The 139334-nt window shown below is 53.1% G+C and overlaps 6 protein-coding genes and 2 non-coding genes across 17 annotated transcripts in view; 5 read left to right on the top strand and 3 right to left on the bottom strand.

The window, feature by feature from the left end:
* Window positions 1-6655: 6655 nt before the first annotated feature.
* On the bottom strand, window positions 6656-38524 carry CDK12 (cyclin dependent kinase 12). 3 transcript variants are annotated; one of them, XM_063179077.1, is made up of 14 exons: window positions 37354-38524; window positions 29090-29968; window positions 25829-26005; window positions 24013-24152; window positions 22406-22576; window positions 21507-21696; window positions 21092-21148; window positions 20499-20600; window positions 18296-18373; window positions 15950-16066; window positions 15201-15332; window positions 13478-13692; window positions 10592-11035; window positions 6656-8434 (listed from the first exon to the last, which is right to left on the bottom strand). In XM_063179077.1, exons 1-14 carry the CDS (start codon window positions 38388-38390, stop codon window positions 7758-7760), a joined length of 4416 nt encoding a protein of 1471 aa, XP_063035147.1. In that variant the 5' UTR covers window positions 38391-38524; the 3' UTR covers window positions 6656-7757. The 3 variants fall into 3 exon arrangements, with proteins under 3 accessions (XP_063035147.1, XP_063035148.1, XP_063035149.1); XM_063179078.1 differs by having other exon boundaries at window positions 6656-8407; window positions 37354-38523; XM_063179079.1 differs by lacking the exon at window positions 6656-8434 and adding an exon at window positions 9319-9869 and having other exon boundaries at window positions 37354-38519.
* Window positions 38525-39395: 871 nt separating this feature from the next.
* MED1 (mediator complex subunit 1) lies at window positions 39396-57148 on the top strand. Its single transcript, XM_063179076.1, has 17 exons — window positions 39396-39501; window positions 40181-40287; window positions 40975-41053; window positions 41580-41634; window positions 42528-42660; window positions 43324-43352; window positions 43699-43770; window positions 43945-44019; window positions 44380-44453; window positions 44673-44762; window positions 45489-45600; window positions 46800-46924; window positions 47554-47672; window positions 48539-48740; window positions 50195-50290; window positions 50394-50499; window positions 51505-57148. The coding sequence occupies exons 1-17, from the start codon at window positions 39474-39476 to the stop codon at window positions 54749-54751; spliced, it is 4749 nt and encodes a 1582-aa protein (XP_063035146.1). The 5' UTR covers window positions 39396-39473; the 3' UTR covers window positions 54752-57148.
* A 1292-nt stretch (window positions 57149-58440) lies between these two features.
* Window positions 58441-96172, top strand: FBXL20 (F-box and leucine rich repeat protein 20). The gene is made up of 15 exons (XM_063179080.1): window positions 58441-58517; window positions 73321-73382; window positions 80726-80780; window positions 82332-82406; window positions 83341-83435; window positions 84401-84469; window positions 84823-84918; window positions 85134-85260; window positions 85717-85791; window positions 86654-86784; window positions 88436-88496; window positions 89234-89278; window positions 90805-90861; window positions 92088-92300; window positions 93671-96172. Exons 1-15 carry the CDS (start codon window positions 58476-58478, stop codon window positions 93776-93778), a joined length of 1311 nt encoding a protein of 436 aa, XP_063035150.1. The 5' UTR covers window positions 58441-58475; the 3' UTR covers window positions 93779-96172.
* Window positions 96173-97274: 1102 nt separating this feature from the next.
* Window positions 97275-102147, bottom strand: RPL19 (ribosomal protein L19). Its single transcript, XM_063178904.1, is given in 7 exon segments — window positions 97275-97459; window positions 97982-98092; window positions 98866-98986; window positions 100038-100089; window positions 100091-100161; window positions 101334-101440; window positions 102090-102147. Coding segments are annotated over 7 exon segments (591 nt in total). The 5' UTR covers window positions 102095-102147; the 3' UTR covers window positions 97275-97335.
* A 6238-nt stretch (window positions 102148-108385) lies between these two features.
* Window positions 108386-126074, top strand: CACNB1 (calcium voltage-gated channel auxiliary subunit beta 1). 6 transcript variants are annotated; one of them, XM_063178630.1, is made up of 14 exons: window positions 108386-108599; window positions 110315-110401; window positions 113316-113435; window positions 114139-114261; window positions 114370-114506; window positions 114623-114699; window positions 114899-115050; window positions 116664-116744; window positions 116848-116906; window positions 118217-118326; window positions 120934-121085; window positions 121186-121281; window positions 122449-122634; window positions 124484-126074. In XM_063178630.1, exons 1-14 carry the CDS (start codon window positions 108513-108515, stop codon window positions 124811-124813), a joined length of 1797 nt encoding a protein of 598 aa, XP_063034700.1. In that variant the 5' UTR covers window positions 108386-108512; the 3' UTR covers window positions 124814-126074. The 6 variants fall into 6 exon arrangements, 4 of the variants coding, with proteins under 4 accessions (XP_063034700.1, XP_063034698.1, XP_063034701.1 ...); XM_063178628.1 differs by lacking the exon at window positions 114899-115050 and adding an exon at window positions 116511-116530 and having other exon boundaries at window positions 108440-108599; XR_010030910.1 differs by having other exon boundaries at window positions 108441-108599; window positions 122449-123333; window positions 123465-124542.
* Window positions 126075-127265: 1191 nt separating this feature from the next.
* Window positions 127266-127355, bottom strand: TRNAI-UAU (transfer RNA isoleucine (anticodon UAU)). Its single transcript is given in 2 exon segments — window positions 127266-127301; window positions 127318-127355. It is a non-coding gene; the product is annotated as a tRNA-Ile (tRNA).
* Window positions 127356-135343: 7988 nt separating this feature from the next.
* TRNAC-GCA (transfer RNA cysteine (anticodon GCA)) lies at window positions 135344-135415 on the top strand. The gene has a single exon. It is a non-coding gene; the product is annotated as a tRNA-Cys (tRNA).
* A 228-nt stretch (window positions 135416-135643) lies between these two features.
* Window positions 135644-139334, top strand: part of PLXDC1 (plexin domain containing 1) — a 24022-nt gene continuing 20331 nt past the window's right edge. For all 3 annotated transcript variants that reach the window (XR_010030915.1, XR_010030914.1, XM_063178733.1), the window contains exons 1-3: window positions 135644-135777; window positions 136815-136939; window positions 139117-139260. Coding sequence is in view for 1 of the 3 variants with exons in the window: in XM_063178733.1 (XP_063034803.1) it covers window positions 135723-135777; window positions 136815-136939; window positions 139117-139260 (324 nt within the window). In the remaining 2 variants the exon portion in view is untranslated. The remainder of the gene's footprint in view (window positions 135778-136814; window positions 136940-139116; window positions 139261-139334) is intronic.

Raw genomic sequence — 139334 nt, 5'->3', positions numbered from 1 at the left:
AGGGGCTGGGTAGGATGAGGGTCTGATCTGGTCAGGGTGAGGGGCTGGGCAGGGTGAGGGTCTGGCCACAGTGAGGGTCCAGCCATGGTGAGGGTCTGGCTGTGGGGATGGTCCAGCCATGCTGAGGGCTCTGGCCTGGCAAAGGTCTGGCCATGGTGAGGGTCTGGCCACAGTGAGGGTCTGGCCATGGTGAGGGTCTGGCCACAGTGAGGGTCTGGCCATGGTGAGGGCTCTGGTGTGGCAAAGGTCTGGCCATGGTGAGGGTCTGGCCACGGTGAGGGTCCGGCCATGCTGAGGGCTCTGGTGTGGCAAAGGTCTGGCCATGGTCAGGGTCTGGCCACAGCGAGGGTCTGGCCATGGCGAGGGCCACCCCAGGGCTCACATGCCACCACCATCCGTCACCAGGGAGAAGGGCCGGTGGCACAGACCCCTCCTGCTCCTGGCAGAGCATCCAGACAAGATGGGTCTGACCCCTCCAGCCATGGCCGCTGTCACCGGTGGCACAGGGCCAGGCTCTGGTGACACCTATGTGCCACCATCACCCTGGCACCACGGTAGCACTGTGGCTGGTTGTGCCAGCACTGGGGAGCCAGCCAGGACCCCCAACACCTTCCTCTCCCCAGCATCTTCCTCTCCCCCTGATGTCCACGCTCGGGTTTGGCCACAACCTCTCCACCTCCCATGTGCCAAGAGTTGGGATCTGTGGGGGCTGTGCCCACCCTGTGATGTGCCCCCCGTTTCTCTGGGCAGGCTGGGGGATGCATGGGGCTGTGGGGACCATGGTGGCAGCAGCGGTGGCTGAGGAGTGTGGTGGCAGCAGTGGCCAAGGAGGTGTGGTGGCAGTGGTGGCAGTGGTGGCAGAGGTGGCAGTGGTGGCAGAGGGGGTGTGGTGGCAGTGGTGGCAGAGGGGGTGTGGTGGCAGTGGTGGCTGGGGGGGTTTGGTGGCCCTGGTGGCTCAGGGGGTTTGGTGGCAGTGGTGGCAGAGGTGGCAGTGGTGGCAGAGGTGGCAGTGGTGGCAGAGGGGGTGTGGTGGCAGTGGTGGCAGTGGTGGCAGTGGTGGCACAGGGGGTGTGGTGGCAGTGGTGGCAGTGGTGGCTCAGGGGGTGTGGTGGCAGTGGTGGCAGTGGTGGCAGAGGTGGCAGTGGTGGCAGAGGTGGCAGTGGTGGCACAGGGGGTGTGGTGGCAGTGGTGGCCGCCGTCCCCGCTGGCTGCCGTCTGCATTCCAGCGCAGGAGGCAGCTGTGCCACCCCCCAGTGTCGCTAAATATTAATGCTGCCCTACATTGCGCCTCGGCACCTGGCACGGGCGAGCCCCGCCGGCCCTGGGGGCTGGGCAGCTGCCCCGGCCCCACCGCCCGGCCGGGCCCCCCCGGGCTGTGCCAGAGGCTGCGGGGCACACGCCAGACCCGGCTGTGTCCCCTCCCCAGAGCCAGGAGGGACAAAACACCCATGGTGGCACTCGCGGCGGGGAGGGCAGAGAGGGGCTGTGAGCCCCCCGTGACCCCTCAGGGATGGTCCCGAGAGCAGATTTGGAGCGGGATTTGCTGGCAAAAGGGAAAACCATCCTCGGCTGAGGACGTGCCGCTCGTCACACGAGTGCCAGGCTGCAGCGGGGGTGGCCCCGGCGCCCGCCTTGAGCCCCAGCCAAAAGTGCAGAGCCGAAAGTAGGGGGTGATTGATGGCAGCGTTTGGCTCGTAAGGGCACCCGGCGGCCCAATCCTCCCGCGGCCCCAATTCCTCCCCTGCCCCTATTCAGAGATCATGTTGTCTCATGTTGGTCCCAGAGGCGCCATTAATTAAAAATACATCCAATTAAATGGCAGGTGAAAGCGTGCAGCCGCGGCCCCCCCGCGCCTTGGCTCAGCTGCGCCCGTGGCAGCGGGGAGGGCGATGTGCCCACCCGGAGCGCGGTGCCAGCTCCTGCCAGGGCCCTGTCCCCATGCCGGTGCCCGCTGTCACCCCGCCTGTCCCCCCTCCCACAGGCCGGGCGTGGCAGGTGGCATTTGGTGGCAGGAATGTCCCCCAAATCGAGGCGCGCTCAGCGGCACAGGAGCGTTGGCACTGCGGGGACCGGGACAGGGCGTGGGTGATGCCCTCGGAGGTGGCACCGGGGGGCACCCGGGGCTGGGGACCCCCCCGGGCCGCGGTGGCTCCGCGTTGTCGCTAATTGGAGCCGCTAATGGCGGGCGCTTCCCGCTCCGGGTGCTGCTGGCAGGAGGCACCAGCTGTGCCACCGCCCGCGCCGCCGCTTTAATCAAGCTGCCGGTGCGAGGGGACAGGGCCAGGTGGCCCCGTGGCACGGGGACTGTGTCACCTCCCCCCCGTGCCCAAGGAATCCGCACCCCATCCATGCCCACCAAACCCCATCTGTGCCACCAAACCCCATCCATGCCACCAAACCCCATCCGTGCCCATCAAACCCCATCCGTGCCCGTCAAACCCCATCCATGCCACCAAACCCCATCCGTGCCCATCAAACCCCATCTGCGTCCACCAAACTCCATCCATGCCCATCAAACCCCATCCGTGCCCACCAAACTCCATCCATGCCCACCAAACTCCATCCATGCCCATCAAAACCCATCCATGCCCATCAAACCCCATCCATGCCACCAAACTCCATCCATGCCCATCAAACCCCATCCATGCCCACCAAACCCCATCCATGCCCACCAAACCCCATCCATACCCACCAAACTCCATCCATGCCCATCAAAACCCATCCATGCCCATCAAACTCCATCCATGCCCACCAAACCCCATCCGTGCCCACCAAACTCCATCCATGCTCACCAAACCCCATCCGTGCCCACCAAACTCCATCCATGCTCACCAAACCCCATCCGTGCCCGTGCTGCCACCCAAAATCCACCCGTGCACTCAAAATGTGGCATCTTGATGCCAAGGGATGGGAAATGCCAAGGGATGAGGGTGCCCCCATCCTTCCCCCCAAAACTGAACCCCAACACCTCATCCATCCCCCACCCGCGGCCTCCAACACCTCCAAGGGATTTTTGGTTTGTGGTAGGTTTTTTTTTTTTTTTTTTTTTTTTGGTGGTTTTATCCTCCTCAGTCCTTTTCTTCTCTCCCCTCTCCAAATGCCAGCGAAAGGTGTGAACGGGTTTTTGGAAGGAAACGTCTAAATTGGATGAAAAACCTTTAATGCCGACAGCCGGAGCAGCTGGAAGGACAAATATAGCCGGAGAGGAGGAGGAGGAGGAGGAGGAGGAGGACGGGGACGCGGTGGGAGGTGGTGGCCGTGCCGAGAGCGACACCTGGTGACAGTCACCCCCCCCCAACCCCGGACACACGTGTGAACACGCGTGTGCCAGCGCAGGTGTGCGCGCACCTTGTCACACGCGTGTGCCCACCTTGCCACACGCGTGTGCCCGCCCGGGAGGTGCGAGGCCTTCTCCAGGTGGGAATCGCGACAGGATCCCGTGGGATGCGGGGATCTGCTCCATGGGAAGGCCCCGTCTTCCTCCTCTTCCTCCTCATCCTCCTCACATTCCATCTCCGTCCCCGCTCCAAGGATGCTCCGGAATGCGACGGACGCTGCCACCACCGCAACCCCAGCGCCGTGAGGGCACGGCGAGGATGAGGAGGAAGAAGAGCGGCGCCAGATGCCACATTTCGATCCGATGGAGCCGGGAAGGGTGGGATGGAGCGGGCAGGAACGTCGGGATGGAGCAGGCAAAGGGAATAATCCAAGCGGGGAAGAGCCGAACGCCGGAGAGATTTACAGCGGGCAGCCCCCCGGCCATTTGGCACGGCAGCTGCTGCCGAGGAAGTTCAATGCCAAAATAAATTAAACGGGATAAAACTGCCCTGGTCACCTTCGCACCGGGATGCCGCAGGAGCCGGGGCCACGTGGGGGCTTTGTCTGGCGGCAGCGGGAAGGGAAAGTGGGATTGGGATGGGATTGGGATGGGATTGGGATGGGATGGAGCTCAGGGTGGCATCGCGTCCTTTCTGAGGGCCCGGAGCCCCGAGCAGGGGGCAGGAGGGCTGGGTTAGGGATGCAGCCGAGTGCAGGGGCCCGGGTTAGGGATGCAGCCGAGTGCAGGGGCCCAGCTGCCCCTCCATAAATCAGGGGAGCCTCTGGGTGGGCGCCGGGGGCTCGCTCCTGCCTTGCCAGGCACCGGGGAGCGCCCGGCGCCGCCGCCGCCCCCCCGCCATCTGCACAGGGATTTTATTTTAAGACGTGTCAGCGCAGGGATCGGAAGCAGGCGAAAGGAGAGCGAGAAAGCCGGGGCTGGAACGGGAAAGGGGCGGCAAAGCCGGGGCTGGAACGGGAGAGGGCGGGGATGGAGGCACGGACGCGGAGCCACGGCCCCTCCAGCTGCCCCTCGCCTCGGAGGGGCTGTGCCACCCTCAAGCGAGCGGGAAGGAGATCCTAGGACGGCTCCCACCATCCCAAATTCCTGCTTGGCTCAGGAGGGGTGGGAAAAACAGTCCTGAGTCCTCCAGGAGCCACGGTGGGGTTGGGAGCAGCACTGGGAAAGGGCATGGAGGAAGGCACAGCTCCCTTCTCCTGCCCTCAGAACAATCCATCCCCTCCAGGCATCCTCTCCAGCACCCAGGGGCTGCCAGGAGCTGGGAGAGGGTTTGGGGCCAAATCTCACCCTCAATCCTTCCCTCTCCAGCACCCAGGGGCTGCCAGGAGCTGGGAGAGGGTTTGGGGCCAAATCTCACCCTCAATCCTTCCCTCTCCAGCACCCAGGGGCTGCCAGGAGCTGGGAGAGGGTTTGGGGCCAAATCTCAACCTCAATCCTTCCCCTTCCCACCTCCCCACCAGCTCTGGGTTTCCTGTTCTCACCTTGACCAAACCATCCCCTGCTCCAGCTCGGGCATCTCCCTTTGAGCAGGAGGAAACCCAGGGCTAATGATGGCTCAGAGCTTAATTAGAGAGTGGAATTTGGGGGCTTGCAGAGGCTGGCAATGCCAAATCCCACCCCTCTCTCCAGGAGGGAATAAAAGGCTTTCCAAGGAAAACACAAGTTACCGTGGGATTCCAAAGGCTACGGGGGAAGCAACGGAGCAAAAGGCAACCAAGATATACAGTAACAGGAAATATTTAATTTTCCAATCTCCACTTCTCCATTTTTATAAACTGAAAGGAAAAAAATTTTTTTTTTAATATATTACAAAATATCTGTACAGAGACAAAGGTACAACCGAAAAAAGGCGCGCTCGGTCTCCGAAGGAAACTCGGGAGAGGTACAGCAAGAGTCTGACCAGAGGCTTCTCTGCTGGGAACTGCTACAGGGGGGAGAATTTGGGATTGAACCCAGAGCCAGGATGGGGGGGAAGGAGGGGGGAGCTGCCCTCACTCCCTTGTCTGTAACTGCACCAGTTTAAATCCTCCCAAACGCACAAATCCCACCCGACACCGCAAATCCTTTTGTCTTCCTCGTGCAGAGCATCGGGGGAAAAAGGTAAAATTAAACAAAAATAAAATAAAAAAGGGTGGGGGGAAATAGATGAAAAAAAAAAGGTGATGGAAGCCAGGAGAGGCCCCACAGCCCCACAGGACCTGGCCAGGCTGGTTCCCCCCAGACCCCCTGGAAAGGCTCGTGCTGGGACCAGTTAGGAAAAGCCACTGGGAGGGGAATAAGGAGAGAAAGGAATGATGGAATCACCTTCCACAGGAGCCCCGAGGGGCCCTGGGGACAGCTGGCAGCTGCCACCGAGCAGGGAACAGATGCCTGGAATGTCCATCCCTGGCTGGGGCTGGGACAGGAGGCACCGCCAGCCCCTTCCCCAGCCCTGCTGCAGGAGATGGAGCTGGGCCAGGGAGGGCTTGGGGACACCCAAACTGGGAAAGGCCACCCTAAACTGGGACTGATGACCCCCAAACTGGGGCTCCAAAGCCACTGTGACACCAGCATGGGGAGCAGGAGGTCGAGAAGGGCTCGGCTCATTCCCGGCAGCTTTGCTGGGAATGTGCCAGTTTGGAGAGACAATAAATAGGCAGCAGCTTCCTAAGAGGATTCAGCACAGGAACGAGACTTTTCCTTCCAAAGAGGATGGTATTGGGAAGAAAAAAAAAAAAAAAAGCAGCAGCAGCTCCATGGCAGCCTGGAGCTGGTGCCAGGAAAATGGGAAATAGAGAAATTAAACCCCCCCTCCTAAAGCCCCTCGGTGGGTTCAGTGCACTCTGTGTCTCACAGAACTTCTCTTTTTTTCTCTCTGCACATCAGGCATGAGCTAAGTTAAAAAAAAAAAAAATCATCAAGCCAACAACAACAAAAAAACAAAAAAGCAAAAAAAAAAAATCCCAAACCCTACAAATTTCCAGTGGGAATTCTGCAAACAGCATCGCTCCTCAGTGCTGGGAGCCACCGGTCCCTGCATATCACCAGCAAATAAAAATCAAAAATATATATCTATATATTGAATTTCTCTCCCTTCCTTCCTCCCATGGCAAAGCTGGGTAAGGCAGGATCTCCCCAGGTGGAGAAGCATCACCTATTCAGGTGCATTTATTTAAATTTATCTCTCTGTATAAAAAAAGAAATTAAATCCTGTTAGTAGCAAGAAGGTCTCTTGGCCCACCCCAAAATTCCCCTCCCCTTTAACACTCCAGAACTGTCGGCTCTAAAATTAAATGTTTTCCATAGGAAAGGCCTATTTGGAAAAAAAAAAAAAGCTGATAAATAGGTACCTTTGTTTTATTCATCTCTTTTTAAGTCTCATTGAAATGAACAGCGCAAGGGTCTGTGGGAGGAGAAAATCTATCGTAAATACTTCCTTGACAACAACAAAAATAGAAATATGCTCATGGAAATGACACAGGAACACCTGGAAAACCTCAAAGGGCTGAGATGTGACCGACCTCGGCAGGATGGGCAGCACTGGCCCAGGATTCCGGGGACAAATCACTCCCATCTGCTGGCAAATCCCACCAGATGTTGGGATTTTTGCTTCCTCTTTTTTAATTCTTGAAGGGTTCTGAAAGTTACAAATGGCAGAAATCCCTGGTTTTCAGGGAGGTGTTCTCCTCGGCTCTTAAAAATAAAAATTAAAACAAAAGACACAAAAAAAAAAAAAAAAAGGAAAAAGACAATTCCCAATTCCCACTGCCAAGTTACAGCAGGAGGGATCCAACACCCAGAGACCCTTCCCAAAAATCAATGTACTAAGGCTGCTGTCACAGAGGACAGGACTGGCCCTGGAGCAGAGGGAAAACTGGATGCTTTATGGAAAAAAAAGCAACATCAGATAAACCAAACACAACCAGTGTCACATCCCAGGTCCCCATGCTGGGATAACCCATCCAGGTGCCTCTGCATCGATAAATTCCCCTTTTCATTTGTTCTTTCAATTTTTTTTCTTAAGAAAACGGGGAAAACAAACAAAACAAAGCAACAACAAAAATAAAACCGCTTTGGGGAGCAGCCTCTCCCCAGCCCTCCCTGACCCACTGGCAAACTCCAGTGCCCAGCCTGGGGTAACAGCATTTTTAAAATTCCTTCTTCCTTCCATTCCTACTTTTCCATCAATCCCCCCCTTCTCCTGGCTCAGTTTGCTGCAGGGTTGGGATTATTTGTGTCACTAACCAAGCAGGGGAGGCCAGTGGGGACTCTCTGGCATCTCCTGAGCGAGGGAGGGGATGCAGCAGCTGAAACGCGGACGAGACCTTGCTCTGGCCAAAAAAAAAAAAAAAAAATTAAAAAATTAAAAATAAAAAAAACCCAAAAAAATCAAGTCCTGTGGCTAAAGGAGAGGAGAGGCAAGGGGGGGATCCCAGGAATGTCAGTAGGGAACCCCCCGGCCCCGGCCTCCCCGTGGAGGCACTCGGCCAGGCCCTCGGAATGCCTTCCCGTAGGAAGACGGCGGCGCCTGGGTTGGGGCACCCCAGCCGTGCCCCGTTCCTGCCCCGCTGGCAGCGCCCGTGCCCGGCCCCAGCTCGCTGTAACTCTGCATTTTGGCCTCTGGATGTAGCAGCGCGTTGCTGTTGCTCCCCTCGGCTTTGCCGAAGGCGTGGATGGCGCCGACGGGCGCTCTGGCGAAGCGCAGGTCCTGGTCCCCGGGGAACTGCAGCGAGCCCGTGCCCTGGTAGCCGCTGCTCTCCCCGAGGTGGCTCACGGAGCCCAAGAAGGTCCTGCTCTTCCCCAGGGCTTGGGCAGGAGAAGGTTCTGGCAGAGTCTGGCCCGCGTTCCCGAGCTCCTCGGCACCGAATCCCCCCTCGGAGCTGTCGGTGCTGTAAGTCCTGCCGGGCTGCGAGCGGCCGTAGCGCGGCGGCTCCTGCGGGGCGAGGCCGAGCGGCTCCGGGTCGGGCTGCGACAGGAGCTGGAGCAGCGCAGCCGTCACGGCCGGGTTCAACTCCTGGGCTGCTCCGGACAGATCCCCTTCGGCCACGGGAGGAGGCGGCGGCGGTCCGGGGGGCTCGGGGGGTCTCTTCTCTGCTGGGACAATGGCAGGAGGACACGCTGTGGAAGGGTGACTTCTTTTAAACACCGTTTCAAACAGACACAAAGACATTTTTCTAAGCAAATCAAAACCGAGCCCTGCCGTAGGCCGCCCGCTCGGGGATGCTCTGGGAAGAGGCGGAGGGAAGAGTTTGAACTGGCTGCCTGGGAGATCAACGTTCATTAACAATGTTCATTAACGCTTTCGCCCCGGCCCCCGCGCACCCAACAGCTGTCCTAACACCTGGGCAGCCGTGCAGGGAATTCCCTGCCGGATCAAAGGCTGATTCCGAGCAGGAGGCACATGTGGAGCCACACGCCAGCCCCGCGCTCCCCCCCGGGCAGCGGCTCCGGCTCCAGGGGCAGCGAGGCCGGGATGTGCAGCCTTGCACAAACACAAACCCGAGCCCAGCGCACGGCTGGCAGCTCCTGAGTGCCCCCTCGGCACCCCCAGGGCAGCGGGGCACCCGATCCTGACCCTCCCAGCCACCCACGCCAGCCCTGCTGCCAACAGAGTCCAAAACAAGTTCATCCCCCGAATATTTCATGAGCACGAGAAAAGCCTTCTGCTTCCTCCCCCCCTGATTTCCTCCCAAATCAGGGTTCGTTTCCCTCCTGCAAGAAGAAAGCTCCGTCACCCCCAGCCCACCCTGCTCTGTGAGGCCGAGGAAGCACAAAGGAGGTGGGAGATGGAGCAGAGCCCTCCCCTGAGGCAGTGCCACCACGGCTGCAGGTGACACCAGGGCAGGGAGGGGACATGACCTGCTCCACTCCCTGCCTCCTTCTGGAGCAACACACCTGAGCTGCCTCCTCTCCCTCGCCCACGGGGGAAGGAATTACTGGCGATGGCAGAGCCCATGGACACCTTTGTTGGAATCACATCCTCAAATCATTGGCAAAACTGGTTATTAAAAAGGTCAAACTTTATTGTGAAAACCAGTAGTCTTCCAGGACCACCCCTCCACCCGTATCCGTCAGTCCACTTTGAAAACTAGATTGTATTGAAATCCAGAAAAATAAAACAACAACGGGGGAAAAAAAAAATAAAACAAAACAAAACAAAAAAAAAATAAACAAACCCCAAAAACAATCTTCAGGTAAAATTTGTAAAGCCAAGCTGATCTGGGGGACAGCAAATCATTCCAAAGAATTATCAACAGAGAACAACGGCATCGAATTCCATCTGCTCTACAGTAACCTAGTTATCTTCCAGGACTAGGGCAACAACAACAACAAAAAAAAAAAAAAAAAAAAAAAGAGGAGGAAAAAAAAAAAAAGAAAAATAAAAAAGCACGATCACAACTGGCTCGTGGTGGGCGGGTGTTGAAGGCACGAGAACACAGCACGTTCAGCTACATTGCAGGAGGTGGGATCGGGCCAAAACAGGCTCCCCGGAGAGTCTGAGACAAACTCAGGAGGCGCTTCTACAATTTGGTGAGGTCGTCACAGGCTGTTGCTAATAAATTCAAAAAATCAACAGAAACAAAAAAAAAAAAAAAAAGACATGGAGACATTTACACTCACCTTTGGAAAGGAAATCCGAGAGCTCACTGACACAAGCAGGGGGTTTTAAACTCGTTTGGTTCAGTTTCAGGGCTCAAAAATCAGCTCCAGGTAGAACCAGGCACTTGTGGATGCTCAGGTTTTACCCACACAGCTGTCACTATCCCTCCCTTCAGCACTCACCACTATTTCAGCTCTTTAAAATCATCTCTGCAGGTTTATTTATTTAAGAGGGCAAGGAGGGGATGGTGACAAAGAGCTGGGAAAAATGCAGAGGTGCAGCAGCATCCTGTGCAAAAAACCTCCCTGGACGTGCAAACTGATTGCTAGGGGGGTTTGAGGAACAACTGACCCTCCAAACTTCCCTTGCACTTTTGGGCAAACCCCAAAACCTCCAATTCACCTGCACTGGCCCACTCCCAGTGGAGCACTCATGGATTTTGGGGTAATATTTGCCTGTTTGGGCTGTTTAGAGCTGTTCAACCTCCTGAGCTGTCCAGCACTTACCGCAGGGAAGGGAGTCAGGGTCTTTCCTCCTGATGTCCAACCACATCCTACCCCCTTCCCTCCTCCCATCCACACCCCTGCTGCCTCTCTCCCATCGCTCCAAGCCCTCATTCCTGGCTGCAGCACTCTCTGGGATGCTCCCACCAGGTGTGTTGCTTCTCATATTACCTGTGCTCTCCTCGGCGTGCCTCGTCGGGCTTTTCCTGGAGCCCCGCTGCTGCTGCTCGCCGCTCTTCTCCCCGTTGCTCTCCTCCAGGGTTATCCCAGGCTCCTGGCTCTTCATCAGCTGACTCAGCAGAACTGCCAGCACGTTCTGCATGTCTCCCTGAGCGCTGGCTGCCTCCGGAGTCTGCTGCTGCTCCTCCTGCACCTCTGCGGGCGGCTCCTCCGCCGCCTCCTCCGCCGCCGGGGGCTCGTGGTGCTGCGCCGTGGCCTCGGTCAGGGCCGTGATGGACTGGTTGAGAGCCTCCAGCTGCTGCTGCATCTCGGGGTTGGAGTGCACGTTGAGCAGCTGGGCCATCTGGGGCACGCTCAGGTCGGTCTGGCTCTGCAGCAGGTTCAGCAGCACGGCCAGCTCGCTCTGGTTCAGCTGCTGGGTGATGTCGCCCAGGCCTGCGGGACACGCGGGGAGGGGGAGGTGGGGAGGTGAGGGGTGGGATTTTGGTATTGCACAGAGGTGATGGACAGAGCCAGAAACAGCCCTTCCCATATCCCATAGCCAGGAATAACCCTCATCCATATCCCATAGCCAGGAATAACCCTTATCCATATCCCATAGCCAGGAACAGCCCTTACCCACGTCCCATTGTCAGGAACAGCCCTTCCCAATATCCCAGAGCCAGGAACAGCCCTTACTCATATCCCATTGTCAGGAACAGCTCTTACTCATATCCCATTGTCAGGAACAGCTCTTACCCGTATCCCGTAGCCAGGAACAACCCTTCCCCACACTCCACAGGCAGGAACAGCCCTTCCCCACACCCCACAGCCAGGAGGAGCCCTTCCTCACATCCCAGGGTCATAATCCACATCCCACAGCCATGAAAAGCTTCTCCCCACGTCCCAGAACCATGAACAGCCCTTCCCCATACCCCAGAGCCATGATCCACATCCCACAGCCAGGAACAGCCCTTCCCCACACCCCACAGCCATGATCCACATCCCAGAGCCATGATCCACATCCCACAGCAATGAACAGCCCTTACCCACACCCCACAGCCAGGAAGAGCCCTTCCTTACATCCCAGGGCCATAATCCACATCCCACAGCCATGAACAGCCTTTCCCCACGTCCCAGAGCCATGATATACATCCCCAAGCAATGAACAGCCCTTCTGCATGTCCCACAGCAAGGAACATCCTTTTTCCATGTCCTACAGCACTGACCACCCCTTCTCCATGTCCCACAGCAAGGGACATCCCCTCTCCACATCCCGCAGCACCCAATGCCTCTTTTCTACATCCCATAGCCAGGAACTTTCCTTCTCTCCACATCCCCCAGCACTGCAGACCCCTTCTCCACACCCCACAGCCCCTGGCCAGCCCCTGTTTGTGTCCCCAGGCTGGGGGGGAAGGCAGGGATGCTCCATGAGGAGGATTTTGGGATGCGGTGCCAGCCCCAGCTCCGGTGGCACGGCTGGCACGGCAGCAGCACCCCGTGGCACTGCACACACACTGCACCCACAGAGCTGCTGCTGCACGGCCCCCAGCCCTGCCCAGAGCCTCAGCACACCTGGCTGCTGCTCAGAGCAGCTCAGCCAGGCCTAACTGCCCCATTCCTGGCTTTGGGAAGTGAGGGATCCCGAGGATACCAGGCTATGGCAGTGGATGAGGATGGCAATGGAAGTCCAGACCCCACAGCAGGGCAATCACAGCCTGGCCCCTCTCCTGAGACCCCCACAGACCCAAATCACTCCCTCCTGCGCTGGGAAGGCTTCCCAGGATGCAGCTGAGCTGCTCTTTGGGATGCAGGAAGGGCGTGTGCCCTGACACAGCACAAGGAATTAGGTCAAGCAGAAGGCAATGCCTTGCTGGGAGCTGGCCTGGGATCACAGGACTCTGTCCTGACCTGCAAGGATCCAGGTTATCCTAAAATACATCCTGGGAGTGGCATCACCTCCCTTCACAGCCCAATGACAAGTGACAAGGGTGTCCCTTCACGCTGACAGTGATGCTGGAACTTTCTGGGAATAAGGGTGGCAAGGCTTTGGTTTCAGCAGCTTAAAATGGAGCTTCTCTTGCTGGTAGGCAATGGAGAAGGGGACATTCTTCTCCCAGCTGTTTGTTAATCCAAGCACCACCTTTTGTCCATCTGCCATGTTTCACTGAACACATGGATTGTGCATTCCCTGGAGCAAGAACTGTCTTCCTCGTTACTTGTCAGCACAGCATTGGGCACAAAGGAAGCCTTAGCCCATATCTGGGTTTTTTTCTAAGGCTTCTACAGAACAATCAGGGCAGCTCTGTGTAAATCCACATTCCTCCCCTCCAACTACTTGCTGGGCACAGGGGGTTTGGTCACTGTTTGGAACAGTGCACAAGTGCAGGTCCTGCCAGTCTAGGTGACCTTTTCTGCAGCAAAGTGCAATAATTTTCATTTTTGCCCATCAGCCTGACACTTCCCACCCCTAATCTTCATATAATTTATCAACAAGATCAAACTTCAGCTCATTGCACACCCTGGACATGGCTCCACCTTCCAGCCTATGATTCCTATGATTTGTTTCTCCACTGGCTGAAGTGACTCAACGACTCCTTTCATCATGCAGCCCCTTTTAGAACTAATAACACAGCTCAGAACAAATTCACAGTCAGCTCATCAGTGACTTCTGAGGACCAGACAGAACCTTCTGCCTCTTCACAGCAGAGAGAGGAGAAAAAAAAAAAAACCAAAAAAAAACAACTAAAAGAAATGAGGACAGGAAGAGCCTGGAATGCCCTTTCTGCAGAGAGTTAGAGGTGGAAGAACCAGACTGGCTAAAAAACAAACCCAAACCTCCCACACCCACGGAAGGAACACACCAAGAGCCTTTCCCACACCCAGGTGGGCACTGACCTACTGCATCTGCAGCACCAGGCTCTGCTTTGAGCTGGGCAGGCTGGGGGGGCACAGGACTGCTGTTGTTTTTCACAGTGTCTGTGCTTGGAACAGAGGTAGTTTCTTTCCGAGAAACTTTTGATACCGGAGGCTCCTCCACGGCCATCCCGCTCTGCCGCTGCCGCCGCCGCTTCTTGCTCCACAGCTCGTGGCAATCCTGCCAGTGGGGGAGGCTGCAAGAGAGGGGGGAAACATGGCAGGGAAAACAAGGCAATCCTCAGAACCTACAGAAGCCCCCAGCACAGGTGGTGTTGCCCCTGGATCGCTGGAAGTGGCCAAGGGCAGCTTGGATAGGGTTTGGAGCCACCCTGGCATGGTGGGAGGTGTCCCTTCCCACCCAAACCATTGCAGGATGGAATTTTGTAGATGCATGTCATGTTGTTCCACTTTTACAAATGGAGAAATGGACTCAGGAAGGGATTTTAGGAAGAAATTCTTCCCTGTGAAGGTGCTGAAGGACTGGAATGGATTTCCCAGAGAAGCCAGCAGGGAAACCAAGGGAATCCTCAAAACCCACAGAAAGCCTTAGCACAGATGGTGTTGCCCCTGGATCCCTGGAAGTGGCCAAGGGCAGCTTGGATGGGGTTTGGAGCTACCCTGGCATGGTGGGAGCTGTCCCTTGCCCAAGGCCCCTTCCCACCTAAACCATTGCAGGATGGAATTTTGTAGATGCATGTAATGCTGTTCCGTTTTTAGAGATGGAAAAATGTCCAGAAGCCAGCAGGGAAACCAAGGGAATCCTCAAAACCCACAGGAAGCCCTTAGTGCAGATGGTGTTGCTCCTGGATCCCTGAAAGTGGCCAAGGGCAGCTTGGATGGGGTTTGGAGCCACCCTGGCATGGTGGGAGCTGTCCCTGCCCATGGCAAGGGTGGCACTGGGTGGGATTTAAGGTCCCTTCCAACCAAACCATTGCGGGATGGAATTCTGTAGATGCATGTAATGTTGTTCCGCTTTCACAGATGGAGAAATGGATTGATGAAGGGATTTTGGGAAGGAATTCCTCCCTGGGATAGTGAAAGATGTCCCTGCCCATGGCAGGGGTGGCACTGGATGAGTTTTAAGGTTCCTTCCAACCAAACCATCCTGGGATTCCAGGATCCCTGACTGCAGCCAGACCTCCACAGGAAGGGGCAGGTCCTGGAGCCAGCAAAGGCAGTGTAAAAATAATTTAATTTGCACATCTCTGAATGTGCTGGGATCTCACAAACCCAGTGGGTGCACCAAGCTCTGGGAGTGTCAGGAAAGGCCCTTCCTTGAGAAGCACAGAAGGAAACAGGGATCTCCAGAGCTGTGGCTGCATTTTCACACAAACCACTCACAGTTTTATCATCTGCTTCAGTGGAATGGGAGAAAATTGAGTGATGCTGCTCAACCCTGGCAGTCAATTAACACACAGCCTTAATTAGGCCTGAGCAGCTCTCCATGGCAGAGACAGGGCTGTGCTACATCTCCTCCTGCACAGCTTTAGAGCATCTTACAAACATTAAACTGGGCTTTCTAAACCCAGCCTGTCATCAGGCAGAAAAATCAACAGCACAGGAAAAGCCATTTGCTCAACCACACGACCAAATACAAGGGCAGAGTTGAGAGAATAACCCAGAAATCATAAAATTTTGACTGAAAAGAACACCATGTCTCCATGCCAAAGCTCGTGGTGGGAGGATAGGAACTGGGACTTACTCTGGAGGTGCCATTTTGCTGAGGTCAACGTCCTTCAGGAAGTCACTGTGCAGGGCCTGCTCTGCTGTGCAGCGTTTGCCAGGGTCCAGCGTCAGCATGTGGTCCAGCAGGTCCAGGGCAGAGGAGGGAATGCTGTGGGGAAGATGGGAAACATGGATGGGGACATGGAAAATGTGTGGGAAAGCTCAGTGGAAGGAGGACACCTCAGGCCTGAGGGGAATCCACAGAGCCAGAGCAGCTCAAAGGCAGCAGCAGGGCAGGCATCAGGCGTGGGGAGGGGCTGGAGCTGTGCCTGAAGGTTCAGGCTGGGTTTGGGGAAAGGTTTTTGCCCCCAGAGGGTGCTCAGGGAATGGGGGTGGCCCTGAGGCTGCCAGAGCTCCAGGAGGGCTTGGACAAGGTGAGATTTTTGGGGTGTCTGTGCAGGGCCAGGAGCTGCACTGGATGATCCCTGTGGCTCCCCTCATAAATGGCAAAATACTGAGTGGAAATATAATGGAATATATGATATAAAATTTCATATTTCATACGATATGAAACATCATATATTCCTTGATATTTCCACTCTATATTTTGCCATTTATGAGAAGCACCTCTGCCACAACTCCCACAGGATAATCCCACAGCCAGACCCTAGAGAACATCCCCCTGAAGCTGCCACGGTGCCAGCAGAGCTGTGCCCAGCCCCAGGGAAGCTCTCTGGAGGAGGATGAGGTGCTGGGACAGGGCACAGGGAGCCCAGGCTGACTCACAAGGAGAACTCCTCACGCAGGCGCCGCCGGTATTGCTTCTTGGGCTTCATAGTGTTGAAGTAGGGCAGCTTGATCACATCTGGCCACACAGCTGGGCAGGGGCTCCCACAGAGCCGGCTGGGGAGCAGGGAAGCACAGTCAGCCAGGTGGGACTCACAGAGTAACACAATTCACTGAGCCACAGGGTTGGAAGAGACTGCCAAGCATTGGGTCCAACCCAGCTCCAATACCTTCAACTCAACCTTGGCACTCAGTGCCACATTCAGGCTTTGTTAAACACATCCAGAGATGGTGATTCCACCATCCTCCCAGTCCCAAAATTCCCAGAATTCACAGAATGACCAGGTTGGAAAAGACCTTCAAGATCATTGAGTCCAACCCAGCTCCAACAACTCAACCCTGGCACTCAGTGCCACATCCAGCCTTGTTTAAACACATCTAGGGATGGTTACTCCAATCCCAAAATTCACAGAATGACCAGGTTGGAAAAGACCTTCAAGATCATGGAGTCCAACCCAGCTCCAATACCTCAACTCAACCTTGGCACTCAGTGCCACATCCAGCCTTGTTTAAACACATCTAGGGATGGTTACTCCAATCCCAAAATTCACAGAATTCACAGAATGACCAGGTTGGAAAAGACCTTCAAGATCATCAAATCCAACCCAGCTCCAAGACCTCAACCAAACCCTGGCCCTCAGTGCCAATCCAGCCTTGTTTAAATACACCCAGGGATGGTGACTCCACCACTTCCCCAGTCCCTGGTCCCAAAATTCCCAGAATTCAGAGTCACAGGGTTGGAAAAGACCCTCAAGATCAAGTCCAACCCAGCTCCAAGACCTCAACCAAACCCTGGCACCCAGTGCCAATCCAGCCTTGTTTAAACACACCCAGGGCAGTGCCCACCTCCCTGGCAGCACATTCCAGCGCCCACTCCCTCTTTCTGTGAAGGATTTTTTCCTTATGTTCAGCCTAAACTCCCCCTGGCACAGCTGGAGGCTGTGTCCTCCTGTCCTGGTGACCACTCCAGACCTTGTGGGAATGGTGTGAGCACAAAGGACAGAACAGAATGACCAGGTTGGAAAAGACCTTCAAGATCATCAAGTCCAACCCAGTTCCAAACCCTCAGCTCAGCCCTGGCACCCAGGGCCAATCCAGGCTTTGTTTAACACACCCAGGGATGGTCACTCCACCACCTCCCCAGTCCCAAAATTCCCAGAATTCCCAAAATTCCCAGAATGACCAGGTTGGAAAAGACCTTCAAGATCATCAAATCCAACCCAGCTCCAAGCCCTCAACTCAACCCTGGCACCCAGTGCCAATCCAGGCTTTGTTAAACACATCCAGGGATGGTGACTCCACCACCTCCATTCCAGAACTTTATCACCTTTCTGTCAAACACTTTTCCCTGATATCCAACCCAAATTTCCCTTGGTGCAGCTCAAGGCTGTGTGCTCTGGGTGTGTCAGTGCCTGCAGACAGAGCCCAGCCCCTTCAGGAGCTGTGCAGGGTGATGGGGGCACCCCTGAGTCTCCTTCCTCCAGGCTGAGCACCCCCAGCTCCCTCACAGGGGTTCCTCACAGGGTTTGTGCTCCAGACCCCTCACCAGCCTCGCTGCTTCATCTGGACACTCTCCAGCTCCCCCTAAATGGGGGGGTCAGAACTGGACACAGCACTTGAGGTTCAGAGCCACCAACCCCAGGGAAAACACCTTTCTAAGCACCCTGCTGCAGGAAGAACCCAGAGCTGGGCACAGCTCAGATGAGGTGTTGAAAAAGGAGGTGTCATGAAGAGGAAAATGTTGAGCTTGAGTTTATAAATCATTCCAAACACTGACAATTTATTTTTCTTACTAAAAATTTTAAAAGCTTAATGTTTCTTACTTTAAACCTCCCAAACTCACTAGATTTTAGTATTTTTACCATGGTGAGGCTGTGGAAGAGGTTGTCTAGAGAAGCTGTGGACTTGATACCCCTGGAGGTGCCCAAGGCCAGGCTGGACAGGGCTTGGAGCACCCTGGGACAGGGGAAGGTGTCCCTGCCATGGCAGGGGTGGCACTGGGTGGGACTGAAGGTCCCTTCCACCCCAAACCATTTCAAGATTAAAACTTCCACTGTGAGAATTAATTCAGGTTGGTCATTTTTGCACTCAGCAAACAGCAAGGTTTACTAAGGTTACATAAATCAGCAAGCACACACCTGATGTAGGTGTGGACACCTGATTATTCCCATTTTTTATTCCTGGCCTTGTTTTCCAGGCAGGTTAGAGAACAAGAGCTCCTCTAACTCACTGCCTGTGTGCACCAGCAGCACCTCCCCTCCCAGACATGAGTGTGCAAAGCTTTACCTGATTAATTCAAGCTGAGCCAGTTCCAGATTGGCTTGAAATATAGGCTTCTTTGTAAACAGTTCCCCGAGGATACAGCTGGAAGGAGGAAAAGCAAGAGGTCACGACAGCAAACCCTGGGGACGAGCGGCTGAACACGGCAGCGCTTGTGCCTTGCCTGAGGAGAGGGATTTGCATCAGGGCTTGTAGTGACAAAGTGACCTGTGTGTACAGAGTCCCCAGCTCTGGGCTCCTGGGAATCACCTCCTGCAAGTGGCTGCTCCTGCAGGAAGCCCCTGACACGTTAACTCTTTGCAGGAAGGGAGTGACAAGAGAAAAGAGCTCGGAGCTCTCATCTCCTCCAGGTTCAGCTTTTGTTTTGGTTTTCAACTTCCCTCTGCTGGTCCAAGCTGTCAGGGCAAGCAGAGGAGATGGATTTGTGCACACAGAGCTCCTGTATAGCTGGAAGGGAACACAGAGGACGCACCTCTGACTCCTGCAGCCCTCAGCATCTCTCCTTCAGTCAGGATTCAGTGCCAGAAGAAGCTGGGGAATGCTGAAATGGGACCTGAGCAGCAACTGGGCCTCACAGTCAGCAATTATAATTAATTATTAGTTTTCTCTTGCAGTGACAAAGTGACCTGTGTGTACAGAGTCCCCAGCCCTGGGAATCACCTCCTGCAAGTGGCTGCTCCTGCAGGAAGCCCCTGACACGTTAACTCTTTGCAGGAAAGGAGTGACAAGAGAAAAGAGCCCAGAGCTCTCATCTCCTCCAGGTTCAGCTTTTGTTTGGATTTTCAATTTCTCTCTGCTGGTCCAAGCTACCAGGGCAAGCAGAGGAGATGGATTTGTGCACACAGAGGACAGAGGCAGCACCTCTGACTCCTGCAGCCCTCAGCATCTCTCCTTCAGTCAGGATTCAGTGCCAGAAGAAGCTGGGGGGATGCTGAAATGGGACCTGAGCAGCAACTGGGCCTCACAGTCAGCAATTATAATTAATTATTAGTTTTCCCAAGATGTCTTTGTGTTATAAACCCTGCTGAAGTTTAGCTGGAACATCCCAGTGGGAAGTGCACACTGTGGGGAATCCAGCCTTGGTTCTGCTGGTGAATCCTCCAGTCTTTGCTACTGAATCATTTGGAAAAATGTTCCACCTTTGTGGCTGAACTGCCCAGAGTCCTGTTCCCCAGGCTTTCTGAAACTTCCTGAAACCTGAAATATCTACTTAAAATATTTTAGCTGAAAAAAAAATAGTGGCAAACTGAAACTTGAAGAGTTTAGAGAAAAATTCTCTAAAAAAACACAATGAAGGAGTGAGCAGCACAAATGTGTCACCCATCTTGATCTCAAGGGTATATCAATATCATTTTAAATAGGGTTAAGAACAGAATTTTCACTTTCTCATTTCAAACCTAAGGAAAACCTCATTCCAGGACTTTTTCTTAAGTGGTTTTAATGAGGAGGTACAACCCTGTCCCTCACTGTGAAATATTCCTGTCTCCTCCTAACACCCTGCAAGGATGGGACAGATCCAGCTGTGGGAACTGGCACAAATCAAGGAGGAGCTGCCATGGATTTTAAACAGTGAAAATTCAGTTTTTTAGCCTTCTCATTTCAAACCCAATGAGGAAAACCTCATTCTAGGAGTTTTTCCTAAGTGGTTTTAATGAGGGGACACAACCCTGTCCCTCACAGCACTGTGAAATATTCCTGTCTCATCTCATGGATGGGGCAGATCCAGCTGTGGGAACTGGCACAAATCAAGGAGGAGCTGCCATGGATTTTAAACAGTGAAAATTCAGTTTAGCCTTTTCATTTCAAACTCAAGGAAAACCTCATTCTAGGAGTTTTTCTTAAGTGGTTTTAATGAAGGGACACAACCCTGTCCCACAGCACAGCGCTGTGAAATATTCCTGTCTCAGCTCATGGATGGGGCAGACCCAGCTGTGGCAACTGGCACAAATCAAGGAGGAGCTGCCATGGATTTTAAACAGTGAAAATTCAGTTTTTTAGCCTTCTCATTTCAAACCCAATGAGGAAAACCTCATTCCAGGAGTTTTCCCTAAGTGGCTTTAACAACGACAGCCCAGTACTGTGAAATATTCCTGTCTCCTCCTAACACCCTGCATGGATGGGGCAGATCCAGCTGTGGGAACTGGCCCAAATGAAGGAGCAGCTGCCCTGGGAGTGCTCAGGAGCTGGCAGCAGAGGCAGCAGGACTCACCCACAGCTCCACACATCAATGGCAGGGGTGTAACGCTCCTCCCCGAGCAGCAGTTCTGGGGGTCGGTACCACAACGTGATGACTTTGTTGGTGTAGGGACGGCTGAAAAGCAAACAAAAAACACAAATAAAAACTCATCCCAAGAGCCACAAAAGCCTGAAAACTGCTTGATTTTACTTCCCAGCTGCACTGACACCTGTTGGTGGCAGCAAGGGGGCTTCAAGTGTCTGCACTTCTGAGTTAGAAACAGCTGAGGGATACCATGGATTTTACAGCAATCAGGACTTGTTGTAGGTACCCAAGACTGAAAATCCCTGACCCTCAGCAGGCTGCCATCACTGAATGGTGACTGAGCTTGTAGCAAAACTCACTCCAGGGTAGGTCAAAGCAAGCAGAGAAGTAGTTTTGGCTCCTTCTGAGCTGTTCTTCTAATGACAAGTTATTAACACCAGCCAGGAGTGTATGTGTCCAACAGCTGGAGCTGGATGCTTCCACCAAAAATGATTTCTCAGGACTTCCAAGTGAGGGATTGTGTGGATAACTGAGAAGGAAGAAGCTCATCCCACCCAGATAAACCCTTTCCCTCTCCTCACCTCTCCTCTGAGCTGTAGAGTCGGGCGAGCCCAAAATCTGCAAGTTTGATCTGCCCACTGAAAGACAAAAAAACCAGTCCCTGGTTTAAATCACAGTTAAAACACAGAATTATGGAATGCATTGAGCTGTCAGGGACCCATCAGAACACAACTCCTACTTAAATCCCAGTTAAAGGGTGAGGAAACTCCCCAGTGCAGCAGAAAAGCCTCACAAAGCCACATGTGCAGGAATTACTGCTGGACATGCCAGGCTTAATTCTCCACTTCAAAGAAATACAAAGTTAAAAAAAAAAAACAAACCAAAAATCCACCAATAATTCAGTGTCATCTTATCACAAACAGGACAATGCCCCAGAGAATTTTTTTAGGTGGATATTGAGACATTTGGATGCAATTATGGACAAGATCCTTGTACCTGTTGTTCAGCAAGATGTTGGAGCACTTGATGTCTCGATGAAGGAAATTCTTTTTGTGACAGTAATCCAGACCCTCCATTAACTGTTTCATGAAAGACTTGATATGGTCCTCTGAGAAATGTACCAAGCCAGATTCTAGCAGCCCCATTAGGTCATGGTCCATGTACTCAAACACAAGGTAAAAGGCACCTGGGAAAATAAACAGAGAAATGGGTGAAAACAAAGGGAGAGACACAAAAAAGAGGAGGAATGAAAGGAGATTAAATTATTGAATGAGTCTTTATTGTGTACAATTCTGATGAAGTTGGGTTTTTTTTAACAGTCCTTTGTTGTTTTGGACTTCCTGGGTGTCCTTTTCCCTCAAGGGGTAAAAAAGCCCCAAAACAACAAAGCAGCCCCATCAAGCTGAGATCTGAAATTAAACAACACTCAAAACAAATTCCTCTGAAGTTCTGGCCCCATTTACCTTCATCCTTTGGTTATTTTCTTACAAGAGTTTGCTGAAGGATTACCATGCATGGTTTGAACTTGTGTTTGGGTTGTTCCCTTCTCTCTCCTGGAAGAGAAGGTCCCAAACAAGAGCAAGGGGGATCCTAAAACTCTTTTTCCACAGTGACTGAGGACAAAGAACTTTTCATACTACTAGTAAGTTTGTTGCCACCAATCATTGTTAAAAGGCTTTTTTTTAAGGCTGCTCTCCTGTGACTCTGCAGGAATTCAATCAACTCCCTCCAACTGGAACCTGTCCTTTGAGGCGAGGCCGGAGCCAGATCCAACCTCGCTGGACCCGCAGGAGAAACACAAAGAAACAAACCCACCCCAGAGCAGAGCTAACACCAAACCACGGAGCTGCATCACATCTGTGGTGAACAGAAACCACCCCAGCAGCCAGCTGTACCTTTGTCCTTCTTGAAATCCAGTGCATCTTGTTTGTCTGTGACGATCTCCTTCATGTTGACCACGCTGCGGTGGATGAGCTGCCGCAGGATTTTGATCTCGCGGATGGCCGTGATGGGGAACCCTTCCTTCTCGTTGTCCAGGCGCACCTTCTTCAGAGCCACCAGCTCACCTGCAGGCCAAGAGGGGCACAGCCTGCTCACCTGCAGCCCCAAGGGAGCTGGGAGCAGCTCCAAGCAGGGAAAATGCCCACCAAGAGACCTCCCTGCTCATTTTAGTTCAATCGCTCCTATAGGAGCTCTCACCTATAACAGAGCTGGGCTTCTCCTAGAGAAATGGATTTGTAGAGCCTTATAAATAACCCTAGATACTTTGGAGAAACAGAACTATGAAAGATGCACTGTAGTAGGAGCCACAAAGAGTAATTTTAGATGATTGGCTTTAAGATATTTGCAGTATGGTGTGGCAAAAGCTGATAAACCAAGTAACACTTATAATATATTGTAATACACTTCTACTACTAGGTTGTAATACACTTCTACTATTGGATTGTAATCCACCTCTACTCCTGGACTGCAATCCACCTCTACTCCTGGACTGCAATCCACCTCTACTCCTGGACTGCAATCCACCTCTACTCCTGGACTGCAATCCACCTCTACTCCTGGACTGCAATCCACCTCTACTCCTGGACTGCAATCCACCTCTACTCCTGGACTGCAATCCACCTCTACTCCTGGACTGCAATCCACCTCTACTCCTGGACTGCAATCCACCTCTACTCCTGGACTGCAATCCACCTCTACTCCTGGACTGCAATCCACCTCTACTCCTGGACTGCAATCCACCTCTACTCCTGGACTGCAATCCACCTCTACTCCTGGACTGCAATCCACCTCTACTCCTGGACTGCAATCCACCTCTACTCCTGGACTGCAATCCACCTCTACTCCTGGACTGCAATCCACCTCTACTCCTGGACTGCAATCCACCTCTACTCCTGGACTGCAATCCACCTCTACTCCTGGACTGCAATCCACCTCTACTCCTGGACTGCAATCCACCTCTACTCCTGGACTGCAATCCACCTCTACTCCTGGACTGCAATCCACCTCTACTCCTAGACTGCAATCCACCACTACTATACTGTAATACACTTCTACTATACTGTAATTAAGAAATATCTGGCTTCTGATTGTGATGGTGTGAATCATAACATGTGACTGAAAACAGAATAAAAGTTTTTAAAACACCTCTCAGTTGCTCCATCTCTGGGTCAGAAAATCCAACATTGCTCCGCCACAAAGGGGGAACAGAAATTTACACTAGAATTTCCCAATAAAATCTGACAATTTAAAAAGCACTGGTTCAGCTGGCACCTGTGGGCACCACAATCATCTGCCCAGACATCAAACCACACCCCAGAGCAGAGCAGGAACCTGGGCACTAAACTCAACGTTCCAGAGCTGCTGCTCTCCTGCCCCTTTCGAAAAACACTCAATGGAAAAGTCACTCCTGGCCCAGCAGGAATTTCTCCCTGTGGAGCAGCCCTGCAGGGAGCTGAGCACAAACCCAGAGTGGGTTTGGTTTAGCTGGAGCCATGCTCACCTGTGTCCTTGTCCTTGGCTTTGTAGACCTGCCCGTAGGTGCCCTCTCCGATGATGCCGATGATGTCGAACTTGTCCACGCAGCGCTTGCCCCAGTCGCTCTCCGTCTGCCTCCTCTCCCCATAGCGAGGACAACAGATTCTGCAGGGGGGGAAGAGCTCTGTGAGACACCTGAGGGCTCCAGCTCAGTGCCATCCCACCAAAAAACACCTGCTTGATTGGGTTAATCCATAAAATATAACAGCAAAGCTCAGGCATGTTGGTGTCGCATTCCTAAAATTGTAATTTTTATTTTAATGGATTTTCGGTGTATAACCCCAACTACACCCAATACAGAAATATTATCCTGAAAGGCTTCAGCTCAGTGCCATCCCACCAAAAAACACCTGCTTGATCCAATACAGAAATATTATCCTGAAGGGCTTCAGCTCAGTGCCATCCCACCAAAAAACACCTGCTTGATTGGGTTATTCCCTAAAACACAACAGCAAAGCTCAGGCATGTTGGCGTCGCACTCCCAGAATTGGGATTTTCATTTCAATGGATTTTTGGTGTATAACCCCAACTACACCCAATATAGAAATATTATCCTGGAGGGCTCCAGGTCAGTGCCATCCCACCAAAAAACACCTGCTTGATTGTGGTAATTTCTAAAATACAACAGCAAAGCTCAGGCATGTTGGCGTCGCATTCCTAAAATTGGAATTTTTATTTTAATGGATTTTCAGTGTATAATCCCAACTATACCCAATCCAAAAATATTATCCTGGAGGGCTCCAGCTCAGTGTCACCCCACCAAAAAACACCTGCTTGATTGGGTTATTCCCTAAAACACAACAACAAAGCTCAGGCATGTTGGCGTCGCATTCCTAAAATTGGAATTTTTATTTTAATGGATTTTTGGTGTATAACCCCAACTACACCCAATACAGAAATATTATCCTGGAGGGCTCCAGCTCAGTGCCACTCCACCAAAAAAAACCTGCTTGATTGGGTTAATCCATAAAATATAACAGCAAAGCTCAGGCATGTTGGTGTCACGCTCCCAGAACTGTAATTTTTATTTTAATGGATTTTTGGTGTATAATCCCAACTACACCCAATCCAGAATTATCCTGGAGGCCATTATCACACTACAGCAGGGCAAAAATGAATATCTGGGATATTTTGCAGGATGCTGGATGTTTGGTTGTTATTTAAAACACTCTGTATAAAACATCAGGGCATTTTGCTCCCTCAATAACTGATTACATTTGTGATCAGGGCAAGTTCTCTATGCCTTGAATGTGGAATTGTGGAATGGTTTGGGTTGGAAGGGACATGAAATATGATCCAGTCATGGGCAGGGACATTTTTCACCATCCCAGGGTGCTCCAAGCCCTGGCCTTGGACAATTCCAGGGATCCAGGAGCAGCCACAGCTCCTCTGGACACCAGTGAAAAATCCAAATTTCCCATTTGGAACAACCAACTTTTGAAAGCAACAAGAGTTTTTATACAGAAATGCTCACCCAGAGGTTTCTTCTGGCTAAATCAAAGAGAAAAGAGCTTTTGGGGTAGATGTGGCTGAAGATTTGGATGCGAACTTCTACCATTAATTCTCAAATAAATGGGACAAGCTGCATTTATCTGAGGGCTCAAACGTGAAACAACCCACAGGAAACAGAATAATTCAGAAACAGGAACTTGTTTTCTCACTTCCCTCAATCAAAACCTCCCAAATCCGTCAAGGAGACTCGAAACTCAAAAAGGATTAAAACTCAAAAAAAGATGAAATAAAAACAAAAATAATAAAAAAAATCAGAAGTCAAGCCTTACTTTGGTCTCTTTTTGAAGGGTTGCTGAGGTGGTGTGGCTGCCTTTGGTTCTGGGGAGTCAGGAGGAGAGGGGTCCCCCCCAGGGAGCTCTGGGGGGAGCGGGAGGTCCGTGAGTAAGTGTCGTGGTCTCTGCTCTCTGTCCTTCTTCACAGGTTTTGGAGGAAGAATCTCTTTTGGACTAAACTCCGAAAAGTTAATACGACACAAAAGTCAGACTCAACAAACAAACAAAGAAACAAAAAGAAGCTACTGCAGGATAACAGCTCTGGTTGGTAATGTGAGGTTAAAGTGTCAAAATCAGCACGTCAAAATGTAAAATAAACCAGCTTCAATTTACAATGTTAACACACCAGGAGAGAAAAGTGTCAGGGTGGAACACATCATGAACTGAACACACAGGTCTGCACTAGAACTTGCTCAATTTGCACAAATCAGTACCAGGAATTCAGAATTTCCTGTGTTAGCTCAGGGGATCAGCCAGCACCCATTTCTGACCTTCACTTCCTCTATTTTCTCCATTTATCACCATGAATTAACTGCTTGACTTGGTGAGGACCACTATAAACACAGAGCCAGGGCTAAACCTTCCTTCATGAGAAACTTTTAACCTTTTAGCAAGGACTGAAATGTGGCTTTAACTCCCAAATGCTGCAAGCTGATTTTTAAAATCCAATTATCAGGAGTTTGGTTTAGACTGGCAGGAGCAGAACCTGCTTTGTCTTTCATGTGAGGAGAATTCCTGGGTTTGAGCAGTCACAAATTCTCCATGCAAATCTCTGCTTCACCAGAAAAAGGAGAAAATTCAGAGATCCAAAGAGCTTTCCCAGGTCTGTTTTTAGGGCAGGGAGCAGATCTGGTGTTTGAACCACCAGGTTTAACACTTGAGAATAAATGAACTGATGGAAGTAGGTCGTTTTCCCAATTATTTTATTAGACACTGCCTAATAACCTGCACAAGAATCTCTTGTGAAATCTGCTTAAGGAAGGAGGAAGATAAAAAACCACCAGAAATGGGAGAGGTAGATAGGCTGAAACTCCCTTCATTGATAGCAAAATCCTTAAAAGCAGAATAATCATGTTCAAATATCCACAGAGAATTGTTAAGGCTGGAGAAGATCAACCATGAACAGTCACATTTCACCACTAAACCACAAAAAAACTCTGCTTTTGTCCAGAATTAAAAACAACTTTTTTGTAAGACCATGATGGGAAGGGTGAAGGTGTGTCTGGAGAGTGAACCTGCAGTGCCCAGGTTCCAAATTACCAAATTACCACTTCTCAATTACCAAAAAAATTCCCATTTTCTTGCTTTTTTATCTGTTCACTTCTCTTATTTGCATACCAGCACTTGGTTCCTCTAAGCTCAGTTCCCCCAGGACACCTGGGTTGGTCACCAGGGGGAGAAAACCAAACAGAGCCTTCAGAGCTGCCCAAGTAGAGAAAAAAAAACAAGGATAAACACCAAGAACACAACAAAAGCTCCTTGGAGCTCCTTGCCTCTGAACCAGCAGGGATGGAACCCCAAAACCAGCAGGGATTTCAGCAGCCAGGTGAGTTCTGTGTTCCCAAGAAGCTGCACAAGCTCTGCATCAAATCAGGACTAAATCTGTACCAATTCCTCCTTTCCTGGTGAACCAAACCTAAAAGGTAATTCTGGAGAGGTTAAAGAGTCTCCACCTCAAAAAATTCTGTCCCTTGGGCACTGCAAAACTCAAATTTTCAACCCTGGATTTGCCACTGAGCTTGGAGCTGGAACATTCCCCAGGCTCAGCAAGGACAAAAGTCCAGCTCAAAGAGTTTTGCTCATAGAAATGAAGGTCATTGGTGAAGGGTGAGATTCTGCACAGTCAGGGCCACATGGAACTGCAAAACAAGTGGGATTTCCCATCCTTTTATTGGGAAAAAAGTCACACAGAGGCATTTACTTAGCCCCAGCCCTGAGGTCAGGGGTAAAACACTTTTACAGAGCTAAGTCACACCTGGGTGGTAAAAAACCCCAGAGTTTTAAGTGTGAGGGGTTGAAAAAAATAAAATAGAAATTTGCAGACAACTTGTGGGATTGGAAATGAGGGGAATCAGCAGGAAGCTCAAAGCTCCTGCTCAGCACAGAATTTTAAAAATCATTAATATTTACTGAACATCATCACACAGGGAGGGCAAGAAACACAGCCCAGCCTCACTTTTGGGTTGGAGGCAATGGGAACATTGCCCTGCTTATCAATACCAGAATCATCCATGAGAATAAATCAAATTATTCAGAGTATGTAACACTTCACCACAGGGTGATTGTATTGGGTCAGGACTGTGGGATAGCACACTGGTCACTGAAAATGTGCTTTACTCCCCAGTCCCAGCACATCTTTAGTGATGGGAGGATAGAGGAGGTTTTAGGAATTACAGGCTAAGCAGATCAAATAAAAAATTATATCATTGATGATATTAATGGCACTGCAACACACTAACAGCTAGAAAAGGAGAGAAAAAACAACTATTTGGGTGGGTTTTTTTTGCCTTTTCCACTCCATTCTGGATATTCTGCTCCTTTCTTCCCAGCAAAAGAAACCCCCTGAGTGGGGTTTTCAGATAAATTCATCACAGAAGCCACAGCCACCCCCAGCCCAGCCAGAGGTGCAATCACAGGACAGAGCCAAGGCTGCATGTTTGGATCAGAAATAATCAGGAAATAAAGTTAAAGGAGGTGCAGTTTCACTCATTTTTAAACTTTTCAAACAAACCATACCTACTTCTCAAGCAATAAACTGCTTGCATCAATTACTCAAGAATTAAGACAACACTCAAGTTAAACCAATGCTGGTTTTACACATGGGCATGGCCTGTGAATCTGGGACAGAAAAAGCTCTGCTTTGTGTATGTGTTAAGGATTTTTTAGCTTTTTCCTGTTCCTTGAGTACAAGTTTCTAAAGAATTAAACAAATTAAAAAAAAGGAATTGTCAAGTAAGTGTGCAAGAGAGAGGCAAATCCCCAGCTCCCTGTAATAACCATGAGCAAGGAGTGATGTGAAACCTTTACCAAACAGCAGCCAAACTTCTTGTTTCCCACAGAGATAAAGAGACAACAACCTGCAGGAGACCACAAAACCTGGGATAACTCCTTTAAACCAACACCACAGTTACACTCTGCAGGATACGCTCAAAACTGTAAAACCAACCCCAAAAAAAAAACCCCAAAAACCTTTTTTATGTAAGGCTTTGCTGTTAAATTCTGTTAAACTCTAAAGGGGATGCTCTGATGTGACCTTACCTATCCAAGTCATCTTCCCCAACTAAAATAGGGGGGAGCGGAAGCGGAGGCAGGGTGGAAGTTTTCAGGTGTGGGATAGCAGCCGTCACAGACACTTGGGTTTTTGGAGCCACCTGCACAGAGGACTGGGAGTTCACCTGAGAGGATAAAGTAGACGTCCTTGGGTGGGAAGAAGATGGCAAAGACGTTGGGGCTGGAGGAGGAGGGGCCTGCACAGGAGTCACCGGAGGAAGAGGAGGGACAGCGGGCGACGGAGGCAGCGGCGGCAGCGGCGGCGTGGGAGGCGGAGGGGTGGTGGTGGGCAGAGGGGGAGGAGGGGATTTGATGGCGGGGAGGGGAGGTGGAATCTCCTTCTCTGCTGTTTCTGTCTCCTTTGGAGATACCAGCTCCTCTGCCACTGCTGCAGGCTTCGCGTCCTTTGTTCCCGTGGGTTTGGAATCCCTCAGTGGAACCGGGTGTTTCCTCTCCGAGTTCTCCTCTGCCTTGGATTTCGTCGTTGTCTCCGCAGGGGCTTTGGGCTCTGCGTTGGTGTACAGCGAATGAACCGAGTCTGTGTCGGGAGCTTTCTCACATTTAACAGTTTTGGTGACCTTTTTAGCCTCTGTCCCAGCCTCCTTCAGCTCAGCCAAGCTGTTCTCCTTCCTAGCCAGGAAAACAGGGGAGCCTTTTGCATCCTTGCCATCCACCTTGGCTGCAGCTGCTGCAGCGGCCGCTCTCTCCTTCTTCTTCCTGCTGAGCTCTGCTCCCAGGCTGGAGTTGAGTGGCAGCCTGCTGGGGGAGATGCTGGAATGGCGACTGCGGGAGCCAGACCTCTGCTTCTTGCTGTGAGATGAGTGCCTGGAGTAGCCGGGGCTGCGGCTCCGGGATTTCACCGACTTCCTGCGGAGAGAAAGGAAAACGGAGCTTCTCTCACCCTCTGAGCTGCTCACCGACAGCTGGGTGTGCTGCTGGTCAGCTCAGAGAGGCCACAACAACTGTCAGGAGAAGCTGGAGCTACTGGAAGGAGTTTTTGAGTCAATCAGGAGCAGCTGCAGCTCCTGGAAGAGTTTTTGAGTCAATCAGGAGCAGTTTTATACCATCAGCACCCACCCTCCCTGTGCAGGACCCACTGTCCAAAGCTAGACAATCCCAAGGGAGAGATCACAGCTCACACACCCAACAGACACTCTTGAAACATTCCAAGAATATTTAGGAATATTTCATAGGAATTATGTGTAACTTTAAAGGAAATAATGGATAAAACACCACTGCCCTCATGGGAATGCTGCCTCAGGAAATCGGGCACCTCAAATGCTCCTTTCACCCTCTTAGTGTGGTGTTGGTCAGCTCAGTGAGGACACAACATCTGTGAGGAGAAGCTGGAAGGAGTTTTTGAGTCAATCAGGAGCAGCTGCAGCTCCTGGAAGGAGTTTTTGAGTCAATCAGGAGCAGTTTTATACCATCAGCACCCACCCTCCCTGTGCAGGACCCACTGTCCAAAGCTGGACAATCCCAAGGGAGAGATCACAGCTCACACACCCAACAGAGACTCTGGGGAGAATATTTAGGAATATTTAGGAATATTTCACAGCAATTATGTGCAACTTTAAAGGAAATCACGGATAAAACACCACTGCCATCATGGGAATGCTGCCTCAGGAATTTGGGCACTTCAAGCTCCTTTCACCCTCTGAGCTGCTCACCAACAGCTGAGTGTGCTGCTGGTCAGCTCAGAGAGGCCACAACAACTGTCAGGAGAAGCTGGAGCTCCTGGAAGGAGTTTTTGAGTCAATCAGGAGCAGTTTTGTACCATCAGCACCCACCCATCCTGTGCCAGACCCACTGTCAAGCCCCAAGAGAAAGAGCTCACACACCCAACAGAGACTCTGGGAATATCCGAAGAATATTTAGGAATATTTCACAGGAATTATGTGCAACTTTAAAGGAAATCACGGATAAAACACCACTGCCATCATGGGAATGCTGCCTCAGGAGTTTGGGCAGGAGGAAGGAGTTTTTGAGTCAATCAGGAGCAGTTTTGTACCATCAGCACCCACCCTCCCTGTGCCAGACCCACCATGAGGGAAGGATCAAAGCTGGACAACCCCAAGGGAGAGAGGAGATCACAGCTCACACACCCAACAGAGACTCTGGGAATATCCGAAGAATATTTAGGAATATTGTACAGGAATTATGTGTAACTTTAAAGGAAATAATGGATAAAACACCACTGCCCTCATGGGAATGCTGCCTCAGGAAATCAGGCACCTCAAATGCTCCTTTCAGCCTCTGAGCTGCTCACCGACAGCTGGGTGTGCTGCTGGTCAGCTCAGAGAGGTCACAACAACTGTCAGGAGAAGCTGGAGCTCCTGGAAGGAGTTTTTGAGTCAATCAGGAGCAGTTTTGTACCATCAGCACCCACCCTTCCTGTGCCAGACCCACTGTCAAACCCCAAGAGAAAGAGCTCACACACCCAACAGAGACTCTGGGAATATCCGAAGAATATTTAGGAATATTTCACAGCAATTATGTGCAACTTTAAAGGAAATCACGGATAAAACACCACTGCCATCATGGGAATGCTGCCTCAGGAGTCTGGGCAGGAGGAAGGAGTTTTTGAGTCAATCAGGAGCAGTTTTATACCATCAGCACCCACCCTCCCTGTGCCAGACCCACCATGAGGGAAGGATCAAAGCTGGACAATCCCAAGGGAGAGATCACAGCTCACACACCCAACAGAGACTCTCGGAACACTCCAAGAATATTTAGGAATATTGCACAGGAACTATATGTAACTTTAAAGGAAATAATGGATAAAACACCACTGTCATCATTGGAATGCTGCCTCAGGAAATCGGGCACCTCAAATGCTCCTTTCACCCCTCTGGTTCTTTTGCTGCTATCAGAACTCAAATTTGCAGAATGTGATTTGGAAGAAGGAAAAATAAACCCCAGGAATTTAAACTCTATTGGTCAAGGTCTTCCCGTACAAAGAATGGGCTCTATATGAGGTGTGTGTGCAGAAATAATCAGAGAAAATCTGTGCTGGGAGAGAAGCAAGGCAGGGAACAGCTCACACCATCAGGGCTCTCCCCACTGAGGGGAAACTGATGGGAAACCAGATAAACACTAAAATGGAAGTGGAAACTGGAATTTCCAGTGCTTATATCAAATTCCTGATAAGCCAGAACCGTTTCCTCCACCCCAGGAGGAACGAGGATTGGGCAGGGTGAGGCAGGAGGCTTTAATGCTGTGGTGGGCTCTGATGCCAACAGGACAACCAAAAATTCTGAGTTCAAATACTGAATAACAGACACAGCACTCCACTTAGGACACATCTAACTCGGAAAACACAAAATTCTCCCAAAACAGTCCCACAGCAGTTATAAAACACATTTAACAGCAGCAGTTCAAACACAGGTGACACTGGCTCCATACCCAGAACATAATTAACAACACCAATTAGTTTCATCCCCAGACAATAAACATTTGGAAAATAAACTTGCAGCAGTGAGACAACAGGAAATTCCTGTCCCAACAGCAGCAGCACCTTGCAGGAGGGGCAGCTGTGAGTGTGGGAGGTGAAGGGGATCAGAATTCCTCTCTCCCACCTGCAAGCACAAGCCCAAGGCTGGTGCTGAACAGCAGGGCTGTAGGGGAGTCCTGACCTTTAAATTTGCAATAAATATAAATATACAACCAGAAGGAGAGAAAAGCAGGGTCTGCAGTCCCACAGGTGTTTCCCTCCTCTTTTCCCAAGGTTTCTGCTCAGGGACTGACAGTCTGGGCTGCTTTTGTCTGGCACCATGAGCAGTCACCTTTCCAGCAGCTCCAAAACATTTGCAGGTTATGGAAAACATTCCTAAGGAATCCTGTAGGATGTCACTGACTGCAAGCACAAAGTTTTGGGGTTACCATTCCCTGCTGCAATTCATGCAGGATGGATTCAAGATGCTGCAGTGCCCCTTTTTCTGCTCCTTGTATTCCATCCTGCCCCATGAGAACCCCCAAGAGCTCCAATCCATGGAATCATGGAAAGGTTTGGGTTGGAAGAACCTCAAAGCTCATCCAGTGGGGCAGGGGCAGCTTCCACTGTCCCAGGGTGCTCCCACAGCCTGGCATTGGGCACTGCCAGGGATGCAGGAGCTTCTCTGGGAACCTGTGCCACAGAACCTCCTCACCCTCACCAGAATTAACCCAGCTGGGTGCACAGCAATCGAACCAGATCAACTCACCAGATCCAAAATAAACATCTCCAAAAGTCCAATTTTACCTTTTTTTGTGGTGCCAATTTACAAACAGCCACCAGGGGCATCAGCCTGGAGCAGGAGAGGTGAGGGTGGGGAAGTCTGGAATGCTCAGAACCTCTCACAGAAGCAGCTGGAATGACTCCCTGACCTTCCAGCAGCAAACATCCACACTCCAGGAACAAATCCATCCATTCCCTCCCCTTCCTCTTCACCCCTCACCTTTTTCTCTTCACTAACAGGAATTCCCTCCAGTTACCACACAAATAATTGCTGTTCCAAGATGCTTTGTGAGACCTGAAAAAGGCTCCACATGCAGCAAACCTCACCTCCCATCCTCAGAGCATCAGCAGCCCCCAAAATTCCAGCCCAGCACCTGCTGAGGGGCCTTTTATCACTGCAGATCTCAAAAAATAAACAGGCAATAAAGTGCAGAAGATGCACAGGCAGGTTTTGCTTCTGGAAGAAAATAATTTCCATCCTCTGGAATTGTTTTTTTTGTAACTTTTACCCCTTTCTCCTTTAATTTGTGTAGCCTTGGTGTCACATTCCACACCTAGCTTGCTTTGTCAAGGTTATCCAGGATGGATGAGGGGCAATTCAGCCTCACATTCCTTCCTCCTTGTTTTGGGATTAAAACCCACCCTGCTGGAAAACAGAAATAAAAGACACCAACCATAACAGCTGCGAATTAAAGAAAGGATGGCTTCATCTAAAAATCCAAATTAAAAAGGACTATGAAATTTATTTAATCACACAATCAGAAGATTGGGATGAGGGGAATGCCAGAACCTTCCATGCTGAGATGGCCAAGGTTAACATCCACATAATTCCCTATCATCCACTCAAAACCACCTACAAATATTTCAATATTTAACTGCTCTAAACAACACAGAGTTAAGGATAAAGCAGAAAACACTACCTGGGAAGCCTGACTGCTCCAATTTCTCAGCTTTAATTCTTATTTTTGACCAGCATGTGCACACAGCAAGCTGAGGGGCTCTGGAATTCCATCCCCTTGTTTAAGCTGCAGTTGCCACACAGAATGGCAAAGCACATCTGTTATTTTCCCCACTGAGCAAACCATCCTGGTGGGGAAGTGAGTTGTTTGAGTTGTTTTCCACAGCCCCTGGAAATGCAAACAGCTCTGGATTTTCTCCAATCAGCACAGCACATGGGTGCAAGCTCCCTAATGATGTGTTTTGGACACGGAGATGAAAGAAAACACTAAAAATAAAAACCAACCCAATATTGTCAGGCAGTGGAAATAATGGAGTGTCCCAGAAAAGCCTGAGGAACACAAGCTGTGCTCAGGTGTTTCTCTGCCTGAGTGTGCCAGTTAAAGAGGTATTTTCTCCCAAAAAAAGAAAAAAAAAAGAGGTTTTCTCTCTTCCTGCCCCTCCACAGGAAGCACAGAAGGGATCAAAGTCAGCTGCCTCCTTTCACACTCATCTGCAGCACATCAAGGTGAGGAAGGCTCTGCTCATCCTCTTCCTCAGGTGAGCCCTGAGCCCCCCCTGAACACACCTGACCAAGAATTTCCCCCTTTCAGTCTCACCTCACAGCCTGGCAGCTCCACAAAGCAAAATTCACACAAGAATCACAACCTAAACTTCACCTGCCACATGGGAAACGGGTGAAATTCCCTCTACAGCCACTGCAGGTGTTTTCCAAAGGGAATGGAACACCTCACACAGTCACAGAGTTATCTGCCCAGGAAAGAGAGAGGAGTAAGTAAACAGTGAGTAACCTTTGGAACTCATCTGGTTTGGGGTCCTGCATTTAGTCAAGAATCAAAAATATCCTTAGAAAACAGCTCTGGAAGTTGAAGGAAGCAGCACAAAGTGCTCTCGAGTTGCTGCCTCAAGTTCCTTTCCCTAAATCAGGCAAATGGAACTTTCAGCTGATGGATTTCTCACCTTAGAAGCTGCCAGCCACTCACACAGAGAGGTTCTGCTGGGAAGAAAACTCCAAAACTCTCAGGAAAGCTCTGATGTTGCTTCTCCCTGCTCAGGGCTGGCCACTGCCCCAGTGCCACAGCTCAGAGCTGCACCACTCACTCCTCAAAGGGCAGTGAGTGATGTGTCAGAGCAGCACCACCAGGCAAAAAGGATTGAAGGGAAGGAGGAGAAACCCACCCAGGCCTAGCCCTGAGAAGCTCCCAGGTGTACACAGAGAAAACAGGCCAGAGGAGGAGCAGCCTGCAGATTTGCACTGTAAAATCACAGTGGAACACAGAGATTTTATGTCAGAAAGCAACACAGAAATGCCAGCAAGGACAAAGGCGAGTTCTCCATGGCAGACAGAACTCCTCAAGTTCAAGGTTGTGGTAACAAAAAACCAAATTCCAACAGGCCTGGGTGCTTTGGGAAGTGCTGAGCTGGAGGATGCAGCACAGCATTCCTATGGCCATTGCATTCCAGGTCACATCTGAATTGCCATGGAGCTCCAAGCAAAGCTCCACAGCAGCCATGGAGACAGCTGGAAACTCACTGAATGCAAGCCAGGGCTAGGGAAAGAAAAGATCAACGTTAGGCTGTGCCACAGGGTGATTAATGAACACCTGAAATAAAACACACACACAGCTACCTTGAAAGAATTGTTTCCTTCTGGAGAAAAGTTGGGGAAAAGAGAGAAAATTAGAGGTAAGCCAAAATCCAGCTGGTTGCTCCTCATCTTTCCAGACTGCCCAGATTTCAGAAGGGAAGGGAAGAAAGGAAAGTTTAGGCTGAGAGATGGAGTTTGCACGTGGTTGTTGCTAATCCAAGGGGAAAGAAAAGACAAAACAGTTCAGAAAGAGCAAAATCCACCCCAAAGGAGCCCTCCTGAAAAGCAAGATCACGTTCCCACATGCAGCAAACAGATAAAAACATGAGAACCAGGTGAAAACTTTCCCCATTGCTGAACTTCCCAACCCTGGACAACTCCAGGGATGGAGCATCCACAGCTGTGCCAGGCTCTCAGCACCCTCACAGGGAAGGATTTTTTCATAATTTAGTGAGAACCAGGTGAAAACTTTCCCCATGGCTGAGCTTCCCAACCTTGAACAACTCCAGGGATGGAGCATCCACAACTGTGCCAGGCCCTCATCACCTCACAGGGAAGGATTTTTTCCTAATTTTAGTGAGAACCAGGTGAAAACATCCCCCATGGCTGAGCTTCCCACCAGGTAAGCACCTTAAATCCTGCTCAGGGAGCCTCCCCATGCAGGGGTCACTCCAGAGGTGGCTGGAATTAATCCCAGAGCTGCCCCAGCCTCCCTCCCAACATGGACGCTGCCTCCTGCCACACACTGAGGCGTTTCCCAAAGTGTCAGCTCCACTTCCAAGGGAACTGTCAGGGCCCCGAGCACAGCAACTGCACACAGATCAGTCCAGAGCCAAACTGGGCACCAGTGGGGAGGAAAGGAACCACAGAATTGTGGAATGGTTTGGGTTGGAAAGGTCCTCAACACCATTCACTATCCCAGCTTGCTCCAAGTTCTGTCCAACCTTGGATAACTGTGCCAGGCTCTCAGCACCCTCACAGGGAAGAATTTTTTCCTAATTTTAGTGAGAACCAGGTGAAAGCATCCCCCATGGCTGAACTTCCCAACCTTGGACAACTCCAGGGCTCGAGCATCCACAACTGTGCCAGGCTCTCAGCACCCTCACAGGGAAGGATTTTTCCCTAATTTAGTGAGAACCAGGTGAAAACTTTCCCCATGGAACTTCCCAACCCTGAACAACTCCAGGGACGAGGCATCACAACTTCCCTGGGCAACTACAGCAGGCTCTCAGCACCCTCACAGGGAAGGATTTTTTCTTAATTTAGTGAGAACCAGGTGAAGACATCCCCCATGGCTGAGCTTCCCACCAGGTAAGCACCTTAAATCCTGCTCAGGGAGCCTCCCCATGCAGGAGCCACTTCAGAGGTGGCTGGAATTAATCCCAGAGCTAGCACAGATCTATCCCACCTAAACCCACTCCCCCTTTATCCAACCACTCCAAACCCCCCTAACCATCCTCCCGGCTCCACCGCAGCTCCCAGCACACGCACCTGGCGATGGGGCTCCGGCTCACGGAGCGCTTGGAGGCGAAGGGGCTGCTGGAGCGGCGGCGGCCGTAGGGGCTCGGGGATCTCCCGCTGTACGAGCCGCTGCCCCGCTCGTAGCTGGACGAGCGCCTCCGGCCGTAGGGGCTCACGGATCGCTGCCGCCGGCTGTAGGGGCTGGGCGAGCGGGCGTTCTGGTAAGCCACGGGCTCCTTGTAGGGTGGGCTGAGGGATTGGCGGCGTGAGGAGCCGCCGGGGCTCTTCCTGTAGGGGTCGTAGGTGCTGGAGGTGTGCGAGCGGGGCGGGCTGAGGTCGTACTCCTGCACGTAGGAGGCTCCCGAGGGACTGTCGTCCAGTTTGGGGCTGTCCGACCATTTCCTGTGAGGGCTCCTGGATTTCCTCTTGGGGCTGTCGATGGTTTTGTAACTTTTGGGAGCGTCCCTTTTGCGATGGCTTTTGCTGCGCTCTTTGTGGCTGGATTTGAGCTCCCGCTCCTTCCTGGATTTCTCCTTGTGCGCCTTGGCCGAGCGCGATTCCTTGGTGCTGCTCTTGGACGAGGAGAGAGCCTTGGGGTGCTCGTCGCTCTCCAGGAGCCTCTTGGAGGATCCCGAGATCCTCTCCTTGGCGGACCTGCTGGAAGCATCCAGGCTCTTTTCCAGCTTCCTGTCCTTCTCCGCCTGTTTGCTCTTCATCAGCTCGCGGAGCCGCTTGTGCTGGTGGTGCCGGTGCTTCTGGGCCCTCTCGCTCCTCTCCGCCCTCCTCTCCTCGTTGTCCCTCCTGTCCAGCTTGAGGGCCACATCGTCCGAGAAGGTGTCCGAGTCCGAGCTGATGTCATCGTACTCCACCAGCGGCTTGATCACCGCTCCCAGGGGCGCCGCCGCTTCCTGGGCCGCCAGCGGGGACTCCTTGGAGTGCCTGGACTTGTGCCTCTTGTGCCTGGAGCCCGCCCGGTGCCTCTCCTTGCTGTTGGAGCTCCCGCTGCCCGGCTGCGAGGCCCCCCCGCTGCCGTCCTTCTTGCCCCCATGTCTCTCCGGATTTGGCATTCCTCCCCCGCTGCGCTCGGGAACGGCGAGGGGGGGACTCCGCGCAAGCCCCGAACTTCAAACTCCCTCCGCGCCCGCCCCTCGCACCATCCACGCCGGCCTCGGGGCTCCCTCCTACATGGGGAGCGGGGCGCGAGGCCCCGGAGGAGGCGGCAGGGACGGGGAGGGGAGGGGGGAAGGTGCCGGGAGGGGAGGGGGAAGCGCCGCGGCCTCACCGCCTCATCCGAGGGGCCCAGGCCCGGCGGGCAGCGCGGCCGCGGGGGCGCCCCGGGAAGGCGGGGCCCGGGCCCGGAGCGCTGCCCGCGGCCTCAGCGGCGGTGGCGGGGCCTGGGCGCGGAGGATCCCCGGCCGAAGGGGCCCCGGAGCCGCCGCCGCCCCCGGCCCGGCCCCCGCGCTCTGCCCGAACCGGAGCGGCGCCGTCCGGGGGCACCGCCAACTCTCGCGAGACCCGCCCGCAACTCTCGCGATAACAACGCCGCCGCCGCCACCCCTCCCTGGGCTCCGGCGCGAGTCCTCCTCGTCCGCGAGACCTCTCGGAGATGGGCGGGGCCGCGCGCTCGTCCTCTCGCGAGAGCCGCGAAATCGCGCAGCTGGCGGCGCCTTCCCGGCCAACTTTATTGGGGCGCGGGGCGGGGACAGCGCCCCCTAGCGCCCGGCCCGCAACAAAGCTCCATGGCGGCGTCGCCGCCGCCGCCTCGGCCTCCCGCCGCTCTCCCGCTCCGCCGCGCTGCGCTCTAAAGCCGCCGGCGGGTCGCTGTGGAGCCTGCCCCGGCGCACCGCCGGCTAACGGGCGGTTAATGCTCCGTTAGGGCTGCACAGCGGCCGCCGCCGCGCTTCCAGCAGGCTGAGGGGGCGGGGCGTGCTGGCCCCCGAGCCACGCCCTCCCCTGCGGGCGCGGCGAAGTCTCGCGAGAGCGCGGGAGCGCGGCCGCGGGCGCAGCGATGGCGGCGGCCGCTGCCGTGTGAGGGCGAGGGCGGCCCGGCCCGGCCCGGCCGCCGCCCCCGCTCCCCGCCCGCTCCCGATCCCTCTCCTTTCCCTCTCCGTTCCCTCTCCCTCTCTTCATCCCGGCCCCGGACCTGCAATATGAAGGCAGCGCCGGGCAGCGCCGAGGGTGAGTGCGGCGCGGGACGCGGGGGTTCCCGGTGGCCCCGTGAGGGAGCGAGGGGCTCCTGTGGAGGCTCCGGGGCTGGGGATGAGGTGACGCCCAGGAAAGTGAAACGGGCGAGGGTTTCAAAGGTGATTTGAGGTCTGGGGCATCTCTGTAATGAGGAGGGAGCGAGGAGTCGGGCCTGGTTACTGTGGGGAAGAGAAGGTTGGGAGGGGATCCCATAAATCCCTACAGAAATCTCCAGGAGTGTCAGAGCTTGGTGCCAGACTCTGTTCAGTCAGCGACAGGACGAGGAGCAATGGCCAGAAACTGAAACGCAACAAATTCCACCTCGATATGAGGTTTCATTCCAGGAGGGTGAGGCTGCTTTCCAGGACGGTGTCAGAGCCCCGGAGCAGCTGCCCAGGGAGGGTGTGGGGTCTCCCTGTCTGCAGACATTCCACACCCAGCTGGCACATTCCAGGTGATCCTGCCTGGCCAGGGAGGTTGGGCTGGGATATTCCATAACATTTCCCTCACCCTGGGATATTCCATAACATTTCCCTCACCTCGAGGTCAGGTGTTAAACCAGCAGGAAGAAAATTCCTTGAAATCATCTCCAGCTTAAAGGTGGGATGTTTTCCTGAACTGTAAAGCTTCCAAAAGTGGCTCATGGTGTTTCCTGAACATTCCTGTGTGCCAGAGGCAGAGAAGCTGAACAAGATGAGCTCCCTCCTGGAGAGGCTGCATGCCAAGTACAGCCAGAACCGGCCCTGGACAGAAACCATGAAGTTGGTGCGGCAGGTCATGGTGAGCACTGCTGGGCTCTGAGCAGGACCTGCCTGCAGCTTCTCTGCTCAGGGCTCTGGGTTGGGTTTTACATCTCTTCCAGCTGTCTTTGCTTTGCTTTGCTTTGCTTTGCTTTCACTCTCTCCTGAGGGATGTCCAAACCCTCCCTGCCTGATGCGCCATTCCCTCCCCTGATTCCAGCTCGGTGCCAGGAAAAGGCTCAAACTTGTATTTTCACCCTTCCAGGATATTGTTTTTTTGGAGCAATGACTTGTTTTTTGAATATTGTTTTTGTTCAGTGACACTCAGCCCTGGCTTAGTCAAAAATGAGTTTAAAATACTGGCGTGGGTAAGGGCAGGAGGAGCAGGAGGCAGAGGGGATCTCAGCAAAGCCTCCTGCCCATACTCAGGGGTTAAAAGTTTGCCCAACTCTTTATTTTTCTGTCTCTTTTTCTAAAACTCTCAGCTCAGACCTCTTTAGACCAAGTTGCTAAAAAGAAAAGAGCTCAATTCCAGGCCTGCCTTTGTAACCTGCTTGCAAAGAGCTACTGTTCACCTAGAGGAATCAGGATGTTGTAATTTGGGGATGAAGTCTAACCTGCTTTTAATTATCTAAATAAATCTCATTTGGCTGCCCAAAAGCTGCCGTAATTCCCTTCTATTGAGGAACAAGGCAAAATGATTTTTTTTTTCTTCTGTCTGCCCAAGGAAAAGCGTGTGGTGCTGAACTCAGGGGGACACCAGCACCTGGTGAGCTGCTTGGAGACCCTGCAGAAGGCCCTGAAAGGTTGGTGTGTTCTCCAAAGGGTGGAAAACCCCATGGAAATGCTCCATAAAAACCACACTGGGTGTTGCTGCTGTGTTCCTGGTGCTCAGGGGTTCATCACACACTCAGGCTGTGCTGCTTTTTTTGGGAAAATAAAAACCATCTCTTTGTCCAGAGAAGCTGTGGCTGCTCCATCCCTGGAAATACCCAGAGTTGGACAGGATGTGGAGAACCTGGGATGGTGAGAAGTGTCCTGCTCATAGCAGGGGTGGCTTTAAGGTCCCTCCCAAACCATTCCAGGATTCTGTGAGTGCCCACACCTGGATTCCACTTGCAGAAATTCCATTCTCTCCGTGCAGTTTGGGAATATTTGGGTTTCTCTGTGCACACCCCCTGTATTTAGGGACAGATCCTGTGCAGTGCACACGGGACAGTGTGAGCAGACATGGGAGGGAGTACCCAGCTGAGATTTGGTTTCTTTTTGGTGGGAATTCCTTAGGGGATGTTGGATCTTTTCCCTAAAGTTTGGTTTTTGTTCCTCCCTCAGTGTCGTCTCTGCCTGCCATGACCGATCGCCTGGAGTCCATCGCCCGGCAGAGCGGGTGGGTCTGCTCCTCTGCATGGCACAGACTGCTCACCCCAGAGCCTTGTGGGGCTGGCATTTGTGGGATTTTGTGTGCTTGGGTTGGGAATTTTGTGTGCTTGGATTTGTGGGGTTTTGTGTGCTTGGGTTGGGGATTTTGTGTGGGTTTTGTGTGCTTGGGTTGTGGGGTTTGTGTGCTTGGATTGGGGTGATTCTGTGTGCTTGGATTGGGGTGATTCTGTGTGCTTGGATTGTGGGGTTTTGTGTGCTTGGATTGTGGGGTTTTGTGTGCTTGGATTGTGGGGTTTTGTGTGCTTGGATTTGTGGGTTTTGTGTGCTTGGATTTGTGGGGTTTTGTGTGCTTGGATTTGGGGGGGTTTGTGTGCTTGGAGTGGGGTGATTCTGTGTGCTTGGATTGGGGAGTTTTGTGCTTGGATTTGTGGGGTTTTGTGTGCTTGGATTTGTGGGGTTTGTGTGCTTGGATTGGGGTGATTCTGTGTGCTTGGATTGGGGAGTTTTGTGTGGGTTTTGTGTTCTTGGATTTGTGGGGTTTGTGTGCTTGGATTGGGGATTGTGTGTGGGTTTTGTGTGCTTGGATTGTGGGGTTTTGTGTGCTTGGATTGGGGGGTTTTGTGTGGGGTTTGTGTGATGGACTGTGGGGTTTTGTGAGCTTGGATTGGGGGGTTTGTGTTGTGGGGTTTGTGTTGGATTGTGGGATTTTGCGTGCTTGAATTGGAGTGATTTTGCGTACTTGGATTGGGGGCTTTTGGATGAGTTTTGGGTCAGTTTTGTGTGCTTGTATTGGGGAGGTTTTGGGTGGGTTTTTTGTGCTTGGATTGTGGGGTTCTGTGGGGTTTTTTCTGGGTTTTTCTGTGCATCTCACAGCCATCCCTGTCCCGTTCCCTCCGGCAGCCTCGGCTCCCACCTGAGCGCGAACGGCACCGAGTGTTACATCACCTCTGACATGTTCTACGTGGAGGTGCAGCTGGACCCCACAGGGCTGCTCTGTGATGTCAAGGTGGCTCACCATGGAGAAAACCCCGTGGTGTGTATTCCTGGCAAAGGGGAACCCCTGTGCTTTTAGGATTCCCTTTATTTTCAGCAGAGAAAATGGGTTTATTTAACATTTATTTAACATTCCCATAGACCCAGAGTTACGCCCTTGCTGCTCATTCTAGTGGGAAGTAAAATCCTCCATGGAGTAGTTTGCTCCAGTGGGATTTTCTGATCAATGGATTCACAACTTGCAAAATCATTTGGGGAAATTACCTTAATTTTTCTGAGAATTTTATGGAAGTTTTTGCTGTGTTTCCAAGGGAAGTTATTCCCAAAGTTCAGATCTGGGAATGGAAAGTTAAATTGGGAGAAAATGGGAATGGAAAGTTAAATTGGGAGAAAATGCCTTTCTGCATGTGGAGGAGAGTTTGAGCTTAGTGTGTGTTTGGCCTCTCCTCTTTAATATCCCTGTGTAAGCTCATAGATTTTCAACCTAAATCTTGCCAGCTTGAGAAGTTTATTTCAAATTAAGAATTTAATAAGAAATATTATTACCTGGACTTGAGGAGCAGAAGTAGAACCACAGCAAGTGGTTGTGAGCATTGTGAAGCTGATGTTTGGGAATTTCCCTGCTCTGATATTTCCCAGCTGCACAAAGCCTGGAGTTGGCTGCATCCCACACTGACATCCTTGTGTGTTCCTTCCTTTTCAGAGCTGTCCAGAGCTGGTGCAACATCTCAGGTGAGTTACAGGGGTGGGTTGTTGTGTTTTCTCTTTGCTGTAATGATCTGATGCTATTTGAAGTCTGAAAACACAAAATTCTTCTCAATTGCTCTTTCCCCACCAAGTGTCTTCACTTCTCCAGGGGATTTTCCTGGCTTTGGCTCAGATCTTGTGATTCTGGCTGCTGTGCAAGGTGTCTTCAAAGCCCACAGCACATTAAAGCTGGATCATGTAAAGAACACATTTCCATGTAGCAAAATTATTTTTTTTTAAGTGACTCAGCATCTTTATTAATAATCACTTAAAATGAAAGCTATCTGTTACTCATTTGAATGCTTGGTAATTTCCACCTTTTTCCTTTCAGAGAGAAAAATTTTGATGAGTTTTCAAAACATCTGAGGGGACTTGTGAACCTCTATAAGCTGCCAGGGGACAAGTAAGTCCAGGATATATTTATATCCACATATTTAAAATCAAATAACAAGTCTAGAATACATTTATTTGTACACACATATAAAATTAAAAACCCCCTCCAAGCTTGTAGGTTTGCACTGCACAGTTCTTTCAAGTTTTCTTATATTTTTTATTGTTTTTTTTTTTTTTCCCTAAGCAAACTTAAAACTAAAATGTACTTGGCTCTGCAGTCCTTGGAGTTGGATCTCCAAAAGATGGCTGGGATGTATTGGTAAGTCTTGTGATGTCTGTGTGGTTTTCTAAATATCTATAAATGCTTAGAGCTCTGAGAAATTCCTTTTTAACTGCAGGATTTGATTGGAGGAGAGTCTAAAAGGCAAAATAAAAGTTTGTAACAGGTGGATTCAGTGATAATGTGGTTTAAACTGAGAAAGCTTTGGCCTTGTTTCACTGCTGTAGGTTCAGTGATACACCAGCCATGCTGCAGCTTTTGTTTTGCCTGTGCAGTTTGGATAAACTCCTCTTTGGGTCCCAGAAATGGGAATTTTGAGTTGAAATCAGTCTCAGCACATGAATTTTTGCCTCAGGTGTGGCTGTGGCTTGTTTCACACTGTGACTGCCTCTCTTGCAGGCAAGCCACCAATGCAAACCCCCTGGACAAGATCCTCCATGGCAGTGTTGGCTATCTCACCCCCAGGAGTGGAGGTACCTGTGATTCACCCTTAAAAAAATGAATTAATTTAAAGAAATTTTAAAAAAAATTATTTGTTCCTGGCCTCAAGTATGCCTCACAGTTCCACATTAAGTGATGAAAAAGAACAAAATAAAAGAGGGACAAAGTCTTTGGGTGTTTGTGTGGCTTTGTGGGGTGGGGATGATCAGGATGACTTCTCAGGATGCCTCATGAGGAATTTCTCTCCCCAGGTCTCCTGATGAACCTCAAATATTACGTCTCCCCCTATGATTTATTTGAGGATGGCACTGGAGCCCCTGTGGTTTTACATGAGAACAATGGTAGGTGAGCTGGGGAGCTGCTGGGGCACAGAGCCTTTTTCCTTGCAGTGAATCTCATTTTAACATAGGATTTGTTTTGTTGCCTGAATAAAAAACATAAAATCCCAGAATGGTTTGAATTTAAACCAAGCTCATCCTCTTCCAACTCCCTGCCATGGGCAGGGACACCTTCCTCTATCCCCCATCCAACCTTGTGCCTCTCCCATCATCAAAGTTTGTTTTTATTCATGGACATCTGGCTCTTGTTAAAATCCCAAAACCAAGCTCCAGTTGTTAAGGAAAAAAAGAGAGGGAAATGATCCAAAATCATAATTTGTTTTGCTTTGCAAAGAGCAAAGTATGAACTCGCAAATGCATTTGGAAAATATTTTGAGGATGATGCAATTGGTCCATCTGGCAAGAGGGAAATGGGGATTTGGGTAGAACTGTCAGTTTGGCTGTTATCCCTTTGGTCCTGAAGGTGAGCAGTGAGCTCTGTGCCTTGTGGGGAAAGCCAGAGTAATATTTTATGGAATCACAGAATATTTTGTGGTGGAAGAGACCCCAAGGCTCATCCAGTTCCATGGGCAGGGACAACTTCCATTATCCCAGCTTGCTCCAAGCCCCAACTTGGCTTTGAACATTTCCAGGGACGAAGAGAATATATTTAATTAATTCATATTTAATCCACAAAACTTGCCACTGGTGGATTTTTTTTTTCCCATCTTCTCCTGCTTCCCCCTGCAGTTCCTCGCTCGCTGGGCATGAACGTGTCGGTGACAGTGGAGGGAACCATGGCAATGCACAAACTTCCAATTGCTCCTCTGATCATGGGCTCCCATCCTGTGGACAGCAAAGGGTAAGGGCAGGACAGCAGGCCAGCACTCAGCTGGGGGAGTGGCACAGCACTGCAGGAATTGCACAAGAAATGTCTGGTTCAGTGTGGTGATTGCTGAGACCCCAGTGTTGGAAGGAATGATGAGTCTGACTCCATGTTCTTAGAAGGCTAATTTAATATCATAATACATGATGTGATATAATATAATATGATAGTATATGGTATCATGATATATGATATGATATGATATCATGATATATATGATATAATATTATATGATATAATATTATATAATATATAATATATAATATATAATATATAATATATAATATATAATATATAATATATAATATATAATATATAATATATAATATATAATATATAATATGATATAATATGATATAATATAATATAATATGACATGATATATAATATCATTATATATGGTATAATATAATATGGTATAATATAATAATATAACATAATATATTATATCATATCATATTGCATCATATTATATTATATCATAATGATATAACATAACATATTGCATTGCATTATATTGCATTGCATTATATTGCATTGCATTATATTGCATTGCATTATATTGCATTATATTGCATTGCATTATATTGCATTGCATTATATTGCATTGCATTATATTGCATTATATTGCATTGCATTATATTATATTATATTATATTATATTATATTATATTATATTATATTATATTATATTATATTATATTATATTATATTATATTATATTATATTATATTATATTATATTATATTATATTATATTATATTATCTAGACTAAAATTATACTAAAAAATACAGAAAGGTTACTTACAGAAGGCTCAATAAAATACTAATAAAAAACCAGTGACTCTCTCTTCCAGAGTCCTGACACAGCTGGCTGTGATTGGTTATTAAGTTAAAACAATTCACATTCTGGATTAACAATCTCCAACCCCATTGCAAAGCAGCAAAACACAGGAGATGCAGATGAGATAATATTGCTTTCCTTTTTCTCTGGGGCTTCTCAACTTCCCAGGAGAAAATTTTTCAGAAAATATGACAGTGACATTTCAGGGCTGTCAGGTGCTTCTGAGCAGTGCCTTCCTTTTTGAGGTGTATTTGAGCAAAGATAAATGTTGTGTCAGGTGAGAGCAGAAGCCCTGCAGCTCACAGGAACTTTTGTCCCCCCATTCTTCCAGAACTCCATCTTTCTCCTCCATCACCAGTGCCAACAGTGTGGACTTACCTGCTTGTTTCTTCCTGAAGTTCCCACGTCCCATTCCAGTGTCTCGAGCTTTCATCCAGAAACTGCAGAGCTGCACAGGTGGGTTGCAGACCTGTCAGACACATCTCTGGCTTTTATTCGTGTTCCCTTGTGTCTATCAGTAAATGCTGCTGATTTTTAACACGTGCTCAGGGTTTTGTGCTGTTCTCAGTAACACCTGGACAGGTTTTTATTGTATTTGCTGGGTCCCCAGATGAAGGAAGGAATGATGAATCCGACTCCGTGTTCTCAGAAGGCTAATTTATTATTTTATGACAAAATATTTATTATTATATTTTTGATATTTTATGATACTATATTATATTAAAGAATTCTAAACTAAACTCAACTAAAGAATACAGAAAGGATAATTAAAGAAGGTTAAAAAAATATTAATGAAAACTCATTACTCTTTCCAGAGTCACAGCTTGACCCTTGATTAGCCAGTAAGTCCAAACAATTCACAGAAACCCAATGAAACAACCACCTGTTGGTAAACAATCCCCAAACACATTCCAAAGCAGCAAACCACAGGAGAAGCAAATCAGATAATTCTTATTTTCATTTTTCTCTGAAGCTTCTCAGCTTCCCAGCAGCAAAATCTTAGGCGAAGTGATTTTTCCAGAAAATATGACCAAGTTTTCCATTGGATTCAGCTGCCATCATTCCCTGCTGTCTTTTCCTCTCAGGTATCCCCCTGTTTGACACAGCACCCACATTTGTGCCCCTGTATGAGCTGATCACCCAGTTTGAGCTGTCCAAGGAGGCCGACCCGCTGCCCCTGAACCACAACATGCGATTCTACGCCGTAAGTGTGTGCTGCCAGCTGCCAGCCAGCCTGGGCCACCCCCAGCACCAGCTCAGGGCCTTCAGCTGCTCCAAGTGGGATAACAGAATGGGTTCCTTGTGCTCCCAGTCACACAGATGATTTTTGTGTTTATCCAGCAGTTCTGGAGCTGTTCTGTGGTTGTTTGGAGGAAAGAACTCAGAGCCATGCTGAAAATTCAATGCCAGATATTGAACTGTAGCTACTTATTTTTGAGTTTATTGGTTACACGGGGCTTTTATCACCTCAGTCACGTTCAGAACAGAGCAGGACATTTATTCATGGCCAAAACTTGTTCTTCAAGCATTAGGATTCATGTACAGGGTCCTGGCACAGGTTTCCCAGAGAAGCTGTGGCTGCCCCATCCTTGGCAGTGTCCAGTGCCAGGCTGGGCAGGGCTTGGGGTAATCTGGGATAGTAGGAAGTGTCACTGGATGGGATTTAAGGTCCTCCCAACCCAAACCATTCCACGATTCTGTGATGGGCATTTTAGGAAAATGAGGTATTGAAAGATGCTTTGCTGTTGGAGTGCAGCTGCAGGCAGGAGAACAGAGGGGCTGAGCGTGTCCCTTTTGTCCAGTGATGTGTGGCTGAATGAATTGCAGCATTTTGGGAGAGAAATCCTTAAATTTGTGGATGAGTGTTAACCCCAGAGGGGATGCCATTCAGCGTGAAACTGTTTTAGTGAGAACATTGAATGCTGTTGGCATGATTACTTCTGAGGAATTCAGGTGTTCGGAGTGGAAGGAAAACATCCTCAGTGTTTGTCCAAAGGTGACACGGTGTCAGTGGCCTCTGAGCACTGCTGGGTGTCCATGGTCCCCTCCTGAGGCAGGGATTGTTGTCAGGCTCTTCCAGGACAGCAGCACTGTTACTTCCTGAACAAGGACGCTCCTCTCCCGGACGGACGGAGCCTCCAGGGGACTCTGCTCAGCAAAATCGCGTTCCAGCACCCTGGCAGGGTGCCCCTCATCCTCAGCCTCATCCGACACCAGGTGGCCTACAACACCCTCATTGGCAGCTGTGTCAAGAGGACAGTCCTGAAGGAAGGTGGGTGCCACCTCCAGAGGGATATGAAATGAGAATAATGAACTCTGGAGAGTTTTCCTCATCAGAAATGAAGCCTCTGCTGCTTCCCTTGGTTTTTTTTCCCCATCTGTGTGGGGGTTTTGAGGCTATGGTTTATTGTATTTGTGGCAGGAAGGAATGATGAATCCGACTCCATGTTTTCAGAAGGCTAATTTATTATTTTATGATACTACATTATATTAAAGAATACAGAAAGGATACTTAGAGAAGGTTAGATCAGGCACCTGGTGGCCTACAACACCCTCATTGGCAGCTGTGTCAAGAGGACAGTCCTGAAGGAAGGTGGGTGCCACCTCCAGAGGGATATGAAATGAGAATGATGAACTCTGGAGAGTTTTCCTCATCAAAAATGAAGCCTCTGCTGCTTCCTTTGTTTTTTTTCCCCATCTGTGTGGGGGTTTTGAGGCTATGGTTTATTGTATTTGTGGCAGGAAGGAATGATGAATCCGACTCCATGTTTTCAGAAGGCTAATTTATTATTTTATGATACTACATTATATTAAAGAATACAGAAAGGATACTTAGAGAAGGTTAGATCAGGCACCTGGTGGCCTACAACACCCTCATTGGCAGCTGTGTCAAGAGGACAGTCCTGAAGGAAGGTGGGTGCCACCTCCAGAGGGATATGAAATGAGAATGATGAACTCTGGAGAGTTTTCCTCATCAAAAATGAAGCCTCTGCTGCTTCCTTTGTTTTTTTTCCCCATCTGTGTGGGGGTTTTGAGGCTATGGTTTATTGTATTTGTGGCAGGAAGGAATGATGAATCTAACTCCATGTTTTCAGAAGGCTCATTTATTATTATATTATATTATATTATATTATATTATATTATATTATACTATACTATACTATACTATACTATACTATACTATACTATACTATACTATACTATATTATATTATACTATACTATATTATACTGTATTATACTATACTATAACTATACTATATTATTAATATATTACACTATACTAATAATATAATACATTAATAATATATTAATGATGTATTATAATATATTAATAATATAGTAATGATATATTAATATATAATATATACAATATATATTAATATATCAAGAATGCTGTACTAAACTATATTAAAGAGTACAGAAAGGACACTTACAGAAGGTTAAAAAGATAATAATGAAAACTTGTGCCCAACACAGCCTGGCCCCAATTGGCCAATGAGTGAAAAAAACTCACAGCAGAAACCAATGAAACAATCTCCAAACACATTCTAAAGGAGCAAAACACAGGGGAAACAAATCAGATAATTCTTGTTTTCCTTTTTCTCTGAGGCTTCTCAGCTTCCCAGGAGAAAAATCCTGAGGGAAGTGATTTTTCTAGAAAATGTGAATGCCACACTGGTTCATCTCCACCGTTCCCTCATTTAAAAGTTCTTGTGTCTTTCAGATTCTCCTGGGATCCTGCAGTTTGAAGTTTGTCCTCTCTCTGACTCCTGTTTCAGTGTGTCCTTCCAGCACCCTGTGAACGACTCCCTGGTGTGTGGTAAGTGGCCTCAGGGGCAGCAGGAGCAGCATTTCTGGGAGGGCTGGCAGGATTTCCTCCCCCTGTGTGTGCAGGATTTTGATCTCTCCCTGCTCTCCTGCAGTGGTGATGGATGTGCAGGACTCCAGCCACGTGAACTGTAAGCTGTACAAAGGATTGTCTGATGCCCTCATCTGTACAGATGATTTCATTGCCAAGGTTGTTCAAAGGTAAGCTGGGATTTTGTCCCACCTTGTGCTCCCAATCACACAGATGAGCTCTGCTCCATCTTGTGTTTATCCAGCAGCTCTGGAGCTGTTCTGTGATTGTTTGCAGGAGAGAGCAACTCAGAGCCATGCTGAAAATTCAGTGCCAGATATTGAACTAGCTACTTATTTTTGAGTTTGTTGTGTACACAGAGCTTTTATCACCTCAGTCACATTCAGAACAGAGCAGGACATTCCCAGGGTACAACACTCCTGTCACCTTTTGGGTGGGAACCACTGGTTTTGCTTCTAGCATGTTATAGACTCATTATCCCTGAGGAGAATGTGCTATTATCACTGATTTTTGAGCTCAAAAAGCTGCCCCTGCCCATGGCAGAGGGGGATGCACTGGATGAGCTTTAAGCTCCTGGGATTTTTATAAGGTTTAGGAAATCAGGTTTACCAAGGTGTTCTCTGCCAGAATTGGAGGAACAACCCAGATTCCTTCATGAAGACAGGACAAGGGGAATGGCTTTAACCTGAAGCAATAGTTCTAGGTGGGATATTGGGAAGAAATCCCTCCCTGTGAGGGTGGGCAGGCCCTGGCACAGGGTGCCCAGAGCAGCTGGGGCTGCACCTGGATCACTGGCAGTGCCCAAGGCCAGGCTGGATGGGGTTTGGAGCAGCCTGGGACAGTGGGAGGTGTCCCTGCATGGCAGAGAGTGGGACTGGATGGGCTTTAAGGCCCCTTCCAAACCAAAGCCTTCCATGATTCTGTGCTCTTTAACTAGCAGATAATGATCTGTCAGCTATCAGTTATTAGAGATAATTGATTATTCCTCCCTCTGGGATTGCAAGTGCAGGTGTCTCTCTGAATTCAAGCAGAACAGCAGGACATGATCCTGGACCTGCTGCTCTCCTGTGCAAGCCCCTGAGTGCTCATTTTATACCTGCTGGAGGTGTGAAACCTCCCCAGTGAGCTTTGCTGAGGGCAGCCAGCCCCAGCTGAGCCTGTGCTGTGTCTTGCAGGTGCATGTCCATCCCTGTCACCATGAGAGCCATCCGTAGGAAAGCAGAAACCATCCAAGCTGACACGCCAGCCCTGTCCCTCATTGCAGAGACAGTTGAAGACATGGTGAAGAAAAACCTGCCCCCAGCCAGCAGCCCAGGGTATGGCATGACCACAGGCAGCAACCCAATGAGCGGGACCACCACCCCAACCAACACTTTTCCTGGGGGGCCCATCACTACTTTGTTTAACATGAGCATAAGCATGAAAGAGAGGCATGACTCGGTGGGCCATGGGGAGGACTTCAGCAAAGTGTCTCAGAACCCTATTCTCACTAGTTTGTTACAGATCACAGGCAATGTGGGCTCTACCATTGGCTCAAGTCCAACCCCTCCCCACCACACACCACCACCAGTATCCTCACCAGCCAGCAACACCAAGAACCACCCCATGCTCATGAACCTTCTTAAGGAGAATCCTCCTCAGGATTTCTCCACTCTTTATGGGAGCAGCCCTCTGGAAAGGCAGAACTCTTCCTCTGGCTCCCCCAGAATGGAAATGGGCCCTGGGGGGAATAAACAAAAGAAAAAAAAATCCCGCGTGCCGGCCGACAAGCCCAAGCACCAGACTGAGGACGATTTCCAGAGGGAGCTCTTTTCCATGGATGTTGACTCCCAGAACCCCATTTTTGATGTCAACATGACCGCAGACACCCTGGACACCCCTCATATTACTCCAGCACCCAGCCAGTGCAGCACTCCTCCTACCACGTACCCCCAGGCCCTGCCCCACGCCCAGCCCAGCATCCAGAGGATGGTTCGCCTGTCCAGCTCGGACAGCATCGGGGCCGATGTCACCGACATCCTCTCGGACATAGCCGAGGAGGCTTCCAAGCTGCCCACCAGTACTGAGGACTGCCCACCCATTGGGACTCCAGTCAGAGATTCTTCTAGTTCAGGACATTCACAAAGTGCCCTCTTTGACCCCGATGTTTTTCAGACCAACAGTAGTGAGAACCCCTACACAGACCCCGCGGACCTGATCGCGGACGCCGCTGTCAGCCCCAACAGCGACTCCTCCAACCATTTTTTTCCAGACGGGGTAGATTTCAACCCTGACTTGCTGAACAGTCAGAGCCAGAGTGGTTTTGGGGAGGAATACTTTGATGAGAGCAGTCAGAGCGGAGACACTGATGATTTCAAGGGCTATGCCCCCCAGGCTCTAACTAATTTGGGGGTGCAAGTCTTGGGGGGTGATGGGGGAGAAAATAAATTTAAGGGGAGCGCTCCGTCCGACACGGTGGATTTTAGTATTATTGCAGCTGCCAGCAAAGCACTGGGGTCCTCTGACATCATGGAGCACCACAGTGGAGGTCAGAGCCCTTTGCTGAACACGGGGGATTTAGGAAAAGAGAAGTCTCAGAAACGGGTAAAGGAAGGCAATGGGTCTGGAGGTGCCATGGCAGCTGCTGGCATGGATGGGAAGCCGGGGAAGCGCAGCCGGACGCCGTCCAGTGATGGCAAAAGCAAAGAGAAACTCCCAAAGAGGAAGAAGCAGGAGACAGATGGGAAATCTCCATCGCACAGTTCATCCAACAGGCCCTTCACGCCACCAGCAAGCACGGGTGGGTCCAAATCTCCAGGGAGTTCGGGCAGATCCCAGACTCCTCCCGGGGTAGCTACTCCTCCTATTCCAAAAATAACCATTCAGATCCCAAAAGGAACAGTGACTGTTGGCAAACCGTCTTCGCACGGCCAGTACACGAGTAGTGGTTCTGTCACCTCCTCCAGCAGCAAAAGCCATCATAGCCATTCTTCCTCCTCCTCCTCTTCTTCCTCCTCTTCAACCTCAGGCAAAATTAAGAGCAAATCAGAAGGCTCTTCTGGCTCCAAGATGAGCAGCAGCCTCTACTCCAGCCAAGGCGGCTCCGGCTCGGGTCAGTCCAAGGGCTCGGCGCAGTCGGTGGGAAAGCCGGGATCCTCCCCCATCACCAAGCACGGCCTCAGCGCCGGCTCTGGCAGCACCAAGATGAAACCTCAAGGAAAGCCATCGTCCCTCATGAACCCTTCCATGAGCAAACCAAACATCTCCCCGTCCCACTCGAGGCCCTCAGGGGGCTCTGACAAACTCGCCTCTCCCATGAAGCCTGTCCCGGGTACTCCCCCGTCGTCTAAAGCGAAGTCGCCCATCAGCTCAGGTTCTGGTGGGTCCCACATGTCTGGGACTGGGTCAAGCTCGAGCATGAAATCCTCTTCAGGAATGGGATCCTCCGGGTCTATGTCACAGAAACCGCCTCCCTCGTCCAATTCCTCCACGGCATCTTCATCTTCCTTTTCATCCAGCGGGTCTTCCATGTCTTCGTCGCAGAACCAGCATGGAAGCTCCAAAGGGAAGTCCCCCAGCAGAAACAAGAAGCCATCTCTGACTGCAGTCATAGACAAGCTGAAGCACGGGGTGGTGACGAGCGGGCCTGGCGGAGAGGACCCCATGGATGGGCAGATGGGGCCGAGTTCCAATTCCTCAAGCCATACGATGTCCTCCAAACACAACATGTCTGGAGGGGAGTTCCAGGGAAAGCGGGAGAAGAGCGACAAGGAGAAATCGAAGGTCTCTGTTTCTGGAGGATCCGTCGACTCTTCCAAGAAGAACTCGGATTCCAAAAACGTCGGAAGCACCGGAGTGGCCAAAATTATCATCAGCAAACACGACGGCGGCTCCCCCAGCATCAAAGCCAAAGTGACTCTGCAGAAACCCGGGGAAGGAGGCGGGGACGGGCTGAGACCTCAGATGGCTTCTTCCAAAAGCTACGGATCGCCCCTGATCAGCGGCTCCACCCCCAAACACGAGCGCTGCTCCCCCAGCCACAGCAAATCCCCGGCCTACACCCCCCAGAACATCGACAGCGAGAGCGAGTCGGGCTCGTCCATCGCTGAGAAATCCTACCAGAACAGCCCCAGCTCCGACGATGGCATCCGGCCCCTGCCCGAGTACAGCGCCGAGAAACACAAGAAGCACAAAAAGGAGAAGAAGAAAGTCAAGGACAAGGACAGGGACAGAGAGAGGGAGCGGGATAAGGACAGGGATAAGAAGAAATCCCATGGGATGAAGCCTGAGAGCTGGTCCAAGTCTCCCATCTCAGCAGATCAGTCTCTGGCCATGGCCAGCAACGCGATCCTCTCAGCTGAGCGGCCGAGCCGGGCCAGCCCCGAGTTCCTCATCGGGGAGGAAGATGATGATCTCATGGATGTTGCTCTAATTGGCAATTAATTCTCTCAGATGAGCCGTGTGCAAGTCCTGGAGGGGAAGGAAGGAAGGATTCATCTCAAACCTGCCACACGGATCTGTTTGGAGAGGGGGGGAAAATAAGTATTTCTAAAGTATTTCCAAGATTTTCAGACCAGCAAGGTCTGTGCAGAAGGATGTGAGTGCCAGCAGCCAGGTCCCTGCCTGTGGCCTTCATCCTGTGGGCACTTCCATTCTTCCTGAATTGATGAGTATTATCATCCCTGTGGGAATCCCAGGGATGGAGCAGAGTGTGGGAATGTGGCAGCAGCTCCCAGATGGGGCAAACAGACATAGGCTGGGCTGGGAGATCCCAGGCCCTCTGCCCTCTTCCCATTCAGGATAAGCTCCTTTTGGATGTAGGAAGTTTTCAAGTAATTATTTTAGGAAATGTTTTCAGGCTGGGTTTTAATTCTTTGGAAGAAGGAAAACCACGAGGTTTTTTTAATTTATTTTATTCCCATGGCATTCCTTCATTCAATGTCCAGCTCAACTGGGCACTGTTTCCTCATGGAAATCAGGATTTTATCCCAGGTCACAGCTCTGAGGGATTGCTGCTGCAATCCCATTTATTTTAGCTATTTATTCCCCTCCATGTGGCAACACCTCGTGCTCCTTGTTTCCCCCAGTGGGAATTTGGGTGGCTCTGCAGCTTTGGTGCCATTGCAGCACAGTGAAATTCCAGCAAATCTCAATGGAAAAGGGATTCCTGCCTGCACCAACAAACTTCCCTGGAACCTCCTCATGCAGCTGTGCTGGGAATTGTGGTCACAATCCTGGGGAGGATTCTCCAGCTTGGAAAACAATCCCAGAGTGGCTCAGCTGGGATCAGAGCTGCAGCAGAAGTGTTGATTTCCTTCAGAGATGGATTTTCCCCTTTTTGGCTGGAATTAGGAGCATGAGTCAGGCATCCTCTCCGGGCTGATCTTGTGGTCCCTGAAAAGGAAAAGAGACTCAGGAGAGGGTTTTATTTTTAAAAGCAAGTTTCATCTGATTCACTCAAGTGGAATGTGGGAAATCAGGAGTTCTGCAGACACATCTCCTGTGGAATTGTGGACTGAGCAGGATCCTGCTCCCACTGGGTTTTGCTGGTGGTGTTGGAGGCCAGGATTTCCCCGTGGGGATTGAGGTTGTGCTTCACCTTTGGGGATGCAGCGTGAAAAGTTGGCAAAGATTTGAGTTTTTCTTTTAAACCACTGAAATTTCCCCATCCTGGGGCGAGCCCCAGGAAAGCTGTTTGGTTTCCAGCTTTTTTGGAAAGTGTTTTTAGCAGGTTCATTGTAGGGATTTTTCACCCCTTCCTCCTGCCTCCACAGGAGCCTGAATGTCTCCCAGACTTCCCCCAATTCTGGAGAACTTTTCCCTCCTTACATTTTCCAGTATTTATCCTTTGCTCCTGGGTGTCCTGCACGCCACAACCAGAGCTTGAAATGATAGGAAAATGGGAATTAAATGGGAATTAAATGCAAACCTGGAGCAAATGCTGATACCTGGCACAGTGTTGGAATTTTGGGGTGCTGCAAAGAGGATGTCAGGAGCACAATCCCAGAGGAATTCAGCTGGACACCCTGCTCCATTCAGCTCAGCCTCTGGAGCCCCATCTCCTGCTTTTATTTAATCCATTTTTTTTGGACAAAATCCCTTGGATCCAAGTTGTGTGAGGGGGCACAAGCAGCCTTCCAAAAGAAGCACTTTCGAGTGGAATCCAGGCTGGGAATGCCCCAGGATGGATCCCTGGACTCATCCTCAGCCAGAGCTGTGTTTTTCCTGCTGTGCTGCACACTAAAACTTGGAAGGGAAAGCAGCAAAATCGCCACAAAAACCTGTTTGAAAAGGAACAAGCTGCCCTCGTTTCCTCTCCCCTCACCCAGACCAAAGCTCAGTATCCAAAATTCCCCCTGTGGAAGGTGGGAACAGAGGGAACAACGTCTCCTCCAGCCCAAATTTTGAGCTTTTCACCCCATTTTGGTGCCCTGTCCCCTTCCAATGACATCAGTCCTGGGAGAGAGAGCTGAGGTGCATGACCACGCTGAGGTTTTGGGGTGTCAGTGCTCGGGCTCTGAGAAATGGTTTATTTTTGGAATATATTTGCTTATATTCTCAAGAATTTTACATCTTTCAGTATTCAGAAAGATAAAAATAAAGTGAAAATTAAATATAAGCCAAACCTTTTAATCTCAGGTGGTGAAGTGAACACGGAGATTAAAAGAAACTGGTTCTTTTCCTCGATTATCATGATGTACATAAATCCCTGGCTGGAAAATCGCTGGAATTTGTAAATATCCCGGCTGTTTTTTGGGGCGGAAAGTGGAATTTCAACTTTTTTGGAGATATCGCAGAGAACGTCTTTATTTACATGCAAATAAACCCCTTTGGTACAAACCGCTGTCGCTGTTGGCTGTGGGGGAGGATCGCGAACCCATCCCCGCCATGCTTGATTTTCCCGCCAGAATGACATCACCCATGACGTCACCCCCACGCCGCGCGCTGATTGGTTGAACTCGCTGCTCCCGGAAGAGACCGGAGGGGCGGGGGATGCCCCCCCCCCTCCCGGGACCCCCGATCCCCGCAGCCCCCCGGACACCGGGGGAGCGTCCTGCGGGCCGGGGGGGGCCCGCGGTACCGGGGGCAGGGGGCGGGCGGGCCCCGCGGCGGCGCGATGGGGGCGGCGGCCTGCGGGGTAGGTGGGGGGAGCCTCGGTGGTGTGTGTGTGTGTCCCCGGTCATGTATGTCCCCCCGGTCATGTGTGTGTGTGTGTCCCCCTCCTCATCCTTTCACCGTCCCCGGGGCAAGCCCGGACCCGCATCCTCAGGGCAGCCCCGGTCCCGTCCCCCCGGCTCCGGGATCCCCTCCGCTGCCTCTCTTTTCCGCACCCCGCTTTTCTCCCCGGGGTTCTCCCGTCCTCTCCCAAAGCTCTCATTCCCCACCTCGCTGTTCGCCCCCCTCTCCCCGTCCCCTTCTTTTCCGCACCCCCCTTTTCTCCCCGGGGCCGCTCCCGGTTTTCCCCCCTTCTCTCCCAAAGCCCTCATTCCTCACCTCGTTGTGCTCCTCTCTCCTGCTTCCGTCCCCCTCTTTTCCGCATCCCCCTTTTTCTCCCGCTTCCCCTCTCCTCTCCCAAACCCCCCATTCCCCACCCCGCTGTTCGCTTCCCTCCCGTTCCCCTCTTTTCCGGACCCCCTTTTTCTCCCGCTTCCCCTCTCCTCTCCCAAAGCCCTCATTCCCCACCCTGCTGTTCGCCCCTCTCCTTTCCCTCCCTTTCCCTCCCCCTGTCCCGTCCCCCCCACTCCCTTTGCCCTCTCCCTTTGCCAGCCCCGCTCCCGTCCCCCTCTTTTCCGCAGCCCCCTTTTCTCCTGCTTCAACCCCTCCTCTCCCAAAGCCCTCATTGCCCGCTGTGCGCCCCTTTCCCTTCCCTTCCCTTCCCTTCCCTTCCCTTCCCTTCCCTTCCCTTCCCTTCCCTTCCCTTCCCTTCCCTTCCCTTCCCTTCCCTTCCCTTCCCTTCCCTTCCCCTCCCGTTCCTCTCCCGTTCCCGTCCTCCCCCCTCACGGCCGCGCTGTCCAATCAGCGCTGCCGTTGCTGGCAGGTGCGCAGTGTTTTTGTTTTGGGTCGAAGTTGAGCGGACGCGGCGGCGGCGCCGGGCGGAGGCCGCGGCTCCGGCACCCGCGATCGCCCCGGGCCCCGCGCCCCCCGCCGCCCCCGCGCCGGCCCCGCCATGCGCAGGGAGATGAACGGGGTCACTAAGAGCCGCTTTGAGGTGAGGCCCCGGCCGGTCCCGCGGGGAGAGGCCCGGCCTGGCCCGGCCGAGGAGGAGCGGGGGGAACCGGGCCGCGCTGTCAGCGACCCCCCGTGAGGGCTCTGGGGACCCTCCCGGACAGCGCGGGCCTGGGGGGCACGGGGGGAATGGGGCTGGGATGGCGGGTGGAGATTGAGGGGGCTCAGAGCTGTGCCCCCCGGGTTTGGGGTGCCTTTGGTGTGACATTTCTCCCTTCCAGCCCCCCCATTTTTGGGGGGATTTTCTGCTGGCGGATGCGAACTCCCTGTGAATGGGTCAGGGATGAGGGGCTCAGGGCTGTACCCCCTCGGTTTGGGGGTTGGTTGGTGACATTTCTCCCCTGCACCCCCCATTTTTGGTTGGGGGGTGTTCTATTGACGGATATAAACTCCCTGTAAATGGGGCTGGGGTGGGAGGCTCAGGATGAGGGGCTCAGAGCTGTGCCCCCCGGATTTGGGGGTTGGTTGGTGACATTTCTCCCCTGCACCCCCCATTTTTTGGGGGATGTTCTGTTGATGGATATAAACTCCCTGTAAATGGGGCTGGGATGGGGAGGTGGTCGAGAGCTGTGTCCCCCGAGTTTGGGGGGGTCACTGATGTGACATTTCTCCCCTGCACCCCCCATTTTCGGGGGGATTTTCTGCTGACGGATGTGAACTCCCGCGGGAGAGTCTTTGAAAGGGGCTGGGGGTCGGTGGGGTGGAGATGAGGGGCTCAGGATTGTGTCCCCCGGGTTTGGGGGGGTCATTGATGTGACATTTTTCCCCTGCACCCTCCACTTTTGGGGGGATATTCTGTTGATGGATGTGAACCCCCCCTGGGGTTCTGTAAATGGGGCTGGGGGTGAATTTGGGGACACAGAGATGCTCAAGGCTGTGAACCCCAGGTTTGGGGGTGCTGGTGTTGAACTCCTCCCTGCCCAGTTTTTGGGGGGCTCAGTGTGAATGGGGCTGGGGAGGGTCTGTGGGTACAAAGGAGGTTGGGGGGCTCAGACCCGGCCTCCCCGATTTGGGGGGGCTCAGTGTGAAACCTCCTCCCCTTCCATCCATTTTGGGGAGGGGGTTCCCCCATCTGATTCCCTGCTCTGAATGGGGGAGAACAGGGGAGGGTGCGAGTTTGGAGGGGTGAAACTTCTCCTCCACCCCATTTTGGGGGTCCCCCCCCGTCTGTTACAAAATCCCTGTGGGATTTTTGGGGGGTCACAGCTGCTGCCAACGTGTTGCTGCGGCTTCGAGCGCTGCCAGCCAAGTTGAGCAGGAGCTGTGGGGGAAAACGCGCCTGGAAAACACCACAGAACCTTTGGGGGAGGGAAAAAAAGGAGCCCCCAGCGCCGCTTTTTTTTTTTTTTATTTTATTTTTTTTTATTTTAGCTGGGGAGGGAAAAATAAAAAATTTGCTTACGGGGAGGTGGGGGATGGAGAGGACGGAAGGAGAGGAGGGTAAACAATGAGATCTATTCAAAAGCCGTGGCACAAAGCGGAGTGTGGAGCCAGGGCCATTCCAGCCGCATTGTTGTCCCAGCTGTCTTCCCGTGGGAGGAGGAGGAGGAGGAGGAGGAGGAGGGCGTAGGGAGGAAGGGCAGCGGCGGGGATTGACTTCCCATCGCTGCCAGAGCAGGATGGAAATCCCTGCTCGCTGCTTCTCCACGCTGCCCGGCCCCTCTAGGGGACAAAAAAAAGAGCCTGGAATGGTAAAAACGTGGCAGTAGGATGGCAGGGCAGGGAAAATTCTGGTTAGTGATGAACTGGAGAGGCTCTGGGGAGGATTTTCAGTCCTGGAGGTGAGAAAGGAGCAGGGAAAATTCTGGTTAGGGTGAACAAGAGAGGCTCTGGGGAGGATTTTCAGCCCTGGAGGTGAGAAAGGAGCAGGGAAAATTCTGGTTAGGCTGAGCTGGAGAGGCTCTGAGGGGGATTCTCAGCCCTGGAGGTGAGAAAGGAGCAGGGAAAATTCTGGTTAGTGATGAACTGGAGAGGCTCTGAGGGGATTCTCAGCCCTGGAGGTGAGAAAGGAGCAGGGAAAATTCTGGTTAGGGTGAACTGGAGAGGCTCTGAGGGGGATTCTCAGCCCTGGAGGTGAGAAGGGAGCAGGGAAAATTCTGGTTAGGGTGAGCTGGAGAGGTTCTGGGGAGGATTTTCAGCCCTGGAGGTGAGAAAGGGGCAGGGAAAATTCTGGTTAGGGATTCCTCAGGCCTGGAGGTGAGAAAGGAGCAGGGAAAATTCTGGTTAGGGTGAACAAGAGAGGTTCTGAGGGGGATTCTCAGCCCTGGAGGTGAGAAAGGGGCAGGGAAAATTTTGGTTAATGTGAACTGGAGACACTCTAGGGGGATTTTCAGCCCTGGAGGTGAGAGAGGAGCAGGGAAAATTCTGGTTAGTGATGAACTAGAGAGGCTCTGAGGGGGATTCTCAGCCCTGGAGGTGAGAAAGGAGCAGGGAAAATTCTGGTTAGGGATTCCTCAGGCCTGGAGGTGAGAAAGGAGCAGGGAAAATTCTGGTTAGGGATTCCTCAGCCTTGGAGGTGAGGAAAGGAGCAGGGAAAATTCTGGTTAGGGTGAGCTGGAGAGGCTCTGGGGGGATTCCTCAGGCCTGGAGGTGAGAAAGGAGCAGGGAAAATTCTGGTTAGTGATGAACTGGAGAGGCTCTGAGGGGGATTCCTCAGCCCTGGAGGTGAGAAAGGAGCAGGGAAAATTCTGGTTAGGGTGAGCTGGAGAGGTTCTGGGGAGGATTTTCAGCCCTGGAGGTGAGAAAGGGGCAGGGAAAATTCTGGTTAGGGATTCCTCAGGCCTGGAGGTGAGAAAGGAGCAGGGAAAATTCTGGTTAGGGTGAACAAGAGAGGTTCTGGGGGGATTCCTCAGCCCTGGAGGTGAGAAAGGGGCAGGGAAAATTCTGGTTAGTGATGAACAAGAGAGGCTCTGGGGAGGATTTTCAGCCCTGGAGGTGAGAAAGGGGCTGGGAAAATTCTGGTTAGGGATTCCTCAGGCCTGGAGGTGAGAAAGGAGCAGGGAAAATTCTGGTTAGGCTGAGCTGGAGAGGTTCTGGGGGGATTCCTCAGCCCTGGAGGTGAGAAAGGGGCAGGGAATGCTGGTGGTCCCACACTGCACGTGGGGTTGTTTTCTTCCTCCTCCATCAGATCCGAGTTTGGGGTGGGCTCAGGTGATTTAAGTGTAATATTGTAATAATATGTATAATATAATGTGTAATAAAATGTAATATTGGTGTTTCTGTGGCACTGAAAGCACCGGGCTCACCCTGGGAGCTCCACAGAGGAGCCTGCACGTGAGCCCTGCATTATCCACACTTATTGTATTTACTCTTCTGGGCTCTTCTTGCCTGCACTGATTTTTTTTTAATTTATTTTTTTTAACCCCCTGAGAGCTTTATTTTATTATTTTGCACTGCTGCAGAGTGGCTGAATACAGAGTAAAATCAGGTTGGTGACACGTTTTGGGGGGAAATGTCTCCTAGGGAATCAACAATCAACATCCTTTGCTTCCTCAGCCTTGCAGGGCTGGAGTTCATTCCAATTTTGGGAGGGTTTTTCATCAGGGTTGCACCAGGACACCATGAACCCAATCCATTGGGGAAAAAGAGTGGGGAAAGGCTTTGTTTGGCCTCTTTTGGGTGGGGTTTATTTCTTTGCTGTGGAATGTTATTTTCATAGTAAAAAAAAAAAAAAAACCAGACAAGTTGGAAAAGCAGCAAAAGGCTGGAGGAGCCTTTGAGGCCTAAAATTAATTTTTTAAAACCTATATTTATACAGGAAGAGTTGGTGTGGTATAGAAAGGATTATTTTGGGCTGCAAGAAGTGCCTTTTAAACATCATCCTGTCTCTTGGCTGTTTTGGTTGCTGTGTTCTGTGGCTGCCCCATCCCTGGAAGGGTTTGGAGAGGGACAGTGTGGCACAGTGGGAAATGTCCCTGCCATGGCAGAGTGGCACTGGATGAATTTGAAGGTTCCTTCCATCCCAAACCACTCCATGATTATAAATCCTTCATTTCCCCAGCATGGATTACCTCTGACCCACTCACCTGCATAACCTGGAAAGTTTTAGAGCTGTTTTCCCTTAAAATCTGTCATTTTCCACTGAGGTTAGGTTGGTCAGAAGAGTTTCCAAAACGCGTGTTCACACTTAGATTTATTTTCCAGAGGGGCAGAATGGCTGGAAATTCCTGTGTGCTTCCTAGAAACCAGTTTGTGATGGTTGTGGAGAGTTCACATTCCATGGGACAGGGGGAAAACGGGCAGAAATTTGGAATATTGTAAGGTCATGAAGGCACTGGGTGTTTCATTCTCCTCTTCCTCCTCACCTTTGGGTCCTGCCAGTTCCCCTGGCTGAGCAGGGGGAATCAAGAGTCTGCAATGTAATTTTGGGGTAAAAAGAACCAAATTTGGGGCTGTGACTAAAATATTGTGGCTGTTTCAGGCTTGAAATAGCGGGTGAGTTGCAGAGGGGGAGGCTGGGCTGGGTTTGCTCTTCATTTATTGTCTTTTGTGGAGCCACGGCAACAAATTCCTGAGGCATTGTTGTTGGGGAATTCACAAATCCACTGGGGAGGGGGGATAGTAGTAGTAGTAGTAGTAGTAGTAGTAATAATAATAATAATAATAATAATAATAATAATTATTATTATTATTATTATTATTATTATTATTATTATTATTATTATTATTATATTATACAATGATTATTATAATATTAATAATAACTATAATATAATGATAGTAATAATAAATTAACAATAACATTTTATTATATTGTAATAACATTATCAAAATGATTATAATAATATTATTAATAATTATAATATAATGATAATGATAATAGTAATAATGGTAATAATAATAGATATTTATTATATTATAATAATATCATAATGATTATAATAATTATAATATAATAATAGTAATGATAGTAATAACAATAGAATTTAATAATTTATTATATAATAATATTATCATGATTATAACAATATCAATAATAATTATAATATAATAATAGTAATGATAGTAATAACAATAGAAATTAATAATTTATTATATTATAATAATATCATAATGATTATAATAATATCAATAATAATTATAATATAATAATAGTAATGATAGTAATAACAATAAAATTATTAATAATATTTTATTATATTGTAATAATAATATCATAATAATTATAATAATGTTAATAACAATTATAATAATGATAATAGTAATAGTAGTAGTAACAGTAATAATAATAATAAAATAATAAACTAATATAATAATAATATAATAATGAAATAATGATATATATATAATATATAATAATATAATAATGAAATATATAATAATATAATAATGAACTACTACTACTACTACTAATAATAATAATAATAATAATAATAATAATAATTCCTTACTGTAGGAATAAAATATGGGCAAAGCTCCTTAAATGGGATTTGCGTGTGGGTTTGTGATCCCAGGCAGAGTGGAATTCTCCTTTTCCTGGGAATGCCATGGAGCAGATTTGGATTAGTCCCTTTTGCAGGAGGTGTGGCCAGCACAGAGAACATCAGCAGTTCCAAAGCAAACAAAAAGGGAAACCATGACCCAGGTTGACTCCTCATCCTCTGTGCTGTTGGTTTCATGTGGAACCTGCCCCAGCAAATCCCAATCCTTGTTTGATTTGGGATTTCTCAGCCTCCTGCCTGATGAAGAGCAGCCAAATAACAGCAGAGAGGAGAGGAAACATCTCCTGGTGCTCTGGAGGACTCATCCACCAAACCCAAATTCTCTTCTCCATCTTCCCATGCCCTGGGATGTCACCTGGAGCTCTCCTGGGTTTCCTTGTCGGGATTAAATAATTCCAGATTTATTTTTTTTCTTCCTCTGGCTGTGAACCATCCGCGCAGTCTCCTCCACATCCTCAAAACACAAAAAGCTCCGTCCTCTCCAGCTTCCTCTGGAGTGAGCAGGAGCTGCTCCTGGGGTGTCCATGGAGCAGTTTGTCCTGGTAAAAATGAAATTTTGGCGACTCCAGGGATGTCTCTGAGGAGTGAGAGTCTGTGGTGAGCTTTGGGAGCACCTTCAGCCTGAGAAATGGCATTTCTGTGCTGGATTCAGTCCTCAGGGTGAGGGAATCCTGACCTTTCTGAACCTCTGGACTTCCCAGGTCTTGTTTGACTCTAAAAATGTGAAATGAGCTGAGCTGGATGCTAAATAAGAAGCTCCAAATGCTCCAAAATCGAGTTGCCTTCTAATAATGAATCCTGTCTGTGTTCAGCAATTGAATAATCTCACTGCCCCTAATCCCATTTTGGAATCTGCTGCATTCCTGCCTCTCTTGTTGTATTTTCATGGGGGGTTTGGCTCTTTTAGGGCTGATCCTTTTGGGCTTTTCCTGGGCTGCTCCTTGTGCTCCTGGCTTGGCTGTTCCAAGGAATGGAGGTTGTGCAAACAGAGGGACACAAACAGGGCAGAACTTTGCTCTGACTCTCCTTGCAAAAACTGATGCAACACCGTGGAATCTGATTTTTATGGGAAGAGAAACTCCTGCTGCCATAACCCAGGGAGCACCTGAGCTTGCACAGCTGAAACAGGTTTATTTTTTCATGCTATCTAACAATGTGGCTCATAGATAATGAGAAAAACTGTGAAAAATAAAAATTTGGGAAAGGGAGATGTCCAAGCTGATGGATTTTCCTTATTCCTGTTCACGTGCCACATCACACATAACACTGTTAAACCAGGGCTTCATTTGGCCAGGTGAATAATAAATAACAAACTGTTCATTTATTTGCTTCAAAGTGGTGCTTGGAACAATGAGATGGGGAGAGATGTAAACCACAAGTTGTGTTTTACACCCCCATGTGCTGCTGCTGTGGAGGGAAGAGGGATTTGGGGAGATTTGGAGCAAAAATTGGTTGTGCAAAAGGGCCAGGGAGACTGGGGAGGGTCCAGCAGGAAAATGGCTTTTAACCTCAGCCTGTGTGACCCCAGAGACAGCGCTGCTCTCCCAAATTTTTATTCCTATTTTTGCCCCAAATAGGATTCACTTCTTCCTTCTCCCTCTGCCAGGAGTTGTGTGAATGGGTTGGGTCACCCAGCTCTGGTGTCCCAATATTATTTTTATTTTTTATTGCTATTTTGTGCCCCAAATAGGATTCACTTCCTCCTCCCTCTGGCAGGGTTGGGTGACAATGGGAATGTTGGCCAAAGTGATTTTACAGAATCCCAGCACATTTTGGGTTGGAAGGGCCTTCAAACTCATCCAGCTCCACCCCCACCAGGGGTACAGGACTTTTTCCATGGTAAGGAAAAATGAGAGGGTTTTAAACTAAAAAAGGAGAGATTTGGATATTGGGAGGAAATTCCTCCCTGGCACAGGTTCCCAGAGCAGCTGTGGCTGCCCCTGGCAGGGGACAGGGGACAGTGGGAGGTGTCCCTGCCATGGCAGGGGTGGCACTGGGTGACCTTCAAGGTTCTCTCAACCCAAACCATGCCAGGATTTCGTGTCTGACCCAGTGAGGATTTCCTGGGGATGAGCAGCCCAGGGTGAGTTCACTGCTTGGAGCAGCTCCTCCAAGGGACATTTTGGGTGTCCCAGGTGGCCCTGGGGACAGGGGCTGTGCAGGAAAAGGGACTCAGGGCTGGCCCATCCCATTTCTTTGGGACACCAGCACTAATTGGGGCCCGGCACACTGCACTAATTACTGTTTTCGCTGCCTGGGAGCTTCCTTTGAGTCACAGCATTGGGAAAGTCAGGCCTGGCAGGGTTTGATCCTCCCTGATTGGGGTGAAACCTGGATGTGCTCAGCCCTGAGGAGGAGCCAGCACCCCTTTATTGGGGTTTGGGCATCCACAGTTCTCCTTTGGGACAAACTGCCCTTCACACCTCAGCTCTGGTGGATTTTTTTATTTAATTCACCATCATTTCCCTTTATTTCCCAATATTTATGCCAATGATCCCAGCATCTTCTGACATAATAGCTGGATACAAAGGCAGCAGTGAAAAAAAACACCTTATTACCAATAATAATCATAGTAATAATGACAATATTACCAGCAATAATAACAGAATTGCAGGTGTTGGGGAGGGGCAGGACTATAATTTATCAAAGCAGCTTATTTGAATTGTGCTGAGCCTCAGAGAGCTGGGTGAGTCTTGGGTTTAAGCTGAAAATTCTGAATCATGTCTCAGTTTTTGGATTTGATTTTTATTTTTTTAATCCATTCTAAGTGTATTTGCAGTAAATTGTTGCCCCTGCTAAAATGAGCTCCTAAAAAAATTAAAATAAATGCTGGTGGTGGGTGTTTAATGGCCAGGGACCGTCCTGAGAAAGTCAGGAAGTTTTTGTCTTATTTATACTCTTCCTTTTTGGGTCTGGACGTTGTTCTTGTGGGCAGAGCTGTGAATTTAAAACCTTGGCAGGTGTGTGTGAGAAACCAGCACCATGAAAAATCTTTTTTCTATCAGAAATCATTTCTGGGCCACCTCAGGTGTCACCTGTGGGCTTGGAGCAGCCTGGGCAGCAGGGACGGGGTTGGTGCTGCCCAGCCTCTCCCTGGCTGTGTCTGGTGTTGGGGAGGGGTTTCCTCATTCAGCTGGTGAGGAATTAAAGCTGAATTAAAGATGAATTAAAGATGAATTAAAGCTGATGAAGTGAGAGCTGCTGCTGCTCCTGAGCTGCTCCAGGTCCTGTCAGGGCCACCCGGGAGGAGCCGCTCGGATGCTGCCGGTGACCCTCGGGTAACTCAGGCTGGAATTGGGATTGGGGCTGGAATTGGGATTGAAATTGGGATTGGGATTTTAAAACCTTGGGGATTTAAAACTTTGGCAGGTGTGTGTGAGAAACCAGCATCGTTTTCTATCAGAAATCAGTTCTGGGCCACCTCAGGTGTCACCTGTGGCAGCCGGGATGAGGTTGGTGCTGCCCAGCCTCTCCCTGGCTGTGTCTGGTGTTGGGGAGGGGTTTCCTCATTCAGCTGGTGAGGAATTAAAGCTGAATTAAAGCTGAATTAAAGATGAATTAAAGCTGAATTAAAGCTGATGAAGTGAGAGCTGCTGCTGCTCCTGAGCTGCTCCAGGTCCTGTCAGGGCCACCCAGGAGGAGCCACTTGGATGCTGCCGGTGACCCTCGGGTAACTCAGGCTGGAATTGGGATTGGGGCTGGAATTGGGATTGAAATTGGGATTGGGATTTTAAAACCTTCAGAATTTAAACCTTTGGCAGGTGTGTGTGAGAAACCAGCATTGTTTTCTATCAGAAATCAGTTCTGGGCCACCTCAGGTGTCACCTGTGGGCTTGGAGCAGCCTGGGCAGCAGGGACGGGGTTGGTGCTGCCCAACCTCTCCCTGGCTGTGTCTGATGCTGGGAGGGGTTTCCTCATTCAGATGGTGAGGAATTAAAGCTGAATTAAAGATGAATTAAAGCTGATTAAGTGAGAGCTGCTGCTGCTCCCTGAGCTGCTCCAGGTCCTGCCAGGGCCACCCGGGAGGAGCCGCTCGGATGCCGCCGGTGACCCTCGGGTAACTCGGGCTGGAATTGGGATTGGGGCTGGAATTGGGATTGGGATTGGGGCTGGAATTGGGATTGAAATTGGGATTGGGATTTTAAAACCTTGGGAATTTAAACCTTTGGCAGGTGTGTGTGAGAAACCAGCATTGTTTTCTATCAGAAATCAGTTCTGGGCCACCTCAGGTATCACCTGTGGGCTTGGAGCAGCCTGGGCAGCAGGGACGGGGTTGGTGCTGCCCAGCCTCTCCCTGGCTGTGTCTGGTGTTGGGGAGGGATTTCCTCATTCAGCTGGTGAGGAATTAAAGCTGAATTAAAGCTGAATTAAAGCTGAATTAAGGCTGATTAAGTGAGAGCTGCTGCTGCTCCTGAGCTGCTCCAGGTCCTGTCAGGGCCACCCAGGAGGAGCCGCTCGGATGCCGCCGGTGACCCTCGGGTAACTCAGGCTGGGATTGGGATTGGGGCTGGAATTGGGATTGAAATTGGGATTGGGATTTTAAAACCTTGGGGATTTAAAACTTTGGCAGGTGTGTGTGAGAAACCAGCATTGTTTTCTATCAGAAATCAGTTCTGGGCCACCTCAGGTGTCACCTGTGGCAGCAGGGACGGGGTTGGTGCTGCCCAGCCTCTCCCTGGCTGTGTCTGGTGTTGGGGAGGGGTTTCCTCATTCAGCTGGTGAGGAATTAAAGCTGAATTAAAGCTGAATTAAAGATGAATTAAAGATGAATTAAAGCTGATGAAGTGAGAGCTGCTGCTGCTCCTGAGCTGCTCCAGGTCCTGCCAGGGCCACCTGGGAGGAGCCGCTCGGATGCCGCCGGTGACCCTCGGGTAACTCAGGCTGGAATTGGGATTGGGGCTGGAATTGGGATTGGGATTGGGGCTGGAATTGGGATTGAAATTGGGATTGGGATTTTAAAACCTTCAGAATTTAAACCTTTGGCAGGTGTGTGTGAGAAACCAGCATTGTTTTCTATCAGAAATCAGTTCTGGGCCACCTCAGGTATCACCTGTGGGCTTGGAGCAGCCTGGGCAGCAGGGACGGGGTTGGTGCTGCCCAGCCTCTCCCTGGCTGTGTCTGATGTTGGGGAGGGGTTTCCTCATTCAGCTGGTGAGGAATTAAAACTGAATTAAAGCTGAATTAAAGCTGAATTAAGGCTGATTAAGTGAGAGCTGCTGCTGCTCCTGAGCTGCTCCAGGTCCTGTCAGGGCCACCCAGGAGGAGCCACTTGGATGCTGCCGGTGACCCTCGGGTAACTCAGGCTGGAATTGGGATTGGGGCTGGAATTGGGATTGAAATTGGGATTGGGATTGTAAAACCTTGGGGATTTAAAACTTTGGCAGGTGTGTGTGAGAAACCAGCATTGTTTTCTATCAGAAATCAGTTCTGGGCCACCTCAGGTGTCACCTGTGGCAGCAGGGACGGGGTTGGTGCTGCCCAGCCTCTCCCTGGCTGTGTCTGATGCTGGGAGGGGTTTCCTCATTCAGCTGGTGAGGAATTAAAGCTGAATTAAAGATGAATTAAAGCTGATTAAGTGAGAGCTGCTGCTGCTCCCTGAGCTGCTCCAGGTCCTGCCAGGGCCACCCGGGAGGAGCCGCTCGGATGCCGCCGGTGACCCTCGGGTAACTCGGGCTGGGATTGGGATTGGGGCTGGAATTGGGATTGAAATTGGGATTGGGATTTTAAAACCTTGGGAATTTAAACCTTTGGCAGGTGTGTGTGAGAAACCAGCATCGTTTTCTATCAGAAATCTGTTCTGGGCCACCTCAGGTATCACCTGTGGGCTTGGAGCAGCCTGGGCAGCAGGGACGGGGTTGGTGCTGCCCAACCTCTCCCTGGCTGTGTCTGGTGTTGGGGAGGGGTTTCCTCATTCAGCTGGTGAGGAATTAAAGCCGAATTAAAGCTGAATTAAAGCTGAATTAAAGCTGATGAAGTGAGAGCTGCTGCTGCTCCTGAGCTGCTCCAGGGCCACCCGGGAGGAGCCGCTCGGATGCCGCCGGTGACCCTCGGGTACCTCGGGCTGGGATTGGGGCTGGAATTGGGATTGAAATTGAGATTTCAGCTGGGCACAGCGAGGGCTCAGGGCTGTTTTTGGGAGAACTGTCTGGCAGCCAGGACTGGGGGAGGAGAGCAAACCAGGTGAATAAAAGAGGCTGGATGTAGCTGGCAGCAGGTTCTGGAGGGGAACCCTTTCAGTGGGATATGGACACGTGGGAGTTGTGTTTCACACCCTCACTGTGCTGCTGCTGTGGCCTGAGCAGAGGGAAGAGGGATTTGGGGAGATTTGGAAGCAAAAATCAGTTGGGGCTTTCCAGGCCACCAGGAAAATGGGTTTTGGCCTCAGCCTGTGTGACCCCAGAGACAGCGCTGCTGTCCCAAATTTTTATTGCTGTTTTTGCCCCAAATAAGATTCACTTCTCCCTGCTCCCTCTGCCAGGAGCTGTGTGAATGGGTTGTGTGACAGTGTTGGCCCTGGCAAGGTGCTTTTACAGAATCCCAGCATGTTTTGGGTTGGGGTTTTGGTGTCTCACCTGTGCCTGTGGAGTTTTCCCTTCTGGAGGCAGCAGCACAACCTTGTCCCTTTGCCCATCCAGCCCTGAGGGATTTCCCTGAGGGGTGTGCAGCAGGAAAAGCTTCATCCTGGCCCCCATTCCTGTAGGGTTTAATCTGGATCATTGCTGCTTCAAAAAACCTCAAAAAATGCTCTTTATTTAATGTATCCCAAGAAATGCTCTTTATTTAATGTATCCCAAAAGATGCTCTTTATTTAATGTATCCCACTTCTGAGCATCCTTTAGACTGCAAGCATTATCTTTCCTCTGCTGAAAATCTGACATTTCTGTGTGTTTATGTGTGTTCTGGTTTTGGAGGATATTATTAAAAAAACCAAAAAAAAAAAAAAAAAGAAATCAAAGAACACTTCACTTTATGGATGATAAAGAGGGATTCAAAGGAACCCTTTTCCATATCACCAAAATCCATTGGGGAAGTGCTGACTGCAGTGTAACAGATACAAGTGCTTGACAATGGTTTGGGATCAACTCTTTCATTTTTTCAGGCATCCTGAACCACTGGAACAACATCTATAGTTAGATAAGTTCAAAGAAACAACAAAATGAATCAGAATTATAAAGTCTACAAGATCCCCAAGATTCATCTTATAAAAAGCAGTGCTTTGAGTGCAGCACAGCATGGGGATGTTACCCACCATTTTAACTGAAATATTTGTTGAATTGTCATGTACAGGAAAAAAACTGTGATCCAATCATTGTTAAACAGCATTATCAAAAAAAAAAAAAAAAAAAAAAGGGATGAAAATCCAGGAAATGCAGCCTGGGCTCAGGTAGCTCCTCCATGCCAGCAGCAATTTCAGCTTTCCCAAGCAAGCAGCCCATCCAGCCCCCTGCCTGTCCAGCTATTTTTAGGAATATTAAGCCTGTAATAAGCCCTTTGGGCTGGCCTCTATTTCTGTCTGTCCTGCTTAGTCAGGATTTTGCCTTGACAGGGCTCTGGTTGGGAGCCAGAGGGGCAGGAGGGCAGCACCCACATTCCCATCCTGCTCCTGATCCTGCTCCTGATCCTTTCAGAGCATCCCCAGCCATTCCCTTGGAGACTTCATGCAGATTAAACTGGATGGGTTTTTAAATGAAATTCCCTGTGTAAGTACAGGCTGCAGGGAAAATTCCCTGCTCAGAGCTGCTTGTTGGATGGAAACAACTTCATTCTTTGCACGGAGCCCTTGCATTTCTGTGTCACTTCATTGGGACTGATCTCTGCAGTGCAATATTTGCTTTGCCTCCAGGAAGGCAGCTCAGTTTTTTAGGTTGGGAAAGGTGGGGGATCGAGCACTGATGGCAGAAATGAAGCACTACATCCACAGCTTGAATATTTTGGAGTTTAAAGCCCACCCAGTCTGGATCAAGACACTTTGGAGATGAAACTTCCAAGCTCCAAAAGTCTTTTCTGTTCTGAAAGCTCTGTGTGAATTTTTGGAGTTTAAACTCCATAAGTCTTTTCTGTTCTGAAAGCTCTGTGTGAATTTTTGGAGTTTAAACTCCATAAGTCTTTTCTGTTCTGAAAGCTCTGGGTGAATTTTTGCAGTTTAAACTCCAAACCAGTTTTCTGTTCTGAAAGCTCTGGGTGAATTTTTGGAGTTTAAATTCCAAACCAGCTTTCTGTTCTGAAAGCTCTGGGTGAATTTTTGGAGTTTAAACTCCAAACCAGTTTTCTGTTCTGAAACCTCTGGATGAATTTTTGCAGTTTAAACTCCACAAGTCTTTTCTGTTCTGAAAGCTCTGGGTGAATTTTTGCAGTTTAAACTCCAAACCAGTTTTCTGTTCTGAAAGCTCTGGGTGAATTTTTGGAGTTTAAACTCTGCCTCTGAGATGCACTGGGAGGTTTCTCCAGCTGTAAGGCTGCTGGCTGCCAGCCCAAATTCCAGGATTTTCTGCTAGAATTTGTCCATGCTCAAGGACAGGATATTTGGGATATTATGGGATTGGATCCATGCTCAGGGACAGGATATTTGGGAGGTGCTGGATTTTCCCCATGGCAAGACAATACTAAATCTGGCAAGACAATACTAAATCTTAGAGCTGTTTTTTTTTCTATTTTTCACGTGAGCCTTTTCTCCCTGTTTTCCTTGGGACTCCTTGGTGCACCAGGTGTTGTCCCTGGATTTGGGGGGATCCCAGCACCAGCTCTGCCCTCACTGCTTGGCACAGCACTCAGCTTTCCCAGCATTATCCCTCCTCCTTGTGCAGCACCAAACATCTCAACTCCCTTTAATCCATTCTTGGTGGTTTAAAAATCAGCCCTGTTTGTCCCAGAGCTCCTGAGGGCTGGGAGAAGATTCTGGGGCACCTTTTCCATCACAGAAACCAACCCTGCTGCACCTTCCAGCTCTGTTTGGTGAATATTTGGCCTTCTGGACCTTTCTTCCCCTCCTTGGCCAGATGTTTGGTCTGTGAAACCTCCCAGTTTTGCTGTGTGCTGAGGGAGCCTCTCCAGTCAGTGCCAGCTCACAAGCACATCCTGATTATCATTTACTTCCCTGCAACAGCTGCAAATCTCAGTTTCTATTTCATCTCTCAATTTACAGACCATCCTTGCACCGCGCTCTAAAATATTTTGATTTTCTGTGATGCAGCAACTGGAAAGCCTGCAGCACAAAGTTTATCTGCTAGGAATTTCCTGGGATATCTGGAAACATCCTCATGAACCAACCACTTTTTCCCTGAGGTAAATCAGGGTTTGTTGCCTTGATTTGGGGCTAAATTGTGCCTTTTTTTTTTGTGTTTGCAGATGTTCTCAAACAACGATGAAGCTGCAATCAACAAGAAACTGCCCAAAGAGCTGCTGCTTCGGTGAGTCCTCCCTGGACACCCGTGGGTTGGTGTTTCCATCCAGGATTTTGCTGCTCTGCTCCCAAATCATGAGTTTGGATCAGGTCACTCCCAAAGCCAGAGGCAAACAGAGGCAGGTCAAAGGTCTGTGTCAGCAGTTTGGGCTAAATCTGGGAATTCTGGGTCCTTCTCTTGTCCTGCTGGGAGGGAAAATTCCCCATTTAAACCCCTGGGGAATGGTGGGGGGCGGAAAGGGTGAAAAGATCCAGGGAAGGTGGGAAAGGATGGAGGGAAAAATCTGGAGGATGGAGGGAAAGTGGGAAAGGATTTTGGGAAAAGGTGGGAAAAGATCCAGGGTAAATCCTGGAGGATGGAGGGAAAGTGGGAAAGGATTTTGGGAAAAGATGAGAAAGGATCCAGGGAATGTGGGAAAGGATGGAGGGAAAAATCTGGAGGATGGAGGGAAAGTGGGAAAGGATTTTCGGAAAAGGTGGGAAAAGATTCAGGGTAAATCCTGGAGGATGGAGGGAAAGTGGGGAAGGATTTTGGGAAAAGGTGGGAGAGGATCCAGGGTAAATCCTGGAGGATGGAGGGAAAGCAGGAGGAAATTTAAGGAAGTTGGAAGAGGATGTGGGAAAAACAGGAAAGGGTTTTGGGAAAGGATCCAGGGAAGGTGGGAAAGGATGGATGGAAAAATCTGGAGGATGGAGGGAAAGTGGGAAAGGATTTTGGGAAAAGGTGGGAAAAGATTCAGGGTAAATCCTGGAGGATGGAGGGAAAGTGGGAAAGGATTTTGGGAAAAGATGGGAAAGGAAACAGCAACATTTCTTACACTGCAAGAGGCTGGTGCCGTCAACACTCAGTGACAGTGAAGTGTGTGGGGAGGGGAGTGTGACCCAGGGAAATGCTGCTGGCTCACTTCTGCATTGAAAGGAGCAGGGAGAAGGGATGACTCTTTAACTTCAGTGCTTCACCTGGAAGGGCATTTCCTACCTGGTTCCATTGGGCATTTCCCACCCAATCCCATTGGCATTTCCCACCTGGTTCTATTGGCATTTCTCACATGATCCCATGGGCATTTCCCACCCGATCCCATGGGCATTTCCCACCTGGTTCTGTGGGCATTTCCCACCTGGTTCTATGGGCATTTCCCACCCAATCCCATGGGCATTTCCCACCCTGTTCCATTGGCATTTCCCACCTGATCCTGTGGGCATTTCCCACCCGGTTCCATGGGCATTTCCCACCTGGTTCCATTGGCATTTCCCACCCGATCCCGTGGGCATTTCCCACCTGATCCCATGGGCATTTCCCACCTGATCCCATTGGCATTTCCCACCTGGTTCCATTGGCATTTCCCACCTGGTCCCATGGGCATTTCCCACCCGATCCCATGGGCATTTCCCACCCGATCCCGTGGGCATTTCCCACCCGATCCCGTGGGCATTTCCCACCTGGTTCCATTGGCATTTCCCACCTGATCCTGTGGGCATTTCCCACCCGGTTCCATTGGCATTTCCCACCTGATCCTGTGGGCATTTCCCACCTGATCCCATGGGCATTTCCCACCTGGTTCCATTGGCATTTCCCACCTGGTTCCATGGGCATTTCCCACCCAATCCCATGGGCATTTCCCACCTGGTTCCATTGGCATTTCCCACCCAATCCCATGGGCATTTCCCACCTGGTTCCATGGGCATTTCCCACCTGATCCCATGGGCATTTCCCACCTGGTTCCATTGACATTTCCCATCTGATCCCCATTGGCATTTCCCACCTGGTTCCATGGGCATTTCCCACCCAATCCCATTGGCATTTCCCACCTGGTTCCATTGGCATTTCCCACCTGGTTCCATGGGCATTTCCCACCCGATCCCATGGGCATTTCCCACCTGATCCAATGGGCATTTCCCACCTGGTTCCATTGGAATTTCCCACCTGATCCTGTGGGCATTTCCCAACTGGTTCCATGGGCATTTCCCACCTGATCCCACTGTGTCCTAGAAATGTCTGTGCCTGTTGTGTCCTGCTGTCCCTGGTCATCCCGACCTGCTGGAGAGCAGGGAATTGTTCAGGATGTGGTGGCACCAAGGGGAAATCAGGAGTTGATAAATGTTTAAAGCTCATAAGTGATGGTTTGGAGAGCTGCAATTCACTGTTAGCATACTGTGCAAATTAATTACTGTGCATTGACAGTGCAGCCTTTGAGAGAGAAGCTTGGATGGGGTTTGTGCAGGGATCTTCTGTAAATGGGTGGCACTGTGTGCAGCACAAAGGCTGGTGTGTTTGGGCACTGCTCTGTGAAGTGTTGTCCCTGCTCTGGCCACTCTCAGCCAGCCTCGGGGTCCCCTGGGTGTGGAGTGAAAGCTGCACTTAGGCACAATAAAGAGGAGGAGGATGTGAAAGAGGAGAAGAGCAGCTTTTGTTATCCCTAAAAATCAGGGGTGGACCAGGAGGGTGGTGCTCTGATGTGTCTGGGGTCAGCGGTGACAACCCTGTCGTGTCCCACCTGCGGTGGGGACATTGTCCTGCATGTTCAGAGAGCGTGACAGGATGGGCAGGTCCCAGAATCCTAGGATGGTTTGGGTTGGAAGGGACCTTAGGGATTGTCTGGTTCCACCTGCCATGGGCAGGGACACCGGGGTGCTCCAAACCCTGCCCAGCCTGGCACTGGGCACTGCCAGGGATGGGCCAGCCCCAGCATGGTGACCAATCCATGTCCTGGCACTGCTGCACCTGCAGTGATGACACCTCTGGAGGTGGCTGGACCTTCACACACACACACAGCAATGAGCCAAAGCAGCAAAAAGCAGAATTCCCTGGGAAATGAATCCTGGCTGGACCTTCACACACACACAGCAGTGAGCCAAAGCAGCAAAAAGCAGAATTCCCTGGGAAATGAATCCTGGCTGGACCTTCACACACACACAGCAATGAGCCAAAGCAGCAAAAAGCAGAATTCCCTGGGAAATGAATCCGTGCTCCCTGCTGGCTCCAGCTGTGGATGTGTCCCCACAGTGACATCCTGTGACCGTGTTCACAGGGGTCTGAGGAGGAGGGAAGAGATGAGGATCTGACTCCATGTTTCAGAAGGTTTGATTTATTATTTTATCATATATATGATATTAAAACTGTAGTGAAACAATAGAAGGAAGGATTTAATCAGAAGGCTGGCTAAGAATAGAATAGGGAAGAGTGATAACAAAGGTTTGTGGCTCAGACAGAGAGTCTGAGCCAGCTGACTGTGATTGGCCATTAATTACAAACAACCACATGAGACCAATCCCAGATGCACCCGTTGCATCCCACAGCAGTGGTTATCTGCTGATAACCATTGTTTGCATTTTGTTCCTGAGGCCTCTCAGCTTCTCAGGAGGAAAAATCCCAAGGAAAGGATTTTCCATAAAACACGTTTACAACAACATCCCGTCCCTTTTCCCTGCACTCCCACTGCTGTTGGAGAGCTGCTTTCCCTCCCTGAGCCTGGCAGCCACCCCCAGCCCCAATTTCCCTGGCAGAGGTGTCTGTGCTGCCCTCCTGGAGCAGCTGGCACTGCCAGTGTGACATGGGGCTGCTGCCTGGCCCCAGCAGGATCATCCTGCAGGAATTCAGCTCTTCCTGCTGCCTCACAGGCAGGGCAGCCACTTTGCAGCTCTCTCCTGGCCTAAGCAGCTCTAACTCCGTGCCCAGCCCATGCCCAGGCCTGGCACTGCCATGCCCACATTCTGATTTATCCCCGGGGAGCTGCCCTCGTGCCCATGGGCAGCTCTGAGCTGGCAGCAGAGCCGTGGTGTCCGTGCCCCTGCCCAGCCCGTGGGAGCAGGGCTGAACTGGGAGTGAACTGGGATTGAACTGGGATGGTGGGAGGGGTTTGCTGGCACAAATTGCTGTTGGTAATTTTAGAAAGCTGAAGGTCTAAGCTGGCTCACCTCAGAGCATGCAGGGATTTCAGGAGAGTCCTGACCCTAATCTAATTAGAGCAGCAGTGGGAAAGTGAGGAGTCCTAGAAACCCCTGAGTGGATTAAGAGGTTGAATCCTGCAAATTGCTCAAAGTGAGTGTGTTTTACCCAAATTGTGCAGAGCTGAGCTGTTCAGACAAAATCAAACACATTCTCTCTTTGCAGTGAGAGAATTTAATCTGTTGCAATTCCAGATTTAATTCCTATTTGGGAAGCTCAGTCTGCCTTCATCTGTGAGCAGTGTTTGGTGATTAAGTTAATTTTGGGGATTATTTTCTCCACTGAAGAATAAAAATATGTCAAAGGGCTCACCAGGCAGCTGTGAGCAGGACAGGAATCCTGTTTGGGTGGAAAAATAAATGTTCCAAACCTGCAAATTGCTCAAAGTGAGTGTGTTTTACCCAAATTGTGCAGAGCTGAGCTATTCAGACAAAATCAAACACATAGGGAGTCCCTTTGCAGTGAGAGAATTTAATCTGCTGCAATTCCAGATTTAATTCCTGTTTGGGAAGCTCAGTCTTTTCCCCCAGTATTGGTGTTTCTGAAGGGTTTTTCCATCCCTGCTTCTCAGCATGCTCGTGGCTGGCATCATTTGTCTTCTCTTTTGGGTGGCCTTCAAGTTGAAAATATTAAATGAAAATATTCAGGCACATTGTGGTTGAACTCTTGTATTATCTTTGCAAAAACTCCAGATTTATAATTGTTCCTAAAGGGAACGAGACCTTGATGTCCTCCCACCCTCCCGTTGACCTCGTCTGTTTTGGGACACCATTGTTTGAATGACCAGAACCCCTCAAATGCCATTGAAACCCCATTGAATTTTATCCATTATTGATGGCTTGGTGCAGACTGGGAGCTTTCCATGGGCTGGAGCTTCCTGCACGCCCAGCTGTGGGATGTGATGGGCAATCCTGTGTCATTCCTTTGTCCCAAAAATAGCCCAGCAGTCCTGGGGTGTGCCCTGGCCCAGGGTGGCACTCAGGAGTGACCACAGTGTCATTGTCATTGTCATTGTCCCTCCTGGCTGAGCACAGCTGGCTCTGCCACTTGTGAGAGTGTAAAATGCCTTTAGCACCCATGTTCTCATAAATAATCTGCATTTATCCTCCATCCTTTTCCCTCAGTATTGGTGTTTCTGAAGGGTTTTTCCATCCCTGCTCCTCAGGATTCTCAACATTTGCCTTCTCTTTTGGGTGGTCTTCAATTTGAAGATATTAAATTAAAATATTAAAGCCCAGTGTCATTGTCCCTCCTGGCTGAGCACAGCTGGCTCTGCCACTTGTGAGAGTGTAAAATGCCTTTAGCACCCATGTTCTCATAAATAATCTGCATTTACCCTCCATCCTTTTCCCTCAGTATTGGTGTTTCTGAAGGGTTTTTCCATCCCTGCTTCTCAGGATTCTCAGCATTTGACTTCTGTTTCAGATGGCCTTCAAGTTGAAAATATTAAATTAAGATTTTAAAGCAGAGTATCATTGTCCCTCCTGGCTGGTGTCATTGTCCCTCCTGGCCAAGCACAGCTGGCTCTGCCACTTGTGAAAGTGCAAAATGCCTTTAGCACCCATGTTCTCATAAATAATCTGCATTTACCCTCCATCCTTTTCCCTCAGTATTGGTGTTTCTGAAGGGTTTTTCTATCCCTGCTTCTCAGGATTCTTGTGGCTGACAACGTTTGCCTTCTCTTTTGGGTGGCCTTCAATTTGAAGATAAAATATTAAAATATTAAAATATTAAAGCCCATTGTCATTGTCCCTCCTGGCCGAGCACAGCTGGCTCTGCCACTGGTGAGAGTGCAAAATACCTTTAGCATCAATGTTCTCATGGCACTGCCCTGATCCAGAGCTGGGGATGAGGGATGGCACTGCCCACAATGAGGGATGGCACTGCCCTAATCCTAGAGCTGGTCATGAGGGACGGCAGTGCCCACAGTGAGGGGTGGCACTGCCCTGATCCAGAGCTGGGGATGAGGGATGGCAGTGCCTACTTTTAGGAGCTGGTAGTGAGTGATGGCACTGCCCACTTTTGGGAGCTGGTAGTGAGGGATGGCACTGCCCTGATCCAGAGCTGGGGATGAGGGATGGCACTGCCCACAGTGAGGGATGGCCCTGCCACAATGGGGGATGGCACTGCCCTGATCCAGAGCTGGGAATGAGGGACAGCAGTGCCTACTTTTAGGAGCTGGTAGTGAGGGATGGCACTGCCCACAATGAAGGATAGATGGCACTGCCTGTTTCTGGGAGCTGGTAATGAGGGATGGCCCTGCCCTGATCCCAGAGCTGGTAGTGAGGGATGGCAGTGCCTGCTTTTAGGAGCTGGTAGTGAGTGATGGCACTGCCCACTTTTGGGAGCTGGTAGTGAGGTGAGTGAGGTGAGGTAGTGAGTGAGCTGGCACTGCCCTGATTCCAGAGCTGGTAGTGAGGATGGCACTGCCCACAGTGAGGGATGGCATTGCCCACAGTGAGGGATGGCACTGCCCATTTCTGGCAGCTCTTGCTGAAGTTGTTGGGAGTGTTCAATTCCCTCCTGTGCATAGTCAGAGCCAGCCCAGGGCCCTGCTGGTGCTCCATGCCCTGAGGGCTCCTGCCAGGCTCCCTGGGGTGAGCAGTCAGTGCTGTGGGGCAGAACCCACTCCAGGCTGGGAGGTTTCTGTCCCCATTGCTGTGGGACAGGAGCCACTCCAGGCTGGGAGGTTTTTGTCCCAGTGCTGTGGGGCACTGCCCACTCCAGGCTAGGAGGTTTCTGTCCCAGTGCTGTGGGACAGGAGCCCAGGTTGGGAGGTTTCTGTCCCCCGTGCTGTGGGGCAGAACCCACTCCAGGCTGGGAGGTTTTTGTCCCAGTGCTGTGGGAGTGAACCCACTCCAGGCTTTGAGGTTTCTGTTCCCAGTGCTGTGGGGCAGAGCCCACTCCAGGCTTTGAGGTTTCTGTCCCCAGTGCTGTGGGACAGGAGCCCAGGTTGGGAGGTTTCTGTCCCAGTGCTGTGGGGCAGGAGCCACTCCAGGCTGGGAGGTTTCTGTCCCAGTGCTGTGGGACAGAACCCACTCCAGGCTTTGAGGTTTCTGTCCCCAGTGCTGTGGGACAGGAGCCCAGGTTGGGAGGTTTCTGTCCCAGTGCTGTGGGGCAGGAGCCACTCCAGGCTGGGAGGTTTCTGTCCCAGTGCTGTGGGACAGAACCCACTCCAGGCTTTGAGGTTTCTGTCCCCAGTGCCTCCATGGCTGTGTTTTGTTTCCATTTGGGAACTGCTGCCTCTGCACTTCCTTTCACAGTTCAGCTTTCAGCCAAATCACAAAGAACTTTTGCTGTCCCAGTCCTTTTTTTTTTGTTTTTCCTCCCCCCCTTTTGTTTTCCACATCCCTTTATGTTTTAAATATCAATAACCTATAAAGTATCTCTTATTTCTATTCCAGAATTTTCTCTTTCCTGGATGTGGTCACTCTGTGTCGTTGTGCTCAAGTTTCCAGGGTAAGAACCTTCCTCCTTCCTGGTGGATTTGAACAGGATGTTGCATTTGGGTGACAATCCTCCCTGCCCAGGGAGCTCTGTGCCACTCAGCTGAGGTTATTTAGTGTCCCCTGGAAGTCCTGGAAAATTCCCATAGCGCCAGTGAGGGGGAATTCCAAGCTGGAGCAGCATTTTCCAGTGTCCCAGGTACAAAGGGCAGGGCCTGATGTTTTGCCCAGAACTCTCCCCTCATTCTGGGTTTTACTCCCTGCAACATGGGATGAGCCCAAAATGCCATCCTGTGGGTTTTGGTGGAAATTTGAATTCACAGAGATGCTGCACAGTCAATGAAAGTTCATTTTCTCCTTGGATGTAGTTGGAGTAAGAATGGAAATAAAGTGAGGGGTTGGAATTGGATTAACCCAGCTTGGATTATTTGCTTGGGAGGGGAATTCCTCCAGCTGGACTGGAAGGTTCAATTTTCTGGAGCTGCCAGATTTATTCAGATTTATTTCTTTTCCCTGCCAGTGTCTGGTGACTGCCAGGGTGGTGATGCAGGGAAGGTGTTGGGGTGCTGCTGTCACCATCCTGCCTGGGTGACACCTGCACAAACCCATCAGTCCTGGCTCCAAACCTCAGCCACCACTGATTTAATTCTCTAAGCACAAAAAAAAAAAAAAAAAAAAAGCTTAAACATTGTTATTTGTATTTAAAAATTACTCTGTGTGGTGTGTGGGCATTGCAGTTGGCAGAATGGGCTCCCAGGGATCCTTTGCCAATGTCAGGGTGTTCTCCTGGCCCGTCCCAGCCCCTGTTCCATGGCACAGCACGGGCAGTTCCTGCAGGGATGTGCAGGAAGCTTCTGGAACGTTCCCTGCACTGCCCATGCAGCCACTGGGGCATTCCCCCACTGCTTTTCTCTGGCCATACCCAGACCTTCAAACAAACATCAGCAGTGAGGTTTAAACCCCCCCAAAAAAATCAATTTATGCTCAGTTTTGTCATCTGTTGTAACTCTGCACTAACTCCTGCCCAAAAACTGCTGCTCTGTGGGATTTGGGGTGGAAAATCCCCCTGTGTTTACCCCTGGCTCTTGCACAGTGCTGCCTCCTGGTTATTAAAAACTCCCCTTGTTTACCTTGGTGATGTAACTGAAACTTTAAATTCACCTGAGGACACAGCAGCCAACTCTGAGTTCCTGCCTCTCCTTTGGAGCAGGAACCACGGCAGATTTTGGTGATTTAAACCAAACCCAAACCCTGTGGGGGGACTCACCTGTGCCCAGGTGTCCTCTGAGGTGCTGGGCAGGAAATTCCAGCCAGGAATGTGAAATTCCTGCACCTCCCAAGGGAATAGAAGCAGCCAGGGCACCTCTTCCCTGGCTGGGGGCTCAAAATTCTGAATTTTGAGGGCACCAAGCTCCTGGTGCCTGCAATTACCTGTAGCTTCCCCACCTGGGACAGAATGTTATTTCTCAAAGGAACAAATTGTGATTAGGTCCCCACTGACCCTTTTTTTAAATTTTTTTTTTCCATATTAACCACACATTTACATTTTTTTCCCCTGATAAAGGCATGGAATGTTCTGGCCCTGGATGGCAGTAACTGGCAGCGAATTGACCTGTTTGATTTCCAGAGGGATATTGAGGTATAATTAAGTGACATACAAACTCATTTTTTTTCTTGTTCAAATGTAATTACACTCTAGAATGGATTAATACTACTCCCAGTGTAACCCTTTCTACCTTCCCTGGAGATAGAAATCATTAATTTCAGTTCTTCAGCTTGAGGGAGTTTTTCAAGTCTTGGCAATCCATTCAGCTTTTGAAAATGGACAGAATTCTGTACCCCTAGCAAGACTTAAGGGTTGTAATGGAAGGAAAGTAGTTTTTGTCTGTTCTGAAAACAGAAATTAGTATAAAATGTACTTTTTTGGGGGAAAACTTCTGCTTGTATGGAAGAGAATTTAAGCTATTGCTCCTTGCACCATGAGGGCTGAATGTGTGTTGAATCATGGCCTAAAATATTTGTATCTTTAATATCAAAAATGGAAATTGAAGTGAAGGTGATTTGGGAAGGAGTTTCTGGTGCAAATATTCTCCAGTGGTTTTGCCCTTTGGTCCCAGGGGAAAGGTAAATCCTGGCTGTAATGGGGTCTTTGGGTCCAGATTTGAAATTCAAAATGTGTTTTTAATTTCTGGACCTCTGGAGGCACAAATGGTTGAATCTCTTTTCCTGCAGGGGCAGAACTCATGGGCTGGTTCTGCTCAGAAACTGGAGTTTATCCATTGGCTGTGCTTGGAAATCTGGGGTGTAGTGAACTTGGAGAGTTGGAGACCCTTGGGGAGTCTGTGAGCTTGGAGAGTCTGTCCAGGAGCTCCAAAATGCAGAAAACTCCTCAAAATGCTTTATCTGGTTTGATTTCTCCTTGTCTCTCCATCTTCAGAAGCTGAATCATTCTCCCTCCCTCCCTCAGCCCACTTTTTTCTCCCCTCAGCACCTTTTTTCCCCCTCAATAACAAATTGTTGTCGATGTGCAGAAGGTTCTGGGGGGTTCTCAGGTGGCTGCTGTGTCTCCCCAGGGCCGGGTGGTGGAGAACATCTCCAAGAGATGTGGGGGATTCCTGCGGAAGCTGAGCCTGCGCGGCTGCCAGGGAGTGGGGGACAACGCCTTAAGGTACCGCTGAAAAATCTCAATTTCCACGTTTAGCTCCGAGTTAAGTTATCTCTAACTTAAAATAAGTTAAATTTATAAATATGTAAATTAAACATTTCTATATAGATATATCAATATATCAATATATCCATATATCAATGCATCAATATATAAATATATTTACCTCTGCGAGGGGCTGAAAAATCTGAATTTCCACATTTATCTCCGAGTTATTTTAAGTTATCTCTAACTTAAAATAAGTTAAATTTATAAATATATAAATTAAACATTTCTATATAGATATATCAATATATCAATATATCAATAGATCAATAGATCAATATATAAATGCGTCAATATATAAATATATTTATATATAAATATATAAATTTATAAATATATAAATTTAACATTTCTATGTAGATATATAAATATATAAATATATTTATATATAAATATATCAATATATCAATATATCAATATATAAATGCATCAATATATAAATATATATAAATATATGAATTTATAAATATATAAATTTAACATTTCTATATAGATATATCAATATATCAATATATCAATATATCAGTATATAAATGCATCAATATATAAATATATTTATATATAAATATATAAATTTAACATTTCTATATAGATATATCAATATATCAATATATAAATGCATCAATATATAAATATATTTATTTATAAATTTATAAATATATAAATTTAACATTTCTTCCTTGATTTTTTTCTTGATCTTAATTCTGATTTTCATCCTGATTTTCATCCTGATTTTCATCCTAATTTACTTCTTGATTTTCTTGATTCCTTTCTTCTTCCTTGACTCTTTCGATTTCCTTGGTTTTCTTCTTGATTTCCCTCTTGATTTTCTGTTTCCTCCTTGAATCAGGTTTGTAAACCTTTATTCTGACGTGTCACAAACCCCCAGGAATTCCCAATATTTTCCCTTTCCCTCACCCCAGGACCTTTGCCCAGAACTGCAGGAACATCGAAGTGTTGAACCTCAATGGTTGCACCAAGATCACGGACGCGTGAGTCAAACTCTTCCTTGGCTGCCAAAATCCCAGGCCTGGGAGTTGGGGGAGCTTTTCCATGGAATCATGGAATGGTTTGGGTTGGGAGGACCTTAAATCCCATTAATTCCCCTGTCAGGACCCCTGTCAGGGGGTCATTAATCCTATTAATGTCCCCTGCCATGGCAGGGACACCTTCCACCATCCCAGGCTGCTCCAAACCTCGTCCAGCCTGGCCTTGGCACTGCCAGGGATCATGGGGCAGCCCCAGCTGCTCTGGGTTCCATCCTCACCCACCCTGCCCATCCCATGGGAATTCTGTGCCCTGGCATGAATCCATTGCAGGAGTTGTCCCCCTGTGTCTCTTCCAGCACCTGCACCAGCCTCAGCAAGTTCTGCTCCAAACTCAGGCACCTGGATTTGGCTTCTTGCACCTCCATCACCAACCTGTCCCTGAAAGCACTCAGGTAGGAGCTGGCAGCAGTGGTTTTTCCATGGAATTTTGGAACCATTAAGGCTGGAAAAGACCTCTGAGATCCTCCAGCATTCCCTGCAGAGCCTCCCTGTGGAGCTGGGCTTTGCCTGGTGTCCCTTGCTGGCTCCCAGAAATGGGATCAGCAGAGCTTCTGGCTCGGAGCAGGATTTCTCCTGAGGCTTTCCCTGTGTGTCCCTGTGTCCCCAGCGAGGGATGCCCGCTGCTGGAACAGCTCATCATCTCCTGGTGTGACCAAGTGACCAAGGACGGGATCCAGGCGCTGGTGCGGGGCTGCGGGGGGCTCCGGGCCCTGTCCCTCAAGGGCTGCACCCAGGTACAGCTGCAAAGGTGACAGTGGCCACAGATGGGGTGTCCTGCTGCTCCTCAGGGTGTGGGCATGGAAATTCAGGGGTTTGGGTTATTCCCTTCTCCTAAAATCCCCATGGTGTTGGAGATCAGGTGCTGGGGTGGAAGTTTTTCAGTAGCCCTGAGGAGTGGGACGGGGAATAAATCACTTGTGGAGCTGGAGAATCTTTTTATCCCAATTTTCCTTTTGCCACTGATCCTTTGGAGGGGGTCACTGTGATCCACGGGCTCAGGGGGTTTCGTGGCACTCCTTTGCTCTGGCTGCTCTGCTCCTCATGGGGTAAAAAGCAGGAGCACTCCTGGTGCTGCTGCTCCTGTGCTGCATTTCCCTCCTGCCCAGAGGAAATCCCCATTCCCTGCTGTCCCAGCTTTAATTCCTGGATCCCAGTGCTCCCAGTTCCCATCCCTGTGCTTCCTTTTCCAGCTGGAGGACGAGGCCCTCAAGTTCATTGGTGCCCACTGTCCTGAGCTGGTGACCCTGAACCTGCAGACCTGCCTGGTGAGTGGCACTGCCCAGGATTCCCTCATGGAATGTTCTCCATCCCCTGCCCACGGCGCACTGGGCACCAGCAGCTCCTTGCTGGCACTTCAGGGGCACTGAGCCCCACACCTTTGCTGTCTCAGGGGTGTTTCTCTCTTCCCTCTGAGCTTCTCTGTGGGATGAGCTGGAAAAATCCTTCCCATCAGGCTGGGCTGGTTCTGCCAGGCCTCTCCTCTGGTCCCTCTGCAGAGCTGAGCCTACAAAGGCACTTCTGCTGTGCACAGAAAGGCCCTCAAGCAGCTCTGCAGTGCCAAAAATGTGTGTTTATGACAAAAAATAGGTTTATTTTTTGGCATAAACACACATTTTTGGCGTGGGCTCTCTGTCTGTGCTGTTAGAGTCCAACAGAGGGAGAGGCATGGATGAGCCCCCTGTGTCCAGGGGTGGGGTTGAATGGATTCCCCATGTTCAGGGTGGGATTGAATGGATCCCCATGTCCAGGAGCACAAATGGACAGACCCCCTGTGCTCAGGGACAGGGATGCACAGACCCCCTGTGTCTTTCCAAGCAGGAATTAGAAAGCCTTACAAGACTCCCAGCACCTTCCCCCGTCCCTCACTGGGTCCAGCTCCAAATCATTTCCCTCCAAATCCCTTTCCTGAAATTCCCAAATCCAGCAAGGTTTATCCTCTTTCTGCTGCTTCTCCATAACAATTTTGGGGTCAAAACATTCCCATAACAATTTTGGGGTGAAACATTCCCATAACAATTTCTGGGTCGAAACATTTCCATAACATCTTTTGGGCCAAAACGAGCCGGAATTTGGAAATGGGAGAGGCAAATCCAACCTGGATTGAGGCAGCTGTGCTTTCCCTGGCAGCAAATCACAGATGATGGGCTCATCACCATCTGCAGGGGCTGCCACAAGCTGCAGTCCCTGTGTGCTTCTGGCTGCTCCAACATCACTGATGCCATCCTCAACGCCCTGGGACAGAACTGCCCACGCCTCCGGTGAGTTCTAACACCCCTTCCCCCATGGAACACTCTCAGCAGAGGCTCCACGTGGTCCCTGAGCCATTTCACCCCCAAAGGTTTTCCCATTCTGAGCTTTTTTTCCAGGTGGTTGTGATTTTTTGGGTTGTCCCCAAATTCTTGGGGTTTAAAAGAGCTCCCAGCGTGGTGCCCACAGGCTCCGTGTGTGTCCATGAAGGAAGTTTGGGATTGGGTGAAGCTTTACAGGGGTGCAGAAACTCAACCAGGACAAATCCTACCCCAAATTCCAGAGGAGGAATTCCAGTTTTCAGCTTTTGTTTTCTTCCTCTGTTGGGGTCAGGATTGAAGGCACTTTGGATGATGGTTCAGGTTTAAACTCAGGGGTTTATTGTTTATTATCAGGGTTATAATCTCACAGCAGTGAGTTCTGCAGTCTTTCATTAGCAAGGCACAAAATGGCCAACAATCTCTGGTTACAAGGCCTTTTAAGGCTAAAATATCCAATTAAGAAACACCTAAATTATTTTCCCTTTTAACCCAATAACTGATCACTCAAAGTCTCCAATGTGGAGTTTTCTCTCCGATTACAAAATACCACCCAAACCCATGGAGAGGAAGGAAGAAGAAGGTAAAGAGGAACAACCTGCCTCCTCCCTAAAACCTCCATCTTGCTTCATATTTATTTCAAATTAAGAACTGACACCTAGATTATTTTCCCTTTTAACCCAATAACTGATCACTCAAAGTCTGCAATGTGGAGTTTTCTCTCCAATTACAAAATACCACCCAAACCCATGGAGAAGAAGGAAGAACAACAACCTGTCTCCACCCTAAAACCTCCATCTTGCTTCATATTTATTTCAAATTAAGAACTGACACCTTAATTATTTTCCCTTTTAACCCAGTAACTGATCACTCAAAGTCTGCACTGTGGATTTTTCTGTCCAGTTACAAAATACCACCCAAACCCATGGAAAGGAAGGAAGAAGAACAACCTGTCTCCACCCTAAAACCTCCATCTTGCTTCATATTTATTTCAAATTAAGAAGTGACACCTTAATTATTTTCCCTTTTAACCCAATAACTGATCACTCAAAGTCTGCAATGTGGAGTTTTCTCTCCGATTACAAAATACCACCCAAACCCATGGAGAGGAAGGAAGAAGAACAACCTGCCTCCAACCTAAAACCTCCATCTTGCTTCATATTTATTACTATATTCTAAACTCCAAACTCTGTTTTTCCACCCTGTGCTGTTACACATTTCTAACCAACTCCACACCACAATCCCAGTGCTATCAATGAATTTTGGCAGCTTTCTCCACAGCCTCAGGTCAAATGCAGTGTTCTGTGTGTTTGTCAGCACAGAAAACCTAAAATTCTCAGCATCCAGAACTCCAGAGCAGAGTTTCTGCCTTGGAGCAGGATTTTCCCCTGAGGCAGATGAGCTTTCCATGTGTGTCCAGCATGGAAAGAGAGCTCCGACATCAGAATTCCTTCCCACGGAGGTGTCAGCCCCCAGAGCAGCTCCATGGGGACGTGGGGTGTCCCTGACACATCCCTGTGTCCCCTGGGCATGGGGTGGGACTGGGGGGGATCTCCTGAGGTCATTCCCAGCCCTCTCCTGGCCTCTGGGGGCTCCCCCATGGCTCTTTCCTCGTGTCCTGCAGAATATTGGAAGTGGCGCGGTGTTCGCAGCTGACCGACGTGGGCTTCACCACCCTGGCCAGGGTAAGGGCCCTGCTCCTCCTCCTCCTCCTCCTTCCCCTCCTGCTTTTCCTTCCTTTTCATGGCAAAAAAAAAAAAAAAAACACCCCAGCAGGTTTGGGGGAGCTTGGAATTTAGTTGGAAGCTTAAGGTCCAAAAATTCAGTTTTATGGGATCTTTGACTTCGTCCTGGCTCGCACGCCTGGGAGGGTTTATATCCAAACAAGAGGAAATGTTAAATATTTTAGTTATAAACTTTACTGGTTTGTCTAAATTTAACTCCCTTTACTCTCCATGATTAAAAAATTCCTTAAATGAGTGAAATTTCCTTTATTATCCTTCAGAAACTTTGTAAACTTTCCTTCCAGTTGTGCTATTTCATGAAGAGACACTTTCTTTAATTTTTAAAGCAAACTGTCTTCGTGGTAGTTAATCTATATATGTATTTATAATTATAATTTATAGTTGTATTTATATTTTATATTTTATATAATTTATATATTTATTATTTTATTTCATACTGTATATCTTTATATATTTATATTTAATTTTGATTTTTGTATTTGATTGTGTGCTTATATTTCTATTTATTGTTTTTCTATATTTGTATTTATAATATTACATTTAATTATACTATTTATATTTACAACATAATGTATTTCTATTATTTATATCTCTATTATTTATAGTTTTTATATATTTTTATTTTCTGTCTGGGCTTTACACTCACCATGGATGTTTGGAATTCTCTTTATTCCTAGAATTGCCATGAGCTTGAAAAAATGGATCTGGAAGAGTGTGTCCAGGTAGGAATGCCACCTCAGGCTGTTTCTCTTGCTGCAGTGTGGAAAATTGGTGGGAAATTAAAGAGATTTTCTCCAAATCAGGATTTAATGTGGAATCCTGAGTGGGAAGAGTGGCTGGATTTGGAGAGGAAAATGATGGGAATGAGGTTTTATCCTTGGTTTGGAATCCATGGGAATACTGCTGTAAATAAGAAATATTTAATACTGAGAGATCCTGAGTGAAAAAATGGATTTGTGAGAGAAAAATCCCAGATTTTTGAGGGAAATCCCCAGAGAAAAATCTTGTCTTGCTAAAAATAATGGAAAACTATGGGGAAAATTGTGAAACAGCAATGATTGAAATGAAACTGGGCTGAAGCATTTTTAGGGAAAAGGGTGGAATTGACTCAAAATTCCATGAAAAAAACCTCCAAGCCCAAGGGTGGGTTGGAAATTGTTGAGCTTGAGAAAAAGGGAATGGGATTGGGATTCTGGAAACAGCTGGACCCCTGTCCTGGGCAGAAATTTGGGATATAAAGAGGGAATGACAGCAGCCCAGGCAGGAAGGGATTGGGAATGAACCCTAAAAAGGGAGAAGCAAAGCTGAGCCAGGGCACAAATGCATCCCAGACAGCTCCTGTGGGGTTGGGATTGGGAATCTTTGTAGGAATTCCTTCTTCCTGAAGAAAACCAAGACTGAACAGAGCACAAATCCATCCCAGGCAGCTCCTGTGGGGTTGGGATTGGGAATCTTTGTGGGAATTCCTTCTTCCTGAAGAAAACCAGGAACTGGGCAGGGCACAAATCCATCCCAGGCAGCTCCTGTGGGGGTTTGGGATTGGGAATCTTTGTAGGAATTCCTTCTTCCTGAAGAAAACCAGGAACTGGGCAGGGCACAAATGCATCCCAGGCAGCTCCTGTGGGGTTGGGATTGGGAATCTTTGTGGGAATTCCTTCTTCCTGAAGAAAACCAAGACTGGACAGAGCACAAATCCATCCCAGGCAGCTCCTGTGGGGGTTTGGGATTGGGAATATTTGTGGGAATTCCTTCTTCCTGAAGAAAACCAGGAACTGGGCAGGGCAAATCCATCCCAGGCAGCTCACATGGGGTTTGGGATTGGGAATCTTTGTAGGAATTCCTTCTTCCTGAAGAAAATCAGGAACTGGGCAGGGCACAAATCCATCCCAGGCAGCTCCTGTGGGGGTTTGGGATTGGGAATCTTTGTGGGAATTCCTTCTTCCTGAAGAAAACCAGGAGCTGGGCAATCTGTAGGATGTTCAGAGGGAATCTGAGCCCTCCTTGTCCTTCCAGAGGAGCATTTGGGACACATTTGGGAGCTGATTTCAGCTCCTTAAGGAAGTTAAAAACAATCCAGTGATGCCTCTGCACCCCAGTTTTCCAGGGGCAGGAGGAGATTTCCATGAGGGGCTGTGGGGAAATCTTAAGGATTAGGGAAAATCCTGCAGTTTTGCTTTGGTAGAAAGGAAAAATAAACCAAATCCTTGTGCCCAGCACCAAAATGAAAGGGTTTTCCCTTCTTTTCCAGATTACAGACAGCACACTAATCCAGCTTTCCATACACTGTCCACGGCTGCAGGTCCTGGTGAGTATCCCAGGGGACACTTCCAGCATTTCCTTGCTCCAAACAAAGGGATTTCAAACACTCCCTGACTTCACAGTTGGAAGAATTCTGCTGCAGACCTGACCCTGAGGAACCTCTTACCCCATCCCTGCTGCTTGCAGGAATCCCACCCACAGGAAAGGGGTTGTGGGGATGGTCCCAGGAGCAGAATTCCAGGTGGGATCTGCCTGCTCAGGAGTTGTCAGTCTGTCTGTGGGACAGGAACCTGCAGGAGTGCTCAGTGCCTTTGGGGCTGAATCTCTGGGAATTTGGAGTTCTCAGTGCCTTTGGGAAGCCTTTGGGGCTGAATCTCTGGGAATTTGGAGTTCTCAGTGCCTTGGGAAGGCTTTGGGGCTGAATCTCTGGGGGTTTGGAGTGCTCAGTGCCTTTGGGACTGAATCTCTGGGAATTTGGAGTGCTCAGTGCCTTGGGAAGCCTTTGGGGCTGAATCTCTGGGAGTTGAGAGTTCTCAGTGCCTTTGGGAAGCCTTTGGGGCTGAATCTCTGGGAGTTGAGAGTTCTCAGTGCCTTTGGGAAGCCTTTGGGGCTGAATCTCTGGGAGTTGAGAGTTCTCAGTGCCTTTGGGAAGCCTTTGGGGCTGAATCTCTGGGAGTTGAGAGTTCTCAGTGCCTTGGGAAGCCTTTGGGGCTGAATCTCTGGGAGTTGAGAGTTCTCAGTGCCTTTGGGAAGCCTTTGGGGCTGAATCTCTGGGAATTTGGAGTGCTCAGTGTCTTGGGAAGACTTTGGGGCTGAATCTCTGGGAATTTGGAGTGCTCAGTGCCTTGGGAAGCCTTTGGGGCTGAATCTCTGGGAATTTGGAGTGCTCAGTGCCTTTGGGGCTGAAACTCTGGGGGTTTGGGCTCTGTCCCCCCTGGGGTTGTGCCCTGAGGGATGCTGTCCTGGGGGGTGTGGGCTCTGCAGTGCAGTCAGCCCTCAGCAGAGGCAGCTCCAGCTCCTGCCTCAGGCCCTGCTTCCTCCTCGGGGACTTTGCAGGTGAATCCCCCTGAAAATCCACAGCCCTCTGTGTGGGGACAGAGTTTAACCCTTCTGGGGACAGAATTTAACCCCTCTGTCTGGGAACAGAGTTTAATCCCTCTGGGGACAGAGTTTAACCCCTTTGTGTGGGCACAGAGTTTAACCCTTCTGTCTCAGGGCAGAGTTTAACCCCTCTGTCTCAGGACAGAGTGTAACCCCTGTGTTTGGGGACAGAGTTTATCCCACTGCGAGCTGATCACGGACGATGGCATCCGTCACCTGGGCAACGGCGCCTGCGCCCACGACCGGCTGGAGGTGATCGAGCTGGACAACTGCCCCCTGATCACCGACGCCTCCCTGGAGCACCTCAAGAGCTGCCACAGCCTCGAGAGGATAGAACTGTACGACTGCCAGCAGATCACGCGGGCCGGGATCAAGAGACTCAGGGTGAGCTGGGGCGGGGAGGAGCTGGGATGGAGAGGGGCTGGGATGGGGAGGGTTCAGCCACGGGGAGGAGCTGGGATGGGCACGGTTTATCCGTGGGGAGGGTTTATCCATGGGGAGGGTTTATCCATGGGGAGGAGCTGGGATTGGGAGGGTTTATCCATGGGGAGGGTTTATCCATGGGGAGGGTTTATCCACGGGGAGGGTTTATGCATGGGCAGGGTTTATCCATGGGGAGGGTTTATCCATGGGGAGGGTTTATCCGTGGGGAGGGTTTATCCGTGGGGAGGGTTTATTCGTGGGGAGGGTTTATTCGTGGGGAGGGTTTATCCGTGGGGAGGGTTTATCCGTGGGGAGGGTTTATTCGTGGGGAGGGTTTATTCGTGGGGAGGGTTTATCCGTGGGGAGGGTTTATTCGTGGGGAGGGTTTATTCGTGGGGAGGGTTTATTCGTGGGGAGGGTTTATCCACAGGGAGGAGCTGGGATGGGGAGGATTCATCCACGGGGAGGGTTTATCCATAGGGAAGAGGAAGGAGCTGGGATGGGGAGGGTTCATCCATAGGGAAGGTTTATCTAGAGGGAGAAGCTGGGATGGGGAGGGTTTCAGCCACGGGGAGGAGCTGGGATGGAGGAGGAGCTGGGATGGGGAGAGTTTACCCACAAGGAGAAGCTGGGATAGGGGAGATTCAGCCATGGGGAGGAGCTGGGATCTGGAGGGTTTATCCATAGGGATGGGGAGGAGCTGGGATAGGGAGGGTTTATCCATAGGGAGGAGCTGGAATGTGGAGGGTTTATGCACAGGGAGGAGCTGGGATCTGGAGGGTTTATCCATAGGGAGGAGCTGGAATGTGGAGGGTTTATTCATAGGGAGGATCTGGGATGAGGAGGAGCTGGGATGGGGAGGGTTTATTAAGGAGGAGCTGGAATGAAGAGGGTTCAGCCATAAGGACAAGCTGGGATAGGGAGGGTTTATCCATGAGGAGGAGCTGGAATGGGGAGGGTTCATCCACTGGGAGGATCTGGGGTTGTGGGGGTTTATCCATAGGGAGGAGCTGGGATAGGGAGGGTTTATCCCCAGGGAGGAGCTGGAATGGGGAGGGTTTATCCATAGGGAGGAGCTGGGATAGGGAGGGTTTATCCCCAGGGAGGAGCTGGCATTGTGGCGGTTTATCCATGAGGAGGATCTGGAATGTGTGTGGGGCGTTCACCCACAGGGAGGGCCGAGCTCCCACCCCCTGGTTCTCCCCCTCAGAAGAGCTGTGAGAACCATCAGCTCCCTCCCTCACCCCGGGCCCCCTGTGAGCGCCACCAGGGCAGGGAGCCGAGGTGCCCATTTCCGATGCCAGCCCCGCCATGCCCGCGTTCCCCCGCAGACCCACCTGCCCAACATCAAAGTCCACGCCTACTTCGCCCCGGTGACTCCCCCGCCGTCGGTGGGCGGCAGCCGGCAGCGCTTCTGCAGATGCTGCATCATCCTATGACACCGGATGGGGCTGGAAGCACGCCCGGGAACCCCCGGATCTCCAGAACCTCGGAGGAGAAGCGCCCCCAGCGAGCAGGGCTGGGCTGCCCCCCACACACCCCCGTGATCCCGGCGGGACGAGGGAGCAGGGCCCGACCCAGGGGAGGGCTCCCAGCCTGCAGGGACCGGGGCTGCTGCTGCTGCTGCTGCTGAGGGTGGGAAAGGAGCCGGGAGATGCTTGGAGTGGGGCGAGGGGAGAGGAGAGGAACACGCTGAACGCCCTTGTGCAGGGGGAAAAACCCCAGCAAATGTGAGAACTCAAACAAGATCTGAAAACCCCAACAAATCTGAGAAGCCCAACAAAACCTGAGAGCCACAACAAAACCTGGAAACCCAGACAAAGCAGGAAAACTTAAACAAAACTTAAAAACCCGAACAAAACCTGAAAACCCAAGCAAAACCCGAAAACTCAAACAAAACCTGAGAACCCCAACAAACCTGGAAACCCAAACAAAACCTGGAAACCGCAACAAAACTTGAGAACCCCAACAAACCTGGAAACCCCAACAAATCTGAAAAACCCAAACAAAACCTGGAAACCCCAGCAAAACCTGAAAACTCAAACAAAACATGAAAATCCCAACAAACCTGGAAACCCAAACAAAACCTGAGAACCCCAACAAATCTGAAAACCCCAACGAGTTCCGTGTCCGTTTGTCAGTAAGGGAATGAAACAGCAGCTGCTGAGCCAGGATTTCCCTGGGATCCAGAATTTACCTGGGATCCAGGATTTTCCTAGGATCCAGGATTTCCCTCTGGGATTCAGGATTTCCCTCTGAGATCCAGAATTTCCCTGGGATCCAGGATTTCCCTCTGGGATCCAGGATTTCCCTGTGGTTCAGGATTTCCCTGGGATCCAGGATTTCCCCTGTGCTTCCCTGCTCCCACCTGAGCACGCTCACGATTGTTGTGATGGACCTTGGAATTTCTAATTCCACATATTTTACCCTCCCCAAATCCTGCCTTTTTTTTTTTTTTTTTTTTTTTTAAAAGGTTTTTTTCCCAAATTTTTCTTCCAAATTCAGTCATTTATTGAGATTCCCCAGCAAATCCATTAGGAATTTTTTCCCAGGAGAAGCCTGAGCCTGTGATGAGCTGTCAGGAAGATTTGAAAGGAGCACAGGGAGCTGCACCCCAGGCTGGATAATCAGGGATTGGGTGTCCAAACTCATCCCAAATCCAGGTTTTATCCCAATGACAAGGACAGAATCCTCCACACAGGGAATAATATATATACAAATATATAATTCTCAGCACAGGGAGAATTCCAGCCCGTGTTCCAAGGACTGTGAGTTCCCTCCTCCTGTCCCATCCCTCCATCCTCCCCCAAGGAAAAGCCAAGTAGAGCTTTTTGCTTGTTGCCCTGATGAAGAATTAATTAAGGATTCCATGATGGAGCAGGGCTGGGATCCTCCCTCAGTGCCCGTGGGGGCCCTTCCTGCCCTCCCCACCTGCCCAGGTAAGTGTGGAGCCCTGGATGGGCTCTGGGTGTGCCAGGCCCAGCTCTGGGGGGACAGGGAGGCTTTGCTGGCTGCTTTTTTGGGGGGGATGAAATCCCAGGGTGGAACTGCTGGGCAGATCCCAAGGGTTGAAGGGACAGGTCTGTGGCTCCGTGTCCGTCGTTCCCGCTGTCTCGGCGCTGCGTTGAAGGGTTTGGCTTCCCCTGGGTGCTGAGGAATCTCCTGGTGGGGCAGGAGCAGCTGCAGCAGCAGGAGTGGCTGTGTAGGGGCTGGGCATGGGGGGGGGGGGATTTTCCCATTTTCCCACCAGGAATTCCAAAAGGACAATGAGCTGTTCCCAGCAGGAGCTGCACCCCTTCATGTCCCCCAGCCTGGGAGCACCTCCAGGCTGCTGTGGTTAAAAGGACACTGTCAATGCCCTCCTGTAGGTGGCTTTTAATCCCTTATATTTATTCAAATCCTCTTTAGCGCTGTGGATTCTCCCCCTCTCCTCGGGCGCCTTCGTTTCCAGAACTTTCTCCAGGTTTCAGGGTGGCAGAAGATGCTGGTGACAGACTGGACGGGCAGAGGGGTCACCCAGCAATCACAGGATTTGCACAACTCTGGGAAAATAAAATAAAAACAAAACACTTTTTGTTTAGTTCCTACTGTGGCAGGGGAGAGAGAAGAGCGGGATTTTGGCTGGCTGATCCCTTTGGAACAGAGCAGAGTTTTCCAGGGAAAACTCCAGAACACAGAACCCAAAGCAATTTTATTTTCTGTTTGCAGACCAGGGTGACAGCATTAAGGTAGCTCAAACTTCTTGACAGTGTCCTTTTAAGTCAATTATCCGTCTTCAAATGGACTCTTCCTGATGTTTATATTTATAAATACCAATAAACACCATTTTCCAAGCTGTGTCTCGCTGGGGGAATCACTGGGTGGGGGAAAAATCCAAATCCTGCATGGGGCAGCTCCTGAGGGGGAGTGTTTGGGTGGGGGTCTCGGGGCACACAGGATGTACTGGAAGGGTGGCAGTGATGTGGAGATGCCACCGTTGGGCTCCTCCTGCTTCATGCAGGGCAGGACTGGGGGGTCCCTGCAGGAAAACGCCCCTGGGAAGGGCGGGAGCTCGGCCGTGCCTCAGTTTCCCCGAGCCCAGCAGAGTTGGGGGGTAGCTGAGCACCCCCGAGGCGGGCAGGGGGTACGTGTGCCCAGGGCTGGCTGTGCCAGAAGAGCACGGTGGGGACAGGGTGGGGACAGGGAGGGGACACCCCGCGAGCAGAGGTGACAGCACAGAGGGACGGGGGGGGCTGAGCCCACCCCCCCCACCTTTATGGGCACGGGGAGGGGGTGGGGGCGGGGCTGGGCCCGGCTGGGGGGGTTGACATGAACAGCGCGGAGGGAGGGGCTCCGTTTGCTGTCAATACAAGGGGGGGACACCAGGGGGCGCCCCCAGCCCCTTTGTCCCAGCCAAGACCCCCCCCCCCCGTGCGTGTCCTGTCACCACCCCCCTTTAACCCTTTAATTCCTGCCAGATTTGGCTCTTTTTGGGTAAAAAGGGGCATTTGCGGAGCCCCAGAGTGGGGGGGGTTCAGTGGGTGCTGTGTCCCCTCCTGGTGACACTGGGACAGGACACGGGGTGTCACACACACACTGGGGGTGTCACACACACACTGGGGGTGTCACACACGGACCCATCACTGTGATGAGCTGGGGGGGGGGGGGTCTCAGCTCCATTTCAGGGGTAGGGGGGACCCTCCCCAGCTCACTGAACCCCCCCAGGTGGGCCCAGAGCTCATCCATGCCGTGTCTGTCTGTCTGTCCAGCCATTCCCAGTGTGGCAAGGAGCTCCTGGGGGAGTTTGGGGGGTCTGCACCCAGCTCTGGGGGTCCCTAATGTGAGCTGCAGCCCCTCAGCTCCTCCCTGAGCCTTTGGGGGGTTCAGGGGGTCCCACTCAGGGATCCCCAGCAGTGCCCAGATCCCTCCCTGCTGCAGACACTGAGACTCGGTGGGAAGAGTCCGGGATGTTTTATTGGGGGCCTGGGGGTGGGACAGGCTCGGGGACAGCCCCCGGTCACTTCTTGGCCTCCTCCTCCTTGGACAGGGTTTTGATGATCTCCTCCTTCTTGGCCTGCAGCCGCTCCTCCCTGCGCTTCCGCGCCTCCTTGGTCTTGGAGCGCCGCGCCTCCGCCTGGTCCCTGCGGGGTTGGGGACGTCAGGAACCCACAGCAAAACCCACAACAGCCCCACAACACCCAAAACAGCCCCGGGATGGCCCCAGAACAACCCCACAACACCCAGAACGGCCCCAGGATGGGCCCAGAACAACCCCACAACACCCAGAACGGCCCCAGAACGGCCCCAGAACAACCCCACCCTGCCCCACAACACCCAGAACAACCCCACAGCACCCCGGCCCTGTCCCCATGGCCCTCCTGTCCCACAGCACCCCTCTGGATCCCGGGCATTTCCATTCCCTCCATCCAGGAGCAGCTGTTTGGGCTCACGAGTCTCTGCTGAACCCCAGAGTGCTCAGGTTCAGCTTTTCCCCCACAGGACACCGCAAGATTTTGCAATCCCTCCCCTCCCCTGGTGAAACCCCAAACCCCACAGAGCCCACATTTCTCAGTTTTGCCCCATTTGGGATGGATTCCCCCCAGAAATGCCCCACACGGGAGGGGTTTATCCCTGACAATCCCTCCTGCCAGGGCAGCACTTACGCCAGGAGCTTCTTGCGGGCCTTGTCGGCCTTCAGCTTGTGGATGTGCTCCATGAGGATCCGCTTGTTCTTGAACACGTTGCCCTTGACCTTCAGGTACAGGCTGTGGTACCTGGGGGGCACGGGGTGGGGGGACATCAGCTCCTGCTGGGAGCACTGGGATGGACTGGGAGCACTGGGATGGGATGGACTGGGAGCACTGGGATGGGATGGACTGAGATGAGTGCACTGGGATGGGCTAGGATGGGATGGGATGGACTGGGAGCACTGGGGTGGACTGGGATGGTCTAGGATGGGATGGGAACACTGGGATGGACTGGGATGGGAGCACTGGGAGGGCTAGGATGGGATGGGAGCACTGGGATGGGATGGGAGCACTGGGATGGACTGGGAGCACTGGGGTGGACTGGGATGGGAGCACTGGGATGGGAGCACTGGGATGGGAGCACTGGGATGGGAGCACTGCGATGGGAGCACTGCGATGGGAGCACTGCGATGGGAGCACTGGGATTAAGGGATGTCCCCACCCCGTTGGTGGTGTGGGAAGGGCAGGGCCAAGGATTCAGGGCTCATCCCAGCCCTTTCCAGCAGAACTGAACCTGTCCAGGGACTGGTCTGGCACATACTGGGAGGACTGGGAATGGCCAGGGTTGCCCAGGGAATGGCTAGGGTTGCCCTGGGAGGGCTGAGAATGCCCTGGGAATGGCCAGGGAGGGATGGGAATGGTTGGAGTGTCCCAGGGAATGGCCGGGGAATGGCCAGGGAGGGATGGAGTTACCCAGGGAGGGGTGGAATTGGCCAGGGAATGGCTGGGAAGAGCTGGAGCTGCCCAGGGTTGCAGGGAGTGCCCGTGGCAGTGGAACTCGGGGCTCTGGGGGCACTCACATGTGCCGGTCGATCTTCTTGGACTCGCGGTAGCGCCGCAGCAGCCGCCGCAGGATCCGCATGCGCCGCATCCAGGTGACCTTCTCGGGCATGCGGGCGTTGGCCGTGCCCTTCCTCTTGCCTGGAGCGGGGAAAGGGGTCAGGAGGAGCCCAAACTCCTGCCAGCAAAACCCCACAGCCACCCCAAAGCTCTGCATCCTCCCCTTCCCCTCAAAGAAACCATCAGTAACACAGCCAGGGTTTCCTGTGTGCCCAGCCCAGGGCGGGATTCCCAAGGGTGAGGGAGCAGCAGCTGTGCCAGGTGGGGAATTTCCCCCATTCCCAGGGGGATTGGGCACTCAATTCCCCCATTCCCAGGGACATGCAGCCCTCAATTCCCCATTCCCAAGGGGATTGGGCACAACCTGATGTGGATTTCCCTATTCCCAAGGGGACTGGGCATTCAATTCCCCCATTCCCAGAGGGTTGGGGCACTCCCAGATGTGGATTTGCCCCATTCCCAGGGGAATTGGGCACTCAGTTCCCCACTGGCAGGGGCACGGGGCACTCCCAGATGTGGATTCCCCCACTCCCAGGGGAACTGGGCACTCAATTCCCCCATTCCCAGGGGCACGGGGTCCCTGATGTGGATTTGCCCCATTCCCAGGGGGTTGGGGCACTCAATTCCCCACTCCAAGGGGCATGGGGCAATCCCTGATATGAATTTCCCCATTCCCAAGGGGTTGGGGCACTCAATCCCCCCATTCCCATGGACATGGGGCACTCAGTTCCCCACTCCCAGGGGGTTGGGGCACTCCCTGGTGTGGATTTGCCCCGTTCCCAGGGGCATGGGGCACTCAGTTCCCCACTCCCATGCCCACGGGGCACTCCCTGGTGTGGATTTGCCCCGTTCCCAGGGGAATTGGGCACTCAGTTCCCCACTCCCAGGGGGTTGGGGCACTCCCTGATGTGGATTTGCCCCATTCCCATGGACATGGGGCACTCAGTTCCCCACTCCCAGAGGGATTAGCCACTCCCAGATGTGGATTTCCCCATTCCCAGGGGGTTGGGGCACTCCCTGGTGTGGATTTGCCCCATTCCCAGGGGGTTCGGGCACTCCCTGATGTGGATTTCCCCGTTGCCAGGAGAACTGGGCACTCAGCTCCCCCCTGCCATGCCCAGGGGGCACTCACCGATGCCCATGTGCCGGCCCTTCCTGCGGGCCAGCGTGTTCTTCCTGCAGCGGTGCGCGCGAGTGCACGGTCACGGGCTTGCGGATGATCAGCCCGTCCTTGATCAGCTTGCGGATCTGCTGCCCTGCAGAGGCACCGGGGACAGGGCAGTGCCCCCCTCAGGGCCCTGTGTTCCCTCCCTCACGGTCCTGCTCTTCCCCCCCCTCAGAGCCCCGTTCCCCCTTTTCAGAGCCCTGTGCTCCCCCCCTCTCACAGAGCTGTATTCCCTTCTCTCAGAGTTGTGTTCCCCCTCCTCAAAGCCCTGTTCTCCCCCTCGCAGGATCCTGTTCTCCTCCTCCTCAAATCTCTGTTCTCCCCCTCCTAAGGGCTGTGTGTTCCCCCTCCTCAGAGCCCATTCTCCCCCTTCAGAGCTCTGTGTTCCCCCTCCTCACAGAGCTGTTTTCCCTTCCCCCAGAGTTGTGTTTCCCCTCCTCAAATCCCTGTTCTCCCCCTCCTCAAATCCCTGTTCTTCCCCTCCTCAAATCCCTGTTTCCCCCCTCTTCAAATCCCTGTTTTCCCTCTCCTCAGGGCACTGTTCTCCCCCTCTCAGGATCCTGTTCTCCCCCTCCTAAAAATCCCTGTTTTCCCCCTCTTCAGAGCCCTGCTTTCCCTCTCCTCAGGGCTCTGTGTTCCCCCTCCTCACAGCCCTGTTCTCCCCTTCTCAGGATCCCTTTCTCCCCCTCCTCAAATCTCTGTTCTCCCTCTCCTCAGAGCTCTGTATTCCCTTCTCTCACAGCCCTGTTTCCCCTCCCTTGGCAGTCCTGTTCTCCCCCTCTCAGGACCCCATTTTCCCCCTCCTCAGAACCCTGTGTCCCCCCCAACCAGAGCTCTGTTCTCCTCCTCTTCACAGCCCTGTGCTCCCTCCCTCACAGCTCTGATCCCTCCCACACCGCCAGCCCTGTTCCTCCCCTCCTCAAATCCCTGTTCTCCCTCTCCTCAAATCCCCATTCCACTTCTCCCCACACCCCTGTCATCCTCCTCCTCACAGCCCTGTTTGTCTTCCCTCCTGTCTCTCCCACAACCCCAATTCCCTCACTCATTATCTCAGAGCACACCACCAGGCACCTCCTCAGTGCAAATCCTGAAAATCCCCACTTTAACCCGCAAAGAACCTGCTGAATTTCACCTAAGCCAAATACTGAACTTTTGGGAGACCTTTCCCACACTCACTGACTTTTACCAACCTAAACTCACTGACATCACCGAGCTCCCCCAAACCTCTGCTCCCTGCTGGATCCCACAGATCCCCTCACGTACGGGAGTTGGCATTGGCGATCTCGTTGGTCTCGTTGGGATCAAGCCACACCTTCTTCTTCCCGCAGCGCAGCACGCTGGAGGCCAGCCTCTTCTGGAGCCGGAGCATACTGCGAGGCAATGGGCACGGAATCAGGGGGGGTCTGCACCCTTCAGGGAGCCCTAACCCCCCTTCAGGGACCCTGCAGCCCCTCCGGCCCCCACTTTAGGGACCCTTAAGGGACCCTCGACTCCGCCTTTAGGGACCCTACAGCCCCCTCAGGGACCCCTGACCCACCTTTAGGGACCCTCTCCCCACTGGGAGGGTCCCCATCTCCACCAAGGGACCCTCACCACCCTCAGGGTCCCGCTTCGCCCCTCACGGGACCCTCACCCCGCTCTGAGACCCCTCAGGGCCCTCACTCCCCTCAGGGACTCATCCCCCCCCCCCCGGCCCTCAGACCCCTCCTCACCCCCCTCAGGTTCTCAAACGCCCCGCGCTGCTCCAAGGGGCGCATCCAAGGTCCGCAGTGCCGCAGAGCAGCGCCCCCAGACCCCCCTCATGCCCCTCACGCCCCTCAGCGCGGCCATGGCGCCCCTCCGCCATCTTCCCGCCAGGCCTCAGGAGGCCGCGGCCGCCTCACAGCGCCCGGGGCCGCCACCCAGCCCTGCCCGGACGCCGTCCCGGTTCTGAGGAGTCTCTCCCGCTCCCCTCCAGCCCTCCCCGGTGCCTCCCGCCCGCCGTTATCCCCCGAGCAGCGGCCGCGGCCCCGCTCCCACCTCATGGCGGCGGCGGCGCCGGGGCCGGAGAGACGCAGCGGCAGCGCTGACCCCGCCCTCTGCCTGCGGGATGTACCACCCCACCCTCCCCTCCGCGCCCATCCCCGCGGCCTCGCCGCAACCCGAAACGCGATAAAAGAACAAACGCGACAAAATCACGCGTGACCGTTTATCTAAAAGACCGAGACCCACGCGGGATGCGTGCGAGAGGAGTGAGTCCTGCCCGGCTCCCCCCTCGGTTGTTGTAGGATGGTACAGCCCGCGCGTGCGTGGCGGGAAGGGCTGGGCGGGGGCTGCGCATGCGCGGTGGGGATGTGGGAGGCACGTGGAGGGAGCACTGGGATGCACTGGGAGCACTGGGATAAACTGGGATGGGGTTAGGATGGGATTAGGGGATGTCTCTGCCCTGCTGGCGGTGTGGGAAGCTCAGGGCAGAGGGTTGAGGCTCGTCCCAGTCCTTGCTGGTAGAACTGGACCTGTCCAGGCACCAGTCTGGCCCATACTGGGAGCACTGGGATGGACTGGGATGAACTGGGATGGGATTAAAACGGGATTTGGGGGTGTCCCTGCCCCGCTGGCAGCGCAGGGCAGGGGGTTCAGGGCTCGTCCCAGCCCTTGCTGGCAGAACTGAACATGTCCAGACAGGTCTGGACATGTCCATGGGAGCACTGGTGCTGTGCTGTGCCCAAACTGGTCTGTACTGGGAGGGCTGAGGAGTCTGCTTTGGGAGCCCAAAATCACCTGGTGAGCCCCCGAAAATCACCTGGTTACGTCTGAAATCACCTTATGAACCCCCAAAATCACCTGATTATACCTCAAAGTCACCTGATGAACCCCTGAAATCACCTGATTATCCCCCAAAATCACCTGGTTACCCCCGAATTGACCTGGTTATCCCCCCCAAATCCCCTGATTATCCCCTAAAAATCACTCCATTATCCCATAAAACCGCCTGGTGAGCCCCAAAAATCACCCCATTATATCCCAAAATCACCTGGTTACCCCCGAAACCGCCTGGTGAACCCTCAAAATCACCTTGTTATCATCTGGTTACCCCTGAATTCTCCTGGTTGTCCTCAAAAATCACCTGATTATCCCCAAAATCACCTGGTTATCCCCCAAAATCACCTGGTTATCTCCAAAATCACATGGTTACCCCAAAAACCACCTGGTTATCACCCAAAATCCACTGATTATACCTGAAATCACCTGATTACTCCCAAAATCGCCCCAGTGTATCCCAAAATCACCAGGTTGCCTCTGAAATCGCATGATTATCCCCCAAAATCACCCAATGAACCCCCAAAATCACCTGGTTATCCCCTGAATTCCCCTTGTTGTCCCCCAAAATTACCTGATTATACCCAAAATCACCTGATTATACCTGAAATCACCTGGTTAACCCCAAAATCACCCCGTTGTACCCCAAAATCACCAGGTTGCCTCTGAAATCGCATGATTCTCCCCCAAAATCACCCAATGAACCCCCAAAATCCCCTGATTACCCCCCAAAATCAACTGATTACCCCCCAAAATCACCTGATTACCCCCAAAAATCAACTGAATATCCCCCAAAATCACCCGATTATCCCCCAAAATCCCCCGATTACCCCAAAAATCAACTGATTACCCCCCAAAATCCCCTGATTACCCAAAAATCAACTGATTACCCCCCAAAATCAACTGATTACCTCCAAAATCACCTGATTATCCCCCAAAATCACCTGATTACCCCGAAAATCAACTGATTACCCCCCAAAATCCCCTGATTACCCCAAAAATCAACTGATTACCCCCCAAAATCCCCCGATTACCCCAAAAATCAACTGATTACCCCCCAAAATCCCCCGATTACCCCAAAAATCAACTGATTACCCCCCCAAAATCAACTGATTACCCCCCAAAATCCCCTGATTACCCCAAAAATCAACTGATTACCCCCCAAAATCACCTGATTACACCTGAAATCCCCTGATTACTCCCCAAATCCCCCGAATTTCCCTCAAAAGGCCCCCCGGGTCGGGTTTGCCGCCGCCTCCTGGCGCTGAGGCGTCGCCGCCATCTGGAGCTGCTGCTGCTGCCGCCAGATTTTGGGTGGATTTCCCAGGAAATCAGGGATAAACACAGAATCGCTCTGTTTCCCAACTGCCTCAGCCTCTTCCTTCAACAAACGGCCCCAAAAACGGGGCGGGAATGGCTGGGATGGGAACGGGACAGTGCCGGGGACAGCGGTGCCACCAAAGCCTCTGGAAGTGCCACCCAAACCTCTGAAAATGTCATTGAACCCTCGGGAAGTGTCACCAAACCCTCTGAAGTGTCACTGAACCCCCTGAAGTGTCACCAAACCCTCTGAAAATGTCATTGAACCCTCTGGAAGTGCCACCAAGCCCTCTGGAAGTGCCACCAAACCCCCTGGAAGTGTCACCAAACCTCTGGAAGTGTCACCAAACCCTCTGGAAGTGACACTGAACCCTCTGGAACTGACACCAAACCCTCTGAAGTGCCACCAAGCCCTCTGGAAGTGACACCAAACCCTCAGAAAGTGCCACCAAGCTCTCTGGAAGTGCCACCAAACCCCCTGGAAGTGCCACCAAACCCTCTGAAGTGACACCAAACCCTTTAGAAGTGTCACTGAACCCTCAGGAAGTGTCACCAAACCCTCTGGAAGTGACACCAAACCTTTGGAAGTGCCACCAAACCCTGTGGAAGTGACACCAAACCCTGTGGAAGTGGCACCAAGCCCTCTGGAAGTGCCACCAAACCCTCAGAAAGTGCCACCAAACCCTCTGGAAGTGACACCAAACCCTTTAGAAGTGTCACTGAGCCCTGTGAAAGTGCCACCAAACCCTCAGAAAGTGACACCAAACCCTCTGGAAGTGACACCAAACCCTCAGAAAGTGCCACCTTGTGCTCCCCAAGGACACCAGCAGGATTAAAAGCAGCTGAGCCCGAATTTGAGGAGTTTCGGATGAGGCTGCTGCTGCTCTCGGGGGGTTCTGAGGGGTTTTCCCGTCCCTTTTTTTTGGGATTCCCGGGAATTTCCGTGGCTCCAGGTTCCTGCAGCTCCTCCTGAGAGCAGAGGGGGTGCCCGGGGAGCTGGCAGTGAGGAGGAGGAGGAGGAGGAGATGCCGTGATTGTGCCAATCTCCCCACGCAGTGCCAGGTGACGGCGCCCGCCTCCACCATCACCCCGGGCACGATCCTGGCTGGAAGGGAACCCCAAAAATCAACCCCAGAGACCCTCCAGGGGTTTAAATTCTCTCCAGGAGAGCAGAATTGGCTTTTCCAGGCATGGAGGGGTCCAGGTTGGGGTCCCTGGGGTGACCCAGAGCCCCCCAAAAACACGCCCAAAGATTTCATCTCCATCCAGGAGAGCAGGGCACGGGCAGGGTCTGGGTTGGGGTCCCTGGGGTGACCCCAAAAACACTCCCAGAGACTTTCCAGGGGTTTTATTTCTATTCAGGAGAGCAGAATTGGCTTTTCCATGTATGGGGGGTCCAGGTTGGGGTGTCTGGGGTGACCCAGAGCCCCCCAAAATCCCCCCAGAGACCCCTCCAGGGGTTTCATCTCCATCCCATTGGAGCAAGGTCCAAGTTGGGGTCTCTGGAGTGACCCCAAAAACACTCCCAGATCCTCCAGGGGTTTTATCTCCATCCAAGAGAGCAGAATTGGCTTTTCCAGGCATGGGGGGTCCAAGATGGGGTCCCTGGGGTGACCCAGAGCCCCCAAAAACACGCCCAAAGATTTCATCTCCATCCAGGAGAACAGGGCAGGGGCAGGGTCTGGGTTGGGGTCCCTGGGGTGACCCCAAAAACACTCCCAGAGACTTTCCAGGGGTTTTATTTCTATTCAGGAGAGCAGGGTTGGCTTTTCCAGGCATGGGGGGTCCAGGTTGGGGTGTCTGGGGTGACCCAGAGCCCCCCAAAATCCCCCCAGAGACCCCTCCAGGGGTTTCATCTCCATCCCATTGGAGCAAGGTCCAAGTTGGGGTCTCTGGAGTGACCCCAAAAACACTCCCAGATCCTCCAGGGGTTTTATCTCCATCCAAGAGAGCAGAATTGGCTTTTCCAGGCATGGGGGTCCAATTTGGGGTCCCTGGGGTGACCCAGAGCCCCCCAAAAACACCCCCAAAGATTTCATCTCCATCCAGGAGAGCAGGGCATGGGCTGGGTCTGGGTTGGAGTCCCTGGGGTGACCCCAAAATCACCCCCAGAGCCCTCCAGAGGTTCAATCTCCATCCAGGAGAGCAGAGTTGGCTTTTCCAGGCATGGAGGGGTCCAATTTGGGGTCCCTGGGGTGACCCAGAGCCCCCCAAAATCCCCCCAGAGACCCCTCCAGGGGTTTCATCTTCATCCCATTGGAGCAGGGTCCAAGTTGGGGTCTCTGGGATAACCCCAAAAATCAAGCCCAGAGACCTTCCAGGGGTTTAAATTATATCCAGGAGAGCAGAATTGGCTTTTCCAGATATGAGGGGTCCGGGTTGGGATCTCTGGGGTGACCCAGAGCCCCCCAAAAACCACACAGAGACCCCTCCAGGGGTTTCATCTCCATGCCATTGGAGCAGGGTCCAAGTTGGGGTCCCTGGGGTGACCCCAAAAACACTCCCAGAGACCCTCCAGGGGTTTAAATTCTCTCCAGGAGAGCAGAATTGGCTTTTCCACGTATGGGGGGTCCAAGTTGGGGTTCCTGGGGTGACCCAGAGCCCCCCAAAAACACCCCCAGAGCCCTCCAGGGGTTCAATCTCCATCCAGGAGAGCAGGGCATGGGCAGGGTCCGGGTTGGGGTCCCTGGGATGACCCAGAGCCCCCCAAAAACACCCCCAAAGATTTCATCTCCATCCAGGAGAGCAGGGCATGGGCAGGGTCTGGGTTGGGGTCCCTGGGGTGACCCCAAAATCACTCCCAGAGCCCTCCAGGGGTTCAATCTCCATCCAGGAGAGCAGGGTTGGCTTTTCCATGTATGGGGGGTCCGATTTGGGGTCCCTGGGGTGACCCGGAGCCCCCCCCAGCTGCCGCCCGAGGGTGGAGAATTCTCTGCAGCTGTCCCTGGGATGGGGACAGGAAAATCCCGTCCTGGGGGGAGGGCGGGGAGGAAGAATCGGGAACTTTCCGACAGCCGGAGGGAGGTGACACGGGGGGGGGGGGGGGACAGGGGACACTGCCAGGACACCCAGCAGGGTGGGGGGGCTCTCCCTGTGGTGGTTTTTGGGGGGAAAATGAGGATTTTTGAGGGGAAAATGAGGATTTTTGAGGGGGAAATGAGGATTTTTGAGGGGAAAATGAGGATTTTTTGGGGGAAAATGAGGATTTTTGAGGGGAAAATGAGGATTTTTGAGGGGAAAATTAGGATTTTTGATGGGAAAATGAGGATTTTTGAGGGAAAAATGAGGATTTTTTGGGGGAAAATGAGGATTTTTGAGGGGAAAATGAGGATTTTTGGGGCAGCCTTGTCCCAGCAGAGTATGGGGGGGCTCTCCCTGTGCTCACCCTATGGAGGTTTTGGAGGAAAAAATCGGATTTTTGGGGCAACCTTGTCCCAGCGGGGTGTGGGGGCTCTCCCTGCGGTGGTTTTTGGGGGGAAAATGAGGAATTTTAGGGCAACCTTGTCCCAGCAGAGTATGGGGGGGCTCTCCCTGTGCTCACCCTATGGAGGTTTTGGGGGAAAAAATCGGATTTTTGGGGCAACCTTGTCCCAGCGGGGTGTGGGGGCTCTCCCTGAGGAGGTTTTGGGGGGAAAATGAGCAATTTTAGGTCAAGCTTGTCCCATCGGGGTGTGGGGGTCTCACCCTGGGCTGGCTTTGGGGGGTGCAATGAGGATTTTTGGGGGGAAAAAAGCGGATTTTTGTCCCGAGAGAGCGCTGGATTGGGGATGGGGATGGGGGCTGCTCCTGCCTGGGGTCTCCATCCTTTCCCTCCGGTGTTTTTTTTTTTTGGGGTGTGCCCCCTACCCCAGCCCTAAAACCGCGCTGGGCACCAATTTGGGGACGAGGAAACTCCCCCCAAAAAATTGGGGGATGCTCCGAAGGGGGAAGGGATTGGGGTGGGAGAATTGGGGGGCACCCCCTTTATGGGGTTTTGGGGGGCGCATTCCCGCATCCCCCCCCCATCCCCCCCGGCAAAGCGGTGCGGGAGCGGCCGCCCATCTTCCTCCTCCTCCTCCTCCTTCCTCCTCCTCCTCCTCCTCCGTCACCGCGGGGGCCAGGCCTGAGCTTCATCGTCATCATCCTCCTCTCTGTGTGTGTGTGTGTGTGTGTGTGTGTGTGTGCGCGCCGTGTGCTGCGCGCTTCCCTCCCCTCCTTCCTTCCTTCCCTCCTCCTCCTTCCCTCCTCCTTCCCTTCCCTCCCACCCATCCCAAAAAAAACCCCCCCAAAAAAATAATTCCCCCCCAAAAAATAAAAATTAATCGAGGCCAGCGCGGCGCTCCCATGGTGCGGGAAGGCGGCATGGCCCGGACCCCTTACAGCTCCACGCAGGACATCCAGATGGACGTCTTGGACAACGCCGCCCTCCAGGTGACACCCACGGGGATTTTTTTTTGGGGTGACAGCATCGCCCACACCCCCCCACACTCCCCCCCATGGCACGGTGGGGGCGGGAGCATCCCGTGGAATTGCGCCCCCTTGGAATTTGGGGGGGGTGGGAGGTGGGGTTGAGTCCTTGCCCCCGAATCTCGACGTTGGTTATGGGGTGCTAGCACCCCAAAATAAAAGGGGAGACCCCCAAACTCGTGGCGCCCCCGTAATTTGAGAGGTTTGGGGGTGTTTTTGGGCATCCCGTGGAATTTGGGGGGTGGGAGATGGGGTTTAGTCCTTCCCCCCAAATCCCTACATTGATTATGGGTGCTAGCACCCTGTTTGGGGTCCTAGCACGCAGAAATAAAAGGGGAGACCCCAAACTCATGGCGCCCCCGTAATTTGAGAGGTTTGGGGGTGGTTTTGGGCACGGTGGGGGCGGGAGCATCCCGTGGAATTTGGGGGGTGGGAGATGGGGTTTAGTCCTTTCCCCCTAAATTCTTACGTTGGTTATGGGGTGCTAGCACCCTGTTTGGGGTCCTAGCACCCTGTTTGGGGTCCGAGCACCCCAAAATAAAGGGGGAGACCCCCAAACTCATGGCGCCCCCGTAATTTGAGAGGTTTGGGGGTGTTTTTGGGCACGGTGGGGGCGGGAGCATCCCGTGGAATTTCGCCCTCTTGGAATTTGGGGTTCAGCCTTTCCCCCTAAATTCCTGCGTTGGTTATGGGGTGCTAGCACCCTGTTTGGGGTCCTAGCACCCAAAAATAAAGGGGGAGACCCCAAATTCACGCGTCCCCGTAACTTGAGAGGTTTGGGGGTGGTTTTGGGCACGGTGGGGGCGGGAGCGTCCCATGGAATTTCGCCCTCTTGGAATTTGGGGTTTAGACCTTCCCCCAAATTCCTGCGTTGGTTATGGGGTGCTAGCACCCTTTTTGGGGTCCTAGCACCCAAAAATAAAGGGGGGAGACCCCAAATTCATGGCGCCCCTGTAATTTGACAGTTTTGGGTTTATGTTTTTGGGGAGGGGGACGGCTGTTGGGAAAAAGGGAAAGTTTTGGGAATTGGGAAAACTCTTGGGGTGCTCCCCCCCCGCCCCATCCCCTTCCCTCTGGTTTTGGGGTGGGGGGGGGGGACAGGGACAGTCCCCTCGGTGGGGCCAGAGGGGTGGGGGGCGCTGGGGAGAGACCCCCACTCTCTGTGTGCTTTTGGGGGTGACAGATTTTGTGGTGAGGTGACAGTTTTTGGGCTAAGGCGACATTTTTTGGGTTGGGGGGGGTGACACCCCAATAACTCCCCAGCATTTTACCCCCCCCCCCACCTAAAGGCGTGGGGGGCACTGGGGACACCCCCAGATTGAGGGGGGGGGGGTCCCGTGGGGGTGGGTGTCCATACTGGTGGGGGGGGGTGGGGTCTCGGGTTTTGGGGGGGCTGTTTGGTTCTGGTTTAACTTGGGGTGGGGGGGGGGAAACTGGAATTTGGAGGGGGGGCAGCTGGAATCTGGGGGGGGGGGGGCTGCGACCCCAACCCCAACCCCCCAAAATCAAGGGGAAGGGGCGCCCCCATCCCCTTCCCGAGCCCCCCAATGGGGTTCAGCTGCAGAGCGGGGGTGGAAGGGATTGGAGCAGCTTGGGGGGGGTCCCCCGAATTTTGGGGGGATTTTTTTTTTTTGGGGGGAGGTCCAGCCCTGCCGTGTCGCCCCCTCCGCTGTCCCCAGGGCAAGTACAGCAGGCGCAAGAGCCGCTTCAAGCGCTCGGACGGCAGCACCTCCTCGGACACCACCTCCAACAGCTTCGTGCGGCAGGTGCGGGGGGCTCTTGGTGCTTTTTGGGGGGTCCCGGGGCTTTTTTTTTGGGGGGTCCCGGAGCTTTTTTTTGGGGGGGGTCCCGGTGCTTTTTTGGGCGGTGCCAGCTCTGCTTTGTACCCCGAGAACTGAGGGGGGCTCGCACCAGGCCAGGCCCTCCGCGCTCCCCTCAATTTCCCCCGTCAAATCGCAGCCCCTTTATTTTTGGGGGGGTGGGCACAGCCCAAAATTGGGGCTTGGCCGGGCCCCCCTTGTTTGAGCCCCCACCCTCTGGCCCGGGCTAAATTTACCCGGGTGAAACCTGAGCGGCCCCGGCCAGCCCTGCCCGGCCCCGCCACCATGGAGGCCCCCGGCAAAGACCCCCCGGCTGTCCCGGTGAGCGACCCCCGCCCCAAAACTGCGGCCCCCCAGCACCCCCCGAGCCCCCCCCTCAGCTCCCGTGAGGGTTTTGGGGGGGCTGTGAGGCGGGGTGACCCCCAAATCCCCCAAAGGGACAAATCAGGGTTTGGGGGGGGGGGGTCCCATGTATCACCCACCACGTCCCTGGGGTCTCCTCGCTGTCGCAGTGAGCGACCCCCCCCCCCCCCCCCCCAAACTGCAGCCCTCAGGACCCCCCCGAGCCCCCCCTCAGCTCCTGTGAGGGTTTTGGGGGGGCTGTGAGGCGCGGTGACCCCCCCAGTGTCCCCAATGTGGGGCAATGTGGGGTTTGGGCAGTGCAAAGGGGTGACCCCCAAATCCCCCCAAAGGGATAAATCAGGGTTTGGGGGGGGGGGGGGGTCCCCATGTGTCACCCACCGCGTCCCTGGGGTGTCCCCGCTGTCACAGCAAGCGAACCCCCCTCCTCAGGACCCACCCCCTCAGCTCCTCTGCGAGTTTTGGGGGGGTCTGTGTGGTGCGGTGACCCCCCCAGTGTCCCCTCTGTGGGGCAGGGGTGTCCCCAATGTGGGTTTTGGGGAGGGGGCTGCCCAACCCCGAGGTGACCCCCAAATTTGGGGTGACCCCCCAAAGGGATAAATCAGGCTTGGGGGGTCCCAAGGGGGGTGTAGGGATGGTTTGGGGGGGGTCCCGTGTGTCACCCACGGCGTCCCTGGGGTGTCCCTGTGGGGCTGGGGGGGAGCAGGGGGTCCCCGGTACCCACAGAGCGCTGGGGACAGCGCTGGGGACATTCTGGGGGGGACATTCTTGGGGGGGAGATTTTAGGGGCAGCCTTGTCTCATCGGGGTTTGGGGGGCTCTCCCTGTGGAGGTTTTGGGGGGGGGGAAATGAGGATTTTTTGGGGGGAAAATGAGGATTTTTTAGGGGGAAAATGAGGATTTTTTGGGGAGAAAATGAGGATTTTTGGGGGGAAAATGAGGATTTTTGAGGGGAAAATGAGGATTTTTGAGGGGAAAATGAGGATTTTTGGGGGGAAAATGAGGATTTTTGAGGGGAAAATGAGGATTTTTTGAGGGGAAAATGAGGATTTTTTGAGGGGAAAATGAGGATTTTTGAGGGGAAATGAGGATTTTTGAGGGGAAAATGAGGATTTTTGGGGGGAAAATGAGGATTTTTGAGGGGAAATGAGGATTTTTGAGGGGAAAATGAGGATTTTTGAGGGGAAAAATCGGATTTTTTGGGGCAGCCTTGTCCCAGCAGAGTATGGGGGGCTCTCCCTGAGGAGGTTTTGGGGGAAAAATGAGTATTTTTGGGGCAGCTATGTCCCAGCAGGGTATGAGGGGCTCTCCCTGTGCTCACCCTGTGGAGGTTTTGGGGGAGAAAAAAGCGAATTTTTGGGGCAGCTTTGTGGGGTGGGGGGGGGGTCCCCGAGTCCCCTCCCGGCTCTGCAGAGGCCCCGGGCGGTGTCGGTGTCACATTCCCGGAGCGGTGGTGACAGCTGCCATGTGTGTGTGTGTGTGTGTGTGTGTGTGTGTGTCCCTCTCCTGCCGTGACCCTGCCGCTGTGGTGGCACCGGGGTGGCACTGGAATGGCACCGGGGTGGCACCGGAATGGCACTGTGGGGGCTACGGGATGGCTCTAAGCGGGATCAAGGTGGTACCAGGGTGGCTTTGGGCAGGACCTGGTGGCTCTGAGGTGGCTCCAGGCAGCCCCGGGGTGGCTCCAGGTGGCACCAGGGTGGCACTGAGCAGGACCAGGGCAGCACTGGGGTGGCACCAAGCAGGACCAGGGTGGCACCAGGCAGCACTGGGGTGGCTCCAGGCAGGACCTGGTGGCTCTGGGCAGCACTGGGGTGGCACTGGGGGCTATGGTCAGCACTGGGTGGCACCAGGCAGGACCAGGGTGGCACCGGGGTGGCTCTAGGCAGGATCAGGGTGGTACCAAGGTGGCACTGGGCAGCACCAGGGTGGCACTGGGGTGGCTCCGGGCAGCACCAAGGTAGTTCAGAGATGGCTCTGGGCAGGACAGGGTGGCACTGGGATGGCTCTAGGCAGGATCAGGGTGGTACCAAGGTGGCACCAGGTGGCTCCGGGCAGCACCAGGGTGGCACCAGGCAGCACCAAGGTAGTTCAGAGATGGCCCCGGGCAGGACAGGGTGGCACTGGGGTGGCACCAGGCAGGATCAGGGTGGTGCCAAGGTGGCTCCGGGCAGTACCAGGGTGGCACTGGGGTGGCTCCGGGCAGCACCAAGGTAGTTCTGAGATGGCTCCGGGCAGGACAGGGTGGCACTGGGGTGGCTCTAGGCAGGATCAGGGTGGTACCAAGGTGGCACCAGGTGGCTCCGGGCAGCACCAGGGTGGCACCAGGCAGCACCAAGGTAGTTCAGAGATGGCTCCGGGCAGGACAGGGTGGCTCCCAGTGCCCGCAGCGCTGGGCACCGGCGCGGTGAGAGCGGGCAGCAGGATCAGAGGGCCGTGCAGGGCTGGGCTCTCTGCCCTGGGGGGCACAGGCCGGGCTGAGCCCCCTGCCCACCGCGCAGGGCTCGGCCGAGTCCTACACCAGCCGCCCCTCGGACTCGGATGTGTCGCTGGAGGAGGACAGGGAGGCGCTGCGCAGGGAGGCCGAGCGCCAGGCCATGGCCCAGCTGGAGAAAGCCAAGGTGGGAGAGCCGGGATGGGCCCCCAGGCCTGGCACAGGGACCCCCTGGTACCCCCAGCCCTGGCACAGGGAACCCCTGGTACCCCCAGCCCTGGCACAGGGACCCCCTGGTACCCCCATTGCCCCACAGCCCTGGCACAGGGACCCCCAGTGCCCCCCAGTTCAGGTACAGGGACCCCCTGGTACCCCCAGCCCTGGCACAGGGACCCCCTGGTACCCCCAGCCCTGGTACAGGGAACCCCGGTGCCCCCCAGCCCTGTTTGGGGTGGCAGAAGTTGGAATCTCCCCATTTTGGGGTGGTAGAGGATGAGATCTCCCCATTTTGGGCTGGAATCTCCCCATTTTGGGGCGGCATAGGGTGGGATATCCTCATTTTGGGGTGGCAGAGGGTGGGATCTCCCCATTTTGGGGTGGGATCTCCCCATTTTGGGCTGGGATCTCCCCATTTGGGGATGTCAAAGGATGAGATCTCCCCATTTTGGGGTGACATCTCCCCATTTTGGGGTGGGGTCTCCCCGTTTTGGGGTGGAATCTCCCCATTTTGGGCTGGAATCTCCCCATTTTGGGGTGGCAGAGGGTGGGATCTCCCCATTTTGGGCTGGGGTCTCCCCATTTTGGGCTGGAATCTCCCCATTTTGGGGTTCCATCTCCCCGTTTGGAGCCGGGAGGAGCTGCCCATCCCTCTCCATCCGTGTCCCACGCAGACCAAGCCGGTGGCGTTCGCCGTGCGCACCAACGTGGGCTACAACCCCTCGGCCGGGGACGACGTGCCCGTGCAGGGCATGGCCATCTGCTTCGAGCCCAAGGACTTCCTGCACATCAAGGAGGTGGGAGACCCCCGAGGGGAGCGGGGACAGCGCTGGCGTGGGCCTCTGTGGGGTTTTTAAGGCGTTTTTGTGGGTTTTTTTTCCCCCCCTGCCCCGCTCTGTGTGCAGAAATACAACAACGACTGGTGGATCGGGCGGCTGGTGAAGGAGGGCTGCGAGGTTGGCTTCATCCCCAGCCCCGTCAAGCTGGAGAACATGAGGCTGCTGCAGGAGCAGAAGATGAGGCAGAGCCGCCTGAGCTCCAGGTGGGGGGGCTCACCCCGATGTTTCCCCCCCCGCGCACGCACATCTCTCCCCGTGCCTTCCCCATCCCGCCCTCAGCGCTCTCTCTCTCCCTCTCCCCTGTGCTTCTCCCACGCAGCAAATCGGGTGACAACTCCAGCTCCAGCCTGGGCGATGTGGTGACAGGGACACGCCGCCCCACGCCCCCCGCCAGCGGTAAGAGTGTCCTGGGGTCCCCCACACCCACACCCCTCCCAAAGGCAGCTCCAGCCTGGGGGTCCCTCCCCAGCTCCCCACGGGCGCAGGCAGGGTGCCCCCATTCTCCTCTCGCAGCATCCCCATCTCCATTTCCTGCGTTCTGCCATCGCCATTGTCGCTCTTCTTCTCTCCCCCGCGCCGTCCCCGCGGTCCCCAGGTGGCCTGGACATGGCCAGCTTTGCCTTTGAGGCCGATGAGTTAGAGGAGGAGGAGGAGGAGGCCCTGGAGGCGCAGCGCTCCCCTAAGAGTAGCGTGAGCAGTGTCACCACCCCCCCCGCCCACAGCAAGCGCATCCCCTTCTTTAGGAAGGTAACGGAGCCCGCGGGTCCCGCCTGCCGCAGCCGCTGCCTGCCCTAACACCGCCGGGGGGCTGGGGGCACCCCCGTGGGGCTGGGGGCACCCCAAGGGGCTGGGGGCACCCCAAGGGGCCGGGGGGCCGCGCACTGCCCCAGGGCTGCAGCACGGGGTGAGCCCTGCACCGGGGACAGTGCGGGGCTGACTCCTCCTGCTGACACGCTGGGATGGATCAGTCCGTGGCTGACCCCCCCCATGTTGTCAATAGGATGGATCAGTCCGTGGCTGACCCCCCATGTTGTCAATAGGATGGATCAGTCCATGGTTGACCCCCGCCATGTTGTCAATAGGATGGATCAGTCCATGGCTGACCCCCCGCCCCCCCCCCGCGTTGTCAATGGGATGGATCAGTCTACGGCTGTGATCCCCCCCTCCCCATCCATGGAATGGATCAATCCATGGCTGCATTCCCCCCCCCCATGGACTGTGGAATGGACCAGCCCGTGGCTGTGATCCCCCCCCGTCCATGGAATGGACCAGCCCGTGCCCCCCCCTCCCGGTTGCCCCCCCCGCAGTGTGTGCATGGTGTGTTCCAGCACGGCCGGTGTGTCACCCCCCCCCGCGGCTGAGAATGGACCATTCCTCCCCCCCTCCCAAACCGGCCATCACCTGGGGGCTTTGGGCGCTACCACTACACGGGATGGGGGGGGTCTGCAGGGGCCAGCAGGCCTGCAGAGCCCCCCTGGCACCCAGAGCTACCCCAGAGGGGACAATGCTGCTGTGTCACTGTCCCCAGGGCCCCCGGTCACACACGTGTCACCTGGGCACCTCTGGGTCACACGCGTGTCACTGGGTCACCCTTGGGAGGGGTCACACAGGTGTCACTGGGTCACACACGTGTCACTGGGTCACACAGGTGTCACTAGGTCACACAGGTGTCACTGGGTCACCCCTGGAAGGTCACACAGGTGTCACTGGGTCACACAGGTGTCCCTGGGTCACACAGGTGTCACTAGGTCACTCTCCACGTCACACATGTGTCCCTGGCTCACCCCTGGAAGGTCACACACGTGTCCCTGGGTCACACAGGTGTCCCTGGGTCACCCTGCAGGTCACACGTGTGTGTCCCTGAGTCATCCTGGGCGGTCACACTCGTGTCCCTGGCTCACCCCAGAGGTCACACGTGTGTCCTGGGTCACCGTGCAGGTCACACGTGTCACTGGGTCACCCTGAAGGGTCACAGCCATGTCCCTGTGTCACGCGTGTGTCCCTGGCTCACCCCCAAGGGTGTGACAACCAGGTCCCTGGGTCATACATCTGTCACTAGGTCACCCTGCAGGTCACACACGTGTCCCTGACTCACCCCTGGAGGGTCACACACGTGTCCCTGGCTGTCCCCCCCGTGTCCCCATGTCCCCAATAACACGCATGCCTTTGCCTTTGCCTTTGCTGTGTGTCTCTGCCCCCGGACGCAGCCAAGCAGAAGCAGAAGTCGGTGAGTGGCACCGGGGAGGGGGGGGATGGAGGGAGGCCCCCCCTGCTTGCAGCCCCCCCAAACACCCCGGAGCCACCGCCGGGGGTGTCCCCGTCCCCTCGTGGCCCCCGGTGACCCCCGGCTGTGTCCCCAGACCGAGCACGTGCCCCCGTACGACGTGGTGCCCTCCATGCGCCCCATCATCCTCGTGGGGCCCTCCCTGAAGGGCTACGAGGTGAGCAGGGTCTGGGGGGCGCTGGGGGGGCTCGGGGGGGGACCCCAGCCCTGCATTGTCCCCGTGTCCCCGCTGTCCCTGCTGTCCCCGTGTCCCTCCCCAGGTGACGGACATGATGCAGAAGGCGCTGTTCGACTTCCTGAAGCATCGCTTCGACGGCCGGTGAGGGGGGCGCGGGACCCCCAGATCCCTGAGGGGACCCTTGAACCCCTGAGGGACCCCCAAAATCCCTGAGGCAACCCCTGAATCCACCCCTGAACCCACAGAGGGACCCCTAAACCCACGAGGGGACCCCTAAATCCACGAGGGGACCCCTAAACCCATAGAGGAACTCCTGAGCCCACGAGGGGACCCCTAAACTCATAGAGGGACCCCTGAGGGCACCCTGAACCCATAGAGGGACCCCTAAATCCAAGTTGGGACCCATAACCCCATAGAGTAACCCCTAACCCCATAAAGGGACCCCTAAATCCATGTGGGGGCACCTAAACCCACAAAGGGACCCCTAAACCCATAGAGGGACCCCTAAACCCATAGAGGGACCCCTAAATTCATGGGAGGGAGACCTCTAAAGCCATGAAGAACCCATAGTGGAACCCCTAAATCCATGTGGGGGCACCTAAACCCACAAAGGGACCCCTGAGGGAGCCCCTAAACCCATAGAAGGACCCCTAAATCCAGGTGGGGCACTTAAACCCATAGGGGAACCCCTGAACCCACAAGGGAACCCCTAAACCCGTAGAGGGACCTCTAAACTCCTGTGAGGGAGACCCATGAACCCATGGAGAACCCACAGAGGAACCCCTAAATCCATGTGGGGAACTCGAACCCCATGGTGGAACCCCTAAATCCACAAGGGGACCCCTAAACCCATAGAGGAGCCAGGTGTGGGGTGACATTGGGGTCATGGGGGTGGCTGTGGGGTGACATTGGTGACATTGGGGTCCCGGGGGTGTCTGTGGGGTGTCATTGGTGACATTGGGGGTGTCTGTGGGGTGTCATTGGTGGTATTGGGGTCATGGGGGTGTCTTTTGGGTGTCATTGGTGACATTGGGGTCCCAGGGGTGGCTGTGGGGTGACAGTGGGGTCATGGGGGTGGCTGTGGGGTGTCATTGGTGGCATTGGGGTCCCGGGGGTGTCATTGGTGGCATTGGGGTCCCGGGGGTGGCTGTGGGGTGACAGTGGGGTCCCGGGGGTGGCTGTGGGGTGTCATTGGTGGCATTGGGGTCCCGGGGGTGTCTGTAGGGTGTCATTGGTGGCATTGGGGTCATGGGGGTGGCTGTGGGGTGTCATTGGTGGCACTGGGGTCTGGGGGTGTCTGTGGGGTGTCACTGGTGACATTGGGGTCATGGGGGTGTCATTGGTGGCATTGGGGTTCCGGGGGTGTCTGTGGGGTGTCATTGGTGACATTGGGGTCCCGGGGGTGGCTCTGGGGTGACCGTGGCTGCGGGCTGTCCCCTCGGTGTCCCCAGGATCTCCATCACGCGGGTCACAGCCGACATCTCCCTGGCCAAGCGCTCCGTGCTCAACAACCCCAGCAAGCACACCATCATCGAGCGCTCCAGCACCCGCTCCAGCCTGGGTACCGCCCCCGTGGGACCCCAAAACCACCCCCTGGAACCCCCAAAAACACCCCCTGGAACCCCTAAAATTCCCTGGAACCCCTAAAATCCCCCCTAATCTGCGGGACCCCCCCACCAAGCCTCCATCTGTGTCACCCCAACCCAGCTCGGGGGGCTCATCCCGCTCCTGGGGGTGGGGGTGACTGACCCTGTGCTCCTCCTCCTCCTCCTCCCCATCATCATCATCTTCCTCCTCCCCATCCTCTACCTCCTGCTCCTTCTCTTCCTTCTTCCCATTCTCCCCATCCTCCTCATCCTCATCCTCTTCCTCCTCCTCCTCCTCCTCTAGTGAGGGGGGACATGGCCAAGAACCCCTGACCCCCCTCCTTCTTCTCTTCCTCCTCCTTCCTCCTTCCTCCTTCCTCCTTCTCCTTCTCCTTCTCCTTCTCTTCCTCCCCATCCTCCTCCTCCCCATGATCATCCTCCTCCTCCTCATCATCATCATCCTCCTCCTCCATCATCTCTATTGTGTTTTTCTGTTCCCATTTCTCTTTTCTCTGGGTTCCTCCTCCCCTCCGTGCTGCCTCCTTCCTCCCCTGCTCCCGACACAGATGTCTTGGGTACGTACAGGGACCCCCCTGTCCCCCCACCCCAAGGTGGCCTCAGGGACACAACCTGAGGGTTGGGGACACCTTGGTGGCATCTGTGTGTATGTGTGTGTGTGGTTTGGGGGCAGGCTGTGCTGGTGACACCGAGGGGGCCGAGCCATGGGACAGGCCCTGTCCTGCTGCTGTCCCCATGCTGTGGCACTTAGGAGGTGGCCTTAGAAAAATGATAGATACTGCTGAGAAATATGAATATATATAAATATATCTGTATTATATATATCTATATATAGATATGTATGTATATCTATCTATATCTAAATATATTTTAAATATACCTATATATATATATATTTATATATAAATGTATATATTTTATATATTCATCTATATATTTATTTATATATTATTATATATATCTAAAGAGAATATATATGTATAATATATATAGATATATATAGATTTTACTTATGTATAGTATATCTATATATAGATATGTATATATCTATATCTATATATATCTATATATAAATATAGCTGTATTAAATATATCTATATAGAGATATGTATATCTATCTATAACTATATATATTTTAAATATATATAGTTATATATATATAAATATATATATTTTTATATATTCATCTATATATTTATTTTTATATATTGTTATATATATCTATAGAGAATATATATGTATAATATATATAGACATATAGATATATAGATATATATATATATATAGATATATATAGATTTTACTTATGTATAGTATATCTATATATAGATATGTATATATCTATATATATATATTTTAAATATATCTCTATATTTATATATATTATATATATATAACTATATATTTTTATATATAGTTATATATATCTACATAGAATATATACATAGAATATATAGATATATAGATAGATTTTATTTATATATAGATCTATATTGAATATGTTCAATATAGATCAGTATGTATCTAGATATATAAATGGATTGATATTTATATGTATATCTGTATATATTTATATTGAATATAAATATATATATATCAATATATGGATATATATGGATATATATAGACACTATATATAGTTATATTTATATGTAGGTATATATAGATATATAATTAATATATATTCATATATATGCTTATATCTATATGAATATATAGTTATATATTGATATATTTATATTTATATATATTGATATATACTGATATCTATATATATAGGATATATATTAATATATCTCTATATATCTCTACATATCTCTATATCTCTATATCTGTATATATTTTTAATGAATATATATCTATATGCATCTATATTGAATATATATCAATATATAGATATGAATATATTTTTATATATATATGTGTGTATATGTATTCTAATATATATATTTTTTTCTATATGGATAAACATTTATATGAATACATAGGTATAAATACGAATAAATGTATATGTATTCTATATATCTTTAGAATTTTTCCCTGGCTCACCCCCAGGTGAACATATATATTCTGTATATCTTTAGAGATATATAGAATATACATATTTTAATGAAAGATACTTTATATTAGAACCCACAAATGGTAATTCTAAATTATTTCCTTTAAGACATTTGCAGCAAAATGTGGCAAAAATTAATAGACCAAGCAACACTTATAGTGTATTGTAATTAAGAAATAGTTAATAAATTAGCAAACAGTTAATAAATTTCCTAATATTAGGAATTAGTTAATAAATATTAGGAAATAGTTAATAAATTTCCTAAATATTAGGAAATATTAATAAACAGCTAAATCATTTAACTTCTAACTGTGCTAACATCAGTTATAGCACTTGTATTGTCCCACCTTTCACGCGAGGCTGAATATAAAATTTTTCAAATGCCTCAAAGTCAGAACAAAGCTCAACCCAGCACCTCCCCGCGCTGTCCCTGTGTCCCCTGCCCCTGCCCCACATTGTCCCCGCGTGTCCCTGCCCTCCCTCAGTGTCCCCTGTCCCCTGCCAGCCGAGGTGCAGAGCGAGACCGAGCGCATTTTCGAGCTGGCGCGGACGCTGCAGTTGGTGGCCCTGGACGCCGACACCATCAACCACCCGGCGCAGCTGGCCAAGACCTCGCTGGCGCCCATCATCGTCTACATCAAAATCACCTCCCCCAAGGTGGGTGTGGGCACTGGGGGCACTGCCAGCCCCTCCCTGCCACGCCGGGGACACCTGGCAGTGTCGCCACGGCCACCCTGTGCTGTCCCCTCGTGCCCAGGTGCTGCAGAGGTTGGTCAAGTCCAGGGGGAAGTCCCAGGCCAAGCACCTCAACGTGCAGATGGTGGCCTCGGACAAGCTGGCACAGTGCCCACCTGTGAGTGTGCCCTGGTCACTGCGGTGCCACGCAGGCTGACCCCACCCTGAGCTGCCCCGCCCTGTCCATCCTGTCCCGTTGTCCCTGACCTGTCCCATAGGCTCAGCCCCATGTCCAGCTGTCCCTCCCTGTCCCATTGTCCCCACCCTGTCCCATTGTCCCCATCCTGTCCCATAGGCTCAGCCCCATGTCCAGCTGTCCCTCCCTGTCCCATTGTCCCCACCCTGTCCCATAGGCTCAGCCCCGTGTCCAGCTGTCCCTCCCTGTCCCGTTGTCCTCTCTCTATCCCATAGGTTCTGCCCCATGTCCAGGTACCCCTCCCTGTCCCATTGTCCCCATCCTGTCCCATAAGGCTCCATCCACCCTGTCCCATTATTCCCACCCCATATCCACCTGCCCCACTCTGTCCCATTGTCCCCTCCCTGTCCCATTGTCCCCACCCTGTCCCATAGGCTCTGTCCCATTGCCAGGTACCCCTCCCTGTCCCATTGTCCCCACCCTGTCCCATAGGCTCTGTCCTATTGTCCCCACCCTGTCCCACTGTCCCCTCCCTGTCCCATTGTCCCCTCCCTGTACCATTGTCCCCACCCTGTCCCATAGGCCCTGTCCCATTGTCCCCATCCTGTCCCATAGGGTCTGCCCCATATCCAGCTGCCCTTCCTTGTCCCACTGTCCTCACCCTGTCCTATAGGCTCTACCCCATTGCCAGGTACCCCTCTCTGTCCCACTTTCCCCACCCGTCCCATAGGCTCTGTCCCACTGTCCCCACCCTGTCCTATAGGCTCTACCCCATTGCCAGGTACCCCTCCCTGTCCCATTGTCCCCTTCCTGTCCCACTGTCCCCCCCTGTCCCATAGGCTCTGTCCCACAGGTTCTGCCCCACATCTAGGTACCCGCCCCCACCCCACTGTCCCCACCCTGTCCCATAGGCTCTGTCCCACTGTCCCCACCCTGTCCTATAGGCTCTACCCCATTGCCAGGTACCCCTTCCTGTCCCACTGTCCCCCTCTGTCCCACCGTCCCCACCCTGTCCCACAGGTTCTGCCCCACATCTAGGTACCCGCCCCCATCCCATTGTCCCCGCCCTGTCCCACAGGCTCTGTCCCACTGTCCCCGCCCTGCCCGCTGTCCCCGCCCCGCCCCAGCTGGCACGGGTCCCTCCCGCAGGAGATGTTCGACATCGTTCTGGACGAGAACCAGCTGGAGGAGGCGTGCGAGCACCTGGCCGAGTACCTGGAGGCCTACTGGAAGGCCACGCACCCGCCCAGCAGCAACCCCCCGAACCCGCTGCTGAGCCGCACCATGGCCACGGCCGCGCTGGCCGCCAGCCCCGCGCCCGTCTCCAACCTCCAGGTACAGGTGCTCACCTCCCTGCGCAGGAACCTCAACCTCTGGGGCCGCCAGGCCACCCCCAGCCCCCCCGGAGCCCCCCTGGAGGAGCACGCGCTGTGAGGCGGCGGCAGGGACGCTGGGGACATCGGGGACAGCGGGGTGCGGGACAGCGGGGACACCCCGGAGGCATCGGGAGATCCCTGGGATTGGGGACAGCCTGGGGAGTGACAGTCCCCCGCAGGTGTGGGGTTGTCCCTGGGGTCACCTGTCCTGGGATCAAGGTCACCTCAGGGGACTGTGGTCCTCTCCAGGCGTGGGATTGTCCCTGAGGTCACCTGTCCTGGGATCGGGGACAGCACAGGGAGTCACAGCCTCCCCAGAGGTGTGGGATTGTCCCTGGAGTCACCTGGGATCAGGGTGACTCCATGGGACTATGGCCCTTTCCCAGATGTGGGATTCTCCCTGGGGTCACCTGTCCTGGGATCCTAGTCACCTCAGGGGACTGTGGTCCTCTGCAGGTGTGGGATTGTCCCTGGGGTCACCTGGGATCAGGGTGACTCCATGGGACTATGGCCCTTTCCCAGGTGTGGGATTGTCCCTGAGGGTCACACGTCCTGGGATCAAGGTCACTTCAGGAGAATGTGGGCCCCCACAACTGTGGGATTGTCCCTGAGGTCACCTGGGATCAGGGTGACTCCATGGGACTGTGGCCCTCCCCAGGTGTGGGATTGTCCCTGGGGTCACCTGTCCTGGGATCAGGGTCACCTCAGGAGACTGTGGTCCTCCCCAGGTGTGGGATTGTCCCTGGTTCTGGGATTAGGGTGACCTCAGGGGAATGTGACCATTTCCAGGTGTGGGATTGTCCCTGAGGTCACCTGTCCTGGGATCAAGGTCACCTCAGGGAAATGTGGCCCCCCACAACTGTGGGATTGTCCCTGGGGTCACCTGTCCTGGGATCAGGGTGACTCCATGGGACTCCCAGGTGTGGGGTTGTCCCTGATCCTGGGATCAGGGTGACCTCAGGGGACTGTGGCCCTTTCCAGGTGTGGGACCATCCCTGGGGTCACCTGTCCTGGGATCAGGGCAATGTGGCCCCCCACAGCTGTGGGATTGTCCCTGGGGTCACCTGTCCTGGGGTCAGGCTCTCCACCCTGGCATTGGGGCCACCCCAGGGTTTAGGGTCACCCCATGGGACCCCAAGGTGTGGGGTCACCTGCCCTGGGGACCCTGGGATGTGGCAGCCCATGGCATTGGGGTCCCCATGGGGAAGCAGAGCCCCCCAGGAGTGGGACCAGCCCTGGGATTGTTCCTTTGGGAACCTGTGCCCACCCAGGGGTACTGCAGGGGCTGTTCTGGGATTGGGGTCACCCCAGGGAGCTGCTCCCGTTCCTGGATGGATTGGGGCCATCCTGGGCATCTCTCCCTGCCTGGGATCGCTGCCAGCCCCACATCTGGGGTCTGCTGGGAATCTGTGTCTCCTCCTGGAGCTGCCCAGGGCATTGGGATCCCCCAGGATCTGCCCCTTTCGAGACCCACCCTGTGCCTTCCTGGGGCTGCCAGACCCCATTCCCACACCTCTGGCTGGGGGTGACAGTTTGGGGGTGTCCTGGGTGGGTTGGCTGGGGGGCACAGCCCCATCCCAGGGCTGGGGACAGAGAGGGGACAGAGAGGGGACACGTGTCCTGTGTTTTGTGTCGCTAAATCTCCCAGCGCGCCTGCCTTGCTGGTGCCGCTCCCCCTCCCCATCCCCAGCCCCGCTGCCACCGTGTCACCCACCAGAGGCTGGCCACGAGCGTGTGTCCCCCCACTAACCCCGCACTAACCCCCGTCCCGTCCGTCCCCGCATGGTGTGCTCGCTTCTCGCACCCAGGCTCCGCACCCGGAGGGGGAGCACGGCCGCCCCCGGCAGGAGTCGGGGGGCCGCGGGCAGGGCAGGGTCCCCCCGCCGCCCTCCCGGCCGGGCCCCCGCAGCCTGGCCCGCCAGGACACCTTCGACACGGAGGCTCCGGGCAGCCGGGACTCGGAGCCCGGCGATTCGTGCTGCATGGACATCGAGATGGATCCCGTCGAGGAGGAGCCGCCGGGCACCCCCGGGGCCGGCCCGCAGTCCCCGCCCGGCTCCTGGGACCGAGCCAAGGGCCAGGAGCCGCTGGGCCCGAGCGACGGAGAGGGCTGGGGCCGGGACGTTTACATGCGTTAGGATGAGGGGGTGCGGGCAGCGCTGGTTTTGGGGTGCGGGCCCTTTGTGCCCCCCCCTTTGTGCCCGGCCAGCCGTGCCCTGGGGGTGTCCCCCTGCCGCAGCCCCCCAGCATCTCCAGCAGGGACAGCGAGTGACCAAAGGGGACCCGGCGTGTCCCCGTGCCCCCGGCGCGGGGTGGGGGCCGTGCCCCCCTCCCCAGCCCTGCCCCCCGCTTCTCCATGGTGCTCTCGGCTGCGGGGTGCCCGGAGCTGGCCGTGCCCGTGGGGGGGTCCCCGCCAGCTGCCCCCCCGGCCTGGCGGTGCCTGGCACTGCCCCCCAGCCCCCTGCCCTGCCCGGGGGTGCATGCGTGTGTGTGCAGGGCTCTGGGGGGTCCCCGCTGCGCCCCCCGAGGTGTGGGGATGGGGGGGGGTCTGCATGTGTTTGCCTTGGAGGGGCTCTGCCTGAATTGGGGGGTGGGGGGTGAATCTGAGCCGGTTTTGGGGGTCTAACCTGTGCTAACAGCTGCCCAGCCCTGGCCTGTGGGGGGGGTCCCGCTGTCCTGGCACTGCCAGGGCCCGACCCCCCCCCTCCATTCCCCAGCCCCCCCTCCCTTCCCGTTCCAACCCCCCCTCCCCGCCGTGCCTGTCCACGCTCGCCCTGTCCAGCCGTGTCCGTCTGTCCGTCTGTCCGTGAGCCTCTGTCCGTCCCCGCACCCCGGGGCACTGCCTTGTCCTGTGCCCGCCCCGGGGCATCCCCTGTGCCCCCCCCCGCCCACTCAGCTCTTCGGGGTGACCACACCAGGGTGGCCCTGGGGACACCCCCGTGTCCGGCCCTCACCGCGGGACGGTTCTTGTCCCACTTTGAGGGCAGCCCCTTGCCCCCCACCCCCATTTTTGGGGGTCCCCGGGGTCACTGCCTTACCCAGACCACCAGCCCGGGTCGGGGGGCTTGGGGGGCACCCAGCTCTGCCGCTGCCAAGCCGCCACCCACGTGTGCCTCAGTTTCCCCCTTATTTTCGAGGGGGGGGGACTCGGTGTCACTGCCTGCCAAGTGCTTTGAGCCCCCCCTGCCCCAGCGGCCAAAAACCCGGGCGGCGGGGCAGAGGGACGTCCCGTAATTTATGTCACTCCACCAACTTTTAATTTAAAAGACCCGACAAGAAAAAAAAAATGTATTTTATTTATTTATTCTCGTTGATTTGTGTGTGTGTGTGTGCGTGTGGGTCGGGGGGACTCGCCCCGCTCGCTTGGTTCTTTGTAATAAACATTTCGGTGAGACCTGTCCCCCCTGCCTGAGCCTGCTGGGGACACTGGGGGACACGAGGGGACACGAGGGGACACAGGGGGACAGGGAGGGGCTGCGCGGACCGGGCACAGCTCTGCAGTGAGGATGGAGCCAGGACCCGCCCGGCTCTGAGGAAGAGGAAGGAGCGAGGATCCAACGCGGGGGTCGGGGGGCTCCAGCCCCTCCCGGGGATGGGTTTATCGGCGCTGGGCCGGCTCGGGACACGCTGTGGTCGCGATATTTACAGATAATAAATTACACGGCGGGCGCTCAGGGCTGCCGGCACCGCCACTCGCTCTTCTCCGGCCGGTACTCGAACGCTCTCCTGCGACAGAGCACACATCGGTGACATCGGTGACACCTCGGACATCGGTGACACCTCAGTGACATCAGTGACACCCCAGCCCTGTCACCCCCACGCCCCCCGCCCGGCCCGGCACGCCCCGTACTCACTCTCTGGAGGGCACCGAGGGTCGGCACACCAGCCCGGCCTGGCACGGGCACACCTGGTTGATGCTGAAGGCCAGACCCCCGGGGGGGACGTGGCAGCTCTGGGCCAGTGCCAGGCGCCGTTGGCACACCCGCTCCCCGTGCTGGCGGGCACAGCAGCCGCCGGGCCCGCACTCCTCGTCCCGCTGGCACCGCGCTCCTGGTGGCACAGAAAGTGGCATTAGGGGGACCCGCATCACCCCCTGGTTTAGCACCGCATCCCCCCAAGCTCTCAGAGCGTGTCCCCGCCGTGCCAGCCCCCCACTCACCGTCCTGCCCGGGGGCCGCGGGCTGCTGGCACTTGCCGAACATGCAGACGAGCCCGGGGGCGCAGTGGGGGTCGTGGCGACAGTAGTGGCCCTCGGGCCGCGTGGGCAGGCACAGCCCGAAGTGCTCGTCACAGAAATGCCCCTGGGCGCAGGGGGCGGCGGGGCTGCACGGGGTCACCTGCGGAGGAGAGGGGACATGGTACATCAGGGCGGGCACACCTCATGCCCCACCCCACTCACTCCCTGACCCCGAGACTGGAAACGGCGCAAAACCCCGTCTGTTTAAGGCGTGGGGTGATTTTAGGGGGCCAAGCGCTCTGATAGCCTGGGAGGCTCCATCCTCAGCGCTTCCAAGATTTTTATCTAGGGAAAAGAAAACCCGGCGGCGGGGCAGGGGGGAAACACAGGGCGCGAAGCCCCTACAAAAGTCCTGCTCCAGGTGAGGCTCGAACTCACAACCTCGGCATCGCTCGTGTACCGCCCTATAAGTACCGCGCGCTGACCGATTGCGCCACTGGAGCGCCCCGCGCCGCCCGCCGCCACCGCGCCCCCTGGCGGCCCCGCGCCGCACCCCCGGGGGACCCCGCGATGGAGAGGGACCCCGCAGTGTGACCCCCGGATGGAGATGGACCCCCGAGTGTGACCCCCGGATGGAGATGGACACCCCCGGATGGAGATGGACCCCGCAGTGTGACCCCTGGATGGAGATGGACCCCCCCAGCGTGCCCTCTGGATGGAGATGGACCCCCAAGTGTGACCCCCGGATGGAGATGGACCCCCCCGGATGGAGATGGACCCCCCAGTGTGCCCTCTGGATGGAGATGGACCCCACAGTGTGCCCTCTGGATGGAGATGGACCCCCAAGTGTGACCCCCGGATGGAGATGGACCCCCCCGGATGGAGATGGATCCCCCAGTGTGCCCTCTGGATGGAGATGGACCCCACAGTGTGCCCTCTGGATGGAGGTGGACCCCCAAGTGTGACCCCCGGATGGAGATGGATCCCCCCCGGATGGAGATGGACATCCCCTGTGTGACCCCGGGATGGAGACGGACCCCCCCAGTGTGCCCTCTGGATGGAGATGGACCCCCAAGTGTGACCCCCGGAGGGAGATGGACACCCCCGGATGGAGATGGACCCCCCCAGTGTGCCCTCTGGATGGAGATGGACCCCCAAGTGTGACCCCCGGATGGAGATGGATCCCCCCCGGATGGAGATGGACATCCCCTGTGTGACCCCGGGATGGAGATGGACCCCCCCAGTGTGACCCCCGGATGGAGATGGACCCCCCCAGTGTGATCCCCGGATGGAGATGGACATCCCCTGTGACCCCGGGATGGAGATGGATCCCCCCAGTGTGCCCTCTGGATGGAGATGGACCCCCAAGTGTGACCCCCGGAGGGAGATGGACACCCCCGGATGGAGATGGACACCCCCGGATGGAGATGGACCCCGCAGTGTGACCCCCGGGATGGAGATGGACCCCCCCCCGGATGGAGATGGACACCCCAGTGTGACCCCGGGATGGAGATGGACCCCCCCGGATGGAGATGGACCCCGCAGTGTGACCCCTGGATGGAGATGGACCCCCCCAGCGTGCCCTCTGGATGGAGATGGACCCCCAAGTGTGACCCCCGGGATGGAGATGGACCCCCCCCGGATGGAGATGGACACCCCAGTGTGACCCCGGGATGGAGATGGACCCCCCCGGATGGAGATGGACCCCTCAGTGTGCCCTCTGGATGGAGATGGACCCCACAGTGTGCCCTCTGGATGGAGATGGACACCCCCTGTGACCCCCGGATGGAGATGGACACCCCGTTTCCACCCCTGACTGAACATGGACACCCCGTGTCCATTCCTGGTTTCAAACGGACCTCCCCGTGTGCCCCCCCGGATGGAGATGGACCCCCTCCGTGTCCACTCCTGGGTGGACCATGGACCCTCCCCGTGTCCCCTCCCGGACAGAGACGGATTCCTCGTGTCCACTCTGGGTGGACACGGACCCCCATGTCCACTCCTGCCTTCAAACAGAGCCCCCCCGTCCATTCCCGGTTGGAACCAACCCGCGTGTCCCCGTCCCCGGCAGAACCCTGTGGTGACACCCGCTGCAAACCCGCCCTGTGCCCGCTCGGTGCCCACCCTGCTGCAAATCCTGCCTCCAAACCACCCCGAGCCCACCCTGAGCCCACCCTGGCTGTAAATTCTGCCCTCACCCACCTCAGTTCCCATCCTGGCTGCAAACCCAGCTCTGTGCCCAGCCTGAGCCCATCCTAAGCCCGCCCTGAGCCCACCCTGGTTCTCTCCCATCCCTGAGCCCACCCTGGCTACAAACCCCGCTCTGTGCCCACCCTGGCTGCAAATTCTGGCTCCAAACCACCCTCGTACCCCTGAGCCCACCCTGGCTGTAAATTCTGCCCTCACCCACCTTAGTTCCCATCCTGGCTACAAACCCCGCTCTGTGCCCACCCTGAGCCCACCCTGGCTACAAACCCCGCTCTGTGCCCACCCTGCTGCCAATCCTGGCTCCAAACCCCCCTGAGGCCACCCTGGCTGTAAATTCTGCCCTCACCCACCTCAGTTCCCATCCTGGCTGCAAACCCAGCTCTGTGCCCACCCTGCGGCAAATTCTGAGCCCACCCTGGCTCCAAACCACCCTCGTAACCCCGAACCCACCCTGAGCTCACCCTGAGCCCACTCTGGCTGTAAATTCTGCCCTCACCCACCCCCGTGCCCACCCTGCTGCCACCCCGGCTGCAAACGCCGCTCTGTGCCCACCCTGGCTCTCTCCCACCCCTGCTGCCACCCTGGCTGTCCCCTGCTGTCCCCAGGACCCCTCACTCTGCTGTCCCCCCTCCATTCCTCACCTCCTCCATCTCCGTCCCGGGGCTCCTGCCCAGCGCGGCGGCATCGGGCGGGTTTTGTGGCAGGGAGAACATCCATGCCCAGAGGTGCCCGGCGGCGGGTGGCATGAGCCAGGCGACGAGGCAGAGCACGGCGGGCGGTGTCACCATGGCGCTGGCGGTGGCGGTGCCAGCCCGGCCCGGCCCGCGGGGTTTTTGTAGCCGCGGGCGAGCTGGCACCCCGCGGCTAAAAGTGTTTGCCCGGCTAATGGGGTGGGAGGGGGCAATCAGGGCTTAAGGGATTTCCATAATTGCCAGCCTTCCCCCCGGGGGGGGGCACCGGCCCCACGGCAAACAGACCCCCCCGGGGCCAGTCTGGCTCCGGCGCCAGCCCCGGGCACAGCCTGGGGTGCCCTGGGTGCCCCCATGGCTCGGGGAGGGGCGATTTGGGGTGCCCTGTGAGCCCCCATAGCTCGGGGTGGCAATTTGGGGTACAGTTTGGGGTGCCCTGGGTGCCCCCGCAGCTCAAGGGAGGGGAGATTTGGGGTGCCCTGTGTGCCCCCATGGCTCGGGGTGGTGATTTGGGGTGCCCTGTGTGCTCCCATGGCTCGGGGAGGGGCGATTTGGGGTGCCCTGGGTGCCCCCGCAGCTCAAGGGAGGGGAGATTTGGGGTGTCCTGTGTGCCCCCATGGCTCGGGGAGGGGAAATTTGGGGTGCCCTGTGTGCCCCCATAGCTCGGGGTGGCAATTTGGGGCACAGCCTGGGGTGCCCTGGGTGCCCCCATAGCTGGGGTGGTGATTTTGGGGGCAGTTTGGGGTGTCCTATGTGCCCCCGCAGCTCGGGGAGGGGCGATTTGGGGTGCCCTGGGTGCCCCTATAGCTCGGGGTGGCAATCTGGGGTACAGTTTGGGGTGTCCTGTGTGCCCCTATAGCTCGGGGTGGCAATTTGGGGTACAGTTTGGGGTGTCCTGTGTGCCCCCATGACTCGGGGTGATGATTTGGGGTGTCCTGTGTGCCCCCATAGCTCAGAATAATGATTTTGGGGGCAGTTTGGGGTGTCCCGTGTGCCCCCACACCTCGGGGTGATGATTTTGGGGGGTCATTTGAGGTGCCCTGTGTGCCCCCACAGCTCGGAATGATGATTTGGGGCACAATTTGGGGTGTCCTGTGTGCCCCCATAGCTCAGAATGATGATTTTGGGTGCAGTTTGGGGTGCCCTGTGTGCCCCCACAATCGGAGCGGTGATTTGGGGTTCCCTGTGTGCCCCCACAGCTCGGAATGATGATTTTGGGGATACTTTGGGGTGTCCTGTGTGCCCCCACACCTCGGGATGGTGACTTTGGGTGTAATTTGGGGTTCCCCGTCTGCCCCCACAGATTGGAATGATGATTTTGGGCACAGCCTGGGGTGCTCTGTGTGCCCCCACGGCTCGAGGTGATGATTTGGGGCACATTTTGGGGTGCTCTGTGTGCCCCCACGGCTCGGGGTGCTGATTTGGGGTGCCCTGTGTGCCCCCACACCTCGGAATGATGATTTTGGGCGCAGTTTGGGGTTCCCTGTGTCCCCCCCTTAGCTCAGAGTGATTTTAGGGCACAGTTTGGGGTTCCCTGTGTGCCCCCATAACTCAGGGGGTGCAGTTTGTGGTGTCCTCATAGCTCGGTGAGATTTCGGGAGCACTTTGGGGTAACCCTGTACCCCCCAACCTCACAGGACACCCCAAAGTGCACCCAAAATCATTCCAAACTATGGGGGCACACAGAGAACCCCAAACTGCGCCCCAAAATCATCATTCCGACCTATGGGGACACACAGGACACCCCAAAATGCCACCCCGAGACTTGGGGACACACAGGACACCCCAAACTGCACCTAAAATAATTCCAAGCTATGGGGGCACACAGAGAACCCCAAACTGTCCCCAAAATCATCATTCCGAGCTGTGGGGGCACACAGGGAACCCCAAATCACCGCTCCGATTGTGGGGGCACACAGGGCACCCCAAACTGCACCCAAAATCATCATTCTGAGCTATGGGGGCACACAGGACACCCCAAATTACACCCAAAAATCACCACCCCGAGGTGTGGGGGCACACAGGACACCCCAAATTGTGCCCCAAATCATCATTCCGAGCTGTGGGGACACACAGGGCACCCCAAAATCGCCACCCCGAGACTTGGGGGCACACAGGACACCCCAAACTGCAACCCGGAGCTATGGGGGCACACAGGACACCCCAAACTGTGCCCAAAATCATTCCAAACTATGGGGACACACAGAGAGCCCCAAACTGTGCCCAAAATCGTCATTCCATGGTGTGGGGGCACATAGGACACCCCAAACTGTGCCCAAAATCGTCATTCCATGGTGTGGGGGCACACAGGCCACCCCAAAATCGCCACCCCGAGACTTGGGAGCACACAGGACACCCCAAACTGCACCCAAAATCGTCATTCCATGGTGTGGGGGCACACAGGACACCCCAAACTGCACCTAAAATAATTCCAAGCTATGGGAGCACACAGAGAACCCCAAAATCGTCATTCCATGGTGTGGGGGCACACAGGACACCCCAAAATCGCCACCCCGAGACTTGGGGGCACACAGGACACCCCAAAATCACCACCCCGGGCTACGGGGACACACGGGACACCCCAAAGTGCGCCCGGGTGAACCCGAAGTGCATTGCAGGGCTCTGGGGGGGGGGCGCTGGCGCTGAGCCCCCCGCGCGTTTGGGGACGCGGAGGTGGCACCGTCTGGGGGACGCGGAGGTGGCACCGTCTGGGGGACGCGCTCGGGGGGACACCGCGGGCTGCGATAAGGGCAGGGCGATAAGGGCCGGGCTCGCAGCCCATTCGCGGCCGCGTTAGCCCAGGTGCCAATCCCGTCACCCCCGCGGGGAGGGGGCGACACGGGGGACACCCAAACACGGGGCCGGTGCCAGCCCTGTGCCCACCTCCGCGCCCGTTTTGGGGGTCGCAGCCTTTGCCCCCCCCCCCCCCCCCCCAGTTTTTTCCTCTCGTTCCCGCTGCGCCCGCTCTGGCAAAGGGGAAAGAAAAAGATTTTAGGTGCAGTTTGGGGTGTCCTGTGTGCCCCCAAGTCTCGGGGTGGCAGTTTGGGGTGCCCTGTGTGTCCCCATAGGTCCGAATGATGATTTTGGGGGCAGTTTGGAGTTCTCTGTGTGCCCCCATAGCTTGGAATGATTTTGGGTGCAGTTTGGGGTGTCCTGTGTGACCCCACACCATGGAATGATGATTTTGGGGTTCTCTGTGTGCTCCCATAGCTTGGAATTATTTTAGGTGCAGTTTGGGGTGTCCCGTGTGCCCCCACACCATGGAATGATGATTTTGGGGTTCTCTGTGTGCTCCCATAGCTTGGAATTATTTTAGGTGCAGTTTGGGGTGTCCTGTGTGCCCCCAAGTCTCGGGGTGGCGATTTTGGGGTGTCCTGTGTGACCCCACACCATGGAATGACGATTTTGGGCACAGTTTGGGGTTCCCTGTGTGCCCCCATAGTTTGGAATGATTTTGGGTGCACTTTGGGGTGTCCTGTGTGCCCCAATAGCTCGGGGTGATGATTTTGGGTGCAATTTGGGGGTGTCCTTTGTGCCCCCATGGCTTGTGATGATGATTTTTGGGGTGTCCTGTGTGCCCCCCACACCCCGAGGTGACAATTTGGAGACCCCCTCCCCTACGTTCACCCTTCCCGGGCCATTCCCGTGCCTCAGTTTCCCCAGCCGTGAATCAGGACACTCTGGGGGTGACACATCCACAATGGGGGGACCCCAAATTTTCCTCCCGGTGCTCGGGGCCGCCAGGATCTGCTCCCCCTCCTCTCTCCCCGCCGTGTTTGCCCGGCGGATTTGGGAACAAATATTGACCCCGCTCCGGGACACCATCACTGTCCCCATCCGTCCCCCGCTGCGCGACATGTCGCGATAATCCCCCCCCCCCCCCAGCGCCACCACGGGGGTCCCGGACGGCGGCTGTGCCACCCCGAAATACCCGTCTGGCGGTTTGGGGGGGTCCCACGAACCCCCAAAATCCTGGAGGGGCTGGAGGTGCCGGGGGTTTTGGGGGTTTGGGATTGGGGGGTTTTGGGGTTTGTGGGTTTTGGGGGTTTTGGGGTTTGGGGTTTGTGGGTTTGGGAGTTTGGGAGTTTGGGGGTGTTGGAGTTTGGGGGTTTTGGGGGTTTGGGAGTTTGAGGCGTTTTGGGGGGGTTGGAGTTTGGGGGTTTGGGGGTTTTGAGAGGTTTGGGATTGGGGGGTTTGGGGGTTGGGGTTTTGGGGTTTGTGGGCTTTGCGAGTTTTGGGGGTTTGAGGTTTTGGGGGTTTTGGGGTTTTGGGGTTTGGGGAGTTTGGGGGTTTGGGAGTTTTGTGGGTTTGTGGGTTTTGCGAGTTTTGGGGGTTTGGGGTTTTGGGGGTTTGAGGTTTTGGGGTTTTGGGGTTTGGGGAGTTTGAGGGTTTTGGGGTTTGGGGGTTTTGGGGTTTGGGGTTTTGGGAGTTTGGGGGTTTGGGGTTTTGGGGTTTTGGGGTTTTGGGGTTTGGGGTTTTGGGGGTTTGGAGTTTGGGGTTTTGGGGTTTTGGGGTTTGGGGATTTGGGGGTTTTGGGGTTTTGGGGTTTGGGGTTTTGGGGTTTGGGGTTTGGGGGTTTTGGGGTTTGGGGGTTTTGAGGGTTTTGGGGTTTGAGGGTTTGGCGAGTTTGGGGGGTTTTGGGGTTTGGGGATTTTGGGGTTTTGAGGTTTCGGGTTTGGGGGTTTGGGGGGCTGTGTCTCCCCAGGGGTACGCGGGGGGAGCCGGGGAGGGACATGGGGGTGTGGGGCAGTGGGGTGGGGGTGTCAGTGTGGGGGTGTCCCTGAGTGGGGGGGCTCAGCCCACAGCCCCCCCGGCAGCCCAAAGCGGGGTCACCCCAGCGCTGCCCGCAGTGGGGACAGTCCGGGGATCCCCAAATTTCACTTCGGCATCCCAAGTGGTCCCCGAACCCCAAAAAGCAGCCGTGAGTGGGGGTGTCCCTGGGGGATGTCGGTGGGTGTGGGCTGCTTGGATTGAGGGGTGTCGTGTTTGTGGGATGTCCGTGGGTGTGGCGTGTCTTGGATTGGGGGTGTCGGTGGTTGGGGGCGTCCGTGTTTGTGGGGTGTCTTGTTTTGGGGGTATCCATGGGTGTGGGGTGTCTTGGATTAAGGGGTGTCTGTGACTGGGGGTTACCTGTGGGTGAGGGATGCCCGTGTTTGTGGGGTGTCTTGAATTGGGGGTGTCCGTGGTTGGGGGTATCTTGGATTGAGAGGTGTCTTGGATTAAGGGGTGTCCGTGATTCGGGGTGTCCGTGGGTGTGGGGTGTCAGTGATTTAGGGGTGTCCGTGATTAAGGGGTGTCCTTGACTGTGGGTATCAATGGGTGGGGGATGTCCGTGTTTGGGGGGTGTTTTGGATTGGGGGTGTCCGTAGTTGGGGGTATCCGGGGTTGAAGGATGTCCGTGTTTTTGGGGTGTTTTGGATTGGGGGTGTCCGCAGTTGGGGGTATCCGGGGTTGAAGGATGTCCGTGTTTTTGGGGTGTTTTGGATTGGGGGTGTCCGCAGTTGGGGGTATCGGGGGTTGAAGGATGTCCGTGTTTTTGGGGTGTTTTGGCTCGCTAACAGTGCAATTCCCCGCGGCGAGGCCGCTCGTGCAGCGGGGGTATAGCTCAGTGGTAGAGCATTTGACTGCAGATCAAGAGGTCCCCGGTTCAAATCCGGGTGCCCCCTTGTTTTCCTCACCCTTTCGGGGGGATCCCCACTCTTTTTCTCACCCTTTTATTTCCCCCCCAAAACACCCCAGCAGCGAGGGGACGGGGATGGACGAACATTCCCGAAGCCCCTGAAGGCACGGGGGTCCTGCTGCCGCCTCTGGCTCCATCCCTTCCCAAACCCATCCCATCCCAGCCCTTCCCAGTTCCATCCCCACCCCCGGGCCCGCCCCCGGCCCCGCCCGGCTCCGGCTCCGGCTCCGCTCGGTGCGCGGCTCGCGGGGGTCCCGGCCCATGGCGGGGCGCTGAGCCCCCCGACCCCCACCATGCTCTGGGGGGGCTTCCTCCTGCTCTGCCTGCTCCGAGGGGCGCTGGCCGCAGGTACGGGGGTGCACGGGGGGCTGGGGGGGTCCCCGCAATGCCCTGGGGGTCTGTCCGGGGGTCTGTGTGTCCGTCCTCCCTCTGCTGAGCTTTGGGGGTGTCTCCGTGCCCCCACCGCCCCAAAATCTCCGCAGCCAAATTGGGGTGCCCGGATCCCTCCAATCTGTGCTGGGCAGCGCTGGGATGAAGCGGGGGGGCTGTTCTCGCTGCTGAGGGGGGGTCCCCATGTAGGATTCTCCCCCCGACCGTGGCACGGTTGGGGCTGAGATTTTGGGGGATTTTCTTGGGGGGGGGGTCTCTGCTCTGTGGGACACCCCACACCTGCCCGCACTGTCCCCCCTGTGCCCCCCTAGGCACAGAACCCCCCTTTGTCCCGCCCAGCCCTGCTCCCCCCACCCTGTGCCTCAGTTTCCCCTCCCGGAGACCAGGCAGCAGAACGCAGCCCCGGGAGCTCATTAAGCAGCAATTAGCAATTAACTCCCGTGGGGTGGCGGTGAGACCCCGCTCCCCCGGGCTGGGGGGGCTGTGCAGTGTCCCCGTTTGGGGACAGACGTCCCGGCTGTGTCCCCGCCGTGGGCGAGCTGCCGTCCCCACCGCCCCCGCCCGTGCCGCGCTGCGCTGCCAGGAACCTCCTGATTCTCGGCAGATTTGGTCCCAAATGCCTTTTTTATCCTCCCCCCCCACTCCCCAGCCGTGTTCCGGCCTCCGCGGGGCTCGGGAGATGCGTGAAGGGGGGAAGGGAGGCGATTTTGGGCTCCTTGGCACCTGCCCGGACACCTGGAGCCCGTCCCAGCTTGGGACGCTTGGGGACATCGAGGACACGGCCACACTGGTGCCACGCTGGTGTCGCGCTGGTGTCGCTTCAGTTGGGGTGGCTGCCACTGCCATTTGTGGGTGCTGTCCCCCGCTGTCCTCCCCTGGCCGCTGTCGCTGTCACCTGTCCCTGTCCCTTCCCCGCCTCTGCCCCGCTGCTCACCGAGGTCAGACCCCTCCAACTCCCGTCCCAGCCGCGCCGCCCCCTCCCCGTGTGTCCCCAGGACGCCCCCCCGGCAGCGAGGGACGGAGGGCTCGGGACGCGGCCGAGGGGACCCGCATCAGCCAGGACCTGGGCGGCGGCAGCCTGGCCATCGACACCCTGCCCGCCAACGAGACCCGCATCGTGGTGAGTGTGCCCGTGCCCGGACCCGTGCCCGGACCCCCGCCCCGAGCTGTGCCCCGACCCCCAGAGCTGTCCCCAGTCCGGCTCCGGTTCCGTGTGGGGCTGGATCCCGGATCCCACATCCCACAGGGGATAATTACACCCCAGAGAGGATAATTACACCCACAGTGGGTAATTACAACACTAGGATCGTCCGGACCCCCACACGGATTTGTGCCCCGATCTGGGCCTGGACCCGCTCCCGATCCCCTCCTGCCCCCAGAGCTGTCCCCAGTCCGGCTCCGGTTCCGTGTGGGGCTGGATCCCGGATCCCACATCCCACAGGGGATAATTACACCCCAGAGAGGATAATTAGACCCAGAATGGATAATTACAGCTCCGAGATCGCCCCGGACCCCTGCCCGGACCCCTGCCCGGATCTGTGCCCCGAATCCCACCCGGACCCCAGAGCTGTCCCCAGTCCGGCTCCGGTTCCGTGTGGGGCTGGATCCCGGATCCCACATCCCACAGGGGATAATTACACCCCAGAGAAGATAATTACACCCAGAGTGGCTAATTACAACCCCGGCATCCCTCCCAGCCCTGGGTGCTTCGGTGACACGCGGGGACAACGCCACTCGTTGTCCCCTGGTGTCCAGGGGGGGGGGTCCTCTGTTCGGTGTCACCTTGTGGGACACCTCCCCCGGCTCTCCCAGCCTAATTAACCGCCCTCAATTAGCTCCGGGTTATTTGTGGCGGCCGCGGGAGTTCCCTGCGCTCTCCATGGGGGATGGGAGGGGGTTTTTGGAGGACGGTGACATGTCCCGCTGGTTTTGGTGGCACTCGGGGGGACAAAGCGGCTTCTTTCACTCTGCTCCAGCTCATCCTTCAGGGATGGAGAGCGACCATGAAAAAATCCCAGCGTGGAAATGTTTAAAAATACCCCCAAAACCACCAGTGACGTTTTTGGGGATGCTGGGGAACCGCAGGGAGGGTGTGATGGTGCTTGAGGAGGGAAAAGCAGCAATTTCCTGGGGAATTTTTGGGCTCTGCCCCTGGATTGGGGCCACGGACAAGGTCACAGGTGCATCTCACCCTGTGCAAGGCCTGGAGGGGTTTTTCCCCTGTCTCCTCCCAAAATACCCCAAGTTTGGGGGTTTTTGAATAATATTAAATAATAAAATAAATAATGAAATCCCACCAAAATTTGGGTATTTTCATTATTTATTTTATTATTTATTATTTATTAATTATTTTATTATTTATTATTTATTTTATTGTTTATTTGATTATTTAACATTATTGAAATTTTATTACTTGGTAAACAAATTTTTCCGCTTTTCTCCCAAAAATATTTTTTTGCCCAAACCAATTAAAAAGACCCCAAACAATTAAACCTACTTTCTAAAAATCCCTTCAAAAATTCTCTCCCAAATTTCCCCTAAACTAAAACAAATACATTGTCCTGGATTTATCTGGGATTTATCTCGGATTTTTCCTGGGTCTATCCTGGATTTTTCCTGGGTCTATCCTGGATATTTTCTGGGTTTATCCTGGATTTACCCTGGGTTTTTCCTGGGTTTATCCTGGATTTTTCTGGGATATTTCCCAGATTTTTTTCTGTATTTATCCTGGATTTTTCCTGGATTTATCCTGAATTTTTCCCTGGATTTATCCCATGTTTTTCCTGGATTTATCCCAGATTTTTTTCTGGATTTATGCCAAGTTTTTTCCTGGATTTATCCCAGGTTTTTCCCTGGGTTTGTCCCAGGATTTTCCCTGGATTTATCTCAGGTTTTTCCTGGATTTATCCCTGCTTTGCTATGCTGGATTTATCCTGAATTTATCCCAGATTTATCCATGCTATCCAGGATTTTTACAGGATTTTTCCCTGATTTTTCCTGGATTTATCCCTACTTTTCCACGCTGGATTTATCCTGGATTTATCCCAGATTTATCCATGCTATCCGGGATTTTTCCCAGATTTATCCATACTATCCTGGATTTATCCCTGGATTTATGCCTGGATTTATCCTGGACTTTCCCTGGATTGATCCTGTGTTTATCCCATGTTTTTCCCGGATTTTTCCGGGATTTTTCCTCAAATTTTCCCTGGATCCATCCCTGCTTTGTGTCGGGCGCCCTCCCCACCCCGCGGGTCACCCCGTGCCACCGTGTCCCCGTGTCCCCTGTCCCCGCAGGAGGACAACCACAGCTACTACGTGTCGCGGTTCTACGGCCCGGGGGACGCGCGGAGCCGCCAGCTCTGGGTGGACCTGGCGGCCGCCAACGGGAGCCACGTCAGGGTGCACGGGATCCTCTCCAACACCCACCGGCAGGCCTCGGTGAGCCCCGGGTGTCCTGTGTCCCCTGGGTGAGCCCCGGGTGTCCCCTGGGTGAGCCCCATGGTGTCCCTGTG

The sequence above is a fragment of the Melospiza melodia genome, chromosome 30 (assembly GCF_035770615.1).
Source record: "Melospiza melodia melodia isolate bMelMel2 chromosome 30, bMelMel2.pri, whole genome shotgun sequence".
In the NCBI taxonomy this organism is placed as follows: Eukaryota; Metazoa; Chordata; class Aves; order Passeriformes; family Passerellidae; genus Melospiza; species Melospiza melodia.
The sequence above is the reverse complement of the archived record's forward strand: the minus strand, read 5'-3'. Positions and strand labels throughout refer to the sequence as shown.

Coding starts and splice junctions, on each gene's coding strand:
- MED1 (XM_063179076.1), top strand. CDS start 39,474: ATGAAGGCAGCGCCGGGCAGCGCCGAGG. Junction 43,353..43,698: donor GAGCTGGTGCAACATCTCAG/GTGAGTTACAGG, acceptor TTTTCCTTTCAG/AGAGAAAAATTTTGATGAGT. Junction 45,601..46,799: donor CATCCTGTGGACAGCAAAGG/GTAAGGGCAGGA, acceptor CCATTCTTCCAG/AACTCCATCTTTCTCCTCCA.
- CDK12 (XM_063179077.1), bottom strand. CDS start 38,390: ATGCCAAATCCGGAGAGACATGGGGGCAAGAAGGACGGCAGCGGGGGG. Junction 26,006..29,089: donor GGGGAAGATGACTTGGATAG/GTAAGGTCACAT, acceptor TTCGGAGTTTAG/TCCAAAAGAGATTCTTCCTC. Junction 20,601..21,091: donor CTCTACAGCTCAGAGGAGAG/GTGAGGAGAGGG, acceptor TTTGCTTTTCAG/CCGTCCCTACACCAACAAAG.
- FBXL20 (XM_063179080.1), top strand. CDS start 58,476: ATGCGCAGGGAGATGAACGGGGTCACTAAGAGCCGCTTTGAG. Junction 85,792..86,653: donor TGAACCTGCAGACCTGCCTG/GTGAGTGGCACT, acceptor TTTCCCTGGCAG/CAAATCACAGATGATGGGCT. Junction 89,279..90,804: donor ATCTGGAAGAGTGTGTCCAG/GTAGGAATGCCA, acceptor CTTCTTTTCCAG/ATTACAGACAGCACACTAAT.
- CACNB1 (XM_063178630.1), top strand. CDS start 108,513: ATGGTGCGGGAAGGCGGCATGGCCCGGACCCCTTACAGCTCCACGCAG. Junction 121,086..121,185: donor TCAAAATCACCTCCCCCAAG/GTGGGTGTGGGC, acceptor CCTCGTGCCCAG/GTGCTGCAGAGGTTGGTCAA. Junction 121,282..122,448: donor AGCTGGCACAGTGCCCACCT/GTGAGTGTGCCC, acceptor TCCCTCCCGCAG/GAGATGTTCGACATCGTTCT.